The sequence below is a fragment of the Gallinula chloropus genome (assembly GCF_964237585.1).
Source record: "Gallinula chloropus genome assembly, chromosome: 10".
Taxonomy (NCBI): domain Eukaryota; kingdom Metazoa; phylum Chordata; class Aves; order Gruiformes; family Rallidae; genus Gallinula; species Gallinula chloropus.
The window spans coordinates 10951230-11094541 of record NC_140095.1 but is presented as its reverse complement, the minus strand read 5'-3'; the positions used below and the strand labels follow the sequence as shown (position 1 = coordinate 11094541).

Below are 143312 nucleotides of genomic sequence, written 5' to 3'. Positions count from 1 at the left end.
GCACTGGGAGAACTTGTTTGGGTATGAGCTGCCCCTTTTTGCTCAAGTCATGGGGTGGGATGGAGGGTCTCCCCACTGGCACCCACGCAGGGAGAGGAGAAAGTGTGTCCGGGGATGCGCTGTGTGGGCTCAGCACCAGCTCGGGCACAGCTGCAGCTCTCAGGTAGAGATTGGGGGTGTCAAGAGGACCCCTCGCCTCCACAAAATCTGCTCCACTGATGGGAAACTTCACCCTTTCCTTTTTTCTGCATTTGCACGCCTTGCTGAAGGGCTTCTGCTCTCCATGTCTCCATTCTCCCCACCTGTAGCATTGCTCACCACTCCCGTATCACACTAGATGGGCACACACCCCTAAAAGCAACAGTTTTGTCCTCTTTGCCCTGTTTTAGGGATGGAATGATTCAGCTCAGCCACATCTCTCCAGCCATCTCCAAAAAGTTCATGGATGAGAGCTGCGTGGCCAGTTAACAGGGTGTTTGTGGAGAAAGGAGATGGGTGCTTGGATACGTGATGTTGTACAAATCCAAATAAGACAGCTCTGACCTATCTCAGATGGGAGACCCCAGGGTAAGTGGAATGAATTGCCTTTCATTTTTCTATGCCTCAGTTTCCCATCTGTGAAAATGGTGCTCTGCCATCCCCTCACATCATCGGTGGATTTAATGATTTCATTGACACAGGGCTTTCAGAGCACTCAGATGCTCAGGACTCCTGTAAAAGCCCAAGATGAAATTCAGTCTTAAGGAAATGATCATATACTGTGCAGGGAAAAAGGCAGAGGGCAAAGACTTGAAAGCATCAGGCAAAACTCTGAGGAGCTGTTCATCACACAGGCAAAACCTCTGTCCAAAACGAACCCTCCTGTGTAATGAAGAAAATTGAGATATTAGCAAAAATATATCATGGGGTCACAAAAATGAGGAGGAGAGGAGCTGAATTAAGTTTGCACAGACACCTCAGTGCCTGCATCTCCTCCCTTTTGAGTGCCTGAGTCTGCAAACTTTATCTTTTACACCCACCTCTGTAAGTATAAATGCTGAAAAGGAAACGTTATTGTTTGGAAATCCCCCCTAGCAGTGTAATACTCATATTAATTAAAAGACACCATCAACCAGTAGTAAAAGCCAGTCCCTTAATGATGTCCTGTTAAATAAAAGAGATTTGTGAAATCTAATTCTGGCAGTAACAGGTCTTGATCTGCGACGCGGTGAAGCTTTGCTTGCACCTGCCCTTGAAAGCCAGGAGGTTTTGTATGGAGTAGCCTCCAGGGGCTGAAATTTAGTACAGTCCATGGAGACGGAAGGTCATCTAAAGTCACTGGGTCCCAAGACACTGGACTTCAATCTCAAAGAAGAAGGAAAAAAAGGGGGGGGGGGGAGAAAAAAAACCCCAACCAACTCCACAAAACTTCCAAATATCCCCTATTCTTTTGTGTTTCCTTAGCTGTGAGCAAGATCCCTGGACATTGTGCAGTATATAAAGACCATACATCTACCAGGACTCTGCGTATGATGTTAATGTTCCTAATGGGCAACGAAAGCAGCAAACTGCGTGGGGATACAATTAGATTCATACATTAACATGAGTCAGAGAACAGTTCCCCCCCACACACATCCTCCCCCCTCCAAGCAGCGATAGGTTCAGACATAGTTGAACAAATCTGCCGCTGGGACAGATGGAATGCCTATATGCAGAGGCTGCAGGACCAACCTGCACCCCCTGTTTACAGCAGTGGGGTTTAGATTTGGGTTGGGTTTTTTTTAAAAGGATAGTTTGGTGGATTGATGGGGGGCTGGAAAAGGCTTTACCAAAAGCAAACAGGAGGCTTTTTTTTTTTAAATTGCATTAAAATCACAGAATCACAGGGGTTGGAAGGGACCTACAGAGCTCATCGGGTCCAACTGCCCTGCCAATGCAGGGTCCCTAGGACAGGTCACACAGGTTGGCATCCAGATGGGGCTGGAATATCTCCAGAAAAGAAAAATAACCTCCTTCCGCTAGTACAAGTGTGTGTGTATGGGGCAATAGGTGAATGAAATGCTAGGACTGATTAAATCATTGGTAAATCCTTTGGAAAAACCAGTTATGTAGTAAAAAACTTCCATAGACAGGCACCAGTCTCAGTCCCACTGAAACCAGTGGCAAGATCCATAGGAATTTCAGAAATAATGGAAATAGCTTGATTTTGAATCTTGGCCCCACTTTAGGTACCTGTACATGCATATTTTCATACCTCTGTGGATAGGTGTTGGGTAATCCTTCATCCTTGCTGAATCCAAACCATCCCCTCCAGGACTTGCAGGCATTAGGGACCCTCTGCCAGGAGGTTCTGCAAGTCCTTAGATCTCACTTAATTCCCCTGTAGTTAGGAGGGAAAGTCTGAGATGGTCCCATAGATAGGGCATCCCTTCTAGCTGGGAAATCTGCCTCCCCCACAGATTTACTCAAAACACAACTGAGCTCATCCCACTTTCTCTCTGCTGAGATTTACTCCGGGGAAAACAAGCCTGTTACCAGCCACAGGATGCTGGTGTGCTCTGGTGAGAAGGCCAACAGAAGCCTCACAGAGCTGGATCTGCTCTGCCCCGGAATTTTCCAACTGATTTGAAGTTCTGGAGAGTCTCTGTGATTTACCTGTGCCCTCAAAAAAGTGAGCAAATAAACTGCAAATCCAAAATTCTGTACAGGTTTTAGATGTCAAGCACTTCCAGCGATTCCCATGCCATGTGGTGCCCTACTTACTGTCGTCCCTGCTGGGGTGAGGCTCAAACAATGCTTGGGGTTTAGTTATTAACAAGAGCATCCTCAGAAGGATTTTCATTATTGGGTGTCAATCTGGTGTAGACTTTTATTTTATTCTGCACATGATGTGTAAAACACAGTCTGTGCTACTACCTCTGAGCACATGAAACTTCATACTATAATTACAGATCTCCTGGGCTCAAATGCTCCATTAAGACTGATTTGTATAGTAGGCAGAGATTATCAGGACAGAAGCAGGTGAGAACCAATTTTCAGGACCCTTTTTTTTTTTTTATTGGTGGCATATGCAATTAAAAGAAATCATCTGGAGAAGCAGAGCTGCTGAGAACCCAGCAGATTTACTGGCTGTGCTGTAGGTGAGCACTGCAGAATGGGCTTGCTGAAATACCACATGAAATACTTCCAGCTGATACTTCGCTCAACTTTTAGTCTTCAATGGACATTCCCAAAGCAAAATGATGTGTTAAAAGTAGTTTTATGCCTGGTCATAGTGCCAGAAATCAAGTAATTCTCTCTTCTTCCTCAACCAAAGGACATAATGGTCAATATGAAAAAATACTGGAGATAACTTCTTCACAGTGAGGGTGAGGGAGCCCTGGGACAGGCTGCCCAGGGGGTGTGGACTCTCCTTCTCTGGAGATATTCAAGACCTGTCTGGATGCCAACCTGTGTGACCTGTCCTACGGACCCTGCTTTGGCAGGGGGTTGGACCCAATGGGCTCTGGAGGTCCCTTCCAGCCCCTACAATTCTGTGACTCTGTGATATCACAGATGTCACGGGGCCATGGTGAGGCAACGGACCCTTTTAAAAGGCCTGTGAAACCCAGCCTCCTTATTCATCACAGGGCAATGAGGAGTGTGAGGCTGAGCTGAGGGGGTGAAATAAATAACTGTGCCCCCTGGAAACAGGGTTTTCCTCCCCACCACCTCTCTGCTGGGGTTACTGTCCCCTCGGGAGAGCTGTCGAGCAGCTCACGTGAGGCATGGCTGGTGCCGGATTAAGGCTCCGCACGCTGAGCAATGCTCCCCCATTATCATTATCATTATTATTTTTCAGTTGTCAACCTTCCAGTCTCAGAGCCACTGGACAAGAGTGAAAAGACTTTTCCCAGTGCATAATGCTCTTCTCTGTCAGCGTGGAAATGCTGATGGCACAGCACTCGTTATTCAGCTCGCCCACTTCTGCTTCTGTTCGACTGTCTCTGCAGCAGCATCTGTTGGTACCTCCCAGCTCGGTGTCCAAAATCCTTACAAAACTCTGATGGTTCGAAAAGGAAAAAGAAATATGACATTAGAAAGGCAGGGACAGGGATGCCACCCTTCTCTGTGCCATATGCATGGCTCTGCAGGAACAAGGAATGGCTCGCACTCAGCTCCTGCCCTGTTTGTTTGACTTGTTGATGGTCAGCAGGACTTTGGCAAGGGGTTGGTAGGATGGGGAATGCAGCATCCTTCTGCACAGAGGAAAAAATTTGCTGAATTGAGACTTTCAGAGAAGAGATTAGCTTTATTCACTGAGGAATAGCTATGAGGGTCCACAGACATGGCTTTGCATGCACAGTGGCAGCGGATGCATTGACATCGAGTTCAGAAAGTGTTTTTTCTAATACCATAACTGGGAATTACTTACTTAATTAATTAATTATTTTACTAGGAACTGTAACGGGTGACAGAGCCCTGGGAGAGGCTGCTCAGGGGGTGTGGAGTCTCCTTCTCTGGAGATATTCCAGACCCGTCTGGACACCGACCTGTGTGCCCTGTCCTAGGGACCCTGCTTTGGCAGGGGGTTGGACCCGATGGGCCCTGGAGGCACCTTCCAACCCCTACAATTCTGTGATTCTGTGAAAAAGAATGCTCAGTGTGTCTCACTGACATCCCTGCGTTGAGCCCTTTGATTTCATTGCACTATTCAGCCCCCTGTTCCCTTGCTTTCCACCCAGGAGCTGTGTTGGGCTTCAGGGAAACACCAGTGAGTGCACCACCTCCTTTCCACTCCTGCTCCATGCACCTGAGATGCACTTAATTACCAACTGGAGCATGTGAGGGGACTGATGCCACTGTTTCCCAAACAGGGATTTGGCAGAGTCCTCAGGACTTCACTGTCTCTTTCTGGGATTATTACATTCTGCACATTCCAGGATAATCTTTCTTCTTCTTTCTTTTTCTTTTTCTTTTTAACCTTCAGATTTCACAAAGTTGCCTTCTAGGAAAGCGTTTAAAGCTGTCTAATGGCAGTCCAAGCTGATTATGGACCATAATGGTTTGTTGCACAAATAATGGATTAAGTTCCATCTGTAGGAGTTAATTGGACTTATTTCTACAAACAAACAACTTGTTCTGGTTCTCTCTCTATGGCAGATGTCAGGAATCCTCCTAAAACCCTACCCAGGACTATCTCTAGCAGGACTAAGACAGCATTTTGCATCTGCAGCCAGCAGATCGTTGTTCCTGCTGAGATGGGAAGTATGGAGATACACAACATCAGCAAACACAAAACCCCACACCTAAAATGGTGTTAGTCCACTTTTGAAGGTGGCAGGAGAGGGGACATAGAGCCCAAGGAACACCATGGATTCAGTCCCTATGATGGGGACTAGCAGATTAAGGGGCACTAGTAGATGAACACTTCAAATTAGATAAATGAGGATGAATGGAGAAGACTGCCCAGGGAGGGGGTTGAGTCACCGACCCTGGGTGTGTTTAACAGACGGGTAGATGAGGTGCTCAGGGATCTGGTTTAGCACAGGACAGGAACGGTTGGACTCGATTTTAAAGGTCTTTTCCAGCCTGGTGACTCTGTGAAATGTTAAAAAGCAAAGAGAGGAAGATGGAATTCCCAGCACAGTCATACTCACAGTGGATTTCCCATGCTGACCTTTAGGATAATGTACTGAGAAGAGTCGTCTCCAAGGAGGATCAGAAAGAATGGAAATCACTAGTGGCAGGTACGAGTTGAACAAACTGCACTGAACAGTCCTTTCCCACCTGAATTTCTCCTTGAAAATACTCACTTTTAAGGCAGCAAATGTCCTCCTTGACAAGGCTGCTCTCCTTGTGGGAGAAGAAAAGGCACATGGCCTTAGGATGCAAATCTTAACATGGACCAGAAAACACATCTCTCTTTCCCCTGTGATTTTTCAGCTTGCTCTCTGGGATTCACAGAAACAGGCAATATTTATAGATTAGTTTGCCCAGAACCTAGAAAATCTAGAGACCTTACTGGTAAAGACCAGCAACTACATGTAGCTGAGTCAATCCATCCCTCCAAAGCCTAGGTAACCTGATTTACATTTTCTATGCCTGGGTATAAAGGCACAAGTTGTTTCTCTGGTTCACTGGTAGCAGTGTTCAACCCGAAAGGATTTAACTCCTGGGAGAAAAGGATATGGCTTTTTCTTTTTTTTCCCCCCTTCCTATTTGAGTGCCATCTCTCCTGCAGCAAGTCTTTTGTGATCTGAAAGGAAAACCTTTCCTGTCACAACATCAGTAATGGATATTGCTCTCCCAATTACCCCTTGCTTCTCCAGGAGAGCAACTGATGCGCATCGTGTTTATCCAGCTCACTGAAGTGCTTTCATTATCTAAGAAAAGAGGTTAATTAGTATTTAATCAATCTTTTCACAGGGTACAGTTTCCTCCTCTCCTATTTGCAATCCAAAAAGATGTCAGCTTCCAAAGCCATAATGCCCTCTTGACAAATCAAGTGGCAGCTTAATGAGGTCGGTGGTCCTAGGGAAGGAGGGTCTGGGCTACCTGACCTGCCGTGGCTGTCACCAGCACGGCTGTCACCTGCACCACTCCTCCGGGAAGCACTTGTTGGGATGCTGGGAGATGCCCAGAGCCATATGGGATGCAGGGAAGGGAACTGTCAGCCCAGGGATGGAAGGTGGTGGCTGTGTGGTAGGGGGGTGTGTGTGTCTCCCCACGGGTGAGTGCTTCCCGCTAACCAAGCTTGAGGGCGCCACAAGGTAAATGCCACAGAAATTCTACCCTCTGGAAAGAAACAGATGGGATGTCTTTCTTTCAAGGGTTTTGTTTGGTTTTGTTTTTTAAAGTATATTTAAAGATAACTTGAGAGCCATCCTTGTACCTGTATGGGGCTGAACTTCAGAGAGGAGTAAAAGATACTAATGATGCTCAGTGCCAGAAGTTATGGTTAATAAAAGCCTTAGCCTGTTTCAAAGAAATGTATGTAGAAGGATGGAGTTTCCTTCGTTAGGCAGGAGGCAACTTCATGTTTTTCCCTGAAAAATGGCAGGAGCAAGCTGGAGCCTCTCTCTCTCTCTCATCATTTCACTACATTCATCGGGCCGGCTGCAGCCCCACAAAGAGCTGAGACACAAACACCCATCAAAGTGAAGGAAACTCACTTTTGGTCACTCTCAGATGGGGCTCTTGGGTGAGATGCTGGTCCAGAACAGCTGTTCCAGCTGCCCAACCTTCCCATGTCAAAGAGGGCCCAGCAGCACTTGTAGTAGCATGTTTTTCTGAGATATTTAAGCAGAGAAAGTGGCCGAGGAACCCATATGCTCAACCCCTTTTGGCTCCTGGGCTATTCTCTCCATAGCCGCTGTCGCTGACAATGAGGGGCTGAGCCACATGCCCTGTGGTAGCCACGCTCTGGGTCTCTTTCCCTGACTTTGGGAAATTCATTGTCTTTAGCATCGTCTGTGGGGTTCAAAGTCCGCTTTCACTCCGCAGGGCGCCCTTTCTGGGTTCATAAAGCTACGTTCAGAAATCTTTGGGCAGACCCAAAGCTGACAAAAGTGTCATTAAATAATGCTGCCAATGAATGAAGCTACCAAAGAAGACATAGTCCAGTTTGCATCTCAGTTACAAGAAGAAAGTGCAATGACAGAGTGAGTAATTGGCTAATTGTCTATACGAGCTCTATTTTAACAGTGCAGTCGTGCGATCGCACCATCTGGGGGGAGCTCGGGGAGGGAGCCCCAGCACACACAAAGCCAGAGTGCGTTTCCCAACACACAGGCTGGGCAACTGCATCCTTCCCAGGCAGGCAGTGGGAGCAACAGCCCCCCAGATCCCCCCCAAATATGGGCTGAGAGGCTGAGCCTCTGCTGGCAGTGAAAGTGGGGTGGTGGAGGAGTTGCCAAGCAATTTCTACACCTTTTGGAGTGTACACTGAAGCCCACCTGAGTTGCCCAGTGGCGATATCTGCTTGATTGCACGGCTGCTAATGAGCACAATTAAACTGGGGATGTCGGATGGGCGGTAGGTGCAACGAGCCAGCATCCCTGGCTCAGGGTGCTGTCGGCTGCGACCAGGGAGCTCGTGTTTTCTGGGACGTTCAGAAATGATGGCATTTCCCCCCTCCTCATCTCGAAAAAAAAAGCTGAATTACTGCCTTTGAGTCCCCATCTATTTTCCTCCAAAGTTACCATGAAGCAAAAAAAAAAAAAAAAGGGGGGGGGGGAAGTATAAATCACACTTTTAAGTGGGCCTGGCACTCAGCTCCCAAGGAGGAGGGGGGAAAGGAGGGGAAAAAAAGAGGTAATGCCATAATGTAAAATAGTTAAAAGCTTATTAGAGCCGTTCAGGGCAGTATGATTTCCACTTTGTTTCAGAACACCCCAAGCCCATCCTTTCATGCTATTGTGAAGGCAGCAATTCAAATCTCCCTTTGTCAGTATGAATGGCCCCTCTTAAAGCTCTTTTATGCCAACATATTCCCTACAGGCATATGCCCTTTAGCTCTATTACTGATTTACCCAAGTATTCAGCCCATACCTTCTGCTTTTCTTTTTCACTTACTGAAGTTCCACATGACACGAGCTGCAGCCTCTGCTTTTGGGGCCTGCCCCACACCCCGGCCCCAGCCGGGATGCTGCTGGCTCCGCCGCTATCTCACCAGGAAAAGCCGGCACAAAAAAAACTAACAGAGGAGACTTTGCAAATGATTGATTTTTCTTCTTTCTCCCCCTACCCTCTCCCCCTCCCCTCCTTCTACCTCTCCCCCTTCTTTCCATCCCTACATTTGTTAGCGCAAACAAACGAGCGAGGGGTATATACAGCCCCCCCCCCCCTCCCCCCCCCCCCCGCCCCCGGCCACGGGGGGAAAAAGGACCTTGCCGGCTTTTGAGGGGTGGTGGGGGGGAGAAATGCGAGTGTAAAAAACGCAAGTGGGCCTATTACCTCTACTTACCCTAATTAGACTTGCTTTGAAGGGCTATTCAGGGAGTTTGAAAGGCTGTCCTCTCCCTGCATCTCATTGTGCAATGTTTGCAGAGACATTTGCATCTGTTTGTGCTTCTGAAAATAGCAATGGATGCTTTCAAGAAAGCAAAGCCACCTCCCAGCCCCTCCGAGCCCGGCCCAGGCCCTCAGCGAGCCGAGGTATGCACAGCCGGGAGGGGGGGGACAGGGATGGGGATGGGACGGGACACCCCAGTTTCAAGGGTTTCAGGGTTCTCCGCCGCTCCCTATTTAAACAATTCCCTTTAACAATGCAATTTTAGGCATAAAATCTGCTAACTAGATTAAATCCAGATGACACAGGATGCAGAAATGGGATGGGGGGGAAGAGGGTGGGGGGAAAAAAAAAGGCAGAAAAAAAATCAACGTAAAAGTAAATGGTAGGCACCCTAACAGGATAGAAAGTGTGAAATCCATGCAGAGCTAGAGAGAATAGCTGGCAGCCCGGCCTGGGCTTTCATACGCATATGGCCTTGACCATTTGACTCTGGTCCCATTGAGGTGATCAGCTGGAGACGTGAAGGGGCATCCCTGGCAACGCACACGTCCCGCTCGCTCCTCGGAGAAAGCCCCCCGAAATAAAGCTTGCGTAAAGGTGATTGATAGTAAACATTTTGTAATTTGGAAGGATTAAACTTTGCGGGATGATCTTGATCAGGTTCTCAAGGCGTTGCCAGAATGCAATTACATTGAGAATAGGCCGCTGCTGGATCGCTGCTGGCAAAGCCACAATATCCCCCCAAAGAAAAAAGGGGAGGGGGGGGGGGGTGTGGGGTGTGAATGGGACAAAAGGGTTAATTTGAATACGTGCTGAAAAGACTGGAGGTGGACAAGGAGCTCTGCAAGGACTTCATCAGGAGCCCTGGGCAGAAGGAGACGGTTTTTTTGCTAAATACGGAGGGTTAGGGGAGAGGATGTTTGTGAAGCACACTTGGAAAGGGGAAGGGGACAAGGGGGGGGAAAAAGAAGAAAAGAAAGAAAAAAAAAGCAGCCCCACAAAGCTCAAACTGCTTCTTTCTTCCATCGCCCTTGGCTACACTCAGAGGAGCACTTTAGATGGATTAATCACAGGGGAAAAACAATGGGATAAAAGTCTTCTTCTCCTCCGTCTGTCCTCAGCTGCGCAGGGGCTGCTGCTCTTTCCCCACCGGCGCATGGCGAGGGCTGGCTTCTGGCCTGGGCACGGGCCGAGCCCGGCGCGGTGGGTGAGCGCATCCCTCGGTGGTGGGCTGCCCGCCTGGGAGCTGGAAGTCCCAGTCCTAATTAGAGTTATGCTATCAGCAGGTTGAAGATTTTATCAGATTACTCCTCCAAAAATGCCGAGCTGGAATTAAGCATGCAAATCCACTCGGCCACTCTGGGGACAATGTGCTCCCCCACGCCGGTGAAATCCTCCTGCTAGCTCAGGCACCCATGACATGGGCTTTTCCACTCATCTTTTTAGCCTTTAAACATACGTTGGCATCTGTAAAATGCTCCCATGCATGGGCCAGGCTTGGATGAGCTGGGTGGGCTGGGAGGGGGCATGTCCCACCTCTCTGAGGTGATGGGGAAGATGCTGGGCTGTCACCTCCTCCCCACCCCTGCCCTGCTGGGTACCACGGCTGCACCCACCCCACTGCAGCACCTATTTAAAAGGGGAGGACATGTCCCGTGCCCTCCCAGAGGTGTTGCAAAGTGAGGATCTGAGCCTGACACTGAGCAGCGAAGCCTGAAACCAAGCAGGGACAGAGGACACAGGTGGGGCAAGTCCAGGTTTGGAGAGAGGAGCTGGGAACACGATGCCATTGCTGCCGGCTTGTGATTTATGGCAGATCTCACGCTCTTCGGGGCTCCGGAGGCTGTATGAAGATGTTGCTGTCTCAGTTTGGCAGAGACTGACAGGCAGGGTGTTTGACCCACCCGTGGGCGATTGCACACCCTGGGAGGGGTCAGACCGGGGCTCAGCATCCTCCACAGTGCAGGGGCTGGGGCTGCTCCGGCCCCTTTTTGACATTCGAAACTCTGAATGAAGTTTCAGCTGACACACAAGCAGGATTTACCTCTGCTTTTATCCTTTGGGATGGACGGATACAGACATGTCTCTCTGCCACCACATTCACTGAGCACCCCCCAAAAAAGCAAACCAAACTGATTTTATATTTAGAAATGCAAAAAAAACCCCAGGGAAAACCCACTTTCCATCATCACCACCCCTAAGCTTGATCAGCCAAACCAGCAAGAGACCCTGTGGGCAGAAGAAGCCCGAGGAACCCCAGAAACCCCTCAGCAGCGAGTTTTCAGGGGAGTAGCCTTGCCCAGCAGCATGTGTGCCTGCTCTTTCTCCCGGGCTACCCCTCGCTGCCAGTTTGGGGAAGGTTTTTGGATTTGGGTTTTTTTTTCCTTTTTTTTCCCCTGGGTTTTTGTTTCCTTTGAGAACACCCCGTGTTTGTGTTGCTCTTTCTCCGCGGCACAATGCCCCCTCTCCATTTCCTCGGCCGGGGGCTCGCGCGAGCGTCAGATCTTGGCGCAGCCAAGTCGCAGGGGTCGCAGGTCACCCGAGGGCATCGGGGACAGACAAAGTCCCTTCAGCCACTAATGTAAGCCGGGGGAACGGCGTGCTGAAAGCGCATCCACTTGAGACTATCTACAAGGCACTCAGCCCTCTCTAAGGGCTTATAATGTTGACTCTCCTGTCATTGGATCCAACCTTACTATAAGCCCTGGAGGTATGGGGGGCTTAGAGACATTCATTCAGAAAAATAAATCCCCCTGCTCCCATTCTCTTCATGAAGATAAATATACCACAAACAGAACAAGGAAAGAGGCTGAACTCCTGATCTCTGCTCTGGCCGCTTAAAAATTGCCATTAAAAAAGCCAACTCTGGTATTATTCGCCATTAAAAAGAAACACACCACAGTTTATGAGACTCCAAAGCAGTTTATTAGGATATTTTACTACCAAAACCTGGCTTTCAGCTCAACATTACTTCTAGTCCACTCCAAAGAGAAAATTTTGCCAAGAAAAAACGGGGTTTGTTTGTATTTGAACTCGCCCTTTCTGGTGGGGTTGCAGCCTGAGCAGCTTCAGCCTGGGGGAGGGTTGAAGGGGGGTCACTGCTCAGCTCCAAACTTGTTCTTTGCCTTGTGAGGGTAGCCTGCTTGGAGAGCAGGACTGCAGCTTGACCAAGGCTTTTCAGACACTGAGGAAACTGGAGCCCCAGTTGCCACCCTGGAAAAGACTTTCCCAGCACCATGGCACACGGTTGCAGATGTGTCTAAGTGCTTCAAGACCTGTTTAGCTGCTGTTAGGCTTGTCCAGATTTGTATTGAACTGCAGTGAGGGTCTGGTGTGAAATCCCCAAGGGCTGGGTGAATTTACCAGGAGGAAAATGCAAAGGTTGTGCCTCCATCTCTGAGCTGAAAGCCAGCCTTCTTTCCCCATCCCTACTCTTACACCAGATCTTCCTGAAATACCCCTGAGCACCTGGCTGTGTTGCTAGAGCTTTTGGTTGATGGGTGTGGATCTTCACAGATGTATGGATTTTTCTCCAGAGAAAGGTTCCGTAGTGTGTTCCAGGAGCACAAAAAGAGCAGCAGCTCCCTCTAAGTCACAGAACCACAGAGTTGTAGGGGTTGGAAGGGACCTCCAGAGTCCATGGGGTACAACCCCCTGCCAAAACAGGGTGGCGTCCAGACAGGGCTGGAATCTCTCCAGAGAAGGAGACTCCACACCCCCTGGGCAGCCTGTCCCAGGGCTCCCTCACCAGGAAGAAGTTCTTCCCCAGATTGGTGTGGAACTCCCTGTGCTCCAACTTGAGGCCATTGCCCCTTGTCCTGTCCCCACAGACACTGAGAAGAGGCTGGCCATTTCCCCTGTGTCCCACCCTTCAGCTATTGAGAACCATTAATCAATCCTTAGTTATAAGTGCATCCAACTCGGGATGTTCCCAGCAGATACTTGTCCACTGCAAGGGTGGGGGGAGTCCTGTGGCCAGAGCTCCCTGCTTAATCCTGGTGAGCACAAGTTAGAGCTGCCCATGGGCGGCTCTGAACATCAGTGACCCTGGGAAGGGGGACGTGTCGATGGTCTCCAGTAGAGGTAGAGCACAGCAGGGTTAACAGATCTGGACTGGGATCAGCATCTCTTCTTCCACTCTTATGTCAACAGCTCACTCAAAAAATCACCCAAACCATTGATTTTTAGGGGAATTTTACCTTCCTTTATAGCTAGACCTGCTTCTGGATGAAGATGTGAGTTTCAGACCATCCAGTTTTTCCTCTAACTGTCAGGCTGCACCTTGAAAGCAGAGCCTGAGAGCATCACCAGACTTTGAAAAGCCACAGTTTTGTTCTCCTTAACTAAAAATAGCCTGATGAACGTGGTTGCTCTTGCAAACAGACTTCTTCCTCTACCTCCACCGGTTCATTTTCTCTCCCAGTTGCTGGCATGGTGGGGACAGCACCTCGCTGCCACTTGAAAGGGTTCAGGGGAGAAGGGGACCAAGCTCTGCAGCATCGCATGTGTGCACAGTGAGGTGCTGGGGTCTCGAGGGGGAAGACAAGCACCCAGAGGGGGGAGAGTTGTTGCCTTGGGGAGGGAAAAGGCTGAACTGATCGAACTGCTGGTCTAAAAGAGGAATAATGGGATTTTGTGGGATTCACATTGATGTTCGGATGAGAGGAGCCTCTGGTTGTCGTTTTTCTTTCAAGCCACTGAACAAGAAGTTTAAAGCCCCTTTAAAATCTGCCTTGACTGAGCTAATTATCATCACAGGACTTATTAGACAAAAGCTCAGTGGCTTTTCCAGTGGCTCTTCAACAGTTTCTGGGCTGCCTGGACAACAAGAACTAGAGCTCCCTTTTTTGATTGCCGTATTCTTCTAAAAGTTTTCAACTGCTGATCCTTATTTTACCCCTCACAGGAAACACAGGCAGCCCAGATGGGTGCCCACTGCCCACGCTCCTCTCACCCCACAGCCTGCAGCATCACCGTTCCCTGTCGGCACCGCTGGCCTGCACAAGGCTGTTGTCTTCTCTGAAGTCCATCAGAGGGAAAAGAAATGTCACAACAGAGTATCTGGTTTATTGAGTAGTGAGACAGACCTACAGGAAGCAGCAGCCAGCCCGTGCCTGGCCAAGGTTATCCAGTGACTTATTCAGGAAGCGACCAGCCCCAACAGAGAAGTGCTTGTGGGCTTTCCATCTGAGTAGGTCACCAGAGTGTTCCTGGGGGACAGCCCAGACTATGAATTCCTGGTCTTGCAGCCTTTGTTCTCCACCAAAATTTGAGATCTTCCCAGGTTTTTTGTTGTTTTTTTTTACATTTTCCCCAGTAGAAGTAATAACCACAGGGGTTCCAACCAGGGGTGCCCGAGGAAAAGCCAAAAATAATAAATAAAGCAATAAGTAATAATCAAAAAAGCGAAGTCAGCAACAAAGCTGTTGGAGGTGGGTATTCCTCCAAAAACTCCCCAGCACCAGAGGTGACCTGGGACCTCATTGAGTCCCTCCAGGACCAAAGAGCCTTTGGCAGTCAGAAGGGAGAACTTCCCCACTCCCAGGCAGAATGCCCATGCAGGAAACATGGAAACCAGCCATCAGTGCCCTTGCAGCTGTCACCTCTGCCCATCTCCAGCCAGCCCAGGGGCTGTCTGGCTGCGGGGTGCACTTGTGGACCCCACTATCTATCCAGCACTGAAAGCACCTTGTGCCATGCCTCCACCTCAGCTGGCAGAGCTGCACACCAAGCAGAGGTTTCCTAAAACAAAGGGAAAACTGTTTGCCCTTCGTTTTAGGAAACCTCTGCTAAACAGAAGGTGCAAGCAAGCTGGGGATTGATGGTGGTGATGGTTAGAAGCTGTTCTACAGCAGACATGGGAGCCACTGGCTCAGTCTCACAGGTCCCAAGCCCCAGACTCATCCTTGTGGGACACCCAGCAGCAGCACTAAACCACTGCAGAGATTCATCTCACACTGATTTGAAAGGATCCTTCAAGACAAATGGGCTTTTTTTTCCCCTCCATAACTGAACATCTAAACAAAACCTTTCTGAGGACTCAGGGAGAGATGCCTGATGGACAGCCAGGAAATGGGATTGATCCATCAAGCGCTGACACCTGGGCTCAGGTTTCGGGACTGATCCTGGTAACGAAGCATCTCTCATCTGTGGGATGGGAACAGCTGCCAGGCACCGTGCTGCCTGCACGGGCAGCTCCCTGCCTTCCTCTGCAGTGGGTGACCCTGAATTTTCCTGCTGCTGCAGCACCCACCCCTGGAGAGGTGGGAGCTGGGGTGGCCAGCATGGGCTGGGTGGGAGGAGAACACTTGGGACTTGCTCCATCACTTGAGCTTCCTTCTCTGTTAGAATAAAGGAGAGCAAGTGACAGGCCTGCCACACTCCCTTTGACTTCCTGCCCAAAACAGGACAATTTCAGGGCAAGAGAAGGAAGTAAGAAAAAACCTTCAGCACTGAACAAATGATGAGCTGAAAGGGGCTGTTTCCTCATGCTGGCCCAGCCCAGGAGGCCGCTGCCAGAGGAGATGTCCCTGTGGCTGTGCAGTGGGGCTGTGACTAGAAGGCTTCTTTTCCTGTTTCACTCATGGCTTCTGAAGTAGACTCAAGCAACCTGTGGGCTGTGTGGGATGGGGGTAACCTTTGTTATCTCCCAGATGGGCTGTGAATACATTTTGCAGGGGTGCAGACCAGGCATGCACATCGAGGCAGGGGTGGCTGGTGCCTTCACCATGCCCCCACACTGTACCAGTGCTGAATTTGCTGGAAGGACTTTCCATTAAGAATTGCCATTTCTCCTTGAGTTAAACAGCACGGGGGTTTATGACCCTCTCGTCATCTGAGGCTGGGCAGTGATGGGGATTTTGAGCAAAAATGAGGCATATGTTCCACCACAACCTTCCCAATTAATATTTTAAGTGATTTTCGGGTGGCCTTGTCCTTCCTTTCTGCCCAGAGTTGAGTTTGAGATGAATCATTGCCACTCGCCTGGAGCAGGCACAAGAGGAAGAGCAGGTGGGTGATGAAGTTCTGTTACATGCTCTGGAGTCAAAGCACTGATCCAGCAAGGAGGAAGCAACCCCCTCTTCTGATTTCTTGGGTATAGGTAGGTGCAGAGCAGCATCCCCAGTCCAGGCCCTCCCATATGGTCCAAGACAACTGCGGACTGTAAAAACATCCCAGCCCTGTGGAAGGGCGAAGGCTCATCTCCTCTCTCTTCCCCCTCGCCTTCCTCTGACCCTTCTCCATCTCCCTCCATGCCCAGAGGTGCCTGTGCTGAAAAACTCATCATCCACAGGGCAGCGACCGCTCCCCCCGCCAGCGACACCGGGATGTGGAGATCAGCAACCCCTGGCCGGCCCCTGGCTCCTCTCCCTTCCCCTTCTCCAGAAGTCATCTATTTTGTTGTGTACACACAGAAAACAAGGGGCTGCCCCTTGTTCTCCTCCAGCCATGACACATCAAATTATCCTGCCTCCAAATATCCCATCTGGCTGTTAGTTTTTAGCTTTTCTCCCCCACACCCCCTTCGAGGTTGTTTCTGCTTTCCTCCTCCTCCTTTCTCTGCTCCCCGGCCCATGTGTAAAAGTAGCAGGGGGGCCTTTATTAAAGGCAAAGCCCCACGGCAGCAGCTTCCCAGCCAAACTGCTCTTGTATTACTTTTTGATGAGTTTTCAATTTAGGCCTTTGCAGACAGGGGGAAGAAGGCGACTTGAGAGACAGAGGGGGGAAAAAAATGCAACAGATGGGGCCGATTGTGCTCCCTAGGCAAATTAAGGAAGACATCTGTAGCTCCCAAATACTGGTGGTCTAAAGCAATTAGTCCCCTGTGAAAAGGGGCCTCTCTGAGCCTCCTCCAGCCAATCGGCGCCCCGGCAGCACTCACGTTACAATGGCCTTGACCACAATTCACTGAGCCAAAAAAAAGAAAGATTAATCCAGGAGGAGCTGTGCGGCCAGGCTGGAGTTGCTAGGCTTAAAAGGGAAGGTTACGTCCGTTTCTGCCCGGGTTTGGAGCAGAAAAGCAGGGTGGGGGGCATTTGGGGCTGGGTTTTTTGGGGTGGGTTTTCTTCTCTTTTCCTTTCTTTCCGATGGTCACCCCGGGTGTACCTGGTTTATGTCCCATGTCTGGAGAGAGTGAGGTGTGTTTGTGCACACACACACACACACACACACACACACACGTCCCCAGAATGGGGAGAGAAGGGCTGTAATCTGTAAATTGCTCGGGGACTTCAATTTTCCAGTGGCTTGTTTGGAAAGTGATGAATGAAGATGCAAACCCCTGCGGTTGGAATTATCTCCCCTCAGCCTCCCTCGCTCTGCTGCACCCCCCCCTCACCCCAACCCGAATAAAAAAGAAGCTGTTATACGATAAGACCCCTCTGTAAGTGATAATTATAACGATTGTTATGATGTCAGGCTTCTGCTTTTACAATTGGAAATAGGAACTCCGGCTGAGCTAATCCGGCGGTGTGGTCCCTTATTTCATTCGACGTCAGGAAGCTGCAAGGGGAAAATTCAGAAAAGGACTTTATCCAAGCTGGTTATGAGCTCCCTTCCCCCCCACACACACACCCCACCCCACACACACGCACTCCCCTCCTCTCCCCTGGCTCTTTTATTCATGCATATTTATGATCAGTGGATCTCAGTGGAGAAAAAAAACACATAGAGAAAACAAAACCGGCAGCACAATGGGGAGAGCTGCTCATGGGAGGTCACAGCACCTTTAAATTACACCTCTTGGCTTTGTTCACCCCCGCACAATGGAGCTAAGAGATAGGAAGAATAAGCACCCTGCGCCCCGGTGCATCACAATTCTCCCAATGGTTTCAAAAAGAACAGAGAGCCCCAACTAATTTGATATCTTATTGGGTTTCTATTAATCTAAGGACACGGCTGGTCCCAGCCACTGAGGCTTGGCAGGGGCTGGGCTGGTACAAAGAGCATGGCTAAGTCTCTGCAGCGGGCTGGGGTTTTGCTGGTCAAAGCAGATCTGTCTTGGTCGGGTTTGAATTTGAGCTGAGTTAACTGGTTTGGAAATACAAAAGCACCACCCGCCCCCTGAACCTTTGCCCCTTTAAATTAATTAATTTAATTAACGTGTTTATTGTCATGGCACCCGTCAGAATGGGATCTTCCCGGGGCCACACCAAACTCTCTCTCCCGGCCTCGCATACAAAGGAGATGGGCTCACGCGTTCCGAGCCAGGTTTGAACCAAGTGACTTCTCAAGAGGTTGAAATTTGAGTCTATAATTTATTTCTTGCCTGAGTTTTTTTCCAAGGATGGGGAAAAAAGTGACCTCAGAAGCCATGGTTCACGTTGGGCGCTGGTGAAGGGGGCAAAGTTACAGCAGAAGGCTGCTGAAAACACACCAGTGTCCTTAGTCTGATATGGTACAACCAGCTGCCAAATGCACCAACCTGAATATTTGGCAAAACCTACCTCTGAAGGCAAAACAGGAGGGAAAAAGTGGAGCTGGTGCTGACAAAGAGCAAAATATCTCTGTAAGAGCAAGCAGACCTGCCCAGGGAAGGGCCTGTCTGTGCTAGCAGAGGCCCAGGCAGCCTGTGACTTCAGACCATAAATCCAGGCTCTTCCCTTTCCTCTGGTCCTTCCTTGCAGCCACTGTTTGGGGATGAAAAGCCAAATAATCACACTTAATTTTCCAATCCCAAACGCTGAGAACACATGGAAGTTGCAGATGCTGCCGTGTTAATCGTAATCCTGCTGTGACATGGCTGGGGGACCGCTGGGAATGCAGAAAACTAATTCAGTAAGATTTAGAAGCTATTTTAATTTAGTGATAAAACTATTTTGATTTAGTAATTTAATAGAATCGTTACCCTCTCATGATGGGCTGGAAGAACCTGCCCTCCGCTCTCCATCCCCATACGATGCACTAACTGTGTCATGCTGGGCTGGGTTGCGATTCTGTGCCTGAGAGGTAGCAAAACTGTTTGCTGCTGCCCAACTCAGAGCTCTATGGGCTGAAAAGAAATGCAGCATTCATATCTCACGACCTAATGACCAGAATGAATGTTTAAATACACTTGCATTTTAATATCAACAATAAACCTACCAGCCTTCCAGACTACCCGACTCCCAAATCTGCCCAGGAATGCCATTAGAAGGAGGAGGAGGAAACTCTCCTGCCCCTGAGGAAGGAAAAAGGTAGAGAGAGGCTTTCACAAAGTGCCTTCCAGCAGCAAGCGGGTGTTTGCTCAGCAATATGATCATATCTGCTGCGAGTGTCCTGTGGAAAGCTGCTCACCCACATCTATGGAAGAGGCTCAGCCAGGGTATGGATTTCTCTGCCCGGCAGCCGGGGTTGGGCTTGACTGACATCACCATGGGTACTAATGACACAAGATTTCCCCAAAGACACTTGGGGCTTTGAAGACTGGTCTTTCACTCTGTGTTGAACATACAGATAAAATGTCCATGGCAGAAAACTAATCAGATCATCTGTGGTTTGCTTTGCTGTTTGCTCAGGTCACTATCCCATGGTTTACAATTATCCCAGTCAAAAGTCATACAGATGTCCAAATTGGCCTCCTGGCTTTTTCCTTAAGAGTCCTGCATTGGAGAATAGCGATTTCTACCAGGATGTTCTTGGCCAAGTCCCTAGCATTTAAACCTATCTCCAAGGAGAGAGTCTTGCTCCAGCCTCCAGGCAAAGCTGAAACATCCCACCACTGCGCTGCCAAAATAAGCACTTAAAAATCATAAGTCACACACCAGAAACCCAGAGACAAAGATTTATATGTGGAGAGGCAAGGAAGTGGGGAAAGGAAGCGAGGCTCTCAAGATTTCTGCGGGATTAGCTTTCCACAGCCATTTAGAATGGTTGGGAATTCAACGTGCACGTTTGTGGGGTATCTCTGGGAATTTCAGCGTTGTGTTCTGCAGCTTTTCCGCTGACCATCAGTGCTCGTGTGCTTCACTTTGCTCACGTGTCTCTTCCAGTGGCTCAGGACCAACATATAGATATTGTGGCAGTGGAAGTTGGCTGCTAATTCCTCTGTGTGTCCATCACTTCACTGCAAGGATTGCCTTTTAAGTAGGGTAACTGTTAATGATCCATTTAGTTACTCTGTAATAGGGGTGCATGGACCACGTGGCAACTTCTGCCTCTGTGCTGGAAAGTGATCAGGACATCCTTGGAGCCACTGTGATGCTGCTGGTGAGGGAAATAAATGGCTCCTGGCCTCAAAAGTCAGACCCTCTGCCCGTCTTTGTTTCTCTCAGCTGAAATTTGGGGAAGCGCTTCTACACTTGAAGTTACTCTGGTTTGCTCTAGACTTTGATCCTCCAGAAGCAGCATCAGCAGCTGGGCTGCAAGGAGACGGGGAATGCAGGGGAGACCTGCACCCTGCAGATGCTGTGCTCCCCCAAAGAGCCTGTCTGCTCCCCGGAGCTCCTGGCTCTGCAGTGAAACACCATCGCTCTTCAAGAAAGCTTTCTGATCTGTAACAGCATCACCCCCTGACCCATTTAATATTTGGGGGTTTACTCACATGACGGTTTACAAACCCAAAATATTAATCCCACAGATATTTAATACCTAGAGTATCCTCAAATACAGTTTTGGTTGATGTGAGCTCGAAGGTCATGACAAGGAAACGACAGAAAGTTCAATAAAAACTTTAGAAACATTTTACAGGCCAAACTCTGCACCAGGTAAGGAGCCTGTTAGAGGTGGCATAAAGGAAATGAAGAGTGTCCCATATCTGGGGTGGTTTATTCCTTAATTTTTAATGGGCTCTACCTCAAGGGCTGGCATAGCAGAGGCACACAGCGCTCTCTCAAAGTCAATTTCTTCAGAGCTGGCTTAGGTTGGGTATTCCCAAAACGTTCCATCCCAGGCGGTTACTGATGCTTCTGGAGGGGGAGCGGCCGCGCAGCCCCGCGGTGCCTCTGCGGGCAGAGCCGCGCAGGGAAGGATCAGGAGCCGCACTGGGAAGGGGCAAGAGCCGTGCAGGGAAGGGGCAAAGCTGCGCAGGGGAGGGGCAGGAGCCGCGCAGGGAGGGGGCAGGAGCTGCCTGCGCCCCCCAGGCGCGCAACCCCCCCTTCTCTTCCCGGGCTCTGCACCCAGGTGCGGGCTGCAGCGCAGCGGCAGCAGCAGCGGCAGCGCGGCGGGCAAGGCGTGCATCCAGCACCACCCTCCGGCACAAGGCTGAACTGGGGGAACGCGGAGAAGGAACGAAAAGTCCTGGGAAGTTTTCCTGCGCCCAGCTCAGGGGTCCCCAGCACAGGAAAGATTCGGAGCTGTTGGAGCGAGTCCAGAGGCCATGGAGATGTTCAGGGTGCTGGAGCACCTCTCCTACGAAGCCAGGCTGGGAGAGCTGGGCTGGCTCAGCCTGGGGAAGAGAAGGCTCTGGGGAGACCTAATTGCTGCATCACAACACTTGAAGGGGTCCTACAGCAATGTGGAGGGTGGCTGGTCACCAGGGAGTGCAGGGACAGGACATGGGGCGATGGCTTCAAGCTGACAGAGGGCAGGGTGACATGAGGAAGAAATTCTTTGCTCTGAGGGTGGGGAGGCCCTGGCACAGGGTGCCCAAAGAGGCTGTGGAAGCCCCATCCCTGGCAGGGCTCAAGGCCAGGTTAGATGGGGCTCTGGGCACCCTGGTCTGGTGAGAGTGTTCATGCCCATGACAGGGGGTGGGACTAGATGATCTCTGAGGTCCCTTCCAACCCAAAGCATTCCATGATTCTATCATTCTGTGATCCTTTGCTGAGTGGCCTGAGCACAGGGGCAGGTGGGCTATGCATGGCATTGCAACCTTGAGAGGGGGAAAGTGCTCTTCTGCAATTAGAAGTCATATGAATATTAATTAGCACATCTTAGAGTATCTGTTGGGCTTAGATTTTGCAGGCAAGATGCATCCCCAGAGCAAAGGAGCAACATGAACATTTCAAATGTGGTTTCCTAGGGCCTGTGCCTGGCTGCCCACAGCATCACACCAGAGCCAGAGCCTTACAGTGACACTGACAGGAACATTTCAGGGCCAGGATCTCTGTCCCCCGTGCTCTGCCCACCCTGGTACAGCCTGCCCTTGGTGAGAACAGCAAAGTCTTGACACTGGGTGTGGAAATGCTACCAAAAAGCCTGGGATGATGATTTGTGCATGTGGGATGCCCCATATGCTGAGGGTGGCACTGGGAAACCTGGGATTGCTGAGTTGGCTCAAGTTGATGGGTCATGGGCAGGTCCTGTCCCAGCATCACTGACACCAGATCCTTGATAAGATCTACTCAGCCAGACTCTGAAATCCTTTCTCAGGTGTTTTCATTCCTCATTTTTCCATCAGAAATGCTGCTGAGCAGCCAGAGTGTCAATACAGGCTGGATCTGCCTGATCTCCTGTGCTGAATGGGAGATGACTCAAAAGGGGACAGAAAAAGCTGTTCCCTGTTGGCTGTGTTGCCTGATCCATCCCAAAACCCCATGGTCACCCTGCATGGCCTAGCCCTGAAATGCTTCTCTGTCTGCTCCTTACCTGTACCCTGGGTTTCATTTAACCAGCCCGATGTCCTCTCAGCATATTGTTATTTTTCTTGCAGAGGCACTTTACTGAGGGTAATTACAAGTTTCTATTAGGAAGGGATTTGTTTGCTCCAGGCAGGATGCAGGGGAACCAGCAGGCATTGTTATAAACTTGTTCTAAAAGCTCAGGCTTCTATAAATCTATGTTTTGTCTCACTTCCAGAAGATGGAGCCAGAAAGCCGGGAGTAGTTGCTGCAAAGTGGGAAAGCCACCTTCTCCTCCTGCTCATGAATAAAGCCGGTTCTCTCTCAAGAGCCGTCCTGTGGTGGGGAGAAGAGATGCCTTGGGGTTACCAGTGGGTGCCTCACAGCTGCTGGTTTTCCTCTTTTCTGCACCTGCTGCCAGGATGAGATGAGGAGACAGGGATTTTATTCCCATTCCTGCTGCTGATTTCTTCTAGACCACGAGACCCTGGATCAGCCAGGGTGTCCCACTTTGCTGGAGGGGACAGGTTTGGGAATGCAGAATGCTAAACTTGCCCGCTCTTTTCCAGTGGACAGCACATCCCATAGCAGAGCATGCTTTCTGGGAATGCATTCATCACACACAGTAACCTGATGGGCATTTGCAAAACACTTATTTTTGCTTAATAGTGTAACTCCAAAATTTGGGGCAGGGAGTGAATGAGTTGGGCAATGTTTTCATAACAGTTATCACCAATTTTTTGACTGTAGAACTATCCAGAGATCTTTGGGTTTGTCATTTTTAGATGTTTCACTAAAAAATAACATTAAATAAAAGAAGGATAGGGTATTACTTCGTATTGCTTTAGTTCTTTTGGTTTTACAGGGTTTATTTTATTGAGAGGACAGGTTAGACCAGGCCACGTGCCAGGAAGATGCTTGCAGGAGAGCTTCAGCTTTGCCACCTTGGAGGCTCCTTTAGCCTGAAGAAGGGTCTTGCTCGCTTCTCTGTGTCCCCTTTCTCTTGGTGCCAGGGTGCAGAGAGAGGATCTGATGGGTGCCTTTTGCAACCTGCTAACAGGGGTCTCGGCCCTGCTTACATCCCATGGGACACTGAGTGCACCCAGGAAGCATGTCCAGGGCTGGGTACCAGCATGTCTGGTGAGCTCCACTTTGGACATCACCCAGGGTAGGAAAACACCAAAATGTTCCAGCTTCCCTTCCTTGGTCCTCATCCCAGGTAGATGCCCGTGCCCTCTTTTTTTGCTACTGTCTCTTCTGCCATGCACAACTCCTCCAGTTCAACATATCCTGAACGAGAAACAATTTACTGCAGACTCAATATGAGTCAGCAATGTGCCCAGGTAGCCAGGAAAGCCAATGGCATCTTGGCTTGTATCAGAAGTAGTTTGGCCAGTAGGTCTAGGGAGGTCATTGTGCCCCTGTACTCAGCATTGGTGAGGCTGCACCTCGAGTGCTGGGTCCAGTTCTGGGCTCCTCACTGTAAGAAGGACATCGAGGTCCTGGAGTGTATCCAGAGAAGGGCAGCCAGGCTGGGGAAGGGGCTGGATGGCAAATCCTATGAGGAGCAGCTGAGGGAACTGGGGGTGTTCAGAAGAGGAGGCTGAGGGGAGACCTTCTCCCCACCTCCACTGACCTGACAGGAGGTTGCAGAGAGGTGGGCGATGGTCTCTTCAGCCAGGGGACAGGAGATGGGACAAGGGGAAATGGCCTCAAGCTGTGCCAGGGCAGGGTCAGCTCAGATGTGAAGGAAAAGTTCTTCCCTGAAAGAGTTGTCAGAGCCTGGAACAGGCTGCCCAGGGAGGGGGCTGAGTCACCTTCCCTGGGTGTGTTTAAAAAAAGGGTAGATGAGGTGCTCAGGGATAGGCTTTAGCATAGGACAGAAACAGTTGGACTGGATGTTATTAAAACATCTTTTCCAACCTTGTTATTCTGTGATTCTGTAATTTCAGGACATCTCTCCAGCTGCAATACTTTCCTCTTCCCAGTAGCAAGAAACTCAGAGTGTTTTGTTTTGTATATTCAGGTAACAACGTCGCTTGAGTGCTGCTCATGATTTATGTCCCTTTCAGCAGCAGGACTCTGGAAAACTACTTGGAAGATATGAACACCACTGGGTTTTTTTCATTTTCTCATCAGATTTCAATTGTTATGATATATGCCCTCGAGAGGCTGCAGGGAGGGGAGAAGGGGGGGAGGGAGCAGGGGAAAAACCTTTTATGGTATATTTGGATCCATATGGAAAAAATATATATTTCCCACACATCTGATTCAATACAGTGTGCACATTTGTAAGGCACATGTGAATGAATGCCAAGAGAGGTGAATTTTTATGAAAGCAGACTGATTACATGGCAAAAAATATATCAGTTGAAGCTAGATTTATTTACAGCGTAGTAAATGGGCTGCTCGGAAGGGCTGGCACTATATTGGTGATCAAGATGTCTAGGGAAACCTTGAGTTGTGTTTGACAAAAGCAGCCCAGGACAGCGTTCCCCAAGCCAAAGCATCCGTGTGTTGTGACTTCTTGTGTCACAACAAACCCAGGTTTCTGGATAACATTTGCACCAGGCTCCCTGGGGATAAAGTTGAAGAAGAGAAGGAGGAATGTTGCAGGCTGAAAATGTCCAGTAATGTGTTTGATGGGGCTCCAGAGAGTTGGGGTTCCTTCCCCTTTCTGCCCCTGCCCAACAGGGTGACCTGGCCAAGCGATTTCACTGTTTTTGCATCAGCTGGAAGCAAAGTGCCTCTTCTGTCAGGGCTCCAAGACCTGAGAGGGAAGGGGAGGAAGAAGGAGGTGAGATTCTCCATCCCAGGGCTGTGCATGACCACCTCGGCACTGTCCTGCTGGGCCAGAGACCCTGCCCGCTGCACAGCTGGACTCCGGAGGATCCAGGCATAGGATGGAGGAGGATATTCCCAGGGAAGTGGGTTTCCATAAAAACAGGGTCAAAGTCTGCCACCCCTCAATGCGCAGTCTTCCTCCACCCTGGAGAGAAGAATATCTGAAGGAATTAGACTTTTCCCTTTCCCTCTAGCAGCTCTAGTCTTTGGGATTTCAGCAGCAGAAAGAGTTTTCTGCAGTTCAGAGTTGTCCTCTGGTTGGTTTCATCCCATATTCCTCATTCCCATTGTCGCCTTTCATCTCCATTCCAGCTCCACAGTGCCGTGCAGAGCAAAAAGGGACTTACCTTTTATTTCCTGAAGTTCAGGAATGATTTTAATAACCAGCCCTGTAATTAAAGGTTCATTTTCTAACCGGGGATGAACCGGAGCAGAAGGGATCACATCAAACCTGAAGAAATTGTTCTGCACTGCAGATCATCCCTGGAGATGCTCAGTAACTGGTGGAGCTCTTCCTCCCTCACAACAGTCGATCGTCCCATTAGATTTTCCTGCCTTGAAATGATGGGGCAGGTGGAGCCCATCATCCTTCCTGGACTGAGGTTAACTTGGGGGGGGGTGTGGAAAAAAAAAAAACCCATATGAGCTTTGAAATATTTATTTGCATTGCAAAACAGCAAAGAGAGTTTGAAAGAAGACACCAGAACCCTGCTCAAGAAGCACACCAGCGTGTGCGAATGCACGCAGGCGCCGAGAAGGGGTGGCTTTTTTTTTCCTCCCTGAGCAAAAGCAAACCAGATTGCATTACCCCATAAGATTAGTACTTTATTGAACCTCATTATAGGTTCACGTCCTCCCATAGTCATATCCCACTGTGTTATTTTTGGCACATGGAACCATCATGATTTAGTATCCTGTGTGAGAAAAATGAAGTCTCTCTCTAAAATATGTTGACTATTATTCCAGATGTGGTAGTTGCCTGAGATTCTTTTCAAGCAGGTTTTTATGGCTCAGGTTGTTTGAATCAGGCGTTATTTATTTATATGTTGGAGTTAAAGAAGGGGTGGGAACAGAGGGGTTTTTTTTTTAATGAAAGCTAAAGGAAAAGGGATAATAAAGTGTGCTCACTGGAGAAAGAAATATTTACACATAACTTTTGTATGTTCCCCAAGAAAAATAAAACGAGGGCATATTGAAAAGCACAGTTATTATTTGGCGTCCTCCTGCAACAGCAAAATCCCAGGAAAAGGCTGAATTTTAAGTAATTAGACTTTCCAGTTAATTAACTGGTTATAACTAACTGTGTTATTGGCAGTAGGTCTGAGAGAGGCAATGAGTCATTACAGATTCTTTCAAGGCAAGATCACAGATTTGCAGATATAAATGAGGCAGAGGCTGGGGGGAGGGAGAGGGGACCCGAATTTCCTGCTGCCTCACAAAGCTCCCCATGTTCACAGCTGGAGTGTTGATTTACTGTGGACCCACCATAAACAGAAGAGGCATTTGCCCAGCCAGATGAAGGGCACAAATGAACATACTGGGCATCAGGAGAGAAAGCGGCTGGGTGGGAATAAGGAGGATTAAGGAATTCATGGATTGGGTGGGGAATAGTGAGAAATGGAAGCTGGGTAAAATGTGCCCAGGGTATGAGGACTTTGTCACTGATGACACCATCAGGGTCACATCCTGGCCCACAGGAGAGGATGGTGCCCATCATTGCGCTTCTGGGCATCTGTGCCACATCTGTGTCACATCTGTGCTTTCTCCATGAGCAAACTCCTTCTAGATGCTGATTGAGCAGCATCCCATGGGTGGCCCCGGGCAGAAGGGGCAGATGATGCACAGTAGCAGTTCCCCAACAGTGCAAATTGTGAGCATCTCCACACAGCAGAAGCCAGGGATTTGAATTTCAGGTAACAAAGAATCTACCTCAAAAAAAAAAAAAAGAAAAGAGAAGCTACAAATCCTGAAGGAAACTCAGCCAGGAGACACATTCACAGTAGAGGGAGAAATACGGATTCAGGTGCAAATTTCTGCTGAAACATCCAACTGGTTCAGCCCTGGTCAGGTCCCAGGGTGGTTTTTTTGACATGTACATTCCCTCCCATGTGTCTTGAGCAGAACTGGGAATGGAAGCATGAAAACAGCAAATGAAAAGCTTTTCCATGGAGTTTTCCCAAGTGCTGGGAAGAACAAAGCCCAGGGAACCACGCTGCATTTCTAGTTTGCTTGGCAGGGTGAAATGGGCTGGTCAGAGCTGAGCACAAAGGAGGGTTGAACCACCATCCAAATGCGCTTCCTAAAGGGTTTGGTTTCCTTGGATTCACTGAAAGGAACTAGTTTGGATATTTGGTGTTTGTAATTTGAGCACAAATTACTATGGAACAAATTCTGCCTGGGCGGACCTGGCACGTGGGATTCACACCACCTCCAGTTAATGAGCATTTTTTAAAGCAAATTAAGGAATCTGTCACCTCTCCTGGAGAAGCAGCATCGAGGGGAGGCCTGGACAGCTGTGCAGAGCCCCTCTCCATCAGCTGGGTGGGGTGAGGGGAGCTGCAGCTCCCCTCCTGCCCTACAGCTGCAGCAGCACTGGGCAGGTCCCCAGCAAGAGCCGCTCGTGCCTGTGGGGATGATGCTGGGGATGCAGCTCAGAAGCCAGTTCTGCTTCACACTCCTCTGCGTTTCCATGACAGCTTGTGTGCTGGGACTTCTCCTAACACAAGTAAGATAAGGAGTGAGCCAGTTGTTGGTTGTTTGGTGGAGTTTTTTTGAGACAACAAATGCCTCAAACCCAATTTGAGAAAGAAAATAACAATGAAATGCTTCCACACCTGGGCTCACTCCCCAGGTAATCTGTATCTATCTTTCAGGGGGCTGTCTGCTCCAAAGCTCTCCAGGCAAGGTGTGCAAACCCATGTGCTGGACTTAGCACACACGTGAGCAGCCCAACCTCACCGACATCCCTCATCCCTTCCCCTGGCAGCACGGAGCTCAGTAAGCAGTGGGCAGCACAGGAGATGGGTGCACATGGTGGGGGCAAAGGACAGTTAAACTGCATGATTAAAGCCCCATCTTCATCTTGCCACCGGCACCCATCCCACCCCACAGCAGCAGATGCTTTCCCTCTGACAGCCCCACGCTCAGCAAGGGAATCACACTCTGCCTTGTGCCACCTCACCCCATCCCAGCATCTCACCCAAGGTGGAAGCTGGAGGTTACACGGCTGGAAGAGGCTGAAAGTCAAGGCTAACTGTGGGGCTTTAGCATCCCTGGCTTCTCTTTCTGTATTCCAGCTAAACCCCCTAAGGCTGATGTTGATGCAACGGCACAGGGAGATTTTACAGACACTGGACCCACATTTCATCCAGCTCCCACTTCAGATTGCTGCTCCATCACAAAGCGTTAGGGCTGGGAGGCTTCAGCTGAGCTGAGAAGTAGGCAGCAAAACCAAAATCAATACAAATCGGTTCATCTGCTGTGGAGGGGTATAATAAAAACCTTCTCTACTTTTAACTAACCACACCATGTCCTCAATAGTGCCTGGATTCAGTGGCAAGACCTGGCTTATTGTGAAAGACTCACAGGGTTGTCAATGTACCTTGAAGCAGTCTTTGCTCTTCCAAATTAATTCCTCACCCACTCGATAGCTGGCTTCAGTCATGGTTTGTATGAGTTTAATTCACTCTGCACTAGAACAGAGGAAGAGCACTGGTACAGACATCACAGTGTCTCAAGAGAGTGGGAAGAGCCACTCCTGAAGCTCGTGTTGCTGTTTCACAAGCCATGCTTGCCTCTTGCATCTCCTGAGCAGGTCCTGTTGCTTCTGCAGTTAGCCCACAGCAATAAAGGGAAAAAAGAAGATCTTCCAAGTCAGCAAAGGACACAGAAGCCAAAGCAAAATAATCCCCAGCAAAACAACCCCCCACCCCAAAAAACAAAAATCACAAGCTTTCTGGGATCTGCCTACAAACAAAAATCCTAAACTCAGCTCAGGCACAACACAATTCCTCTTCATTAGCTGCTCTGCATGAAAATGAGACAGAAGTGCAGCATCCAGCTGGCCCTTAGCACACCAGTGCATCCCACAGGCAGCGAGCAGGCTGCTGGGAATCTGCTGGGGCTGCCTGGGGCTGCTTCTGCTGCACCCCAACCCAGCCCCTCCACTCCTGCCCTAAGGTTCTGCATCCCTCATCCATCAGTACCTGAGCATCAGCCCATCTCACTGAATCAGGATGGAGCCTGCGGGATGGAATCGTTTTCAGACACACACTTGGCACTGACAAAAAGGGCTGTGAACTTCTTCAGAGACATAATGTTGAGGAGAAACCCAAGAAAACATGTCCATGAGAGGAGACCTGGGCTGGATAATGAGATTTATTGTTTTCCCTCCCAGTTGAGCAGCGCTCGCAGCATCCCCAGGCTGAGCATGAACCCACCAGGATGCTGGGGAGTCTTGCAGTGACCTGGGGAGCCTGTGCCTGATTTTCCTTTTATTTATGCCAGACTGACACTGCCAGCAATCTCCAACTGGCCTGCACAAGTGAGAAGAGAAATTAGGCATTTCTTTGGCAAGCTTTTCAAAAGAGTGCTCAGCAGCACTGAGGGTTCCTGCTATTGGCAAAAAAATAAAGGGGATAAATCTAGAAAATTAAATATATATCTGCTGCTCTAAATCTATTTGCTGATAGCCAGATGTTAGCTTTAATCTGGGTATTTTAGCTAGGAGGCACAGAAGGGCCAGCTACAGATTAGGTACAGGAGGGGTTAGCTTTTATCCTATGGGTTTCATCAAGTTTTCAGGAAACTGAGGGGGAAAAATAGAATAGATATTGTCTGTTTGATGCTGTGATGAGGAAAGGGACATTGGGCTGAGGTAAGGCCATGACATCAAGGGCAGATGGAGCCTGGCACCAATGCACTCTGAATCTTTGGCAGGTTTTCATCACCTCTTCACAATACCCGACGTGTTATTTCTATCCCAAACACTCTGTTGGGGTAAAGAAGGGAGAATTTCACACTTTGGCCATTACATAGGCACACAGAGGTACTAGTAGGAGGTTTAACATTTTTCCAACGTTACTCAGCACTCAGGGAAGGAAAAAAACTCCAGTCAGACGACGGATTTACATCCCTGAATTTCAGTGGATGTGAAGGGTCTAAAATCTCCCTCATGTTTCTTTTTATTGATTGCTCCCAAGATGAAACAATTGGGAGTCTGAGTAAATTTATAACTAGCTTGTGAAATAAACCTCACATCTAGAAAAGATATTACACCGAACAGGAAACAAGCCCACAGAAATTCATTATGTTCCCAGAATTAAATGAAAACAATATAGTTTATGGACCATAGAAGGTAGTTACAGTAAAAAATGAAACGAAAATCCCTGGGCTGTGCAGAAAGCCTGTGTAGAGGTCCTGGATCCGCTGGAGCGAGGACGTTTCAGCTGCCAGTTTTGTGTCATCACTTCAGTGCTCCTGATCTCGGCAGAAAAACACACGTGTAGGCTCTTGTGCCTCCATTTGCCCAAGAAATGCAACCAGCCACGCTGGGAGTGAGTCCTTCCACCATGTCAGGGACCACCGAAGGTGAGAGAGATGGTGGCAGGGGAGGGCATCACGCAGGGCATGGCGCGAGCAGTGACCTGGTCACGGCTGCAGGCAGCATCCCTCGGCTGCAGGCAGCATCCCTCAGCTGCGAGCACCTGGAGGGGACAGAATGATGCAGAATGAAGCCTTTCATGCTGGTACAAGAGACAGAAAGGGTCCTGATTGCCAGCCTTCTCAAGCTTTTATTTATTATTTATTATTATTCCCCTGTGACCGGTGCTGCAGTGGGAATTCCACAGGCTGAATTTCCAGCAGTGAGAATCTACTCACTCGTGGGTAAACACTGAGGAACATATATACTTATATATTGTTTTGAGGGGAAACAAACAGCTAAATAGCACAAAATCGACACAGAGCTGTCTGCTGCAGCACCCGGGGTGGCAGGCACAGCCATGTCATGCCTGGAGAGAGCAGCAGCTTTGGACAAGACAATTTACCAGTGGGATAATTAACTTCTCATTAGTGAGGTCAGCCCCAAGGGGTGAGACAGCTGTATGTCCACACCTGGGGAAAGGAGTGCAGGGAGCACTGCAGGGACACAGCGTGGTGTCCCTGAAGGAGGCACAGGCAGCAGGGTGAGAAAACAGGCTGAAGCACAGAAAGGAAACTAGACGCAGATGTAATTGCTCTACCCGCTCATCGTGCAGTAGGAAGGAAGACTTTTGAAGGCTAAGCCATAGCAGGAATGCAGATTGAACAAAGCCAGAGTGCTGGAGAGCTGGAGACCAGCAGGATGCTGCCCCATGGAGCCCATCACTGCCTGGGGAGGCAGTTGGGGATGGTGACTTGTTCTTCAGAACAAGGCTCAGCTCAAGTGCTGCGGGTTTGTGGCAGCACCAGAGCACTGCAGAAGTGACAAATTATGTTCCTGTATTGCAGGCAGAGGCTGGGATGTAACAGAGTGACTGAGGTTTGGAATATGCTTTGAAATGAGGACTTTAAAATCCTGCACACCCAGAATGTGTAGCTCTTTCCCTGGATCAGACCTAGCCCAGGCAAGAGCCAGCACAGCCCTGGCTCAGCCTGTGTGTTACTAGTCCTGGGGGTGAAAAGAGAAAGGACTTTGGGTGTATTCAGTGCTGCTGTATCTGTTCAGCCTCCCACCACCGTCCCCAGCCATTGCAGCCCGCACTAGTCCTGGGTGTCAGGCTGAGAAAACCAGGTCTGATTAAACCTTGCTAATTATGAACTGACCCAACATGGGAAAGCCCTGCTTGGTGGCCCATAAAGAATTACTGACAGACGGTGTTTAAAAAATGGCCAAGGATTTCAGTGTGCAGCAAGCCTTGGTCACAAGGTTAATCGAGAGTGAGCCTTGCCTAATAGCAGCCCTGCCAGATCCACGTTCAGGGGAGGTTTGGGCACTCTCTGGGGACTTTATCAAGCACTCTGGGCAGTGTGGCTTAATAGACACACAGCATGCAGACTGTGCTCCTGTCCCCAGCTCAGCCTCTGCATCACATGGACCTGCTCCATGCCTCAGTTTCCCCACTGAGAACCAAAGCAACCCTTTTTGCATGGAGATCTGCTGGGGAAAACCACTGGTGGTTGAGGACCAACCATCAACTAAGTCTCCAGGAGCTGCTTGCTCCATCACGCCTGGTGGGATGGGGGAGAGAATAGGAAGGGTGAAAGTCAGAGAACTTGAGTTGAGATAAATGGTCCCAGCTTAGGGAAACAAGGGAAAGAAAGAAGTGTTCTGGGAGGTGCACTCCTTGGGCAAGCCCAGCAAGCTGATGGAAGGAGTGAGCAGCTCTGATGGGCATGAGGTCCCCTCCCAAACTACATCCCTCCTTCCTTCAGTTCTCCAACCCCAGAAAAAGGGAGCGAGGAGCGAAGGAACCGTGATCTTACACCAGAACTCAGCTGCCTTGGGAAAGCCATACAAGCAGCAGTGGCTAAAACTCAAATGAGGACAAAGAAAAGCTACAGAACAGCTTCATAGTCCCTGCAGAGAAGCAAGGAGAAGTGGAACTCCAAAAGCAAGAAAGGGTCACTTCTTTAGGAATTACTACATGGAAGAAACAGAGTCAGAAGTGATTTGTGATCCCCGCTGCTCTGGGGGCTGGGGAGCAGCACTGGGTGGGGAAGGGCTTCCCTCCAATACCACATTTCCAACAGTGTACTTTTACCTCCGGAAAAAGGTTTCACATCTACTGCAATAAGAGAAGATGTAACAAATAATGTAATGGAAAACCTGGCAAGGCTGGTTCCCCCTGCAGAGCCCCAGAATTCCAGCCCTTGGTTTTCCTGGTCCACACTGAGGTTCCAAAAGGAGATGCTGGTGTGAGCAGAGCTCTCGGGATAGACAGACGCTCACTGGGTCCTGCACCCCTTGCCTGGGGGTTTGTTGTGGCTGCCAAGGCTGCATCTGAAGGTAAAGGCTTTCTAGATTGACACCAGGAAAGCTTTCTGATGTTACAGCCCTGGTGATCTGGCAGAGTCTTCAAAGAAACCAGGTTCCCACTGCTTGCCACACACACACACAGGGCATCCAGAAAGGAGAATATTTTCTTCTCTGTGAGTTTTAAAACACTAGTTTAGTCTGTGAACAGGAAAACAAATAAATCATGGCTGTCCCTGCACTTTTTGTGGCTGTGATTGATGTTGAAGGCTGAGCAGGAGTAGTCTTTTCTGGGGCTGATCACACATGGGGACTCCAGAAGATGTTCTGCATAAGCCAGTGCTGTAACATTGCTCAGTCAGTATAAACACACATCGCTTCCTTCTCCCACAAACTTTTAAGGATTTAATTATATCTGAGCTGTTTTCCCAATCTGGATAAAGCTGATCAATAAATTGACAAGTTACAGGAGGGCAGGAAAGGTGGGAGAGTGCAGGCAGGGCAGGGACACGAGCCTTAGGAAGCTCACTTCCATGAGAAATCAGGCATCATTTCCAAACAGCAGAGAAGTTTCCACAGCATTATCCTTTCCAAGACTATGAGGAACATGGCCTCATCCGTGAGCAGCGTTCCTGGCCAGGTTCATCTCTGAAGTCACTGAGACTTCACTGAGTTTGAACTGGGCACATCCTTCAACACGTCCCTCCCTCAGCAGGCAGCAAACAGCCTCCACCACACGCCGTGACCTAATTGTCACAGGAGACCGCTCAGTTTCCCAAACCCAAACTCTGTTCACACTGAAGTCAACAGTAAAACTCCCATCTGCTCCAGAGAGGGCAAAAGCTGGGCCAAAGCAGAACACTTTGGAAAAATCCTGCTCCATTGAAGCATTAGGATTATTACTCATGGCAGTGAAAGCTGCAGGCACACAGAGAAAGTGTACAGCATCTGTGGCTTTCTTAGATAAGGTATCATGCACCCACTTGCAGACAAAGTAATAAATAGTTGCAGAATTACCTAATTCCTTGACAGCACCTTTTCCAGGCCACCGAGCCCCTGGCTGCTGGGTTCCAGCTACTGAGGGGCAGATGCCTTGAGCGGAACCAGGTCACTGGCACCAAAAGCCTTATCTGCTCCGGGCCAAAGGGCAAGAGCCAGAAGTCCACAAGACTAACCTCATGTGTCCTCTCTATGCAAATGAAACCCTGAAAGCAATCCAAACCAGGATTTTTGGAAATAGCACAGCCAGCCTCCCTCCTAACATTCAAACCAAGGGGGGTTTATCACAGATATAAATATCCATCCCCATTTACAGCTGGGTACTTCTATTATTCAAGCAACGTACATAAGGAGCTCGGACGAAGCCAAACTTTGAATCTTTCGAGTATCACCAAATGCTATTCTGCACCAGGCTGGCTTCCTTCCTGCTCTCAGCCTGCTGATACTCAACAGGACTCTCACTCCATGGCAGAGCTCTCTCAGGCTCGTGCACATCCAAAGACTGTACTCAAATGGCAATTTCTCCCACAGTGACTTATGTGGTTGAGCTGCCGAGGCCAGGGCTGGCAGGAAACACATGTTAGAAATTAGTGTATGTCTGGTACTGTCTCCTTTCTCTGTTTCTCCAGGTGGCTGAGCAAAAAGCAAGAGCAAGAACATTTTCTGATGCTGACCCTGGTTAATGGGAGCATAAATACAAGGTTAATACCCAAAGGATGGTTGATGAAGGAAAAAGTGAAGAAAAGTAATCAGGATGAGGAAAGTAATTCAAACAATTCCTTGAGAAATGTGCACCTTTGGCTTGTATTCTGACAACAAAGGGTGAGGATTACCATGAAATAGGAGAGTAGCATGTGTTATGTTACTTACTCCTCAGGAAGTAAATCAGCAACCTAAAGAAGATGTTAAATCTCTTCGCAAAACTAACTCGGTCCCTATTTTTAATCAGGCAGTGTGCCCAGCACCAAGCAGTGCGGCAGGTAATGTGAATGCAGATGGCTTTCCAGAGTGGACCAGTGATGGTTTCTTGCAGTCTTATAGCTCAGCTTATCCCCAGGGCTTTCAAAACCCACTGCACTGAAATGGAGATCCTGTCGCCTGAAGCATCTGGGGAGCCAAGTGCATCCCATTGCAGCACCTTCCTGAGCATCCCACCACCCCCCCCCAATCTCCTCCTGCAAAAGCCTCCCAGCACAATGCAGCACAGACAGTTATTGAGCACAGTAGATACAGAATTACGCTCTGGGGGACACAGACCCTTTGAATGCATTCCCATTTCTGTGTCAGAAGCTCTGGTGCTCCCAGGGACTCACACCACTATCACTTGCAAGCCCTCACTTGTGTACCTGGAGACAACAGGCATGATGCCCATGGCACTGCCCACTTGGCTTCCCCTTCATGACTCCTCTGCTGAGGCCAGGTTTGGAGAGAGCCAGCATTGTCCCTGGGGTGTTTCCACTGGGGTCAGGGAGCCAGGGCCACCAGTTTCAGTGCTGGGGACATTAGTGCAAATAAGGAGCAGCCAAAAGGCCAGGTGCTGTGGTATCAGGGGAATTGTTCATCATCTCTATCATTTCCTTTATGTACTTTTTTCAGTACTGTGCTAAAGATCTTTTCCTCATACATGGAAGTGCAGCATTCTGCCCCTTACCCTTCGTGGGATGACCAGTACAAGCCATTAGGGCCAGAGAAGCATGAGTTTTAATTATCCTCTTAGCCAGAGAAGACCAAGGACCTGATGTAGCTATTGCTGGCTTGTGGCTAAGGAAGGATCAGATCCTGGATATACTAAAATACATTCAAATAAGCAAAACACACATCTTTGCCATCTACCTGTTAGCTTTCCTGGGAGAGATGTGACCACCATGCGTGGAGGGTCTGTACCTTTTGGGTGAGATGCTCCTTGGGACACTGGGACACGTGGAATCGGTGGCTGGGGAACAGAGGTTGAACACTGCCTTCTCCCTTTTCCAGTCTGCTCAAATTGACCTTCCCTGAGCCATTTAATGATGTCATTTTGGGCAAATAAATGTACTAAGTCCTGCATTTTTTAATGCCAGAGACTTTCCTGTGGGAAGGAAGAGGGGAAATTCCTGCTCCCTCCCCCACCACAGACTCAAGGAAAGCACAATCTGTCCCAAAGCTTTAATAAACTTTTATACATACTTCAGGCCACTTTATGCTCTCAAATTCATCAAGGTAAATCTGGAATGAGCAGAGTTCAATGGAGCTGCTCCAGTTTCCCTGAGAGCAGAACTGCCCGTTCTCCATCCGGTGCAATCGAGTGAAAATGATGGGAGCTGCAGCTTTGATGTTCCCCTCACAGATGGGATGTCCTCCTCTTCTCACTTGTTCTGAGCTTTGCCTCATTAGCTGTGATCTATTAGCTTGCCAGCTACATCTCACGTCTCAGAGATGGGAGGTACTGTAGGAAATGAAGCACAAACACAAGGCAGGGCTGCAGAGGAGGCTCTGGGCTGTGCTGAAACCTTCTCCCCATCCTCCTGAACCATGATAGAAGAGCCACAAGATGCGTCTGGAGCAGGTCCCTGCCTACTTTCCATCCCTCAGCACCAAAGGATGGGCACAGGGTGTCTGCATGGAGTCCCATGATGTGTCTGCAGCCTGGGATATAGCATCTGGGATAAGGTTTGGGATTTCTCTCTCTGCCTAGGAACTGGAAATATCCTGTAACATCTGCTCAGCTCTGCAGATCTTTACATCTAGGGACCAAACTAGATCTGTCCCCAGATCAAGGGATCAAGATAAGAGAAGTAGTATTTATTCAGACAAAGAAACACTCCTGGAACATTATGGCCAGTGCAGGAGAGGATGTGTGTGCACTCACCCAGCTCCTGATTTACAGTGCTGTGGATGAGCATCAGGAAGCACCATTCTTTTCCCTGGACAGAGGCTTTCAGCACGAACAACAGGCAAGGATATGAATACTTCCACCACTGCTTATAAATTCCCTCTGAATGTGCAGCAGGGAGAGTTAAGAATGAGCTTGGTTGGTCACAGAAACACATTGCAAGTAATTTCAGACAAAATGAAACGAAAATTAATACAATATATGTTTTCAACCTTCCAAAAGGCAAAAATCTCCCCAAACAGAAAGATACAGCTCAGATTCTGCTCTTATGTCATCTTTGGAGGCTGTGGACTAGATGGAAAAATGGTTTTTAACTCTCTGAAGTCATAATTTCTTTGGGTCTTGAGTTCCCACTGTCCGTTATGGCCCTTCTGACTCTGCACCCTGTCACCCTTTGCACTTTGAAGTTGTGTTGCTCCTCTTCTTTCTAACCACGTGTCAGCCTGGGAGCAGGGAAGGGAGGGAATCTAAAGCCATAAAAATTCCTGCTTAAGTCAAGTTCCCTGGTGCCCAGCCAAGCCCTGTGCTGTTCTCTGGGCTGTTCTTCTCCCCCTTGTTTCTGGCAGACCTGTGATGCAGGAGCAGCACTACATCTTTGCGTGATCTGTGAAATAAGCCTTGTCAGGTCTTACCATGTCATCCGACCACCCAGTAATGCATTAAAACACACCACAACACTTATAACCTGTAGCTGCAGACAAAAAACCTGCCTGAAACCTCTCTTTCCTCAAAGAAAACCAGACGCACTTTCAAGACCTCCAATTACCCCGTAAGCTACCTTCTCCTCCTTGCTCCACTCATCCCTGAAGCCCCTGGAAAACAGATGGTCCTTGCAGCTCGCCTGTGAGTTTAATAAATCTGTTGGACCAAATGAAAGGAAGCACGTTTCAGAAAGAGGGGGATGCGATGAGGATGCCCTGCCAGCTACTCCCCCTGCTCACCATGGATTTTGGCTGGAGCTCCTCCAACACCCACGGTTGCTGCAGGTCCATGCGAGGAGGAGGAGGAAGAGTTCAGAGGAATTCCCTCTCCCCTTCTCTCTCAGGTCACAAAATGGTTAAAGCTTTGCTAGCTCCATTCCAGACCTGGAATTCCACCCAGAAATGTGCTGGCAGCCAGCACTGATCCCAGAGCTCTGTTCTAACGGGCTGCGGGTGTGAAATTCGGCTTAACGAGGGGGCAGCTGCATGATGTGAGGGCTCCTCTCACCCCCCCACCCCGAGCTGCTCAGCCCCCAGGAATGGCAGCGTGGACCCATCGGAGACAAAGGACCCCACTCACATCTCTGAGCGTGGGCAACTGGAGGCTGCATCCAGGATGTACCTGCCACTTCCCAAATAACTCATCTGAGAAGCAGTAAGGCTAAATTTATCTCCTGCAGGTGCCCCAGGGAAATGTTGCTGGCTTTTCTTTCCTTGCTGGATGTATACAATCCTGCCGTATTTCTTCACAGAAGAGCTGATTTTCCTCCAAGGATTTTTCTCCAGGACCCTCACCATCACCATCAGGGAAATCTCTGCAGTCACTGTCTGCCTGTTGCTCACAGGAATAAGCTACTGAACGCACAGCATGGGACAACTGATGGGAGAACAGCCTCTTCCTCCCAACAGGACAGCTCAGGAGCCAGGACTGAAGACACCTGTGATCTATAAAGATTTTGGTCTAATGTGGATCAAACATGTGCCCAAAATACAGACAACCTCAGCTCAGAGTAATGCCAGCACTTATAATCAGCTCATAAAGAGGACTTCCATCAGCTGTTCAAGTGGCTTTCCTGGATGGGGAGACTGACGTGGAGCAACACGTTCAGGAGCAGTGGCTCGGATGCAGGAGGCTGTGGCAGTGGTGGGGAAGAAGGGAATAAAGGGATGGAGCTTGCTAGTTTAAATTTAAATCTGGTTGCTAGAGAATATCAAATTGCTCTTATAGCTTTATCCTGCTAATGTAGCTCCCAGAAAGGAAGTCCATTTCCAGTTTAACCCAACGTACACCGAGGTTCCTGTGATGGGTAATGTAATCTTGATTGCATTGGAACAGGACAGGGATGTCTTTGCAAGTGCTTCAACTCTGAGGTCACAACACTCTGCACAAGGACATAAAATATCAGCCAATCTCTATTTCCTTCCTGCTTCTGGTGGAACAGAAAGAAGAAACAGCAGTGATCTCCAAACCCTCTCTGAATAGAGGGCTCGGATGCTGTGCTTTAATGAGCTGCCATCGCCCTGGCTGGAGAGCTGATGTATTTCAAGACAGTTCTCAGCAGCTGCATTGCAAAGTTAATGATCTGTTCATTGCAAGAGCACATACAGATTCAGGCTGAAGGATATGGACTCAGCCTACTTGCCTTGAACCTTTTGATATTAACCTCCTCCTGACATTTGACCTGAGAAATGTGACCAAGGAAAAGTCACCAGCATAAAGAGGAGAGGCTGTGATTGCAATTAGGTGCTGGACTGCGTGTTTGTGGGGTCCAAGTACGAGGGCTGTAGCTTAACGGATGTTTTCACAAAAATAATCTTCTTGTTTGAAACCTGGAAGTGATTTACCTCAAACCTGGGCTGGTAGATTGATGCAGACAGATAAACCAGAGGCTGCTGATGTGAAAAAAAAAAAACACATAAGAAGACTGATAGGGGATCTGATTAATGTTTATAAATATCTGGAGTGTGGGACACAGGGGGACATGGGCAGCCTCTTCTCGGTGTCTGTGGGGACAGGACAAGGGGCGATGGCCTCAAGTTGGAGCACGGAGTTCTGCGCCAATAAGTGGAAGAACTTCTTCCCTGTGAGGGTGAGGGAGCCCTGGGACAGGCTGCCCAGGGGGTCTGGAGTCTCCTTCTCTGGAGATATTCCAGTCCTGTCTGGACACCGACCTGTGCAACCTGTCCTAGGGACCCTGCTTTGGCAGCCCTGATGGGCTCTGGAGGTCCCTTCCAGCCCCTATGAGTCTGTGATTCTGTGATTATATGTGTGAATAAAAGCAGGACTGGGAAAGGCTGAGTTAACTTTGTTTCAATGAGTGGACAGTTCTAAAACCAAAACACCACCACAAACCCCCTCACTGGGCCAGTTCCAAGATGAGAGCTGGTGAGAAAAGAATTGTTTTAACATGCTTGAGTGTTAACAGAGAAAAAAGGCCTGGTCCCATCTCCAAATCTCTCCAAAAGAAAAGCTTCAATTTGTGTCAGGAAATCATTAAGAGGGAAAAGCTTGTTATATAAAAGGACGCCGTCTGAGTCAAAGGTACTTGGGTGCACAGAACACAAGATCATCATCATCAAAACCCATTTTGCTGATGTGCAAGCATTTCGCTTGGCTGGAGTACTTCTGAAGTGTTTATATAAAAAGGAGAATTGCAGTGAAGCGCTGTGAAATCACCTCTAAACACTGAGGACAGAGCACTTGAGCCTCTGTGTTTGTCAGCAAAGAAACTTCAAGGCACAGAACCTCGGAACAGCCAAGGACATTTGGGTATAGAGGGGAAAATTAAGCAGGTAGGATGAGAAAGAGGGGAAAGGCTGCTAGGCACATCTATGAAAACAGCCTCTTCATGTATCTGTGGCCTTGAGGACAAATAACTTTCAAGGGCTCTTGCAAGACTCTGAGCAGAAGATGGGAAAATGGAAATTCGCTATTAGAATGGTTATGACTTAAAATGGTGATGACAAAGCAAAGAACTCGTTGGCATGAACTGGGCTCTTCTCAGTGAGGTCTGAAGCACTCCTTTGTCGAGTGGAGGAGCTTTTGCAGAAGGTGAAGCTCCAGGTCTGCAGAGAAAGGCCGATTGCCATCGGCATCCCGGTATCTAATTGTTCAGAGCCAGAGCCCAAGCCTGTTAAAGCCACCAACAGACATCACAGGAAACACTGAAACTAGCACTGAATTCTGCAGGAATCTTAACAGTCAATTTGTTTAAGGGAGAGTGATTTTATTGCATGAGGCCAAATGAATGTGCTGTGCCTTATTTGACAATTCAGATGGTAAGGCCTGAGGAAGGCTTGCTTTTCCAGCATCTCGTGCACTGTGTGTAATTCACTCTGGAGCACGACTCGTTTTTAGAAAGAAAACCCTTTCAGTGCCAGCTGAATATTTGTTTCCCTGGATGCAGTTTCCACCTTGCTGTTCTAGATACAAGCATCAGCAGCCAGAAACCAGAGCATCAAGAGAACTCTCTCTGCTGGGTGGCTTGGTGAACATTCAACCACTCCAACCATTCAACTAAATACATTCAAAACAAGGTACAAGTTTGTACCTTGCTGACCAGCCTGGCATGCAGGGACAGGCATGGCTTCGTGCCTACATGTAGAATGAAGTGTACATTCCTTTCCCCACAGTCACCACAGCTCTCAACCCCAGATTCTGCTGCTGGGACAGCACTTGGTCTATGCAGGCTCATGTCCCCAAGCCAGCTCTTCAGTGATGTGAAGATCTTGGGTGAGTCACAACCATCATTTTGACTTGTACCAAATGCTGCTGTCAATATTGGAGATGCTCCAAAAGCACCTCTCAGCTGTGAGAAAGGAAAGGAAAAGGAAAGGGAAAGGGAAAGGGAAAGGGAAAGGGAAAGGGAAAGGGAAAGGGAAAGGGAAAGGGAAAGGGAAAGGGAAAGGGAAAGGGAAAGAAGGGAAAGGGAAAGGGAAAGGGAAAGGGAAAGGGAAAGGGAAAGGGAAAGGGAAAGGGAAAGGGAAAGGGAAAGGGAAAGGGAAAGGGAAAGGGAAAGGGAAAGGGAAAGGGAAAGGAGCATTTATTGTTTCAAAATGAATCTCCTCCCAGGTGGATGCAGCCAGGGGCTAGAGGTCTGCACACTGCATTGCTGAATGAGACCTGGCAAAGGATAAGTGAGGGCTTAGTGGACTTGATTCTGCAAAGTGGCCAGAGCTCAGGTCCCAGTTCTGCAAGACAGTGAAATGCAGAATTAACTTTAAGCACGTGAATAGTCTCTCCCACTTAGCAGGATCTCTTTTCCAGAGCACATTTAAAACAAGATGGGACAGAAAACCAGAAATTAAAATAAAAACCAACCCAAAAGCCCACAAATTCCCACAAGAAGTGGGAAACAGAGAAGGAGGACTAATAAGCCTTGATGACTGCTAAAAGCAGGGACTGCCTCAGAGAAAGATCTCATTTGGGTCTGAGCTGAGAACATGCCCTGTTTCCTCAGAGTCCTCCCAGTGCCTCTCAGCTGTGGGGCTGTATTGCCTTTTTCCTTTTTCATTCCTGGGGCAAGGGGGAGAAGAGGAGAGGAGAAGGCTTTTTTTTTTCTGTGTGTGTGTGTGTATAGCTCAGCAAAAAAGAAATACTTCCCAAGCATCACAAGGTTTCTCCCAACACGCTTCACTTGGTCTCTCTACCTTCATCTGCCATCATCCCTGCTGCACCAGCAGAGCCCTTTCCCGGCTGGTGTTGCCCTCAGAAGCACCCTGGAAGCATAAGGAGATCCAGGGCTTCTTCCAAAAAAGAGCTGCAGAATTTAATTAACTCTACTCCATGCTTGCAGTCCTGTGATTTCTCTTACCTTTAACGTGAACTCACATATGGATTAAAGTGAAATAAAACCTACAATTTGAGTTCAATTCAAAGCTGATTGGAAACATGTATTACCTTTCCTTGACCCGGCAGCGAGAAGGGAAGTTATTACAGTTCTTTAGTGAGTTTGTAAACTCTTTACTGCTGTGGCAGTTTTAATCCTGCTGAGAGAAAATTTGATCTGGAAAATAAATTGCTCCCATTTTATTCTTATGTTTTACAATCACAGGTTTAGATAGTAAACAAGCATCAAGCTCTTTTGGAGCCGGCAAGAGAGAGTGTTGTCAGGATCCAGGTGGCATATTTAGGTTAAATAACAGATAAGCATAAATAATAATAAAGACACGCTCCAGATCTTGCAGGTTTTGATATGCTGACACGATACAGGGTAATTTAAATTTTAATGGTTCAGTCGCACCGTGACCAAGAGATGAGTTGTATGTCTGATGAAAACGATCGTGGTTTCCAAACAAACCAGCAGATCAAGAGGAGTGTGGCCAGCAGGTTGAAGGAGGTGATCCTCCCCCTCTACTGTGTCCTGGTCAGGCCCCACCTGGAGTATTGTGTCCAGTTCTGGGCTCCATGGTATAAAAAGGACAGAGATCTCCTGGAGAGAGTCCAGAGGAGGCTATGGAGATGATTAAGGGCCTGGAGCATCTCCCCTGTGAGCAAAGGCTAAGTGAGCTGGGACTGTTCAGCCTTGAGAAAAGAAGACTAAGGGGGGGACCTTATTAATGTTTATAAATATCCTAACTATGGGATGCAGGGGAAATGGCCAGCCCCTTTTCAGTGTCTGTGGAGACAGAACAAGGGGCAATGGCTGCAAGTTGGAGTACAGGAAGTTCCGCACCAATACGTGGAAGAACTTTTAGCCAGTGAGGGTGAGGGAGCCCTGGGACAGGCTGCTCAGGGGGTGTGGAGTCTCCTTCTCTGGAGATATTCCAGCCCCGTCTGGATGCTGACCTGTGTGACCTGTCCTAGGGACCCTGCTTTGGCAGGGGGTTGGACCTGATGGGCTCTGGAGGTCCCTTCCAACCCCTTATGAGTCTGTGATTCTCTGATTCTCTGATCTTCACCATTCTTTGGAAGTTTGCAAATATCCCACAGAGGAGAATCCCAAACTTGAGATGCTAAATGCTGGCAGCACTTTGAGGAAAACAAGAGCCCAGTCCCACCGAGTTCCGAGCCAAATCCTGCTGGTTATAATGTGCTAACAAGATGTAATGGCTGTTTGCGTGTCAGCTAAACTGAACCGGAAGCAACGCTCTGAGTGATGAAGGTGATTAACACATTATGAAAGGCAGAATTGGATTTTCTATCTCTTGAGGTCTTCAGACGAAGGCAGGATGCCTTCCTGGAAGATGGGCTTTGGCAAAGGAGAAGTTATGAGGTTCCGAACAGAAATGAGCTGGGCAACATTTATTGGCTGGTGATGGATGAGGTGTTCCTAATCAAACGGGCTTCCTGCTTCCAGTGCCATGAATCTCCAAAGAAAAATCCATGAAGAGTTTCACCCAGGAAGTCTAAATCAAATATCTGAGGTCTTTGCTTAAATTAAGCAAATCAAATACTTCAAGCAGGACTGATGCCTCCACTGTGTTTGCTCTGATGCATCCGCAGCATCCAAGGCACTAATGCCCAGGAAGGGGGAAAGACATTCTCCCCCAACCCTTAATTCCCTTGCCAAGCCAAATGCTGCCCAAGCCTCCCCCGCACCCTGGGTCATTTAGACACTTGGAAAGGCACAGTCCTCAGGTAGTATGTTCCACAGCACCTGGGCTTCAAATATCCACAGTGTCTGAGATACATCTGCCACACCATTAAAACCAAAATGTTAAATACTCCAGGACATTCAGCTGAAAGGTGGGTATTATTATTATTATTATCATTATTATTATTATTATTCTAAAAAAGCTTCAGGCTCACCAGGCAGAAATGGTCAAAAATATTCCTTTTTAATCCAAACAAATTATTTGTACTACATTGCAGAGTCAGCATAACCTTATTTACAGGAGGGTGATTGTCACATCCCTTTTAGCATCTCCGTTTTTTGCACAGCACAAGGGTAAATAAGGGAAAATATTGCTGCTGAAATCAAATCAGACAGAAGATGATCCAATGTACACAGAGCATAAGGGAAGAACTTTCTCCATTTGTTTTCACTGCTGGCATCTGTTCCTCCTGACACAAACTTATGGAGAATGATAAGTGGTGTTCATGGGCAAAGACCTGATGGTGAAATAGAAGCAAAATCAGAAGTACCTAGGAGTGTGTGTGATGGGTCACACCAGAGCTGAACCTGCTGACAGTGGCTGGTGCTTAGACTTGCAAAAAAAGAGGTGGGGGATGAAGACAGTGTGATGCTTGCCCAGCATCCTCTCCTGGTTTGGCAAGGGCACTATTAGGGTTGGTCCCCCCCAACCAACCAAGCAGCTGAGCTGAGCCACTGCTTCCAGGAGTTACTTGGACTTTGCTCAGAAGCTGCTGCCCTGTGATTTCCCTGGGTGCTCCTGACAAAAAGGACTAATAATTTCCTAACTAGTATGTCCACACAGAGTTTTCCTGACGCCTGCCATTCCAATTAACCTCCTTTCATGGCAGCAATTACATATTCCTGACTCCCTGGATCACTACTCTCCAGCCTATTCTCAGGCTGAAATCTCTCCTTTGAGAGGGGTTGCAGCTTCCACATAAAACAGGAGGGATGCAGCATCCCCTTCTCGCCCATGTGTCCCTCCTTTCCCTCAGGCTCCCATCCAAAAGTCAAGGCATCTTGGTAAATACTGTTTTACAAACTCCAGAGGACTTTCAGACTGAAGGAGAAAAGAATTTCCCTGTTATCAATGCTGCGAGGGTGAAGAGGAAGGGTGCCACCTTGCAGTCCCCTGCAAGCATCCCCAAATCACACAGGGTCATGCTAGAAGCTCGGTCCTTGCCCTCTGGCTGCTGTCACTGCTGGGGACACAGAGCTGTCCCCAACCCCACTCCAGCCCCGTCCCCTCTCCAGCATTGCTGCAACCAGCTGACTACACTCCTCCCAGCACCAATTTAACTTTCTATCATGAAACAACAAGGTACAGCCCAGAATATCTAAAACCTTTGAGTGGTCAATGTAAACTACACCCGTCAAAAGCTCCTGATCCCCAGCCAAAGCTAACTCATTAGGTACCAAAGAAACAGTGCTGGTAACACTGTTTTTCTTGAAATGCTGACTGCAGTGGGGATATTATGTGAGGAATGTTTAAATGGAATATAATTTTTACTTGGTTGGTAATAAGCCTGTGAGGTTTGTAATTGCTCAGGTCTCACAGGTCACGAGTTATTAAAATGCAGTTATTAATTCTGCATGCCTACCCATGTCTGGAGTAATGCTCCAAGAGACAAAAGAAACATTTTGGTGATTGGAAAAGAAATCAAAGCTGTTGTCCAAGGTGCCAGAAAGGGGCAGAGGTGGTGGGAGTGGAGTGGGCAGGGAGGAGGTGGTGGCTGAACAGCCCCAGGAGCTCTTTCCTCTCTCACACCATCCCCAAGCTGGTGCGCTGCAAACTGGGCAGAGAAGAGAGGAACCTGGTCTTCACTTCGTCTTCAAACTTCTGCAAATCAGACCCAAAGCTGTATGCAGTGATTTTTTCTGAGGAGCATTAGTTTCAGCAGAACCTGAGCAGGACCAGGACCTGGTTCCTATTCTTGCAAGCCAGAGAAAGGTCTCAGCAGCACTGGGCTGGAAAGGGAAACCGGGGAGCAGTCAGCTGATGCTCACACCAGACTCTGGCTGTGCCTGGGGCAGGGACAGAAGCAGCGCTGTGGCTGATGCAATTGAGCCCTCCTAGCTTTCCCCACATGCTCTCCCAGCTGTGACATTGTGCTGGGGCTCAAACCTGGAGCATGAGAAGTGGGGAGATGAGCCAAGCTCTTCTTCCAGAGCAGAGATCACTGCTGATGCCACCCTGAGGATCAAGGATGCTCTGAGGAGAGCAGGATGATGAAGTCTCATGGAGGATTTCCCTCTCCTCACCACTAATCACAGCAGGGGTAATACACTCGTGGGTGTATTCGGGAATTGCAGCCTGGTGCCTGGCTCCAAGGGTGCTGAGGAGCAGGACGGCGCAGTAGGGATGGGGATGGGAGCAGATCCATCCCTGTGCAGCTCTCTCCCTGCTCCTGGCCTCCCTGCTCGCAGCTAAACATTTCAGCCAGGCTTTCAGGGTTGCTTTTGTTCTTTTTTTCTCCCTTTTTTTTTTCCCCCTCTAAAAACCTGCCAGGGAAACGCTGTGCTAACACGTTAGCCAGCGCTGTGCTCGGCACATGAAGGGAGAAGGGGGGGAACGTACAGCCACCAAAAACCCAGAGGTCACCACACCAATGAGAAGCACAGAACAGGCTTTGTGCAGATTTGCCCTGCCAGCTCCCTTCATTCTTGACTTGAAACACTCGCTGATAATCCACTCCTTGACCTCTCCTACACAGGATGCAGTGTCACTATATGGAAGCCATATGGAACAAAGGGATCGCTCTCCAGACATGCTGAGCATAAGAACTAAAGTGTACAATGGCACTGTAACCACGGCAGCTGGGGTGGCTGGTTGCCAGCGTGCCCTCATGTTGGCAGCTGAGAGCTCTCGTGCCTGGTATGATAAAGCACAGAGTATCAAGCTTTAATAAGAGGTATTTCAGCCAGAGGATGTGTTTGTAGGGCTCTGTAACCGAGCTAGCTCCTGAATTTATTGTCCAGCTTCCCCCCTCCCCGTCCCCTTTCCCCTTCGAATAATCATTAAAACTGTGAAATGCTTTCTAGAACATGAGAAACAGATATAATTCTTGATGTTCCTGCTCCTTTGAAGGAGGATACCTGGTTCCCATTAATAACCTGCGCGTTATGGGATGGAGCTATGGACAATTGGCTTTCTAGCACTTGCAGATTGGACTACAAAGCTCTGAAGATAGGCTCAGTTTCTGCCTCAAATGGTTTAAATGTGCCTGCATATCTCATATCTAAAATGCCCCATGATTTGCCAGCAGTATTTGAACAACTCCTGCCAGGATAAAGGAACTACTTGTGTTTTGAGGGGAAAAAGAGGGAAATCAAATGAAAAGTTGCATTACTTTGCAAAGAAACAGTCAGACTCAAATTTTGCCCCTTTAGGACAGAAACTAGGGCAAAGCTACATGTAAGCCTTAGAGAGATGGAGCTCCATGTTAGGGTTTGACCTTCTTGTTCCACATTTCTTCACTAATCTGTCTCTAATAGCATCTGGCAGATGCAAGAGCCACCTGATGACCAAATTGGAGCCGATGTTTCCATCTCACGTTTATCGACAAGGTGCTAGTCATCCCCTGCCCTGCATTTCCAGTGCTTCTGGAGCAGATGGCTGGAGGCAGATTACAACCAGCATCTTGTCTCTACGCTCCTTTGCCTTTCAGGAAGGTTTTATTAGAAGTCTCATCTGCTCCCATTGGTTTGGTCCCGTGCCAGGTCTAATGAGAAATGGCCCATTTCCCACTTCATTTCCCCTTCAAAATTCACAAGGAGCACTTGGCAGTTTTCAACTCAAGCCCTGCCCAGAAAACCCAGTTCAGGATAAATCCACAACCAGAAGCAAAACCCTGTGCTGCTGCACTGGCACTGCTGTAGGGATGATGGAGTTTTGCTCATGCTCAGGCCAGAAAGGAGCACTCATATTTTTTGCAGATCATCAGAGATGTTCTCATGGTGTGGCAGACCACAAGCAATGACTTCTTCAGCAAGATGAGACAAACCCTTCTCCAGTTCGCAGTGTGGGGGGGTTAGGTTTGGACCAGTTATTCCATCATTAGGTTTAAGAGTTCTGTATCCCTTATGAAAATGATGGAGAAAAATATGATGGGTTTTAAAGCAGAGACTGAGCGACCTTCCTCACACACACAGATCCCAGCTTGCTACTCCATACTTTTGGGTGGCATAAAAAAAAAAAATAGGAAGGCAAAATGTGTCTTTTCTTGTAAGCTAACAGCTGACCCCAGTGCAGCCTGAGGGCATTTTAAACCTATCTCTGCCTTTATTATGTGTGTCATATGCCCCTATTCATCCTTTGTAGTTTAAAGCAAAAATGACCTTTTATAGCTATCTCAAGCGTAATTTTGCTCATGTTCTCCACTCTCACCATTTGTTTCCAGTTAAATATCAAACAGATGTGCATCCATTTAAAAAAAAAAAAACCTAAAAATGTTTAATATTAGAGAGCGTGCCCTCATATAAGACTGGGAAAGCCTTTCAGGGAAATAAGCCTTTCAAATAAAAAGGCATATTAGTAAATTTTAAGGTGATTTTTAACTGTATATTTTCAAGCATTAAAGGAAACAGATCCAGCAAGCCATAAAGTGACAAGTGGGAGGTGGGGAAAGATATACGGTACTAGTTTGAAAGAGAAATTAGACCTGGAACAGGGTGGAAAAATCCACCTACCCTGGAGCTATTTGGATTCACAGGTTTGGGGGTAGGGACCTTGGGGTGAGGGAGAAGGGGGCTGAAGGGTGGAAGGGGGGTACAGGTACATGCATCAGCTCCCTCCTTCACCATCTCGCAGGCACAGGTTGCTGGCTGCCTGAATCACACCCCAGAGAAGGTGCCAACCCCCCAGGCTTGTTTTATATCTCACGACTGAGAGGCAAACAGCAGAAGGGCAGGTTTCCCAAAGCCAGCTCTGGGTTTGAACACTGAGCTGTGGCTCCAACGAAGGTATCAATCAGCTCAGTAAAAGCTTTGCTCCGGTTCCCCTCCTGCCTCTGCAGCGCTGATGGTGCAGGGCTGCATTAAACATTCCACATCCCCTAATATTTCTTGGCGTGGCACGTATTTAAAGTTCAGAACTAAATTACCTGGCTCCCATGATCTGCAACAGCCATCTCCTCTGATGGTTAATGCTGAAATTAAAGTATTTCCATGTGGCTGCTTGAATTTCTTCTCCTGTAGGGAAGGACTTTCTCTGCTGACACATGCCTGCAAATTACATTTCCATTTGGCACCAAGGGCGGGTTGCACAGCGTTACTTTATTCTGGGGCTATTTCATTTGCAGTTTGTGGTGCTGGGGAGGAGAGCTGATACCTCTGATGTTTTACAAAACTCGGGTTGTGCCTGCTGGTTCAGCCCAGGAAGATGTAACTGGTTATCACTCCGTTAGGCTGCTGTAGCAGTACCTGAAACCCCGAATAATCTGAAGTCGTTTTTCTTAATGAGTGCTTAAGGGAAACGATCCTGTTTCCATCCACTTAGTTTTGACAATGGAACCAAGCCCAGGGGTCTGCAGGAGTTAGAGCTTTGAAGGCTTGGGGAAATAATTCTCTCCCTTGCTGCCTCTCTCTGTTCCTTTTACAAGCCAGGCTGCCAGCTTGCACATCCACCGACCGCAGTCTCACTGGTTCAGCTGTTCAGCTTCACTGCAGTAAGTGAAATATGGTTTCCTCAGCTTCAGGCAAAGAAAAGGATGCTTCTGTCCCTTCATTTCTCAGGAGCAGCTGCAGTTATGTTTTGAGAAGCACATCGAAGCTGTAGGAGGTTTATTCCTGACTCTGCCACGCTTGCTGAGGGATGTCTTGACCAAGGTCAAGTGTGTCTTTTCTATGCTAACCAAGGCATCCCACTACTGCAAGGCATGTCCATTGTATCATGCATTTTAAGGTCATTTTTAAGGTCAGAAGGCACTACCAGGTGTATTTGTTTCCCTGTTCATCTACTCAGTTAAACTACAAAGTCTACTGCAACCACCTTGGTCCAGCATGAGGTCATCAGTCACTGAATTAACACTGATTTTGGTTGTGTTCGTTCACAGAAGAGCAGCTCAGCCATTTGGAGACCTTCCAGCCTGATCCATCTCCCAGCAAGTCAGAGGAACCAGGTTGGGCCCTTTGTGCTTTCATCTGGGAAGGAAAATTAGCACAAGTCAGGCTGGAGAACAGGAGCAGCAGAGTACGCAGCTGCATTATTAAGGCAACTCAAATTGTGACCCAATAGAATTCAATGGAGCTTTTTTAATTCAGTCCATCAAGCCAGGACAACCTCATAAAACCAGCTTTTCACCCTAACTATTGAAAAAGAACAATGAAATTATCGCTGCTTGCTGGACCTGTTACTCAGCTCAGTAGGATTTTCCCATCCTTCGCCGAGAACAAACACAGCGGCTGCCAGAATGTCAATGTGTGGTACTAAGCAATGAGAATCATTTAGATTCCAAACCATCCCATCCTAATCCTCGCCTCCCCACCAGCCAAGTTATTCGTGGGATAACCAGAAACACCTGGGTACAAGGAATTTCCTGCTGCAATTCAGCCTTAATTTCCTCAGATAGTAAAAACCTAAGGCTCGCAAAGGTGAAAGAAACCAGCAGTCAATCAAGTAAATCACCACCACCACCACCACAGCAGTGATAGTACATTCTAAATTAAATTTTAATTCCCACCCGATGGTTTGCTGGGAGTTACTTTTATACAAACCATTCATCTGACCCACCTTTGTATTTCAGGCAGTTTGTTCGGGTCCCATTAGTTATTAACACCCATCTGAGTTCCAGAATGGGTTTGGGTTTTTTTTTGCTGTGTTTGTGATCAGAATCCAAATGAGAAGCAAAGAAGGCAAAGTCTGTGGGTATTAGCTGGACAGATAGGCTTATGCTACGCAGATGATCTTACTGGAAAGCAGCAAACAACAAAAATGCCAAGAAACCTATGGAGTTCAAACACGGAGCATAAACAGGGCAGGTCTGGGATCTTTTCTTTTTATTTGTTTGGGGAGTTAGGAAGTGGTTAGAGTGCTTACTGGGATCATGCCTAGGGATGAGCTCTGTCACCTCTCCTTGTGGTTAATGGTCTCAGCAGCAGGAATACCTGAGAGCACTGCACAGACTGTGTGACGTTGTTCCTCAAAGCAGCTCACATGTGAATTAGAAAAGGGGATCAGGGCTGAGGCACGTGGGCAGAGCTGTCTGGACGGAGGTAAAAGGGGACATTTCGAACCAGCACTTTCAGTCTCTCATCACCTGGATTAATTAATCAAACAAATAAAAGCAAACCAAGGCTTTAAAACCAGATTTTAAAGCGGGATATTCCCAGAGTTTCCATTCTTTACACGCTCAGCATGGCATCTGTAATCGTTTCTGTTCGCAGTCCTGCTGGATCTGCCAAAGTAACCCAAATTAAAAGATGTTTTGGGAAAATTTACCTCAAAAAAAAAAAGCTAAAGAGGAAAAAACAGAAATTTTATTAGAAAATTGGCCTGATGTGGCTGATGTTCCTTTTTTCTCTCCAGTGTGAATATTCACAAATGTGAATATTCACAAATGCCTATGAAATCCATGCTCTTTAGCCTCAGAAGACTCCGTGCTAGGCAGCTTCCTAACACGCCTAAAGTCTGTTAAGACCAGGAAGCTGGCTGTCCTCACTAGGCAGGGGACAACAGCCTTACAGGTTGTGCTAACAGACAGCTGTCACTAGCAAACAAGTGAGGCCTCCCCAGTGAAGGTGGTGTTAGGTTTTATCCCCACTACCCATGAGACAGGCATTTCAACAAGTCATGTCACAGGTCCAGCATCCCAACCAGCACGTGCCTGTGGTGGGAGGCCCTTTGCCTTCTGGGGGAGGGGAGAAACAGGAATTTCTCGATGGGCTTTGTCCTTATTTTGAGCTAATAAATGTTGTGGTTATCAATGTGAGTGCAGCAGCATCTTTAAAGAAGAAAATACGGTTTCAAAACATATTGTTTGTGTTTGAAGAGCGACAGCATGGTAGCTGGAACATCTGTTTTCAGTGGTTCAGTAACATACCTGATGCACCATGTTGCCTCTCACATCAAGACCAGTGTAAAGCAATTGGGACCTTTCCAAACCCTGAGCCACCAGCAGCAAAGCACAGTGCCTGCAGTGATAGGCAGCGTCAAACCAAAAGGAAAAAGGGGGAAAAAAACCCCAAACCTACAGAAAGGCACAGGATATTCTGCCATTGCAAACCAGGAAACAGCAGGGGATGTTGTGGCAGCAGCAGAAGGATGTTCTGCCAGTGTGGAATTCATGTGGGGAAACTGGAATCTGGTGCTCACAAGGAGAAAAAGCAGACACCACGTTTGGGTTTTATCCGTTCTGATTCTGGTCGTGCTGCAAAGCTGACCACAGCCAGGAAAGGCTCCGTGAGTCCATGTCATTGTAACATCTCGTACGTACTGCTGGGACCTTCTGAAGGAGAAGGAAGATCTCAAATGGATGTCCCAGCTCCTCATGAGTCAACTAACTCCTCAAGCCCTTATTCAAGTGAAGCCAAAGACTTGTCAAACTACAGGGCAGCATTTCAAATCCACTTGGTCCCCATTACTTGGACTAAAACCTGCTGAAATGACAGGTCAAGATAAGCCCTGGTCTTAAAGGGGAGAACATCTGCAGTGAAGAACATTTCCCCCAGACCAATTTCCAGCCTTTGACATGTCCATTTCCCCAGAGGAGTGTGCTTTTCATTACCACTGTAACGATGCACATATACATGGATGACCATGCCCGACAAACAGACTCCAAGAAGGGCAGGGTATGACGGGTTGACTGAACAAGGACTACACCAGGAACACAACAGTATGAAAATAATCAGCTCTGTTTCTCAGGGGAGGAGGTCTCTCTCCCTCCCCTTCAAGCTTTTTTTGGATATCCCTCCCTTTCAGTTTGCTGGGGCAATTTTTTTAATTCATAAGCTATACTCTGTAGGTGGGATTTTCCAGCCTCCTGGCTGTTGATAGCAATTAGGATTGCCTCTGTAGTGATCTCATGTCTATTTAAAAATGTTTATCACTCACTGCTTTAACCAAATTTCGAAGTGTATCTGTGTTGCCCAGCAACAGAAAAATGCTGGCTGCTGTTTCCTGAACAGAAAATTAGGAGTGTAATCACCTAATGTCATCCTGTTCACTGATAATTAAGCAAATTATGTTCAAGGAAATGCCTTGTATTAAGGTTACAGCAGTGATTTTTGCTTCCACCTGCAGGATCAGATCTTGGGTCCACCTCTGTGGTTTGCTGAGTACCTTGGAAAACTTAATGTTTGATAAAAAGTGTTTTTCCTAAGTCCTTGTCACTCAGGACAACCTCAGAGTTTAACTCCAACCAGATCATGAGAGAGAGGGTGGAATCACACTCTGACCTCTTGAGATTCATCCCAATCCCACCACAACATGAGCCTCTCACAACAGTTTGCAGCTATTTTCTCTAGGTCTTCATTGTATTCTCTGCTTGCCATGGCCAGGAGACCTGCCTGACTCCAAGGTCCTGCACACACCTACAGCTCAATGACACAGCAGTACTGCTCCTTGAAGGCTGCCCTTCCAGTGATCTTCTTGGTCTTCATTCAAGGGGATTGACTCCTACATGCTGCTGGAGGGTCTGTGCTCCAGGACAATTATACGTCATCTTGGGTGGCACTGACGATGCCAATGAAGCCTGGTCCCATTGTACAAAGGATGATGAGAGCTGGGTTCTCCAGGGCTCTTCTCAGTGCCCAGGAGAGGAAGCCATGGCCATCCTGAACAGCTTAGAGTCTTCATAAAATCAGAGCAATTAATTTTAATCCCCACTAGATGGTGCAGGAAGTCAATAAATGTCAATCGTCCCCTAACACTGGACTTGTCTTTCAAGCGCTTCCATATCCCCCTGCAAATACCTCATCAGATGGTTTCTTTCATGAAGCCATAAGCTGGAATCTGAACAGCACCTGAACTCCCTGCTGCTCACCAGAAAGAGTTTTTAAACACCTCTTAGGCACAGTTCTCTGTGTGTGCGCAGCACCTTATTATTTTGAAGAATAGTAACAACAATGCTGCTAATAATAGCTGTACACAGATTACTTGTAAGACTGAAGGGAACTCCAGTTCTGCTGACATTCAGAACTTCTCTATGAGATTTAATAGGCAACTGCATCCTTCTTCCATAATAGGATGGTTTAATGTATCAAAAGACAAGATCTGTTGTCTTATAATTAGATTGTAAATGATTTGAAAGTACAGAGTGTACAGCTTCTAGTACAAATGATTTAATTCATAGTTAAAGATCTCCAAGACGCTGGAATAATATAAAAATATACATAAAGATAATGAAATCCTGATGGATTTTATAATTATTTCTGTCTTGCAAGATTGTAATAGCTTCATACCCTCATTTCAGTTTTCTGAATCTCAGGCCATAAACCAGAGGGGTCTCGCAGGATCAATATGCAAGTTATTTAGAAGAGTGTTTGATGCACATATGACTCTCTGTAACACTGACACATGGCAGCATGTAGATCTAAAACCAACAACAAAACATGCACACGCTTGGGTAAGGATGAAAGAGAGAATGAGCATGGCAGATGTTAGCTGGATCGCATAATGCTTAGCTGGAAGGCACTCAGATACTCTCTGGTGATGAAGGTGGAATAACATCCTGTATAGATGAGAATGCAATTTACCCAAGGAACTTGCAAGCAAATAAAAAGATATACAGTACTGTACTCATGAAAGGAGCCCTCTCTTTTCAGTCCTAAATTTTGCCATGAGGCAGTGCTCCCAAATATCTAAATCTATACGGGTCAGATGAGTTTCCAGCTCTCTGAACACAAATCAAAACCGAAGAGATAATGAGCCAAACAGAGACATTAATTATTTTTTATGTTGTCATTTATTTTGAGACATTTAATTAATGTCATAAAAAATATAATATACATTTTCAATAAAGAATTCAAAGTACCACAATCAAAGATCACGTGCCCTTCGTTTCATTATGAAAAGTACCTGGATTCAATAAAAAGAGGACATGGCTTTATCCTAGACATAAATTCGGTTCAGGCAGCAATATTGAGAGAGGTTAAATGGTAAAGAAAACTAATCTCTTAAGGCAATATGAATCATAGGAAAAGAGGTTGTGGTAAAGCGATAATAAAAATCACAGCTGTAATTTTCTTCTCACAGAACCGATGCCTACTAGGTAATGTACAGCAGTGCTGGTGCCTCCACACCACGGTGATGGGCTCAGAGCCATGACTGAGTAAGGGACTGAGACTGCAGCGTCTGTAGGTCGGGCATGGGAAGTGAAGATAGGAGCAGCTGCAATCTGCACCACATTAAGGGTAGAACATCTTAACACACCCGGCTTGCAACCTCCAAAGTGTCACCAGGGTAAAATACCATGAGCACGTTGTCCTCTGGTGTCAAAGGGTGTAGCAGCATCATTCCAGTGAAGCTGTACCAGTTTACTCAATGGACAACTCAGTGACACATATTGCCAATTAGTGTAGTTGCTTGGTTATATTTTTGAAGCCAAATTAATCAAAAGACGTTTAAGACTCGTCCTTTGTTCTTCACTGTTTATTCTCGTTGTGGTCAGCCTGAAAAGGAGGAGATGGCACTAAACTAAGTTGTTTCTGTTGCCACTTGTACAACAGTTTTAGACTTTGATGTGTTCAAAATTTGGAGTTCCACTGCAAAGATCCACCTCTTGGACAGCACATCTGGTCAGTCCCTGGGATTCTGGAGCATGGATTTACAGGCATGTAGAGAAAACCTTCATGTCATTCTGCTTTGTTTTGCAGTTGTTTCCATTATTCGCTGTAAACCTCAGCATGTTTGGGGCTTAAGGTTTTTAATGGTCTCTTTAGGAGGTCAAATTTGATCTGAAGAAATACATGATAAAGTAACTCCTCTGCTAACGCTCAGATGCCATTCAGAGGCAGCTAACCACCGCGCGTGAGGTCACGGCACGGCAGTATGGGCTTGCCACAGAAAGGCCTTTAATTGTTTCAAGTCGAAGCAATGCTAGCTCTCTGCCACAGCTTGCTCTTTCTACAGAACATGACAAATACTTCTAGGAAGGAATGTGCCAAAAAACAAAAAGGAAAAAAAAACCCAACAATGCCCTTGTTTGCTAGATTTCTTTTGGTTTACTTTAGTCTTCTTGAGTCCACACTGGAAAAACACAATAATGTGTGGCCAGGCTGTCAACCCACAGTGATGAACAACACCAACAAAAAAAGCTGTGTCTTGAAACCATTGCTTCCCAAAGGGTGGAACTGCAACGTGTCTTCACAGATTCACAAGGGAGATGACTCTTACGTTAGGAACATGCAGTTTGGTTTCCCTCCTGGCATCAGAGAAGGACTTGCTTTAGACTATCGCTCTGAGAGACAGTGCTGCTGAGAGGTTTGCAAAGAGAAGACTTGGATTAAATCTGCTTCTTTAACAAATCAGTTTGCCCCTGTGTTTTCCTGATGCCTGTATAAAACCTTTGCAGCACATGCATTATCCTGCTATCAGCTGCTTAAACTATAACAAGCATCTCTGGCATGCCAAAGGCACAAGCTCCATCTCGTATCTGACGCTCTTTGATGAAAACCTTTAATTGCACAGGCTGGAATTGAGTTGGCTCATCAGGAAAGGGCTGTTAGAAAATAAAAACCCCACCTCTGTTACTCACCAGCTGGATGTGGACAGCATCAGCTCACATTCCTAATAATTTTCATATACGGGCATCAACCAGAGTGTGAAATGGATGAAACTCAAAGCCTCCTGCACTGAAACCCTCTGGATTTGGTGCTCATGCAGAAAAACAGAAAGAGCTGAGCAGGACTCGACTGTTTAAGCTCCTGGGCAAACGAGGGACCTTCTGTCATGCTGGCTGTGCGTGGGACGTGACCTTCTGTCGTGCCACTCTCCCCCCTCCTGCACCCTTAAATTTGCAGTAAAATATTAGACTTACTCATAATTTCACCAACCCTCTTACTATTTATTGCCAGACCCTGCGGAAACTGTTCCAGCAGCTCTTCATTCCCATTTCCCTGGCAGCTCTGCAGCCACATTCAGGATTTATTTCTTCTTGAAAGTACAGACTAAGTCCTAGACACAATCCCACTACATCACTGCTCTGTGCAGAGGTTGTCTTCACATCCTGCCACATTCCCTGCAAGTTTCTATATTATTCTAAGAATGAATTTTTGTTTAAATACTTTAAAGCTGCTTTTATAGCTGTTAGCTTGTCTGATAACCTAAATACAGTAACTGGGGTTGTACATGTAAGTGTTTTAATATAGTAGCATGTCTCCTGTATATCTTCAGGAGACACAGCCCAGTGAATGCTGTCTGGATAATGGGAGTCCAGGAGCCAGGGAGAACGTGGTACTCCAGCATGTTTTACACAATCCAGAGCCCTGACAGATAATAACATAAAGCAAAATAATAAATACCTCATGAAACACACACAGTGAGAACTGCGTAACGAGAACAGCCACATAATCAGGATGTCTATCTGACAGAGGGTCTTTATTCACTACAATCAGTGAACTCTGTCCCTGTGAAGCCTCCTGCAGCCTCGATGCCTCAACCTGCACAGCCCAGCTGCAGTGCTGCAGCCCTTGGCTGCACACACTGTATCCTGAGCACTCAATGGCAGTTCTTACCCATTCCAAACTGATCACAACCTCCTCATTTTAACTTCAGCAGTTAACCCAGTGTAGATAATAAAACGGGGGCAGGGGGTCCCCTTGCCCTCTGAGCTTCCTGTGACCGTTGAGCTGTTTCCTGGATGTAAAGAAAGGACCATGGCAAAGCAGAGCTGCATTTGTATCACAGCAACTACAGAGCCATCTGCAGAGGAGCAGTACACACACACCGTGGTAACAAACGCTGCTCTTTGCAGCAGGAGGGCAACAGTTATTTCATCAATGTGCACTGAGAATAACCTAAAACAAGCAATAGCCCTCAGTGATGAGCTATCAGAAGTAGCTTACAGCAACGTGACAGAGGAGCAGGAGCTCCTGCACAGAAACAGGGTACCTTTAACAAAAAACCCCACGGGTTTCCTAGAAACCAAAGGTGATGATCTTCTATAATCCTCTCCCCCATCTTATATTCCTCCCTCCTCACTCCCTCTGACTAGTAGATGTGGGCAAAGATGGGATAATAATAAAACACCCACTGTCTGCTTTGTCTTCAGATTGAGGTGATGGCATGGATCTCTGCAGAAAACAAAAAGTCACTGCTGATGAAGTAATTTTAAAGCCATCTGTTGTAATTTACTGACTAACAAAGTGGAGGCTTTGCTCCCCCCAGCCCCAGTGCAATTGGCCATTTTAGCAGCACACATATAAAATGCCACTGGCTCCTTCTAGCAGCTTCTGTGACGGTCTCAAGGTGACCAGAAAAACACTCCCCACCCTTGGCAAGTGTAAAATCCCCAAACTTAGTTTGACCCTCACTGAAAAACTTTACAATAGGGCCAGTTTTGTGATATTCTAATAGTAAATTCTCTCCCAGCAGTTGGCATGCTGGCAGTGAGGGGAAGATCACACAGAATATACAGCAAACCTGAGTAAAACTGGAGTTCCTGTCAGGATTGATTGACTGAGGTTCAGATGTAACTCAAAAGGTAAAATCATGTATTACCTCACCATCCTTTCTTTTATCTTACACAGCAACTCACCATCCTTGGCTTTGAACTCCTGCCCTCTTCTCTTTTTTATTTTTTTAATGCCTGCTCGTTTCTTTTGATGTCTGGAATAAAAATCAGTGTGCTGGAAATGCTGCAGTTCATATCTGGGAATCCAGAACTGCTGGTGGGATCCCATCCGATTTCAGGTGCATCCCATTGACCTCCTACCCCATGGCCAGATTTTTAAGAAGCTGAAGCAGAATAATGTGAGAAAAGTTTATTTAATTAGAAAAAAATGAAGAAGAAAAAACTAAAACTGCTCTTGGCAGAATTTCCCACTTGTAGTTTAAGGAGGTTTATAGCTTGCCAGTAGTTGCAGCCTTCATCCTTTGCACACTCCTTTTCCTTTATGTCTGCAACTCCTTTCCATACTGGAAGGTATAATAATGTTAGGACTGTAAGCACCAAAGTACACAAGTCTGCTGACATCAGGCATGAAGCATTGCACCAGGAGACTGGAAAAGCATTTTACAGCGTATCATTTCAAGAGTGGAACGCCATATATTTTCTTTGCTTTTTGCAGCTTTCTTTAAGAAGCCTTCTCAGAGTGAGCTGCTGATTCAGCATTGCCTCCTGCCGAGCTAGGAGGGAGTGATGATGTGAAACTGAAACTCTAGACCCAGGACTGGAACAGACCCTTAGATCAGCAAAGCCAATCTTCTGTGCTGGCAGAAAGTGCATCATCCAGGCCTTCAGGCTGCTGAGCTTTCCTAAGGTGGCAAGCAAAATACTCTTAATTTCTGCAGCCAGGAATAAACCAGGGCTCACTGTCTGAGACCACCCAGGCAGGGATGGCCTGCCTCCTGAAATGCTTCACGGCTTTATTTATGACAGCCTCCACTCTTCTCCTGCAGCACCCGCTGCCAGCTTCCCTTATTCTGGCACTCAGGATGGAGCAAACTCTGCTTTTTGCCAAGGGAAATGTATTCACAGGACTGAGGGTATTGGGTAGGAAATTCTTGCTGGGGTTTTCTTTGCTGTTACTCGGGTCCGATGCAGGATGCCCATCTGCTCCCTGGCTGCTGAGATGGGTGCTGAGGTGCTCGGTTTATAGCTCCTGTTATTCCCTACACTCACCTGAGCAGGTGCCTGACTGACTGGAGTGTAAGAGCATATTTTCAGATGCAAGGACCTGGATGACATTTCAATTCCTCCAGCAGTATTTCTGCAGCCTGTGCCATCTGCTTTAAACATGCTTTTTGGGGTACTTTGCATCTCTCCTTTGAGTCCTTTGTCACAGGTTTAGTGTCACCAGTCCAGGAATGGAGCTTATTTAGATTAAAGCTGTAGGTTTTTCCCCCTGTAACCTCTAAAACTGAAATTTCAGCCAGTGTATTTTTCTGCAGTGTTGTGCCTGTAACCCACACTGTCTCTGCAGTTGGGTTGTATCATCACGTGTTTTCAATGGCTGCCAATTCCCCTTCTCCTCCTGCATAGCTCGGAGGAAGTCAGGGGAACCTGGCAGGCCCCAATCTGCCCGTCTGGTTGGCTTTCCCTTTCCTGTTCACATGCTCCTGCCTGGTTTTGTGACTTTAGACTTTATAGACAGCATCTCCATGAGGTTCTGCAAGCCATTCCTGTCAGGAAGGTGCAAAATTTCACCCTTCAAATCACCACAGCATGGTGTAACATTTTATTATTCCTTATTTTTTCCCCCAGGAAACTGTGACATAAGGACTTCCCTGGATGCCAGTACTGCTTACATCTCTATTAGCCAAAGCAAACCCCATCATTGTCTTATACACCTCTCACACTGATTTCTGGATAACAGCAGAAACTGCCTCCAGAACAGACTAGCTTATCAGAGCAGCGTTTATAAATCAGGTCTTGTCTTTAACCTTAAGCCAGAACTCACAGCACAAGATAAAGTGGTGCCAGACCACACAGTTCATTTCTAAGATGGAGGTATAAGCCTTGGAGTCTGGCTTCGTTCCCAGGCAGATGCCAACCATAGCCATATCCTGCCCAGGAGGGTCGGCCAGCTCTAGTTTCTCTTGCTTTGGCAGTTGTTCAGCACTAGATTCATAATAAAGCTTAGTGACAGATGCAATAAACCCTTCTCTCATCTACCTCCTATTGCTACCAATGCAGCATTATGATTTTTGTCAGATATTTCTTGACCCTCTCATCCCTTTCAGTGCTTAATGCTGCTCCTCATGAAGCACTGCCATCAAATCCTACCCTAATCCTATCCTAATCCTGTTTTTTGCCATCAAGGCAAAAAATAAAAAAGCTTAAATTGGGAATCCAGTTCATCTGAGTGCTCCTTCCCCCTTCCTGTCTGTTCAGGCAGATATAAAATTGACAGATGACTTCTTTTTTTTTCTCTCTCTCCTTCTTTTTAAATCAATTTACACATAGGAATGATTATTTAGCACTCCTCCACATTACGCCAAAGTCAACTCAAGTTAATAAAACTTGTGTGTGCCATCGCTGCACCCGCGATGTGGTCTACATATAAATGACCTGACAGCCGATGGGAGCTTTAACCACCCAACACTCTTCCAGGGCTGTCAGTAAGAGGCATTTCCAGTAGCAGAGATCCAGCTAAGCCTCAATCAGAGCCTAAAGGGTTGCTGTTTAAATGCAATTTAAACTCCACCTGCTGGCTGAGTTCCTTAATGGCATCACGTCTTCACGTCCACAAGGTAAAGTGCTTAGGGATGCTCCCCTTTCAGTGGTAAGGGGCTTAAGAAGGATCTCATGATACATCCCATTAAGAAAAACACTAGGCGAGATTTTCTAAAGTGATTAATGATCTCCATAGCTCTGTTTGATAGATACAAGCCTAATAGATCTGATTTGCAAAATCACTAATCACATTTGAAAATGTTGGCTGCAACTGCCCAGAAATACTTTGAAACTCAAATGGGTCTAAGAGAAGCAACAAATGCCCTCTCAGTTGCCCCAAAAATTAATCTATTCCATGAAGAAGACTTGAGATAGTGGTTTGAGTGACCAGATGTTGCTTCGTTTGCCAAATCAAATTTCCAGAGCCGTATTTCAAATAATTATATGATCGTGGACCTCACTAATTGTACATTAGACAGGCAGAACTGGATGCATATGCATGGTAACGAGGGTAATGGGACTGGTGCAGAAAGCTGACATTTATTTCTGCTGGGATTCCTGCATGCCTATGTTTTTACAAAATCCTACACTGAAAGAAAATTCGGATTTTTGTTTTATTTTAGTACCTAAAAAACAACTTCAGTGGAAAAACAATCTGCAGAGTATGAGGTGCATCCAAGAGGAATGCTGTGTGCTGGTAAATGCTTCCATGTGTGATCAGGGTGATTTAGCAAGAAACTACATGTCTTCTATTTTCTCAAACCTGGCCAGATCTTAGAAAAATGTTACGATATTAATGAGACAGAAACCTCTGAGAATGCAGTGCACAGCATACAGGGAAATCAAAAATTAATTTAAGAGGTATATTCCCAAGCTGATGGGGTTACTCACAATAATCAGTACACTCAGGAAGTCACCAAGTACTATTTTCTTCCCTAAATAGAACATAGATTTAGTTTTTCATTTTGTTTCATATTCATATTTTGTATTCATTTATTATCCAATAAACTATTTATGTGACTGTATTTCTATTGTATGAACTGTTTGGAAGGTATTCACCAGAACTATCACCCAGAGGATGCTTTACTTTCCATAGTTCAATTTGTGGGACAGGTCAACTGACACTTGAGACTAACGCTGCTTGCTTGGTTGATCCATAAGCTTCAGAAATGACCCTCCCAGCACTTGAAATAAAAAATATCCTGGCATATTTTGCATCAATATTCACCCCAGTGCTTTCCATAAGCCATTTTTTATGGACAAAAATGTCATTGGATGAATGAGCAAGAAGCAAGTAGAAAGGAATAACATATCCCAAAAGGAACTGTAGGGCTTTATGTAAATAAAGCAATAGGGAATATTTTTTTACAAAAAAAATATATAAAAATGTATTTTTACGTTATAGGCACCTGCTTGTTCTCACTGTGTCTTGTGACATATCCAGAAGGTGACAGGAAAAAGTCTTTCTCCCACCTCTCGACTTTTGCTTGGGTTCGGTACAGTGACTTCTTCCTCCCCCTGCAAGGTAAAACGATGTGGCTCCTTCTTCTTCCTGGAACCATGCAGAAGGGCTGGGCTGTCAGATGGACCTGTTCTCCTGGTGATGCACAGGTCGTTGCATGCTGATTACCCCATCAGGAGCAGCACATGTAAGCACAATCAGATTGCAAAGCCTGCTAGGAAACTGGGTTTCTCATTAACGTGTGAAGTCCTTATAAAGCCCAAATTCTCAGTTGTTGTCAAGACACCAAGACTTTAGTTAGAAATAATTAGCTACGGTTCACAGCCTCAGCATCTGCTCGCTGCCAGCCCACACGGCCTATCTGGAATTAGCAGGAGCAGCAGACAAGGTTTGGCCCCCGGGGCTGGGCAATCAGCCCTGCGGGAGGGGGCAGCTGCCCAAAACCCGGGGTGCAATGCAGGGGACTCCCGTAGAGGGAGATGTTGCTCTGTTTTCTTATTTTAAGTTTTTATCTCGTGGGAAAAAACTTCATCCGCTCCAGCCACGGCAGAGGAAATTCCTAGCGTGACGAGTTTTAAAGATGAGCAAAGGATGCACTAGAGCTTGTCATTCATCTCGATTACTCAATTAAATTTTTTCCATTGCCCTCACATGCAGCTTTTCTTCAGATTTCTACTCCACAAAGAGCCTGTTAGTGACAGGAGTGACTCGGCAAACCCTGTTGAGCCAGCACTCCTAAACTGACAATTCCTGACTGTTTTCTTAACCTATCCTCACAACACTGGCCAAAGAGGGAGGGAAACTCAAGCCATTCTTGTGAAGCAACACAGCTACTGCACTCCCAGCGCTACCAAGCTCTTTGGGTGCTTCAGCAAAGCCCAGGGTGATCGCATCCCTTGGCATTACTCTGGACATAAACATGCAGGCACATTTCCATGCCCATCACAAACCATCGTCCCTTCATCCTGTGCCACTCTCTCCACACAGGGAACATCAATCAGCAGAAGAAACAGCCGTGGCTCTGATAGGACTGAATTTATGAAGTTCAGGTTAAACAGAGGATATTAACCTCTAATAAGCTTTTGCTTGCTGTTATATTTGGCAATCTTCACATCTGCAAGAGAAGTTTCACTTCATTTAAAGAGCAGGGTTTGTCTCACGATATGGATATGAAAGCCCTTGATCTCATTGCTGCCTGGTACCACAGCTTGCTCCTGACTCCTTCTCCTGACTCCTTCATGAACAATATTCTGTATAATGCCTGTTGTCCAGTGCAGGAGCTTTTAAATTAATTTTCCTCAGAGAGGTGATCTGATTTTGCTTTTGCAGGCAAAGAAATGGGTCTGCTTTAAAAATAACCTCTTATTTGCAATGGTGTATCACAGCGCTGTCATGCAGAGCAGCAGTTAGGAAAGTATTCCATAGCAACGGCCACATCTTAATAGAAGATCATCTGGACATCTCCCTCTGCATTTCTGCAATTACCAGCTATGTCTCCTACCATCTGCAATTATATAAAATCCCTCTGGCAACTCCAGCTATTGCTTACATGGAAAATTAATGTTGGGGAAGCAATGGGATTTAATAACTAAAAATAAGAAATATGAGTTATTACTACATGAGGTTTTCACCAGCTACCAGGAACCATTGAGCAGATCATCATGGGATGTAATTTTGAATCTTCTGACTTAATAATATAAATCACAGCTCTTAGATTTAATGCTTTCTTTGCACAATAACACAGAACTTTCCCCAGCTACTTGGCATTAAAAATGCAGTCATGCAAGGCACTGGTTTGAATACCAGAAGGTAAAGAACTGCTTTGCTCAATGCACAACCTGGAATCAGGTTGTGCTGGGAGCAGACCTGTCTGCATGATGGGCTGACAAGGGTGCCTGCTCTGTGCACTCCATGGTGCTTCAGCTGTGTTTTGGAGAACACACCTTCCATCTTGCTGGGAAACCAGTGTTTTCCTGCTGTCACTACATCATAGGGATGTCAGGTTACCAGTTTTATAACTCCAAACAGCATTTAGCCTTTATTAGGAAGAAGCAGGTTTTGAAAGGCATTATGTTGGAGATCAATATTATTGCTACTCTACAGATGATGATTTTACAGGTTTTGACTTTTTTTGGTTTTGAGTCCCAGCATCCATTAGGTGTATGGATGACTTCACAACCTGGGTTAAAAAGTGCAATTGTCATCATGGCTCTCATTTCTGGATTTAAAATGGAAAAGTTTGCCTTCCTTTAAAAAAGAAGCAACATTTTATTAAGCCATTTGCAAAGCAATTAAGAATTTTTTTGATAGAGGGCATAAGCTTTGATGAAAATGTCCACAGTTGATATTTTTTCTAGAAGAAAGCAATTACCAAAATGGCATAGACACTTGAAAAAGTTGGTTGGCAGAAATTTCACTGTTAGAAAAAAAAAACAAACCAAGGTAGCCTGTGTACCAAAAAAAATGGAACCAAAGAAGTAAATTATCTGTATTAACTTATCTCTGTCTACCAGCCTTGGAAGTGAATCCCAGACATCCACTTCTTGTGCTCTGAAAATATTAATCTCACCATAACATATTAGCACCAGTTGGCACTTGTGCTATAGAACACCATGCCTGGCAATAATAAAGGGTCAATGATGCCTTGGATGTCAAAGCAACGAGTGACTATCTGAACATGGAATTAGGTCTGTTCACCTGCTGTACATAAAGGCTGAGTGTAAAACAACAGCTCACTTTGGCAATGTCAGCTGTTGGTTTTTGAAGTGTGCTGGAAACTGAACTGCAATTCTCTGTTTGTCTAGATAACGAAGATTAAAAGGGGTCATTAAGATGAATGGCTCCAACCCTGCACAAAACAGCTGTCAAAATGCACTGTGGGGTCAGTTCTCACTTACAGAAGTGTCTGATATTGCTGGGTTAATTCTATATAACAAGGAAGCTGCTGTATCTTCATGGTGGCTGGAAACCAAAGTGAAGTAAAAGAAAAACAGCACCTGTCCTGCACATATTCAAGCACTGCAGTGAGGAATTCCTCAGCACAGTAACCCCAGTGCATTGCAGCAATCGGCAGGAAAGCCAGCATCAGCCCTCTGGAAATCCCAGGGAATGCTCTGCTGGGGCAGACACCTGGGCTGTGGGTTGCATTAGGAGCACAATGAGCACCAACTGCCTTTGCCAAGAGGTCACGGTGCTCATCTGATGGAGAATGCCAGAATACAATAGCACAACGCACATTGCAGGTACATATGTGTGATTGCAACCTGCCAATAAGGAGTTAGCTGAAGGATGGATTAGTGGTATAGCCTCCACGAAGAGGAGAGACTAAGCAGCTGAAGGAGGTTCAGATAGCCCCTCCAGAGAAGTAGGTCATGCCTGAGGAATCTGTACTTTCTTTTGATGATGTGAAGATGGAAGGAAAACAGCAGGGACTGGCTGGCTGGGCATAGTGCATCCCAAGGAGGTATTTCAGCAAGCTGAAGTAACCTAGGACATGCATTCTGAATATCCAATGTAATAAACACACAGTGACAAATGGGGTGACGCATTCAGAATTAAGATAGCTATCCCAAAGTGAAATCGCTTATCTAAGTTTAAGAGGATTACTGACAGCCACAACCCTTCCCACACAGCTCTGCTCCCTCACAAGCAATATTTCCTTCTCCACCACCTATGCCACATAAGCAAGTTAGGTGTTTATATTCTCAATCACTCAGAACTATCTTCTGCAAACTAGCCCCTTGAGGTTGCTAAAATTGATTACAGAGTCAGGGTGTCAAAATGAAGTAAGAATACAAGTATGTAGAAATATAAGCTGTTTATATTAATCATAAAGACAGAGGAGCTCTGGAAAGTTGCTTTTTATCATTCTGTATTTAAATAAATACATCACTGAACTGGAAAAGGGAATAAAATCTAAGCCAAGGTTTGTTTTAGAGAGGTAGTTTATATAGTGTAGTTTCACAGACCTTTGAAGCAATGCCCCCTTCTAGACACTCATGACACACAGTGTGCTTTTAAAATGGGTGCTCTTCACAGACTTACTAGATGCTCAGTACGATAAATCTGCACTTTGGCAGGAGGTGAGCCAGTCAATGTCAACATTCATATGATCAACAGCAGTCTCTGTGCTAGCATCCTATTCCACGGACAAATTCTCGGGCTCTCTGCAAACTCAGGCACCTCTCACTCCAGAAATTCTCCCCAATTGTGTTTTGAAGGCTTTCCAAAAAATCCAGAGGCTCCCTTTAAAATGAACGACGACAGCAGAAGAGCACAGAAAGCAACTTACACCCGTTTCCCAGGTCAATGACTGTACATTAGGACCCTTTACTTTGTATCAGCCCCATCAGACACTGTTGTGGGTTCTTCAAATGCCACACGAACCCCTGCAGCTCATCATGTTAACAGAAATATTTGTGAGTTTGTTGGGGTTTTTTTAAATAAAACTTATGTGGGTGACAGCAAAACGGAGTGGGAAGAGCCCAGCACTGGAGGACCAGCTCTGTTGGGTGCTGTGCACAGCAGGCAGGAAGGGTTACTGCGTGGGTAGCACTGTCCCCAAGGAAAAAGGGAATGGGGCTCAGCTGAGCCCTGGTTGCAGAGGAGGAGGCAGGAGGGAGATGGGGTGTGTGGATGGGAACACAGGGAAAGTGGAGCCTGTCTTCGATGTAAGACTCGCCATGGCTGATGGCCTAGCAAGTGTCTATCCATACCCTTGGGTTAAGGGCAATCGGGAGCTATAGGGCACTTCACTTAGCGGGGAGTCTTTGTTAGGCAAAACCACGAGTACGAATAACATTCAGGTTACAATTAGCGCTTCAGGTTACAATTAGCACTTGGGGAGCAGTGTCAGGCCAGGGTTGCAGTTGACAGTGCTCTGAACAGAAACGTAAGGAGAGATGTCTTGAGAGACACGGAGTTTAGCAGCGCTCAAAACCAGACCAAGCCTGGCCATTTTTATGGATGAGGCCACCACAGTGACTGTGCCGGAGCTTGGCCAGTGGAATTGCACACAGCATTGCTTTTTTTTGGCCACATGCACCACACACAGCCCTGTGTGTACCACCTCTTCTCATCACTTATCTCAGGAACGCTTTTTGAAGCGATGTTTCTCACACCAGCCCCATGTTTTACACAGGATGTCTCCAGTTCCCTGTTACTCATTTAATGTATTTTCTTTCTTTTTACTAATTTGCATGACAAAAATATAGTGAATATGTGCTGCCAATGAGCAAAGTAAGAGCTGGAGATCAGGGTGGTTGATGAGCTGGGGACAGGGCAACTCCTGGCCTCTACTGACTGTCAGTAGTTGCAATGGCATCATGCCACTGTGACTTGTCATAGCTCTATCTATGAAAGCACAGCGACAGACACTGGGCAAGAGGCGATGGGCCAGCATCCTGCTTTGGGGATGCTTTGTTCAGGTGGGAGCAGCACAATGGCCTGGGAGCACTGGCAAGGCAGGAGTCTTCCACAGCATGCAAAACTCCAGCCCCCTCTAGTCCCACTGTTGGCAACACAGAGGCAATCTGTTACGGCCTGTCCTGCAGTCAAGATGTGCTGTGGCTGCCACCCTCTTCCACCAGCGGGCCAGGCAATGGAAGGAGAGAGATGCACCCTCTGTTTGTCGGCTGGGTGGGTGGGGGGCAGCAGGAACCCCTCTCTCTCAACACAGCCAGATGCGCTCGAGGACACCCACGTCTCCCGTGCAGAAACTCCCCCAAATGCTCCATCCACCTGGGGCCTCTGTAAAATGGCAGCGAGCCGGTTCTGCACGGCAGGAGGAGAGCAGAAAGGCCTCGCACCAGCGGTAACAATCCTGTCACTCCTTCCCTCTCCCCGAAGGGAAGAAGCTTCATTCCGGGAAGCGTGTGGCACCCGGCCCCCGCTTTGTCCTCCCCGCTCCAGACTGGAGAGCCAAGGCGCCTGCAGACAATGGCCTGGCTTAGGAGCAGGGAGAGGAGGCCCGGGAGCAGCTGCGGAGGACGCGATGCCAAGGCCCAGCCCCACGCAGGGACGGGGCTTTTCAATAGCCGGGCCGGCCGCCCGCATGGCAGCCAGCTGCCGCGGGGGCCGGAGGGCCGCGCCCCCCGCCTGGGGGGAGCCGCGGGCCTGTGTCGGCGGCTCCCAAGGCAGCGCACCGCTGCCAGGCGGCGGGGCGAGCGGTCGCGGCTCCGCTGTGCTGCCCCGTCGTGTGTGTGTGTGTGTCCAAGCCCCGGGGCGGCGGCGCTCCATGAGGGGACCCCGGAGCGGCTGCCGCCCCAACGCCGCCGTGAGGGGCCGTGAGGGGAGGGGCCGCGCGTGGGGCGGCGGGGCGGGGGAGGGATGTGACGCGCGGCCGCGCGGTGCATTGTGGGAGTCCGCCGCCAGCCCGTCGAGCCGTTCCCGTTGGCCCCGCGGGCGGAGCGGAGGCAGCGGCAGCGCCACGGGAGCGGGGCCGCCGCCGGCCGACGGGAGACATATTGCCGACGGAGGCCGCGCCGTAAGTCGCTGCCGCGGTTCGCCCGCGGGCCGGTGCGAACGGGGCGCCCGCCTTCACGCACGGTCGCCCGCCGTGTGGGGAAGAAGGAGGGGCGGGGGGTTGGTGTTGGGGAGGCGGGGGAGGGGGGGCTCTGCCGCGGCGGGGTGACACCGGCGCCCGGGTGCCAGCGGCCCCGAGCCAGCCGGCGTGGGCTGTGCGGGAAGGGGGGGGGGGGTGTCCTAGCACCGCCACCCCGCCCTTCCCTGAGGAGAACCGGGGGGCCGCGCCGAGCGGCGCGTCGGTTCGGCCGCTTCTTGTTGTGCCTCGGGCGAAGCCGGGAGATCCACCCCGCTCCCGGCGAAATGGTGGCAGCGGGGGTTTTATCCCTCTCGAATCCGCGCCTGGGTTACGGTACGGAGGCTCCAAGGAGTCCGCCGGGCACCCCGCAGACAGCTCGCCCTGCCCGGAGCTTTCGGGGACCGGCCGGGGGTGCCGAGACGCGGTTCCCCGCATCCCTCCCTGCCTTGACACGCTCGGACTGCTCTTCGCCTTCCCCACCTCGGGTCATCGGGCAGGAGAAGATAATGTAGAGAGACCGCAGGAAGCGCCAGAGAGAAGCAGCAGGACGTGTTTGCCGTGTGGTTTGACTTTGGGATGGAGAAACCGTCGCGTAAAAGTTCCCCGCCACATGGGAACGGCTTAATTAGCAAAAAAAAAAAAGGCAAATGACATTCTGGAAACAGCAAATCCTTCCGAGAACGGTAAAAATAAAGGTTTGGCAAAAAAAAAAAATACAACCCAGGCTCCCTTATTGTGTTTTAGAAGTGTCACTTCTCGTAGAGGCTGCAATATGTCTGCCTGCGGGGTCTGAGCGGGCTGCCGGGGTGTGGGTGTTGCGCGTAGGGCACTGCGAGTACCGCAGGGCGCAGGTGAAGGCAGGTTCCCCGGGCTCTGCGCAGGGTATATCGCTGGGCGCCGGGGTTTAGACCGCAGACCGGCGTCCTTGGCGGGTGTAGGAGGCAGAGAGGGCAACAACCTGTTTCTGCAGTTTATATCTTCCCGTAATCTTTTGTTTCCTCTGTAACCTTTGAAAGTAACTTGCAGAAGTCCCGTGAATTTGCATCAGTTGGGACCAGCTCCTGAGCGAGTAGGGTGGTGTAAAGCTGAGGTTGCTTCGTTTGTGTTGGTGGAAGGAGACTGGTTGTTGAAATACACTTGGATGAGGCTTGTTATTTATCTCTTGACCACATGAACGATCGACCATTTTTTTCCCCAGGACTGAATGTGGCTGTCACTTAGCAACAGGTCTGGAGGGAAGTTTACAGCTCCACTGTCTCCCCCCTTCCTAAGAGTAGAAGAAATAAATGGGCTAAGTAGCAAGTGAGCAATTAATAAAAAAAAGGAACGCGGGTTCATAGGCACAGCAGAGATTTAGAAAGGAATGGGACAATTACAGTTGTTTTGAAAAGTATGTTTTAATGTTTTAATGCCATTGAGCATGGGAGATTTTTTTATCCAGTGGTCCCTAGAGAACTCCACTGTGGTCTGTTTTGTCATGTGGTTTTTTAAGCATTCAGAGAGAAAGGAATTACACTGTTGTCTGTGTAGTAATGGTTACAGGTTATTTGTTGTGTTATGCATCATAACCTTTCATGCTGAAGTCTTTTAGGCCTTCTGGGTTCCTAAAGAGTAACTTTTTGGTTTTGGCCAGTAAAGCCAAATGATGACACTGTAGATTAGCTGGTCTCAAAACTAGTAGTAAGCCTAGAGTTTGGCCTAATAACCATAATGCAGGAGGAGTGCTTAAGCACTGCTTATTTTATAGATAAGCATTAGCAAAAAAGAAAAATCCACCACTGCAAACTTAGTCTTAAAATACATCAGCATGTTTAAATTTGTCCTTAGGGGTTGCCTGGTTCTGCAAGTAAAATTCCAAATGCAGCAATGAGCTTTGATAAAAGATGTGGTGAGATAGGTGAAACAGTCATACTGCTGAAGAATGGTCAAAATCTTGTGCTATCAAAGAAATTTGAGTGGGTTTGTACAACTGAGTCAACTGGGATCAAGGCCTCTTCTGTTCTGTGTAAAAGGTAGTCCTGCTGCAGTGAGGTTATAAAGTAGGGATAAAGGAGCAGGAATCTGGAACTGATGCCACAAGAGGGGAAAAGAGCCTCAAGAGAGAGCTTCCCATGGGAGAGGGAATATTGACCCAGTGAGCAATGCAGTGAGCATTAGCTTTTGTCAGCTTAGTGCTTCCTACAGGTAAAATCAAAGAAACATGCAGTAGTTGTGGAAAGAGTGAGTGCTTGGCACATAATGAAGCTATAGTTTGTTACCCAGATCCATCCTAAAGCAGGGGGTCAGGATTCAGCTCATGGTCCTTGCCTCAAAGGGAGTGATGCTAGAATCGTGCCATTCGTGGTCGTCTCAGTGGGTCGAGTTCTTGCGCTCCCTTCCCTCAGCACCGTAACATCTATCTTAAATTCTGTTCTACGCCTGAATTTTGCCTTGGAATCATCCACTTGGATTCTTTATTGTGTTTTTGCTGCCTTCCAAAAAGTCAAGTGGCAAAGAAGTTTTCAAAATGTTCTTTAAAACAGTTTTTCTGAACATTGATTTCAGAAATAGTCCAGTGATTTAAAGCCCTGTATCAATTTTTATCTAGCCTATAAAAAGGTATAATGTACAAATGGGCTTGATTTCACGTTAGTACTCCCAGCAGTGGGCTGTGAAGACAATTGTATTTACGTTTTCCTGACTATTGGTGGTAGGATGCCCAGCTAAAACTCTTGTCACGCTCCCAGTACTCTTCATAGTGGAGGTTTGAGCATTAAGAGAATGTTTGTTTGGGGGTTACGGACCTGTTGTGGGAGGGGAGGGACTTTTACCAGTTGAATACAATTGTACCACAGTATTTTGGTTTGCACCCAGATTTTGTGACAGTGTTATTCCTCTTCTTCCATCCTTTTACCTGATCACTGTCAGAATTTTTGTCTTACTAATATTCAACAGAAAGTACATTGGGCATTCCTAGATGACGGATGTTCTCTCTGTGTTCCAAGTGAAAATACACGTATATATGGTGCTACCTTTTGAGATGAGAAAGGAGTGTAGTGCTGGAATGGCTGTTTCATAACCTGTTTCTCTCCTCTCTGTTTCAGACCACAGAGAGTTATTGCTTTGATAAAGCACTTCAGCTAAAATTTGAAATCATATCAAATGATAACTGATTAACTCATCTTTTATTACTGATGTACCTAGAAACTACAGTCCAAGTCTGAGCCACTGTTGTACTAGGCAAACATTATTAGAGACTATTTTATACCAGCTCTATAAGCACTACGTCTTAGAAATATGCCAGACTTAGCTCCAGATTAGCCAAGAATAGAGCAAGTTGGTTGTCAAAGCAAATTCAAAAGCACCTTTTCAAAAAGAGTTCAGCGAGCGGCTGTTATTATTGTACATAAATAGATTTGAGAGGGAATGACAGCACTTACACTGTTAATCTTTTGAAACAATGAAAGAAAATAGCATTGCAGTTAATCTCTTGTGATATAAAAATGAACTTTCCAGCTTAATCTTTGTACTGCAAAGAAAAGTAGTTACTCAATCTTAGTGTTTATCCTGTTGTAGTAATGGTCTCCTGGATTCCACTACACTACTTGATGTGATGATGTAGATCTAAATTTAATCATTTGTTTGCTGAGTGCAGTTAATACACCAGTGTAAGCCCATGATCAGAACAGTCCCTGCCTGGCAGCAGTAGCGCTCATAGTAATTTAAGTCATTAAGAACCAGTACCTGAAAACTATTAATAGCAGGGGGAGTTTATTACTGCTGTTTGATAGAAGTGTCAGATTGACTGAGCTAATAAAGTGCTGGTATTTGGAAATTAGGTATCGCTTTACTGGGATGTGCAGGCTGTACTTTCAGAATTAGGTGATGTTAAACCTTGAAGGAAAAAACCTGATGCCTGTGCACATTTGAGGAAGATGATATTTGAAAGTGTAGTTCAGTTCACACAGAAAAATATGGCCAACCAGAGTTCCTGCAGCCAATTTCAAACAGCAACATGGTAATTATGCTTCTGTGGCTACATCCTCATATTGTTTTGTATTTTAGAAATTGTATTGCTGGCTTGCAAAGACCTGACAGCAGAGGAGCCTTGTAGCTTGAATCTTTGCTGTGAGCCAAATTAATATACCTTCAAACTCTCATTACTGTAAATTTTGAGATGGTAAGAGAGTAATATGAATCTTGTTACAGTCTTTAAATGACTTTCAAAAGGCTATGAACGAGGTGCTAAGTTCTGCAGCCAGGGCAATCTGCATCCAAGCACCGCAGAGCCCCTGAAGAATACAGCATTAAATTTGATTTGAAGTCAGAGGTGGACCTAGATAAGTCAACTCATCAGTGATGTCCCCTGATTATCACAGCATACCAATGTGAACTGTCCCACTGAAATGAAATAATTGTATTGTGAAATCATTGAACTCTTTGCAATATGCTTGGTATTTCTCCGTAATTCCATTGCAAAGGCGGGAGAGGGGAAAGAAGGGGAAGAACTGATCCCTTGGCTGTCACCGACTGTGATTTATTTATTTTTTTACTTATCCTGCTCAAATCTTGTTTGAACTATGGCACATGTGATAAGGTTCCCCTTGGTTGCCTCCCACATGGGCTGGCTAGCAGTGACTCAGCAAACAGCTCCGGTTCATTAACACTGGCAGCATTCCCGAGTCTCTGGTGTCACAAAGATGAAACATTGGAAAACAGACAAGGCACACAGTTTTCCTTGGGTTTTGATCTGTTGCCAAGCTCTTCACATTTAACTTCAGTAATTGTTTGTTTGTTTGGGGTGGTTTTCTGTGGGTGTTGTCAGTGAAATCCAGTCTCTTTTCCTCTGGAGAACTAGAAGTAGAGAAGATCCTTTGAGAGCTCATGGCTGCGGGGAGGCCTCATTGCGGCCTTCCAGTCCCTGAAGGGAGCAGAGAAACAGGAGGGGTATCAACTTTTAAAAAGGGTAGATAATGGCAGGACAAGAGGGATGGATTAAAGCTAAAAGAAGGAATGTTTAAATTGGATATTAGGGAGACGTTCTTTACAGAGAGAGTGGTGAAGGGCTGGAACAGGATGCCCAGAGATGTGGTGGATGGCCCATCCTTGTTCAAGGCCAGGTTGGATGGGGCGCTGGGCAACCTTGTGTAGCTCCAGGCCTGGAGGTTGGTGGCCCTGCCTGTGACAGGGGGGTTGGAGCTCTGTGATCCTTGGGGTCCCTTCCAACCCAGACCATTCTATGATTCTATCTCTGGGCTCAAAGGCAGGACAAACAGGTTCTGCAAAGTAATGATCTTGAATCCACAGCTAAGCCTGAAGGTCTTCCATGCCAGGCTCTCTTTTTGCCCTTCCAAATTACAGGGTTGGCAAAATTAAAAGTGGTACTTGAATCTTAATTGGAATTTCTCTTCCTCCAGCCCCAACCTCTAAAGATACAGTGATTCACTACCTGTTGTAGGACCAGGATCCTTGAGATAGGAGGCTCTGAACCTCATCTTTAGCACATTTCACCTTGAATACTAAAAATTTCAGAAGTTCTTGATTTTTTAATGTATTTTTTTCCCAATATGCAAGCTCCCTCCCTGCTCCCCATCCCCCTTTCCTTTTGGTTCAGGCAGAATTTTTCCTAACGGATAAACTTAAGAGCGAGAAAGCTCTTTAATGTACAGCATGAGAGGATCAGGTTAATTGTCAAGATAGGTCCTGACTTATTCTAAATATTAATGAGAGAAATGTGACCAGGAGTATAAAATAAGGGAGGAAATTAACCTCTAAAATTGAAGAACTGATAAAATAAGCTTATTATGAAAGAAAAAAAATACACCATTTTATATATGGGTAGATGTTAGATAGCCACAGATGACGTGAAACTTGAAGGTCCTAAGTAGAAATAGTATATTAAAGGGAAGAGCATCTCCTGAACGCTGGGTGAAAGAGTTTGGAAGCTAACAGTGAAGTGTCTTGCTCAAGGGTGGTGAGATAGGGGAGGTTGTTTTAACGTGACCAATGACAATTTGCAGTATGTTAATAACAAACATAGCATGGCTCTGGATGGATGATACATATCCAGAGATGGTGATATACAGAATCCATTGGTTTGAGCATATGAAGGAACCAGGTCCCTTACTTCTCTGTAAATGGTCATTTTCTTGGGATAAAAATGAAAAGACAGTGCTCTTTCATCTCTCTCTGTTACAAGCTACAGCACAGCCATCTGTGTGTGTCTTCCATTTGAATTTTTAGATGGGGTGAGCTGTATTTACTCCATCTCCTTCAAAGCCTCTTGGCAGTAATTCTGCATAGCTACATACTTCACTCATGCTTTGACCCAAATGTTACAGCAGCTGATGGTTAGATGACACTCTCCCAAAGAAAAAAACCCAACACAAACCAATGTCAGGAAGTAAGGATTTCCATATTCTCTTCCAGTTATTCTGACTGTCCCATAAACTCTTAAGCCAAATGATTAATAGGATTTTACTGTGTCAGGTTTGGAGGTTTTCCCTGGAGGGAAAAGAGAAAGTTTTTCATCATTCATGTATGAGTTATAAAACAAAAGATTTATGGGGAAATCTAGAAGCACAGGTACTTCTCCTGCCCACTTTCCCAGGTGTTTGGTTCATGAATTTCTTAATATTTGTGACATTAGACATTTGGGGTATTGAAGAAAATGTATTATGAACCATGAAAATAATTGCTGGCAGGAAGTCCATAGGCAACCTAAAGCAACGCCCAGCATTCCTGCTAACAAAGGCAGAGCTAGCTAGATGACAAAATGCAATTAAACAGAAGGTTTTTGAAATCAGTTGTGAGCTCCAGTTAGGCAGATTCTCAAGGCAAGAAAAATGGCTTTTGTCCTCTTTGCAGAATAATAGTTGTTACAGAGCTGAGCTCACAGCAGAGAAAAGGAAAAAGCCCTTTTGATGGGTTCCCTATTCTAAAGTTTCCTGTCTGGTTTTTGCCATCACTTTCATAAACACAGTGTGACTTTCATCTGAGCTAATAAAGTGGGATTATTTTCTTTGTCTTTAACACACAGTAAATCCATTGCATTTATTTTCCTTAACATGCAATGCAAGTATTGTTTGGTGAATGGAGTGTGGAAATGAAACAGAAACATTTGATACTCATGTTCCTTTAGTTATCCTGAGTGGTCTTCATTTGATAGTTATGTAGCTTAAATCTCAGTGACTCACTGAGATTTAAAAGACTGCAGGACATGTCAGCACAGAACAGAAGTTGCAAAACCTAGAAGTGGGGTTAGTGAACCTGCTTTGCCAAATTCTGAGCTTGCTCAGTCATCGTGGGTTCAGATGTGTGGCAAATGCAATTAGGTTGGTGAGGCCAAGGACAGAATTCAGAGTAAACAAGAGAAAAACAAAAACAGAAGCAGAGAGCTGGTGTGAGGGGAAATCAGGCTTGATGAGGTTTTGTTGTGGAGTATGTAAGTGCACCAGCAAATCTGTATTTGTATTAGAAGGACTGCTTCAGCAAGGAAAGAACTCAGATGCAGAGGGGTACATGTATCACTGATGCATACTGGCTCAGACATGCGGGAGGGAGGGGCAGATGGGGACAGGCTCTTTTGAGTGAATTTCAAAACCAAGTGTATTGCAAACCTTCAAAGATACCTTGAGAGCCTGCAAACCCTCCACCTCTTTGGATTTGTCAGCTTCTATTCACAGCCTGAGCAGAAATCAAAGAGAGGAAAAAGTATGTTTGACAGCTGTATCAGCGGTAGGTTTCCTCACCGAGATAAACTGAGATACAGTTGTCAGATATCTGCTGGGTGTTTAAACCACTGTTATGTTAAGGAAAGGTGGCAAGTTGAAGTTCATCAGATTCTTAGAGAGCATGTTGAACCGGTACAGCCTTCGATGTAGAGATAGCTGCTTTGCAGTAGGTTCAAATCTCAAGGGGCTTATTTCAAATCTTTCTAAAAATAGACTATTTAGCGTACAGGAGATGTGTTTTGCCATGTGAACCTTTGTTCTGTAAATTCACACTTGCTTGAAAACCTAGTTCTTTAAGGAAGGTGAATACACTTTATAAAACCTTTAGTGGCTGTGTCTTTTTTGTGGTCAGGAACATAGTTATCCGTGAGTGTAACAGCCCTACCACTGATGTTCCCGTGCCCAACTGAGAGTTTCTCTCAGAGAGCAGAGGGTTGTGTCAGTCTCTGCAGAAAACACCCTCTGCTTTAATGCAGAAACTGTTTCACTTCAGGTAGTTCTCACACTTCACTCCATGGTGCCTGGTTAATCTGTTAGGAATTGCAGAAAAGTCATTCCAAAGCAGATTTAAATGAAATAATTTCTCTTGTTTTTATATTTGCTGTATCAAACTGTGCTGGGATTACAATGGTAAGTGAACATTCTGTGTAAAGTTATTTTACATTCCTAAAGAGGCAACTTGTCTGTATCTTTTAGGCACCCCAATGCATTGCCTACCCCAAAATACCAATCTGTCTTGAAATTCAATATACAATATTGCAACATCAGTCCTTAGTGGTTAACTTTTGTCTTCTTTTCTTTTCTTCTCACTATTTAGAGTGTTGGTCCAGACCCAGGACAGACAAAATGTCCAGCAGGGGTGGAAAGAAGAAGTCGACCAAGACTTCCCGCTCGGCAAAGGCTGGGGTCATATTCCCTGTTGGAAGGATGCTACGCTACATTAAGAAGGGCCACCCGAAGTACAGAATTGGTGTTGGTGCTCCAGTGTACATGGCTGCTGTACTGGAATATCTGACTGGTAGGTTTTGCTGAACAATGTGAAATAACAGCACTGAAAGTAGTAATAGAAACTTGATTTGCATGGAGAAAACCCCAACCCAACCACCAAAAAAGATTCTCCTATTTATAGGTGACTAAAAAGGTTATAGCTGAAGTAAGTGCTCTGCTGATCACACATCTAAGCCAGAATCAGGTTACTCCACCTTTGATGGCTTTTGTGCATTTCAGCACTGGATTTGCTTTGACCTGTTGTAAAGAGTCTTCTTTGTAAGGAATCAGAAAGATTCCTGTTAACATGAGTGTGTATAGACTGGGCCTGCAGTGGTGCAGTCCTGCCTGCTCTGATTTTGTGCCTCATGGCTTTGTCTGGGTTATAGTTGTCTGTAAGGCATATACATTCCTTTTTAAATAGAGAGCTTCTCAGTGTTTACACGGGGCTGAGCTTGTTTACAGCATTGTTTAAACATTTTTCTTCAATTTACAGATTATTTTTGAGACTGCATGTGCTGTTTGCAATTTGTTTGGTTGAGTCTGTGTATAAATGCACACTCAGTTCATCTGCCCCAGATCAACATAGCTTATTTGCTTACATTTGTAGTCCTTTCTCTGTTCCTCTCATTACATCAGAATGAGAACACCTTAAGTAGCTATCTCATCCTTACAGTCCCTTCCTGGAGGATGAAAGCATTATTTTTCCTCCATTTAGAAGGAAACTTCAAAGGAAGAAAACGTTTCACCCAAAGCCACACACAACTAGACATGCAACTAAAAATCTTTATGTAGCAGTTCTCCTTGCAAATGAGACTTAAAATGCTGCAGGTTTACCCCACAAACAACATTACAAAAGCAGTCTTCTAATGGAAAATTAACCCCAGCTGGAATAGCATCAACATATGTGCTTTTCACAATATTGGTTTGCTTAAAATGAATTTTAAAAAGGGATGAGTAAACTTCACAGTCGATTGTTCAGTCACAATTGTGTGGCTAGACTGATTTACAAGTAAGCTAGGTAGGGATCCAGCAGAAAGCATGAGTACTAGATGGATTAGAGTTTGGAGACACATTCTGTTAGCGTGACTAAGGAAAAGCTTGAACTGGATCTTTTTTCTCATAGCAGCATTTCCTTTTATTGGGCATCTTTTATGTTGGTGTTCTGGTTACAGCAGATATGAGTACTTCAAGGGACAGTAGACTTTATGAGGGTGCACTGAGTCTCTGAGGAAGCGATGCACTTCATTCTTACATTGACTTAAAGCACAAAGCAGGGGCTTACCTTTGCTGGGAGTATTTAAAATGAAGTGACCTGACTTCTAAGGCAGTTTTAGGTACAACTTATAATTGGTACTGACACTGAAGAACAGAAAGAGGTTGACTTTTTCCTGTAAGGTTTCTTCCTCCCTTAAAGATGGAGATTGGTAATATTAGGAGTAATTCATAGAGTGCTTGTTTTCTGCAAAGAATTCATATTATGCTGTTGAATCTTCTGGGTTTTTTTTTCCTCTGACTTGTTCAGTTTTCTTTATTTGGGCCTTTTATTTCAAAGAATGCTTTTAAACTTCATAGATGGCCTTAAAGTTAACGTTTCCTTCAGCTAGGTTCCTGCTTACAGCAATAACAACTCAAATAAAATGCTTCTTAGGGCGAGGGGTGCTTTGAATGCTGCCCTTTTAAAGGACCAGAACAATACAGGTAAGGGTAAGGCACTGCTAATGAGCAGCACATGTTGTTGGTTAACTGTTTGGTGTAAGTGTTTACTGAGGCAGGGATGGTTTAGGCAGTGAAGAATAGGCTGGGGAAATAAAGGTGGTTCTTTAACTGCTGTGTATCCTGGGAAACTGTCTGAGGGGATTAAAAAAAACTCACACATAGCTTCTTTTGGAAAAAGAAACACTTCTTTTTTTTTTCTCTCAAGCTGGTTTTCTTTGTGGGGTTTTTTTTCCTCCTCTGGAGGCTTGATAGGTATTCCTAGTGTCTTATATCTCAGGCTTGTCTTTCACTCTTATATGTTGATGCATCTTAAAAACACATATATTCTTTTCTTTCTTTACTGAGTAACAGTTTTATGAGTGTTTCAGTCTGGTGGGGTTTTTTCCCCCCCTTTCTCTTTCTCTTTCATACTTTATATAAGTGGGGTTTTTTAGCCTTTACTGCTCAGTATGTTTTCTGAACTTCAGGTCATTCATCTTTTTCTGTGTAATTCAGAAACACTCCCTTGCAATGGGATGCTTGGAGATTTTTGGTTTGCAGGCTTTTTAACCCTTGGCAGTTATTACTTCACAAAACCAGAGAAATCCTGACTTCTTTCCAGGCAGAGTTCTTAAAGATGCTCATGTCAGCACATGATCTGAGACTAAATCAAAGCGTTTCTCTCACTGCAAAATAAAAGCAGGAACGTGACATAATAGGAAGGAGACTGTGTGAAGTGGCATGCTAATAAATTGGCTAAATGAAAAAAGCAATCCTGTGCATCCAGGAAGGAGAGGAAAAACGTAAAATATCAAAAGCAGTTGTAGGAAAGAAGAACTTCAGAAAAGGCTCGGAGGGGAAATGACAGAGACGTGACCTAATAGGAACATACTAAGGTTTGAGAACTACTTCATGTGTGTGCAGAATATGGCACTGACTTTAATCCTTTAGAAGATGAGGTGCTAAATTTTGCTGGTCTTTGATAAAGTTTAACTCTGATGTAAATCTGAAATTAGCCCATAATGTGCTCAGATCTGGGATTTTGGTCTGGTTCAATTTGAGATTTGAACTTCTGTAATGCTTCCAGCTGTTCAGACTTGGAGTTCTGTTCTGGATCCTTCTAGACTTAGGAATTGATCTGCTTTGTACTTTGAAGGTAACTTACTGTTACCACATATGCGCTGCTATTCATCACAAAGTAAGATATGTACTATAGTTAATATCTAATTTTTAAAATATATATAATCCCTTGTATTGTATGGGCACGTTTGTATTTTAAGCCCTTCTTTGTCTGTGCCCAGCAAAGTGCTTTTTCAAACAACATTTAGGTTGTTCTCATGCTCTTGTATCCACGTGTCTGTACCCAGTACAGCCCTGCCAGCAGGAACAGGCACTGGTTTAGCACACAGGAATTAGTCTGGCTGCTCCAGTTGCTGTGAACTAAAAACTGTGTGTCTTTGCTGTGCTGCTTTTCTTGGCTTCTGCAGCTCTTACAGGGGCTGGCTGGAGTACATCTTCCCTGTGTGGTCTCTTATAGTAACTTTAAAAGAAACAAACAAGCCCACCAACATTAAAACCCCTCCCTCTCCACCCCCCCAAAAAAATTAATAGATGTACAATTTGTCTTCTGCTTTTTAGCTAACAAAGGGGGTTTCCTTATCTTATATATCCTTATACTTGGCATATAAACAGGTTGCACAGTAAGTATTCCCTTATTCACTAAAGGTTCTTGTTACCTACAAGTAATATTATGAAATAACACTGTCATCAGTGCTCCCATTGTATGCAGTTTGTTTTCTTAAGAATACCACCTGCAAATAGTGCGTAATGGCCACTGTAAATAGGGTGCAAGCCTGTGTTTGTGGGTGAAGGGGAGGAAAGTACCTTTGGGTTTTACTGATACTGAAGCAAGTTTCTGTATTGCCTTTCTTTACTGGGGACAAATAGTGTGGATGTTGAAGGAGTTCACTGCATTGTTCTCATTTCTTTCCCTCCTTTGCAGTAGCATTTCATGTGGTGATGCCTGTCTTGCAGGGAGTAGTCAGAATATCTGATTAATTTCTGCTTCTGCTGCAGAACTAATTTAAGCATTACCAACAGCTTTAAGCTGTCAAGCAGTCCAATGTTTGTAATTTCTTTTGTCTTCTTTCCTTATTGTGGCACTTGTTTTAGAACAGTTCATTGCCCGTTTATTTTCCCTAACGTGTACTTCAGAAAACTGCAGCCCACTCCTTATTTTCCCAAAAATTAGTGCATCAGGATTGGTTTATGTTGAAAAATAGGAATACTAGGTTGGTCAAGAGGGTGGCCACAGACTTCATCTGGTCATTGCAGACACTCAGGTTAAGTTGTATGGTCTGTGTTTGTCAGAATTGGTCCAGCCACACAAGGAGTCAGGGATGTTCCTTTCAGTTGTGTAGGTTGCAGAAGTTACAATATAGGATAAACTTTCTTCCTCACTGAAGAAGATATTTCTTTGTCCTTTAAAAGTATAAATTGCTTGAGTATATTTAGAGGAAGCAAGAGCTAGGCCTGCAAGTGATTTCTGCTCCCCCTGCCCCCATCATCTTCTCTACACTGTAAATAATTTTGAATTGCCAAAATGTCATAGCAAATGAGGAGAAGGAGAAGTTTATAAAACAGCAGGGGAACAGGAATACAGAAGAAACGAGACTTTGATTTATATTTCTTCAGTACATACTGAAGGAAGGTAGGAGAAAATGTTAAATTTCTGTTTTCTCCATTAGGGTTTTTTTTTTCCCCAACTGGGTTTTTATTGCCCATTGTGTACTGTTGATGGTGCATTTTGTTAAGATGTAAAACGAGCACCTTGTGAACCCCCTGGTTAGAATTGCATCTGAGGCATTCTGGTGCTTACCTGAGTTTTTGTTTCCAGGCTTTCTGATGTCACCAGAATCCCTTAATGGAGGTTCATGTGCTGGAGCTCAGTTCCTTGCTTTAATCTTGATTAATTTTCGATGTGGAAAACTTTCTTAAGCCAGCTGCTGATTGGCTGCAAAGTGAAAGTCCTTCCTGAAGGCAGGAGGTTTAACTGCTCACTTCAGATGCTTGCTTTCCGATGTGCAAGCTGATCAACTTGAACTGCTGTTCACCTCTTACGTTCTACTTGCTGCTGAAAATTTTCACAGGGTCACAGAGGAGAACAATGATTTGCCCTGTTTGTCAAAGCAGATGTATTGCAGGGCTTCTGCTTGGAAGCATAGGGGTAGCTCAGAGGCCTACAGTGAAGGGGGAAAAAAAAGGAATTATAATAAAAGCAGATTAAAGTTCTAGGCGTTCTGAGATTACCATAAATCATGGTCCTTAGGGAAGAATGAAATTTAAGAAGATAATTAATTAACAGTATCTTTTTGATACCATTGAAACGTGCATTCACTACCAAGGTGCATTTCTTCTATTTCAACAGGCAGCTTTAGAAACACTAATCCCTATTAGGGTGTTGTGTCATGAACCGTGTCCCAGAAGAGGTTTAGAAGAAATTAGGGACCTGCAGAACCTGTGCCTTACTTGAGTGAGCATTACACTACCTCTTCAGATTCAGTATGGTTTTAACATGGATTAATACTGGGCCTAAAGTACAGCAAGGTTGTTTATGGCAATGGCCTCACCACCAGAGACTTTTCAAAACTATAAGCATAGCAGAGCTCCTTTGTACCATTCCTCTTCTATGTAAAGCTCATGTCATGCTCTTAAGAGAAGTGAGATTCTCACCATTGAAAATTACTCTACTTGTAAGTAGTGCCTCTTCAGATATAAACCTTTGCATTATTACCTATTGAACAGCCAACTGTCTTAACTTATAAATGCATGAATCAGTCTGCTTCACGCTAATAATAAATGAAGAGTTTATCTCACTGATAAGCCCTTCCTTGGCTCCAACCCCTGCCTGTCTTTTCTTCTAGTACCATAAACTCTCTGAGTTATAAAAGCTAAGTCGATGCAAAATTACTGACCTGATTAAGGTCCTAATCTGTTCTCCAAGATACACAGATCAGGTTTGATGAAAAAACAGTAAGAACCAAAGCGTTTTCTTACAGCAAAAGCCCTAACAGTGCATACTGATATGTCCATATAGGCACATTTGAGGTGTAAATATGCATCAGAATTTGCATTGTGAAATGTGTCACATTATCACAACGTGTGAAATGCTGGGCTGGGTTGGATTTTGCATCATGGACACTGAATTATTTTCTCCCTTGAAAATATTGTATTTTATAGAATTGTAGAATGGTTTTGGTTGGAGAAGACCTTCAAGATCAAGGCTATCCAGCCCTAAATATCCTTAGATTGAAAATTGAATACCTTTTATTCTAGTAAGTCATTACATCTGTTTATTTGGCTAAGTTGCAACAAAGTAATGCCTTCTATTATAAACTGTTGTTCAATTTAATAGTGGTATTGCCCTTTCATTTGAAGAATTGAGTGTAAATGAAGTGTAAAAAAAAAAATGTGGCTGGTTTTGCTACTCATTTTTTTCCTACCCTTATCTTTGTCTTCACTTATATCTCTCGTTGAGATGAGCAAAGAATCTCTAAAGCTTAAGTCTTCTCTTCTTTGGCCCTTTATTCTTGGGACAGTTAGAAAGCAGGAAGGCACCTTACCTTTCTAGAGTGATCTGCAGCATTTAGCAAGCAGTTTCTTTTCTCAGACTTTTCTCAAACTTTACAAGTTCTTAGATAACTATTGTAAGCATGACTTTTTTTCCCCTTTTCTCGTTTTCCGTAAGGGTTATGTAAGTTCTGATTGTACTCTGTGTGTGGTTTTCAGTCTTTCCTCCGCAGTGTATTTACCTCTGAATTTCTTTTAGGGATGAAATTCCATGTGGGTTCTTAGGTGCAATCAGATTAAATGCTCCATTTTCAATGCAAACTTCACTGGAGAAAAATAAGTTTAGGGGATGGACAGTAAAATAAAATATTTTTTAAACAAACAGGAGGAATTTATCCTCCAAATTGCAAAAATGCCTGTGGTGCAGCAAGGCTTGTTATTGCAAGATGTTGATGGTTCCAGAAAACAACTGGATGCATCCATAGAAAAACTGTCCCCTCACTGGGGGCCTGAACACAAAGATGACATTTCTAAGTTGGAAAACCACTCCAGCACATGGCTGGAATCAGAAGGAAAGTTCAGGAAAAATAGCATTTTAAGTTTGCCAGCTTCTTTAATCCTCCTGAGCATCTGCTCTTGGGCAGTGTTTGGGGACAGGATGTCAAGTGAGATGTATTTTTTGCTCCAGTGAAATTCTAACCAGTCCATACATTCATCTGCCACAGAACACCCAAAGTAATAGATTTTTTTACCTGCTTTGTTCTCAAGACACAGATCTTTTTAACAACAAAAAAAAAAAGGGTGTTGAACATGTTTTATAGTCACTCCCATACTGCTTCTGTACAGTAATGGGGAAAAATATTGGGAAATATTTTTCTTGTAAATAATGTTTGTATTTGTCTGCAGATACTTGTATTTATTATGGCTTCTGTGGCTGTCTTGTTACAAAGGTACTTGGTGTAGGGCTAAGGCTTTGAGACAACAGCAATGTAATGAGTCATAATATTTTCAGTAACAGAAACTTGAATCCCACTTCCCTCTCTGTCAGAGGCAGTGGCTAATAACACCATTATCACCATCTGCCAGATCCCATTGAAATGAGCACACAGCATATACAGACTGCATCAGCTTTGGTCGACGCTTAGTAAAGACTTTGACACTGATTTGTATGTCTTGGTCCTCTTTGTAGGGGCGTGGGTATGCACACTTTTGATACACATACCCCTATCCATGCCAGGGTTTGGAGTTACTTTGGCAAAATCCAACATTTAATACAAAATCCTCTCCTTTTTCTTCTGCTAATAATCTTATTAGTGTTCTCTGAGTTTCAGTAGATGATTGGCATCTGCCACTTGACTTTTTTAATGTTTAGAAAGTCCCTAACATGTGCCTCCAAAGGTCAAAGACTAAGCTAGGACCAAGTCTTAAGACATGAGTAGTCTCCTGTAGTCTGTAACAGCCAGAGCAAAGTGTACTTGCTGCACTTCATCAAGTACCGTCTGGCAGCAGTTATATTAATCATGTTTGAGTGCATTTGTAAAACACATGTAAACTGTTAGGAATAACAGCAAAGTGTAAAATACAAGGTAGGGGAAGCTCCACTGAAAAAGGGAAAAAAAATGTTGATTTGAGTTAGATCAGGATTCTTTTAAGTCAGTGGAGAAGAAATAGGCTCTCGCTTTTTAAATCGGTACCTGAGGTGTGACTGTTGTAATAAATAACATTTGAGATTAAATTTACCTTCAGGTTTCCCTGAAAACGAACCCACGTACGTTTTACAGATCAACAGTAAACCAAGAAATTAAAAAAATTAGGAAGTTTAACAGCACTGGATCTCCTACAAAAAAAATAATGGATGGTATTAGAGTGTAGAAAAGAGCTGAAACGAAGTGTGAGTCAGATCAGAAGGCTCTAAGTGGAAGTGGCTTTTGTGGCCTGAACTTGAGGTTTATCTAAACAGCAGTCTGTCATCTGCCTCACAGAAATGGAAAACTTGCAATAACTTGGCAAAGTTACCAGTTTCTCCTTGAAGGGGCCTTAGTTTTGATACAGCTCAGACACTGACGACTGCAGGGTTTGGTTATTTTATCGCATCCTAAGAGAATGATTGCCCTGCTGAGAGCTGAGGTTTCATCAAGGCTTGTTCAAAGCAGGGAAATTTCTTGAATTGATTTTCACCGCATCGTATTTCCAGGACTTTGAACCAAGGCTGAGAACTGGTTTATTGGAATGCGTAAGAGGGAAAGTGTTGTTAAATGGTTTTACCTTCACTCTCACAACTACAGATTCCAGGGGGATTGGGTGGAATACACAGAGAGAAGAATGCAGGAAACTCTTAACAGTCTTGGTTGATTGGGGTTGATTGGGTTAAAACCTTCCGGAATCATGTAAAATGATTCTGAAGTCAATAAAATGCTGATGGAAGACTGATTAATTTAAACTACAATAAACAGACTCCTTGTCATGTAGTTGGCTTTGTAGCAAATGCACATTTTCTCAGTGGAATTGTATCAACATTCATTTTTCTTGGATTTCTGGATATTGTTCTCAATTTTCTTTTTGCAGAGGAGGTTTCAAAAATTTTTTAGAAAACCCTTGACTTGTTCCTGTTGGAACTTGTATGTTCAGAAACTGGCCTTGTGTCAACACATCACCTGTTAGTTGTTAAGAGTTTAATTTTCAAAGCGATGATTTCATCTCCCTGAAGAGAAGGTGGACAAAGGGATTCAATGCAACAGCAGTGCTTTAGCTTGAGATGTAAATCAAAAAAAAACCCCAACCCAAACCCCCACGTTTTGGGATGAACTCAGACCAAGCTGAACTGAGCATTTACATTTAGAAAGCATTACAGCCCACAATGCTGATAAGCTAAAGGCTTGTCATTTAGGCTTTAAAGGAGTTTTATTCTGTAATGACCAATAATGTTTTGTTTAATAATTAGGCTAAATGAAGTAGAGCTTCTCCAAGAGTGGGGAAAAAATGCATTTGCTTTTGTTTCCATCCAGGTCTGCAGTTGCTACTGTGCCTGCTTTATTTAGGTCTAACAGTGATTTGTTTCATTTTAACCTCGTGTTGGGTTCTTGTTCCAAAATTTCAGTGCTGGGAGATACCAAAGCAACAGGATTCAGGGCAGAGCAGAGCTGCTGTGAAACAGGGAAATGCAAATCATGAAATTGGAGCTTAGTAGATGTCCGAGAGATGACCAGAGATTAAAGTCTCTGCAAGCAAAGGATGAGGAACTCACTCTGAAAATTTGCTTTAGGATGAGGTTTGTGGGGAGACTTTTAACACTTCTTGGTTGTGTTTGAGTAGGAAATGCCTTGAGAACAGCTTTTCCTGTGGTCTTATCTCAGGCTTAAGTACAAAGATATACAACCTGTTTTCTTTTCTCCTTTAAAAATATTTAGCTGAACTTTTAAAAACCTCAGCAGAAAGAAACCCCAGTTTTGGTTCAAGTGTTGAGAACAGGCTTAGACCAGTTTTACCTACTCCTGTCTATCTGCCTAGGTTTAAACATTGCAAAGGATTTTTCTTCATTTGATATAAATGAGAATGACATTTCAGCTAATTTTTAAGGGAAATTATCTTAACTTTTAGAATTTGCTTCTTATTTTAACCACTAACTTTAAAGATGACTATAAAAGAAGAAAAATATTAATTGCAACTATGTCTGAAATCCCATTGATGTGCTTGTGTTGCAGTCAGACTTCTAAGCCAGCCATCTATCCATCCCTTTCCTTGCTATATAACAGCTCTCCATCCATGAACATATCACGTACTGACATGGCATTCCCACTTAATCTTTTTATTTCCTAATTATATACCTCTCTCAGCTTTTTCCCTGGATTTTTTTTATATCTGCAGTTGGGGATAGAAGTTGGTTTGCCTTTTTTTTTGTTTGTTTGAAATTATTTGAAAGCACAGAAAAAGCTATTTGTTCAAATGTAAGGAGGATCTTTTCATATTAACTGAAGATCTCAGTATGCAATAACTGAGGAATTATACCTTCCAAAGCTTATAATATTGAATAACTTGTCTATTTTCCTCATTTAAAAAAAATAGAGATTTTGATGTTGAGTACTTCTGTAAAGTGTGTCTCATAGTTGCTTTTTGCCTGGTGGTGTAATTACTCTCTAGAGAGGAAATGCCTTGAGTAAATATATGAAAGGAATGGAATAGACATTATGCAACTTACATCCTTTCTGTGAGGCCTCCTTTTTGTAAAATGCTCATGTTTTGGTGTTCTGGCTGGATAAATACAAGCTGAGTGAATCCTGATGTCATGGAAGCGCTTAACACTTTCTTTTCCCTCAACGCTTGCTAGCAAAGCTTTCTCTCTTGACCCTGTTCAGTTCCAGGAGCTGATTTTTTAATATCTATTTTTTCTACACTGTTGGAAGATTACCTTTAATGAAATGGAACCCTTCATGACTCAAACCTTTGAACCTACCTAGTACATTTTCTAGCTCTACACCTAAATCCAGAGTGATTCTGGAAATTCAAAGAGACCTAGATTTTCATCTAATTTCAAAGTGATTTAAAATGTGGGTGAAACACCATTTACATCTTCAGAGTAGCATAAACCAGATGTGAACGTTAAAGCTGCAAGCAAAATCTAGGGAAATAGGCCGGATCCCATCTAGATCCAGAAAGTCTCCCTTTCTGTTGCTCAGATCTGTTGGGTTTGGATCAGACTTGTCTCTGTCAGGGCAAAAATCAAAAAATTGTTGCTTATTCTGGCTTCAATACCTCCTCATCTTCAGTTCATAAACAGGGGAGAGTCCCCCTTTGACCAGACCTGCATGCGTAGCTGAGTGTTGCTGCCTCTCTGCACGCAAGAGCAACGAGAGCTGAGGAGAAGGCCAGAAGAACTATTCTGCCCTCCATGCCCTCCTTCTCCTCTCTCCCTCTCCCCAACCTCCTCTTTTGTGGTCCTCAACGCCAGTGCAAAGCGTTCTGTTCCTGAAAAGGAAGTGGGGTACCTCAACTTCCCTAAAGGACCATTAGAAAACTGTAATTTCAAAATGAGTTTCCTGTCCAAGGAAGAGGGCTTAGCACTTACCAGAACAGTTCTCCACTGTACGAGGCAGACATTTTAGTTTTATGAGGAACAAATAAAACATTCCTCTGTGCTTTACAGGCATAACACTTTCTTAGACTCTTTAGTTACCAAATGACCTGTCTGCATAGTTATGCTGATCAGATGCAGAGAATAACACGGCCCAACTGTGTAAAGAAGTAAAGAAGCAGAAGTGGGGGAAGCAGAGGCAAACCAAAAAGTAGTCTGCTGTTTGCAGCAAAACCTGCCCGTGTTTTTCAGCCAGTAATAGCCTGACATACAAAGAAACCAATTCCAGATCTAGAGAGGTTGGAGATGGTGGTGTTACCGCAGGGACACTGAGTCTGACTGAGTTCAGCCGGGATGCACGGGGTGTAGCCACAAACGTGGCTTGGCCGTTGGAAGGTGATGCAGGTCTTTGGTGGCAACGGGCAGCTGGCTGTGTGCAGTGCTGAATGCGAGCTAAACCTCATATGTCTGAGCTGTGGCTTTTGAGAAGTATGTGAAAAGGATTATGCCAGCTTAATTGAGTTTTTTTGGAGGTGTGGAAAGCGTAGTCAGGTTGACCTTACCCTGCTAATCCTTCTTTAAAAATAAATTAAAGCAATTGTTGTCAGCATGAAATGTTGAGTTACTTTTGGGGGCTTAGGCTTAATATTCTCTCTCACCCTATAATAAAGTCAGTTGTGTGCTTTGAAGAACACAACACAGTGAAAGGCTACAAAAATCCTCAATGAAGCTTAACTGCAGAACATCCAGAAGCAGCTGTAAGTTTTCCAGTAGGTGTCATAACTAGCTTATTATAGGACTTACGATGAAAAATAATTGGAGATTCATGTTAAATTCAGCCTAATGAAAAGCCATAGTCTGTGCTATATAGTGTTACTTAGGATTTACTGTATGTTATGGCAAAGGCATGTGGTCATGTGAGCTTTGATTTCAGTCTTTTTAATTTCCAGATTAATGTCTTAATTGAGTTCTGTTTGCCTCTGAAGCAAGCTTACGGGAGAGCTTTCATGGTATAGACAGTTATTAAATGTGAAGTCACTCTCATACCCTAATCTAACGTTAAATTTTAATATACCAGTGTGCAATAGATGTAAAAAAGGCATTTTCTCTTTTTATTTTTTTTCAATTTCTCCAAACAATGCCAAGTTTGGCAAAGGGAAATATACAAAATGCAATAGTGAAGCACAGTCTGTGCAGAGGGAGATGAAAGGTTGTGTATAACAGAGACAGCAGTAACACATAGTTGCAAAGTCAGATAAACATGTTATGTCATTTTTTTAATTGTTCCCCAGACTTTGTTGTAATTAATTGCATTCTTTGCCTAAGGCTTGTTGAGTTGAAGACAGATAGTTAGCAGGTAATGCCCTTGCCTTTCCCTTCATGGATCCGTGCAAGGGAGCAAGTTAGTCTTTCCTAATTCCAATAAAAGCCATCATATGCACAGCTGTTACAAGTATTTTGTCAGGACTGGAAATTTCTCCTAAGGAGATAATTTAATAGGAGCAAACAAACATGAGTCATCAATTAGTTTTTTCTGGACAGAAACATCTTCTCAAAGAGAGGAAAAAAAATCATTAAGTCAGTGTAGCAGCAGAGGTTGTATTTTTAGTGTCCTGACTTGGATGTGTGCTTACATGCTTCTGTAACATAAAAAATGAGCTTGGGAGATGGCTGCTAGGAGATGACTGAACAGTAGCCTTGAGAGGAATGCTGAAAACTCAAGAATCTAGGGGAACTTCTTTAAAAGGACAAAAAAGTAAATATAGTTTAGCCCACAGGACTTTGTGCATTCAGCCTTCAGTGCTTAGGCATGGAAAAATAAAATGATCATTTTAGGGTTGTTGAGAGTATTCTACAGCAGTTAGGAACGACGTGATACATTTCAGATATCTTTTTGCATGGGTGCTAAGTAACACATTGCTTTTGCTTAATGATCACAATGTAATTAAAAGGGGCTTACTTCTTCCCCAGCGGAAATTCTTGAATTGGCTGGAAATGCAGCAAGGGACAACAAGAAGGGTCGAGTCACTCCTAGACACATCCTGTTGGCTGTAGCAAACGATGAAGAATTAAATCAGGTAAGAAAAAACCTCCACTGTGTGAGGGCCAGGATTTCCTATAGGGCTTTTAAAATTGTCTTTCCATATAGCTGAATTGTAACTCAAGACCTCTGCTTATTGAGTAGCCCACCAGGAAGCAGCTCATTCACTCACTAGCACAGTGCCTGCATAACGAACTACAGCACTCAGCTTAAGTATGTATTTCAGGACTTAAAACATGTAAAAAGGCAATGGAGATACAACGTGACATTTGCTCATACTATTACAAGCTTAAATTGGGGCATTGTCATAAACTCTCTCTATATATATGTTAAGAAAATCTTATTGATTCTTTTTTTGTTTGTTTGTTTTTGTTTCCCCCCCCCTTAAGCAGCTTAGGGCTCAGTGGGACCTGTCCTGTTCCCACTGAAGTCTGTCATTGTGACCACAGAATTAAGAGCTCTTGGAACCCTTGCAAGTCTGTGTCCTTTGCAGATTTCAAAATGCCTTTACCTTAGCCAAAAAATATTTGGCATTATTATTATTATTACAGTGTTGTGGTGTCAGCCAGAGGCACTGGCTGGGATTAATGTACCTTTGGGTGAGGTGTCTGTAAAAACATGTCTGAAAAGATACTTTTCCCAAACCTGTGTATCTTGACATGCAGGGAATAAAAAAAAGACTCTGCAAACCTCCTCCTGGCTTTGTCTGAAATGTGATAATGCTTTTCCATTCACCGTCCCTCTGTAAGCTTGGAGCCTCACTGCGTTGTGGTTGGGGAACATTAAACACAGATCAGACAGTGGGAGCACCTGAGGGACTTCGGTGTCACTGTTTGTATCCTCCCAAATAGTGAATGTAGTCCCGGTTAGATGTATAAAAAAAAGTGGTTAAAAGTGGTTTTAAATACAGACCGTGATATATTTCACCTCTGCTTTTAAAGGCTTGAATGAACTGCACACTTTTGAATATTGATCTGCTTTTCTTCAACTGCATAAAGATTTTTTTGAAGAAAGACATCCAGGTATAGAGATTTGTATAAATGTTACCCTCCATTTCAAATTTATTTTTTCTAAGGGAGAAATTTCTGTTTTCAAAATGCACTTTCAAGAAAACTGAGCAATTGGGACATCTTTTGGGTACTCCACAGTGTGGTACCCATTGAGGACTTTGGGGTCCCATCTCTGTCACTCAGGCTGCCCTGCCAAGCCCTCCTGGCTGGGCGTGAGCCCACGAGATACTGACAGCAGCAAGCCTATGTGCAAGAAGAGTACATATATCCCTTTATAGTTAAAATTTAGTACATGATCAGCTTCATTTCATACATTTCATGTCTCTCTTCTTCAGAATAATGTTTTGAGAAATGTAGAAGAACCAGTTAAAACTCAAGGCAATGTATGAAGTTGTCAGTAAATGCCATTTTCTATTCATTGGTGAGTTAATGCTGGAATTTGTCATCTATAACTCTCTCTTTTTTTCTTTTTTTTTAATTAGTTATTGAAAGGAGTCACCATAGCCAGTGGTGGAGTGTTACCCAATATTCACCCAGAGCTGTTGGCAAAGAAGCGGGGATCAAAAGGAAAACTGGAAGCCATCATCACTCCACCTCCAGCAAAGAAGGCAAAGTCTCCATCACAGAAAAAAACTGTATCAAAGAAAACAGGTGGCAAGAAAGGGGCAAGGAAATCCAAGGTAGAGTAATCTGTTTATTTTAAACCCAAACAAGCTTGTTAGTAGTAGCTGTAGGGAGCCTCACATAGGGTAGGCTTTCTGTTCTGTGTGTTGGTAACAGGAGGGATTTCAGTAGCAGTGTAACGAAGAGGTGGAACAAGAGAGTGTGAAGGAGCTGTTATGTCTTACTGATGAGTAAACGAGACCTTAGGTAGCAACTGGGCTGTGGCTGGAGGTGCCAGCATTGGGCTGGGCAGAGTCAGTTTGCTTGGATGTTGTTCAAGTAATGGATGTGTGCAAGAAACAGGGAGACTTTTTTTTTTCCAAAAAATCTGAGTATTTTTTTCAATATTCAAATGACATAAAGTGGCATTTTGCCATTGCAGATATTAAGAAAACCCATCAGCCTAAGTCACTTGCACTGTGATAACATCCTCAGCCATTGCTGTGTCTGAGTCCTGTTTTCAAGTGTTCTGTTCTTTGTTGGGGTTTGTGATTTTTTTGGTGGGTGTCCCAGTTTAGTGTAAGATTACTCCTGGTTGATTTGATGGAATCCCAAGAGGTTGAAATTCTCTCCCTGAAGTAGGATGCAATTCTACTAGAGCAGGTAGCCGAGTCTCTGGCAGCATCAGAGAAACTGTATTGTGGCTACACAGAATTTCTTTGGCTGAGCTGAAGACCCATAAATGCCCCCATCTGTTTTTAGTATATTATAAATGAGATTCTTCCATGTTTAGACTTATTTTTAATGCCTAGTAATTAACTAAACTCATTCAAAATGAATTGTGGAGGTGACAGGAAGAACAAGAGGGGCAAAATGGGATTTTTCTTAAGTTAACTAAGAATAACCACTTTTTTAAGCTAAGGAGGGCATCCCTTTTTTCCTTTTTCTTTAGTTTCAGTTTGTAGGAGTAGGGAATCTTTCTAATGTGTGCATGTGTAAACCAAGGACATTTTTTTTGCATGACAGCTACAGTCCAGGAATAGGTTATGACAGCAGGGAAAGAAATGAACTGGACAGTGAGCCTGAAAAGCTGCCTTCCCTGTCCAACAGAGCTTCTGTAGTCATCCTGTGCACCTCTGGTGTTGCTTGTTTTATCAGTCTTCTGAATGTGTCACTTTTTTGGGGGTGTTTTTGAACAGCAAGTAGCTGACATTTGGAGTGCAGTGCTTCTAAGAACTGTGCACTAATAATTTCCCTAAATCTGGACATTTTTTTCCCTACTTGATTACAAAAGCAGGAAGTCTGTTGTGGGGTTCTGTTTTTCTTCCACACAATAAACTGTATTGTCTGCTTACTATATTGGTATTTGGCTAACAGTAAACTCTTGGGGAATTGAAATAGGACCCATGAAAATCTACTTTTCAAATAATTTGTGTAAAGCAAAGCATGGTTACAGCTTTTAGAAGCACCAATATACCCTTACATCATAGTCATTTTAGTTGCCCAGCCACCGATTTAGTTTATATACTTTGGAAAGGGACAATAAGAGAACAGTGGCTTGCTTAATATTCCAGGTGTGCTTTTTAGCTTCAGCATAGATATTGCTGAGGCACTAAATATTTATATTAAGTCAGAAGTAGTAATTTTATTGAAGATATTAAATTATTTTTGGCACCACTTGAGTTCATAACCACAGCAGTCAATTCCCTACCTTCATGAGGCATCCTTTTCAGAACATTCCAAGTTCTCATTTTTATTCAGTACATCAATTCATTCCTGAAACCTATCTTCTTTTTTTCAATAATACAGTTGAAAAAAGAAATAGTAGGTGAGGGAAAGTCCCTCTCCCCCCACAGATTTACCAGAGACGAAGGTGAATCTGTTGACCAAGGCAGAGAAAATTGTTCAGATCATTTCCTACTGCTAAGCAGGTAGAAAGTGGATGTATTCTGACACAGCCAGCCAGATTTCAAAGCAGCAGTTCTAAAAATAAGTTGGTGAAATCTGTGAGCACCTCCCTTCACAGATGGATAAAATTTGCACTCTGACAAGTCAGTGTTTGCCTTAAAATGAATGTCTGCCCACCCATATAAATAGATACATTATCTTTTTCCACACAAGCCATCAGAAGGCTGGTAAAAGTTCGGGGCTGTTTATATGTTTTCCTGCAACATTTAAGACAACTTTCATCTGAATTGTGCACTGTCCTGGGAAAGAAAAGGCTTATGTAGATATGCAGACGCTGAGGTCATTTTTCCTACCGATTCCTTCAGCTGTAATCAGTCACTTTAGACTAAAAGATACAATCCAAACACCAGTGTTTGTACTGGCATTTTATTGCCTGGTAAGCATTTATGGCATGTCATATATCTTGGTGTTATTAAACAGTGTTTTTCTCTCAGTCTTGAGTTAACTAATTAACTGTATTTTTGGAAGAAGAAGCAGGGAGAAGTGAGCAAATCAGCCAGCGCTGACAGTACAACAGAGGGAACTCCAGCAGATGGTTTCACAGTCCTGTCCACGAAAAGTCTGTTTCTTGGCCAGAAGGTATGCTCCTGCATTTTTATACATGAATACCTATTCTTCAGTGCTGCTTAGGGAATACCCCCCTCCCATCACCCCCTTTCCCCAAAACGTCTAGGTGCAATGGACATTTCTCCACTGAGCACTTGAGGAGGTGTGTGATAGTAGCTTTCAAACGAAGAAGTTCTCTGAAACAACTTCTAGAACATTTTAAAACTCAAAATGAGTCTTCATATGGCTACATAATTAAATTCTCAAATAGAAACAAAGCCTGTGTGCTTGTAATCTATCTCACCTTATTCAGAAAGAGCATAGTTGTTACAGCTAAGCTTCTGCCAAAGGTGAGGTTATTCTAAGGATCAAATGTCTTTTTCCAATGGGCAGCCCACTTCATTGCTAATGTAAATGATTTACAGGTTTTTATCAAAACCTCTTTTAGTTGTCTGTTCACAGTAGTGGTTTTATGCTTGGTTATGCTTTGTTATTTACAAAAGTTAATGCTGTGTAATAATGAATGATGCTTCTATGAAAAACTAGAAGGCAATGATCCTTTTTTTTTCCCTGTGAATATGCTTTGGGACATTGGATGGTTTAATACAAACACATACCTACTTAAAGAGAGGATCCATTTAAAGAGACAAATCATTAAATTAATTTGGTCTTTTATCTTGAAACCTGCCTTTAGTTCGGGATACAAAATTTTGTGAAGTAAAACTGCATCTTTCTCCTATCATCCAGTAATCAGATCATTGTGTTACAAGTCATAAAAGATGAGCCATTGTCCATTGTGGAATGTATCTCCTCTGACTCATTTTTATTTCATACTGAGGTTGTTCTCCATTTATCCTTCCACAGTTTGTTTGCTAAGTTTAATGTGCATGAGAGTAATGTTATTTTTTGCAAGACTTCTGATTTTCCACATTTAATTTTACAGCTAGAGCTAGATTGCTGGCTTTTTAGGATTTTTTGTTATTTGACTACTATTAGGGTGACTAAATTAGAACCTAAAATTTATAATCTACGTTACTGTTTCAAGTAACATCAGACCTGAATTTGAACTCCTTTCAGTTACCTACCATAGGAAACCTGTAATTATACCTACTGGTGTGTTCCAGCAAGACCGACCCAGCAAATGAATAAGGCTTTGCTGTCAGGCTCGGTGGAAAAGAATCATGAACTCCAGGACAGCTTTAAGCTGTGGTGAGCTAAGCCAGGGTCTGTTGTAGAGCTTTCCAGTGAGTACCTTCTACTGGGAAATGGAATCTCTGGCTTTCTCATTCACTTGGAGCGCAGCCCCCTGAAGAAATTAACTGGTATGGCATGGCCATCCCTGTACTGGTTCGCTGTCAGTTAACCCTGTTAGCCTTTATTTGTAGCACAGTACACATAATTGATAGGAGAATGAAAAGAAGGAGGAAAACCTGTTTGTTTCCTGTGAGGGAACACTCCATCTGAAATGGATTCTTTTCTGAAGGGGAGGAGATGCACAGGTGCTGTTGAGATGTGTCTAGCACAGATTGTATTTTGCTTTTGATTCCTGTGAGAAACTGTCTTCAGAGGCAGTAAATGGGTAGTGTAAAAATCTAAGAGAAGTAGGCTGTATCTGACAAGTAAAGAATTCTCATCGTCCTGTGTGAGTTAAAAATGAAATTCTTGCCTTGTTTGAGCTGATAAATAATATATTAATGCCTTTGTTCTCATTTACCCCTAAAAATAGCATATTTAGACTAACCTAAATTATTTTAAGACTGAACACTTGAAAAGCTTAAAATGAAAAACAAATCCACTTTGGCCTGTAGTGATCAAAGAGATTTTATTTAGCATTAAAACAACACTGATGCTGGCCTGTTCCTAGAAATATTTTCAGACCATTCCCTGAAAATTCTGTTCCAAAAAAATGCATTTTCAAAATTATTAAAAATAGTTCTGATTTCTTTGTGATAAAAAAGGCAAAGATAAAACTTTGAATCACAGAATTGGTGGGAGTTGAATACATCCTCTCTCCTAAACTGGAGATGTGTTTTGCATGGGCCAGGAGGCTCCTGAGTGCCACAGGATGCCTGCTGCTAGGGGCAGGTTAAGTAGGCTGGGATCTCCTTGATGGTGGTGGTTGTTAGTTATTTAAGTGACACATGGAAGTCTCAGATCATTGCTGTTTATTTTGGAAATTTACAAACTAAATATAACAATTATCTATAAAAACTCTAGTTAAATGCTTCTGCTTAGCCATTTCTACATGCAATTGCTGTTTAAAAAGAGAACATTGATTTTTAAGATACTTAGCTAAGTATAAGTCTGATGCTAAAGACAAAAAATATCTGTTTTGTTATAGTTGTCTTAAATTAATGCCACATGGTGTTCTTAAATGTGAAGAGCTAAGAATTTTCTTCAGTGGTGTTTCTGGGCAGTAGCATTGCAGTTTGATTCCTTCAACTTGTGCATGTTGCTTCCTCCCCAAAGCATGTGAGGGCAGAAGGTATTTGCCGGTGTGGAGAAGGATCCTTCTGCTGTTCAGCACAGCCCCACTCTCCTTAAACAGCATTTTGAGGGAAGGAAAAATCTGCTAATTGCCTGGGTAGGGAGAGGTGTGTTCAGGCAGTTCAGCTGGGGACCTGGAACCGGTGACTCCTGATTTTGGCTGATTCAGAGAGACTGTAAATCACCTCCTCTTTCTCTGTTGCCATCCCCATTTGTGAAATGGAGATTACAGTTACACTCTTCGCACGCATGGTAGGAAGGCTTAATGTGTTAAAAGATGTTGAGCTGTTCCTTTTGAAAAGTAAAAACATGCTAATAGTTATTTGATTTACATACAGATTTTCAGTATCCTTTCATGTTCTGTGTGCTCTTAATAAACTGCAGGGCAAACACAGAAACCTGAAACAACCCTCCCCACACACACAACTATCAGTATCTTTCAAACCTCCTGTGACATCCTTGAACACCTTTCCAGCATGCCTCTTGGGTGTGCAAAACCACTATCTGCTAGATCAGGAAATAATTTCCTAGATGTAGAGGAGGAAGAAAAGAATCCTGTCCTTAGATTCACGTAATTCCTAAGTGGTTAATGGGAAAAATCTTGGCTCCATATTTGCAGAGGGGAAAGGGAAGGGCTTGATTTGCAAGAACAGCTCTTCTTCTTTCAACAACCCCAGATTTAATTACTGAAAACAGAGGTGAGAATGTTGCAAACCTTCAGCTTTTAGAATATGCTGTTATTGCATTAAATCTTGAGGTAACTGCTGACATTCACTAGGAATTCTCAGAGGGCAGGAAATCACAAAGAACCCTTCAGGTATACCTGTAGAAGTGTGCAAGTGCCACTCTAAGTATTAAAATCTAGTTAAGAGTTTAATGATTGCACATCCTACAAGTGACATCCCAATGGAAACGTGACATTCTGCACAATAACTAGTTTCTTTTTGCTGAGACACAACCATGGAGTAGGTAGAGAGGAGAGTTCTAAGACCTCAAGCCTAAGTATTAGGGATTGGATGTTCAGAGAGACATCAGCTTGTGGTCTGCAACAGGCATCTTCAGTTTTCTGTATGAAACTTGTACCAGAAAATGTTCCAAGTCATTAAAGGTAATTTTGTCTGTAGTAAGAAATGTAAGGCTTGGCTCAGAAAATGCTCCTGGATGTGCTAAGTGCCACCTGCATTTTATCTAACTAACATTTCATGTAAATATTACCTAAAATTACATCTGTTTTGTTGCACATGTATATGAAAGTTGTGCCCATGTATTTTTTTTAAGTGGCCCTTTTAGGGGATCACTTCTGTCTGATACACACTTCATACTATTGGGTAGTAAAAATTGAGCAGTTACTCATTGGAGGGTTTCATTCTGCAGGAAAACATCTGGGTTTTTTTCATTGTTTTTGGCAATCAAATAGCTAATGATGTTTTGAGCAGTAAGTTACTTAGCAGATAACTTATTTAGCAAAATAAGACTTGGCTGCCAACACGTGGTGCCAGTGCTGGGCAGCTTTTTAAACATTTTGTTGTTCTTTTTAAATTCAGACTTTAGCTGATTTCTTTATTAATCCCATATCTGAGTAGAGACAGATTAAAGGTCTGAAACCAAAATGATCTGAAGCTATGGATTTGGGCCCAAAACTTGTAGAACACAGAACAAGGGATCAAAGAGAGTCACCTATAAAATGGACAAAGTATGCTTAGGAACATACTAAAATCTCCATTAAATAGTCTTTTTGGTGTATGCATGTGTTTTGTTGTTGTTTTTTTTCTTATTTCAGAATTCATAAAGTTTCTTTAACATTTTGGTTTGGTTTGGTTTGACTTTTTTTTTTTAAACAGCAGTTGCTTGTAGTCAAACTCAAGACTCAAACTCAAGTATGAATAACTCACCACGTGTGAAGTAGGAAAAGATTCTCAGCTATTTGGAAAGCAAGCTTTCTCAGATTTTATTATAAATTCCTGAACAGTCTCGTGCTTACACCAGGGCTGAATTACACTCATTTTTAGCCAAAATCACCCTGTTTTGAGGGAACGTAGTTTACTCAAGCAACGTATGCAAATTAAATGAAATTGCAGGCTTTTAAAAAGAGAAAGAAGGTCAATTCATATAATCACATGAATGAGATGGAAATATTTTTTTGCATAAAACTTAACTATATGGATGTTGGCCTCCTTAAACGACCCATTCACTTGTATTGCTTACACCAATTGGACTGTATTCCCCACTGACAGACATACAGATGCAAGGAGAAGATTCAAAGAGTTGAGTTTACAGATTGTGGGTTACAAACCAAGAGGCAAAACTCAGTTACTGATGAGATAACTTGCCATGCCTGTATATATTTGTGTTGAACTCAGGGTTTTGGATTAGAAAAGCAAAGCCTGGCTTAACTGCAGCTGGCTTCAGGACTTCAGGTATAAAGGAATGAGAAGCTTCTCTTCCATAGTTGCTTTCTGTATTGCCTAATCAGCTACTGAAATGATCATTCTACATGTGTGTTGTAGACAGAAGCATAATTTATGGTGTAGATAATGTATTTCCCCATATGAAAGAGACTGGAAAAGTCTTTGCACTGTAATGTGTTTTAAGTTTTGGAGGTAGTAAGCTTGGTGCATGTGAAATCAGACTTCCCAGCACTGGCTATGCAGCAGCATCACACACCCCTGGTTATAAACTTTGTCCACACCGGTCTGCAGCTCTGCTACAGTTGGTGTTCACACCAGATTGCCTCAAATTACAGAGCTGTTCCTCTGGTGTGGCTCTCATACTATGATGAGACACCCAAACTGGCAGTAGTAAGCAAACTGTACTATCACTTTACCCCTCTAAGCATTTAAAGAAAGCCCCATCCTTGCTGGTGAGACATGGCAGGATCAATTTGTTACCATGGCTGGTCTTTTCATTGACTTCTTATTTTATACACTTTTTGACACTTTGAAAGTCTTGCTCAAAAAGCGTTGCTAGAAGTTGAAATCTGCACCCCCTTGTATTTTACTAATTCTTCTTATTCCCTTAAGAGCTGATAGCACAGATGTGAGGTTAACCTCTGGGTACCTGTGCTAACTTCCTCACCTTACAGGTTGCCCATGAGAAACCTTGATTTTGTAATGATTCAGACAGTGATGGAGAAGCATTAATGGGAGAGGTTAATGGGCATTAATGGGTGGGGTTAAAATCTCTATTTTCATAAAAGACCAAAGGAAATAAAGCAAGTAAAACAAAAACTAGAAGCAGTAGTAGGTGCCTGCTTCTAGTCGGTCACCAGCTGTTCACAAAGGCAGCAGAATTGTGCAGATGGGACCTGAAGTGTCTGCACTGCAGAGTACAGCAAACTCTGACAAGGAAAGGAAAAGAAATGTGTCCCCTTGTGAGGATGGAGGAGTCGCTGGAGACCAGTGTGTGCTTTCTCCAAGCTGTGCTGGCTTAAAGAAGGGGGAACGGCTTCTTTTATCTGGTTTCAGTGCTAAATGGTCTTGGCACGTTCTGTAGATGATGCTTAAGAAATGATCAGGGTGTGCTTCATCTGTACTTTGAGGAGAAACAAATACCCTCTTATAATGCCAAAGAACCCCAAACAGTGGTCAGCATAAAGCCAGAAGAGAGCTTGTTAGTGGGTACAGTCACATCCTCCCAGCGTGAAGAGCGTTTGAGTCTTGTGTTTGAAATTTCATTTGGATAATAACCCTCCTTTAAGACCTGCCTTTTATTTTGCATATTTGTTTGCAGTGATGCTGTCTCCATCTGTGTTGCAAAGCTCACTTTTCTGCAGCTTCTCTGTGATTTCCCAGCTGTCCTGTTATTTCCCACCTCATGCTTTTCTTTTCAGCTGAACCTTATTCACAGTGAAATCAGTAATTTAGCCGGCTTCGAGGTGGAGGCCATTATCAATCCTACCAATGCTGACATTGACCTTAAAGATGACCTAGGTAAATGGGGCATGGGTTGACACAACTAACGGTCACATGGAAATTATGGAACCCAGAATTTACTCTCTAGGGCTTCAGATATTTAATAAGAGTGGAAATTCAAATCTTGTGGGTTCTCTTTCATTGAAGAACTATATTCAAAAGACATTTTCACCAAATCGGGCTACTTGCAGCTATTGCTAGTCTTTGAGTTGATTTCAATTAAAACCAAAATCTTAAATTCTTTTCCATAATGATCATATGTGACTGTTAGCTATCTTGGGGGGTTTCTTATTTGGATACTTTGAAGACTAAGATATTTTTTTTGTCAGGTTGTTTTCAAAATAAGCAGTTTCTCCATTGTAGCGGCAATCTTGGCGTCTTTCCCGATACTCAGAAGTAGGCATAACATTTTTAAAGAGGAATGATTAAATAATTACCTATTCCCAAATCTTTCTCCCACCTTGATTTCATGTTTAATTCAGTCAAATAATTTGTTTCCATCATGCTTAAATTACTCCCTGCCACTTTCACACGCAGCTGAAAACAAATACTGACATTATACCACCACTGAACTTGTTGATACTGTCATAGATGATGTATCACAGCAAGAGCTTCCATCTCATTCCAGATTGGAGGAAAAAAAACAAGCCTTCATTAACAAAAAATAAAAGACAAATTAAGTTCTGTGCATTACGTACTGCCTTCCTTTCTTAACTTGATTATACCCACTGCTGTCTTTTTTATAAAGCATCCTTAGTGGAATACATCCCATAATGCTTCTACTCCTGCATTTCCTATGGGAATGTACCTATGTAATTAGCAAGAAGAAGATGTAAGAAGGCTAATTTTTAAATTGGTGATTTAAAATATCTGTATATTTGTACATTGTGTCTCACAACACATAATTAGCAAACATGCCTTACCTTTAAAATATAAGATCAATCATTTGTATGCTTTAAAGCAAATGTATTCCAACCCTGCCTAGGGGTACAGAGTTTTCTCCATATGAAGGAGACTGCTGCTTTTAGAAACACAAGGATGAATGGCTATATGCATGAAGGGTAGTGCCTGTCAGCTTATTGATGCTGACAAAATGGAGAAACTAGTTATTTTGTTTGGCTTGATGATCCTGAATTTCTTTTTTTTAAACAGATTCCATATTTTAGTGTCATGCTCTGTGGGGAACTGGTTGTTTTAGGTTTCTGCAAAGTGAAGTGGGGTGTTAGCTGATTTTAAAACTTTGGAAATGATCTCATGTGATTGCTCTGACTTGTCATTTTAACATTTATTTGATCATGTCATACTCAATATTCCTCCTCCTGTTCCCTACACCCCTTTCTCTACACACACCTGCACACACAACTCAGCATACTCCTTTGGCGCAAGGTTTGGAGATGTAAAGGTAGGAAAATATGGACGTTGGTACATGTGTAAATGTAGAGCCTGTGCTGGGTCTCTGTCCAACGTGGTTGATATACATCTGTTTACCTGTTGTAGTTGCAAGTTGTACAGGCTGACATTGCCACGATCGACAGTGATGCTGTCGTTCACCCGACAAACTCTGACTTCTACACCGGTGGTGAAGTAGGTAATGGCAAGTTCAGTGCTGCGGAGTTTGTATGTGTGTGCATGGTCAATCAGCAGCCACAAGCTTGTTGTAGCTATGCAGCTTTGCATTCATTTCTCACTTCCAGCAGTCCTGACAGATAAAACCAAATGAGTAGTTGCAAATTCAGTAGGTATTTCTGATGTTTATCACCAAATCAGGCTCTCAGAAGTAACAGTAGAACACACCGCCCAAATTTCAAGTGCAGGAACAGTACGTTCAGTGCAGGCATGTGACCAAGGAGAATAAATCACCACATTGTTTGTTTGGCATGTTAAATGCCTGTTTCAAATGTGGTTTGAGTCTTGGTCTTCAGATTTCTAACCCATTCCATGCCAAGTTTCAGATGTTCACATCTGATGTGCTGGATCTAGCCAGTCTGTGTTTTCTGAATTCTTAAGATTGGTTAGTTTGATTGGTTAGTTTTCTCATGTGTTACCTTATGGACCAGTTACCTTCATAGCCCTGCTCACTGGTCCTCCCTCCCTCAAGAACACAGCTAGTGTTGTTACATACATTTTGCAGGTGGTCGGTCACCTAAGCTACACTGATGAGAGAAAGGCATGACAGAAAGCATGACAGGCATCTTACTTCAGTATTTGTATGCCCTGAGTAACTCTTACCCTAGTGATACCCCTCTGTGTACAGTGTTTTGAAGGATTTTGTAAAAGGGTAGCAGTACTGTAACTGAACTGCCTTGGTAATTTGAGAAGGCAAATCAGAATTTGGGTGAATACAGAAGTTGGTGGTAAGGGCCATGGCCTATTGTGCTTAAAATGCAGTCACCTGGCCTTTGTTCTCATGTTAACCTCATCACTGATACTCCAGTGCTCTCCCTCCACATCCGAGGTCCTGTTTCAGTACAGCTCGGGGGGACACATATCCTGCTGCAGAGCTGGCGTGTCCTACAGCACCTGCTTCTTCTGAGGGGCTACTGTCCAAGTAATGTGAGTGGATGTAGCTCTGGGTAGCCTGTTGGACCAAGAACAGCTCTGACAGCATGCAGAGACAATCAAATAGAGCTGTCACAATACCCTGTGTCCAAAGAATATGCCTCTGACGTCTGTCAGGCCCATTTGTCTGATGTGCTTGTCTCCTTCTACCCTTCGACCAAGAGATGCTCTGCTACGGTGTCTCAAAGCTGTACTCCTCATTCCTTAGCGTAGGTTCCTGTTGCCTCTGACTGCTGTAAGAAAGAATAGAAGTGCACAAATGCTTAGCTTCCAATGATTAACTTTGACACATCTAAATTATTTTTTTTTAATTATTTTTGTTGGTTTGTTGGTTTGTTTTTTTTCCCTAACAATTTAAATGTACTGGGGGCTTGTCCTGAGAATTTTACAGCCTAAATTTCTGCTAACGCTGTTTTCAACACTGATACCAATGCCTGCTTGGAAAGCATGAGATAATGATCCTATTCTCATGGGAGTGACACATATTTATGCCTGTGAGCAAATAAGCTACTAACCTTGAGGCTGTGAAGCAAGACTTCCATCAAGGAACTCGCTAATGTAGTGGAAAATGGTTAAAAACAGTATGTCCTTTCCCAGGTGAAGTTAATTTACAGCGTAGTTCTGAAATACAATTTCAATATAAACCCTCACTATTAATCAGAAGAAGAACATAATTGAGGGAGTAAATGCAGAAAACCTTCATAGCAGATACTCCTTTTGCTCTTCTTTGTACCAGATCTGCAAGAGGAGAACTCAGTGAAATAAACTGACAAGGTTGTTCCTTGCTTTTAATTATAAATTAATTCCCAGTAGAAGGGGAAAAGCTGATCCTTCTGGACTGAATTAAACCAAACTAGGCTAAATTCCATTAAATGTACAATGGCTCTGCAATGGCAAAGGAATGACCTACTTAATAGATCTTTTCTGTTCCTGGGTTCTGTGTAAGGCTTAATTGTGCTTCCCCTTGAAACAAGAGAAATTAAGGATTATGAATGTCATGGGGTTTAGGACTGATCTGAGTTCACAGACTCAAGGGGAATATAACTGGAATATATACAAATATAAATAGGAACAGTACAGAAATACATCCAACAAGAATATAACTAGAGTGGAAGACTGTTCCTTTCCCTCTGCACCCCTTCTCTGTTGGGTGGTTTGATAAGACCCTGGGTCAGCCACTGCCAGACAGGTTCAGCCAAGGTTCTGCCTGCTGTGTTGCTGCCTTGAGGGTAGCCAGGTTCTAGGCACCTCGGTTCTGGGGAAGATCTACTTTCCTAGCACGCTGTAAAACACCTTGATGGTATGAATAAAGCCTTTTTTGTCTTACCAAAGAGATTTGGAAGATCACTCAGTGAGTGGAACTTTGAGTTCCAGAAAATACTTGGTGAGGAGTTTGTCTGAATAAGGTTAGACCAAACTATTTCCCTAAAACAGCCTAAATGAGCACAAAGAGCAAAGGACACCGATCTACTCATCCTTTGTGAATTGGTTATTAAAAAAACCCAAAAGGCATAAATGTTTTAATTGTTCTCAGCTTTTGTACCCCAAAAGCAATAAACTGCCAGTAGCAAAACAGAGGCGGGGCCACAGTTTTGGAATGAAAAAACCAATGCATTGTTTTCAACTTGGTAATCTTCATTTTGGAAGAAATTTAGCAATGGCCTGAAAACAAAAGCATTTTTTGGTCCTTAGTTCTTGGAGCTATGACCTTGTTTAGTAACTGAGCCTTGGAGGAGCAGCTCTGCTTCCTTGAGCATACAGTATGTGCACTTCCATCAGAAAATGCGGTTTTTCTTTCTTCATCAGTGAAAGTAAAGGGGTTTCACCAAATCCATGGCTAGAGACCTAGTTCTGAAATTTGGGAAATCAGTTTCCAAAGTAATATCTCAGAGCCTTTATGATACCACTGCTTTTTACTTATCTACCTTTGTAATTACTGTGCACAGTGCAAATAATTACGTGGGATACTTATGTAGTTAGGAAAATGCTTTCTTGGGCTGTTTTTTCTACGTTAATATTTAAAACCAGAGCTGCAAAATAAGATCTAAACCATTTAGTGATGGACTGCCTTTGCAAAGAGCATACCTTTTGGTTGCCCTGAAACACTGCACAGCTCTTCTCCTCCCAGAATGACTTTGTCCAGCTCCTTAGCTATAGTTAGAGAAGTTCATTGGAGGAATATGTTCCTTAGAGATTCTCCTTATTTCTGAGGCTCTTCCTCTTGGTTAAAGGTGGCTCAACAAGCTGGGCAGTTACCAAGTAAAGCAGCCCGCTGCACTCACGAGACTGTTTCATTCCTGGTGCCACCTGTTGGGGTCAGGGACCAAGATCAGGTGAGTTTCAAATTCTTATTGTGGCAAATGGCTCTTTAAAACAATTTGTAAGAGAGAGGGGAAATGAATCGTAGGGGAAGGAATTGTGAACCTTCAACCACGCTCGAGCTAGCACATTCTTCTGGAACATTTCACACTACGAGGCGCTGGTGATAAGGAAGGAGGTAGGGATGTCATGTCAGATGTTTTGACATTAAAATCAGAGTCTGAGAATGTTAGCAAGGGATACAGATGTGAGGTTTTTGGGTTGTTAGGGTTGTCTTCTTTTGGTTTTTTCTTTTTGTTGTCGTTGTTGTTGTTGTTTTTAATGACTAGCTAATTCCGAAGTCCCAAAAGGTTTAGATCTTACTTTGCAGTCCCCAAAAAAAAAATGTTTGGGCAGAAAACTCTAGAATGATGTCATAAAAAAAATGAATGATGAGTCAAAAAATGTTTGCTATGGAAACCTGGGGTCAGAGGAGTAAAATATCAATTCTCTGTTCAGGGAGCACTTTGGAAAAGAAAGGCGGCAAGGAGTTTGTGGAAGCTGTCATTGAGCTTCGCAAAAAGAACGGGCCCTTGGACATAGCTGGAGGTGAGGTTCTGCGCTTCGGGATCCCTCAAACACCACACTGCAGGCACCCACACCGCTGTCTGAGGCAGCCTTCATCGCTCCTTCTCCTCCTCCTCCTGCAACGCTGGGTCCGTGCTGCCTGCAGGCAGCTTTTATGGGCTGTGGGATACTTGTGTTCCCCAGGGTTAACATACACGTGTTGCCAAAGCGTGTGGGGAACGGTGCAGTGAGGTGATGTCACAGGTACACAATGAATGTTCATTAAGGGCACAGTGCAGAAAAGCCGTTAATTAGATGCTTATTTTTCCAAACAGTAGAGTCCAACTCCTAAACATCTGCTTTGCTGAAGTGCCGCTGACTTTCACTGAACTTAAGCACGTGCTTAAAGTTTAAGCATCTGCTTGGGTACTTGGCTTAATCAGTGCCAAAATCATCCCAGTAAAAGCTTACGACTTTTTGATGCCTAGTTATCAAAATTTATGTAATATCTGAGAAAAATCTACTGGGTGAGTAATAAAGTTTGGTAATGACAATCTATAATTTTACACCATCTGTGGGATCGCTGATACATGTTGTTCATATAGAAGGCTGATTCTGCCATCTGTGTTTATGCTATAAAAATAAATACAGCGTGAGCAGTTTTGTAAACGAATCCTGACTGAAGCTGAGGAGGGAGATGTCAGACTTCAGCTCTGACAGGAAAAAATTACAACTGTTTACTTTTTACTTTGCTTTTTAAAAATTTTAATAAGTTTTTCTTGGAATTCTTGTTCTGTGGAATATGTAGAATCTATTACTCACTTCTTTTTAAAAAAAAAATCTTCTCCATGGTATTCTTTATCAGCCCAGACCAAACTGCTCACCAAGAGATTGCAAGTTGGAGAGAAGATTTATTTTATTTAATATCTTTTCAGCCATTGATGCAGCCCTCAGATCCGAGGGCTGCTCGGCAGTCTTAACCCTGGGGAGCCTTATGCGACACTGCCAGAAATGGGCTCTTAGGGTCTTCTCCTAGGAAAGAATTGATACACATCAATTTCTCATTGATATGGATACCCAGTTTCCAAATTTCTCAAATGGGTATCCCTTTAACCCACCAGTAACCAGGATCTTTACTGGGAATGTGTTCAGGGCCAGGTTGGATGGGGCCCTGGGCAACCTTGTGTAGCTCCAGGCCTGGAGGTTGGTGTCCCTGCCTGTGACAGGGAGGTTGGAGCTCTGTGATCCTTGGGGTCCCTTCCAACCCAGACCAGTCTGTGATTCTGTGTAATTGTAACTAGCACAGAACGTGTCCGTGCTTCCGTCTTTTTCTACAGTGAAATCCTAACTTACTTACCCTTCCAGAACATGTGCATTTGAAGTGAGGGGCAACTGCTCTTGGTAATTAACAGTCGTCCTCAACAGAATCCTAATGAGTTAATTAGTGACTACCCAAGAAAACCCTCCCTCAGAAATATTAAAGTTGATGATGCATGTCACTGCAGTATTTGGTTCTTTCAGAATGAAGATATTACCCATGTTTCACATCTGACTAGAGATGTGTCAGCTGCTTTTAATAGATTTTTCTTGGATTTATGATGTATCCTGAATCTGCCAACATTTTAGTTGCACATTATGACAAATTAGCATTGCCTAACACTAGGGCTATTCAACATGCTGAGAATCTACAAACCCAGAAGACCATAAATGCTTGTGCTTCCATTGTCCTTCAAAGTGGATTCTTCTGATTAACCTCCGGTCAGATTACCATATGACAAAGTCTATTTTCTCTTTCCTGCAGCAACTACAGATAGTATCCATATGTGATGACTGTGCTCCAAGAGTTATTTCTACTACACTTAAATAGCAAAGCGCCTCATAAACATTCCAGTGTAGAGGATTTCTGGCACATTCACAAAGCTGATTTTAAAAAGCTGAATTAAAAAACCCCAAAATTACTATTATTGTTGGTTTTGAAGACATAAGCTGCAAGTTTATGCCTGCACATTTGTGGCCACGTAAGATAATACCCAAAGTGTGTTATTTAGGGGGCTGACTCCTTGTGAAGGTTCAGTGTGTGTGCCCTTACAAGATTTCAGCTAGGTGTTTTTTCTTTCCTCAGCTTGTGATTGGGGTGTTTTCCCTCTTTTTTTGTTGTTGTTTTTTTTTTTAAACAAACTAAAGTTACAAGTTTTTAATTGCAAAAGCAGTTCAGAAATGGCAATGGTCCTCTTACTGTTTTCTGGCAGACAGAACACTGTCCCCACTGGTCCATGGTAGTCTGGTGGGGATAATAAATGATTAGCATGGTAAAAACTCTTCTTTGTTTGCATGTACAAGGCCTTGCCTGTTGTTATATGAACAGTGTGAATCAAGCATCATAAATCTATGAAGGTATCCCCTCCAGCTGTCTGTCAAGAATGTGATGGAAGAGATGATGCAAAACCAGCATCGTCTAAGTGGTCTTAAATGACCCATTCACAAAGAAGCTCAAGCCCAAAGTCTTGACACAAGATGTTTTTCTTACAGTTACCTAGAAACAAAGCTGGAAATAAAGCAAAACTCTTAATTCACCTCTTTTCCAGCCTTCCTGAGCAGTTTGCAGGGCACTTATAGCCCTGAGCTGCTCCAGTTTGTAATCATAAGCTAGCTGAACAAACTCTGTGTTGCTCGGGAGCAGCTGCAGGTCCCACATCCTAACTCTGTGCGACTGTCCAGCATCCTATCAGCTCTGCAATTACCTGAACCAAAGCAAGATCATCCCTTGATTGGTTTACATTCTAACAGATTGCTGCTTTTTTCCCTACACAAGTTTGCACAATCCCCGATATAAATGTGTTTCTTTTGATGTCAGCCACGAATTCTTGCTCTCTCTCTGAAATAAGCTCCATTATCTCTGTGATTTATAAATTTCCACAGCAAAGTGCAGCTGGGAATGGAAAAAACAAAGTCTCTGTAATCATGTTGTTGTATTTTAAGGCTGCATGATTTGTAATCTAAAACATTCCCGGGGCTAAATGAATGTCTGTCAGTTGTTTGCTGTTTTAATCACACAAGATGCACTCTCTTAATCTTGAGGAGAAGAAAGCAATTACCTTTCACTTTCGGTTCTTACTAGCTGTTGTCAGCGCTGGCCACGGATTGCCTGCAAAATTCGTGATCCACTGTAACAGCCCAGGTTGGGGCTCAGACAAATGTGAGGAGCTGCTGGAAAAGACGGTGAAGAACTGCTTGGCCCTGGCTGATGAAAAGAAGCTGAAATCAATTGCGTTTCCTTCAATTGGCAGTGGCAGGTAAGGCTGGTACACCAACCCCGATGCTTGGAGCCAAATAGGTCAGGTTTTCTAAGTGCATCTTATATGTTCCACTCCCTTCTTGTGTACAAACCCCATTGCTATAACACTGACCTTATTCTTGTTCCTTTAGATCAGTTCCTTGAAAAAAAATGTTTCTTGTAGTTTCCTTCAAGCCATGCACGGAGCTGACTGTATTCTCCTGAATTCTAGTTCAACTTTGACAGGTCTTGTGATCCCCACAGAATCCTAAAGCATGCAAAGAGGTTAAAGACATAAAATGAACTTTTAAAAAGGCTGTTAAGAAGTCTTTTTTTTTTTTTTTTTAGAATATCAGCTTGCTCACATAAATTGAGGGTGGGGAGGAGAACACGAAGAAAAGGGGTCTGTTTTACCTAGTTTCAGTGCATAATTAGCTTACTGTAATATATGCCTAAGGATGGCCAGAAGACACATCTTGGTGTTCACTTAAGCAGCAGACCTGAAGTGCCTTGATTCTTGGGATTTGCAGAATTGCTTCAAACTTTCACCCCAAATCGTGAGCTGAATTCCACATAGCTTACATCACAGGACTCTTTGGGAGGAGGGGGGAAGAAAAGTCCTTAAAAGCCTTTGCCAAGATTTTTGAAAGCCAGAGTCTAAAGTTAAGGTCCTCTGGCTTTGTACAGGATAGTCACTGCCTTTGAGTGTTGGATCACATTCTTAGCAGCCTAAATAGGGACTACGCTTTTAATCTGGGGCTCTTGGGTTTGGGGTGGGGAGGGAGGTTTGCAACACTCAGCCCTCACTGATGGCTCAGTATGAAGACTAAGGGCCAAATCTAGACTGAATCACACAGTGGTGTGTTTAACAACTGCCCCCTTTTGAATTTGCCATGAAAGAAGTTGGCTGATGCACAGCAAGAATATTCTTCCCATTGTACTGTGTTGCAATACGAGATTAATTCCTGCATGTTCTGTGGGTTAAGGCAGACAGCACTATTTGAGCTCTTGGGTGAAGGACAATAAAGAAATTGAAGTTTCACTTGGATAATAAATTCAAGTGATTTGCGTCAAAGCTCCTAATAAGGTTGGTTTGGGTGTCATTTTAAGGAGGTAACGTGTGCCTATGTTGTAGAACTGTGGAGAAGTATAGCAGGGGTGTATTCAGCAGGTACTGACCTGCTGAATTAGCCACCAGGTTCACAGGTTGTCAGTATGAAGAGGTGGCCTGACTTGCTGTTTGGGTGACACTGTATTCCCCCCCGGACTGCGGGGTGGCTCTGGAACTGGTTATGTAGGTGCCTAAAGAGACACTGTGAAGTGTCTTCCACAGAGCCCTTCCTTCCCTGGAGAGCTCCCAGTGGAGAACCATTCCCAGCCCTTATTGAGAAGGATTTGATCAGAGTTGGAAGGTGGTGAAACCCTGAACAATCATGAGATTCGTGTTCTGATACGGAATCAGGGAGGGTCTGTGGCCAAGTTCTCGACTTGGCCTGCTCACTCGAGCCAGCTGAGTGGTGCTTTTCAAAGGTGGAGAAGGGATCAACAGGCCTTGAGGAATATGAGGTTGTGTATTTTGCCTTTTTGCTTTAAATTAGAGATATTCAAGCATAAATTAATTTTGGAGAGAACAGAATCTACCCTGACAATGCTCTTTACTTGTTTTTATGAAGTCAGAAGTGTTAGAAAAATAAAAGTAAAGCTTTTAAAGACAGCAAATGCCAAAGACAGCACATGTATGCAGCTGTTGTAGTACAGACATCTGTCAAGCAGACATCACCCAATAAACCCACATAAACAGTTTCATTCTCTTTTATAGTTGAGGAATGGGATTACATGAGGGCAGTTCAAATAAATCACGGGGGGAAATAAAATAGCATGCTTAGAGCGTTCAGTGGGCCAGATGCTCAGCGCCAGCCAACTTGTGGAAAGCACAGGCTGGGTGCTGCACAGAGGTAGCCTGGAGTTCAGTCTGGTAGGGCCAGCAGGAGAGCAGGGAAAGGGGAGTTAGGGGCTGAGCTATCCTCTGAGTAGGGATTTCATTCTGGGGCTCTGACTTGGATCTGGATTGACACTACCTTGGCTAAGGTCTCAAACTGCCTTTTCCCAAGTCTAACTCAGACTGGTACATTGATGCATGAGGCTTGTTTCTCACAGCCCACACATGGCACTTTATTCTCATTTTTCAGCTCTCTCTCTTTCATTTGGCAGAGTGATCCTAAACGATTTACTTTAATCATCTGCCCTTTGTGCACCAGGCTGCTCTTCTGTCATTCGCCCTGTTGTGACCACCATGCAGGAACGCTACTGAAGTGGAAGTCGTACCCATGAGTGGTTCAGAAATGCCATATACCCTGCTTGTGATGCTGGCCTGTATGACAATTCCTGCTCAGAATCAAAATTCCTCAAAGACCTGCTCAGAATATGCTGGGATGCAGCATTCATAAGTAACTAACCTGTGATCAGATGTGGAGGCATGCTGAGCCTATGTCTTTTTCTCTGTGTAAGCTGTCAGTAGCAGGCAGCTCCTGTGTCAAAGCTGTGCTCTCAGTTGGTTAACTTGTCACACAGCTGATTCTTCCTGACCAGCTCATTTAGCTTTGGAAGAGTACAAAGTTTCCTCACAATGCTTTTTCCTTTTATTTCCTTGTCAGTAAAGGAAAGAAATTGGCTATTTTTAAAGAGAGCAAAGAAACAGCATGAGTTATTTCATGTCATCCTTTTTGAAATATCACAAGCATTATCTTCAGGCAGCACGTTTAATATCACATTACAGGCAGTGCTACAGCAGCATCGCTCTCAGAGTGTGTTTTATGGGAAGGTAATGTGCAGCAAGCAGGCCGTGACACAGGCACTTGCCTTTCTCATTCTGTGTCTTGCAGCGTGTAATGAGGGGGAGAGAGCACCAGCGGTTTATTATCCCAGTTTGCTGCTTCACTGAGCAAGTGCTAAGTGATGTTGCACATGTTAGTGCCAGAGGTGAATTTAGCTCAGCTTCTCCAAACCGCTGAGGAAACTCAGCCATCTGTGTAATCTGTAAATTATTAGTAATATTAATAGTGTACACACTTTATTAGGGGGAGCATTGACCATCATGTATGTGTAAGGACATGTCAGGCAGCCAGGTGATGTTCAACAGGCTCTTTTGGATTCTGTTTGGGTCCTACCTGCAGCAGCCATCGTGTCCCATCACCTTCAGACTGATCACTGCAGCTCGGGGACTGCTCAGAGCTTGGTTAGAGCGAGACCACAGTCCTGGGCAATGCCACAGCCCAGCTTAGGCCACACAGAGTGTGAACTGCCAGGTGTAATTTCAGGAGTTCGCCATGACCTGTGAAACTCACACTTCAGGTCATGGCTTTGTTCAGATCTTTGTTCTACCTGTGCTTGGTTTAAGATTAGATGAAGCTTTTGGACAAAGGGCTGCTGGATAAAAATGTGGAAAGCCTTGGAAGAAGCATTTCTGCATTAGGTACTGAGCTCTGACATTGTCCTGCATGGTTTTCTCACTCCAGAAAGCAGCAAGGTTTGGTCTGTCTGTCTGTGGCTTCTCCAGAAGGAGGAGGCAGGAGAAAGGCCTCCCCTGTTCAGATCTCTCAGGCTGGCACCAAGCAGGTGTCTTTCAGGATGTTTTTCTTAGGATGGTACTTAATCAAATCAGCCTGTAATTAAAAAGGATGCATGGGAGGTTGTAAAGTAACACTTCAAAAAAAGTAACGCTTAGAAAAGCCACCAAGTCCCTTAGGTGTGGCCTCAGCCCTGGCACAGCTGCTTTGGCTGCCCAAGCTCAGTCAGGTCAGAGTGACCCATCCAGACAAGGCTTGCTGTGCCTGTGAGAGCAGACTTGCTCCCCTTCCTCAGCCTGCTTCACTTTTCCTGCCCCACAGGAAGGGTAACGGTGGTGCCAGTGTGGTTTCTCACTACTGCAGCTCGTTCTCTCTTCCTTCCCAGCCTGCAGCAAGGCTGTGCAAGTAACTTTGACATTTTTCTGCTATATTATTAACCATTAATAGTGGTAAAACTAGTTTGTACTTTGTGATTTCCTTTTCCAGATCGCATTCTCTATCCCTTTTTATTTTTCTTTGTAGTTGGTTTGCTTCCAGGATGGGTTTGACTCCTGAACACTTCTGGCTGGCTGGGTGTTGATTGTCTTCTGTTAAATGAGAATAAAAGTGACCCATCAGATACTGGAAGCTTCAAGCCATGAACACGTGTGGATTCTGTATTTTTGGGAATGCTGTTCTTCTCTTTGAACATTTTAGGTCTCGCCTAAACAAAACACATTTGTAGCTTCTCATTCAGACTGTAGACACCAGCCTTGTAGTTTTATTTACCGTGCTGTGGTAGAGAAAAGCCAGAGTGTTCCCTGCAGGGCTGTACCACCAAAAGCCTGTTGAGCAAAACTTGATTTTCTTTCTTTTCTTGGTCTCTCTAGAAACGGCTTCCCAAAGCAAACGGCGGCTCAGCTGATCCTGAAAGCCATCTCCAGCTACTTCGTGTCAACGATGTCCTCTTCAATCAAGACGGTGTACTTCGTGCTCTTTGACAGCGAGAGTATAGGGATATACGTGCAGGAAATGGCCAAACTAGATGCCAACTAAGCCTAGAAAGCAACAGTCCAGCCCCCTCTTCTCTGCCCAGCGTCCTCCCCAAGTCCTTAACTCATTGTGAAACCGAACATCCCTTACTTGAAATTTTGCTCATCTGGGGGAATGAAAGTGGGGGGTTTTGTTGGGTTTTATTTTGGTTTGGGATTTTTTTTTGTTTGTTTTTACTTCCTACAATGTTTTCTGTTGGCACTGATAGTTGGCATTACTGCTGTTAATGCACTGTATACCAGGCATCGTCTGAATTTAGTGTAATCTAGGAGATTTTATAGTTTTATTTTAATGAAGTATGGATTGAAGCAGAAAGCCCTTAGGAGTATGTAGTCTTTTACTTGTGAAAGAAACAGGCCCGACCCTATTTTGTAACTGTGTTGTGGTGCTTTATCAATACATCAAGTGGCGTTCCTTTCATTTTTTAAAAGAACAGATGCTATAAAGCCTAATTTGTGTTTGTTTATTGTCTTAATGAGAAATCTGGAAGGAAAAAAAGACAGAAACCCCTCTTGTCCTTAATTATATTTACAATTTTGAAATTGTGTGAATTGATTTAGTAAAATGTTTGAACTGGTGATGTTGGTCTATTTGAATCAGTTTTTCCCTTAAGCTTTTGGTTGCTGAATTCTGAACAGTTAGCTGGGAAGGGGTCAAGCAAACACCACACCTGGACCCGCAGTCTGGAAATGTGTTTAGAGCTACCAGGCCTCTTCCTTGTGTGTTCCCAAGGACCCTCATGGTTGGGTCTTTTTCCTGTTGGTGCTTCAGATTTTCCCAATCAGAATCTGACTTAATTGGCCATTTAGTTTGGGAGGTTGAAGCCTTTTAGATCAAGGGGTTTTTGAACTGGTTCCAGTTGTTTAATATTGGCCTGTTTGAAGCCATTCTGTATTTTTCCCAAATATTTATGAGCCCAGTTTGCATCAGTGGCTGTATCACTTGCACAGCTGAAACCCATCCCATTGGAAACCTTTACAGAAGCCACTTGGGTTTGTACTCTGAGAAAGATGAGGTTACACGTTCAAAAGCTATCACAGATGAATGCTCACTTGGAAGAGGAAGCTCTTCCTTTGAAGTCTTCAGCCTCCCTTTTACATAGTAGGCATACGTTTCCCATCTTTTGGAAACTTCAACTGCTGCTGAAAGAATTCTGCACTTCCACTCTGCATTGACCAAAACTGACTATTCAGTGAGCTCAGGAATAGCAAGTATTAAAAATAAGTAGTGTGAGCTCCTGCAAGAGTGAGTTTGTTGTGTCCGGGTACTTGCAGCTTTCAAGTGGGCTGCTGAGAGGAACAAGCAGAAGACAGAAGTTAAAACAGATGCTGTTCTAAACACATACAAGAAGCTGAAAGGAAAAGATAGTAAATTTATTCTGTGCCTCAAATACATCAGGGGTGTGATGGGCTTAAACTGAAACGTTTTTAAATGGTCAAAATGCTTCTGGTGTCGTTCCTCAAAGCCAGCTGCCCAAGGGCGACAAGAACTTCAGCAGGGAAGGGTGGAGGGGTGGGAGGGCAGCTCCGGCGATTCTTAGTGTGAAACTGTAACTGCACTTTCCGCAAGTTTCACTAGGTGTCACTGAAAGGATGGGCTAACTGAGAGCATCGCTGGGAGGCACCTGAGGAAGCACCTGGTGCCAGAAGGGCTCCGGGTTTTTCCACACAAAGGGGATTTTTAACGCAGGAGGAACATGCACATCAAACTGAGAGTACAGGTTGCAGCTCCTTGGTCTCTTTGCCCTGTAGAATTTACTACACCATATAAAGCCTCACTTCTTTAAGGTCCCAAAATGTTTATGTCAGCACTGGAGAAGAAAGTCTGTCTGGGGGTATTTCTGAAGTAGTTAAAAGTACAGATCTGGCTTTGAGACACGATCCCAGCCATGCTGGGAGGGTCAGCTTTGTGCTTCCAAGTAGAAAATCCTGCAGCAAACTGTACCACAAGTCACATCACATGAATTTGCTGCTTCTGGTCCCTCATCTCATCAGCTTGTTTGAGCTCCATCACCAGCCCTGCTGGTTTCTCTGGGATCGTTTCTGAGGTGCTGTTTGCTTTGTTCAGATTCAGGTCCTTCTGCAAACAAAGGGCCACAAACATCTCCCATCTGCTGAGATTGAGCACCACATCCCTGCAGTGTGACCAAAGCCAGTTACCAAGAACATTGCACATTCCTTCAGGGCAAAACATTCCACATCCCACAGCCCCAGAGCTTGCAGAAAGCCTCTTCTCACTCTAACTCACAAAACCACCTTCTGCTGCTGTGTAAGGTCATGTGCAGTGCTGAAGCTGGTCTCGTGGGGTCATCGCTGCCTTCTCCTTCTGTACACATACCAGAGCATCCTCCTTTTCCCTGGCATTCATTGACAAGCCTGTAAACACTCAGCATGTCCAGAGAACACCACGATTCTGTCCCTTTGACTCAGCTTGTTCCTCAAGTGGCCTTGAAGCAGAGCAGAGCTGGTTCCCACCACATCCATAGCAAGATGACTCTGCCTGGAGGAGAAGGAGAACACCAGTCTCCAACATGGCCCAGCAGTGCTCACCCCCATCTCCCAGCCCCAGGGCTCCTGAAATCCAGTCAGCTCTGTCAAGAAAGCCACACATCCCAGAACAAGCTTGATCTCAGCCACGTGGGGCAGCCCAAGTAGATTATGGCATATATTCAAGAACCTAAGAAGTACCATATCAGGTTACATGCTTAACAAGAAAAACAGGAGAAGAAATGCCTTGCTAACATGTGCACTGTGGCCAGGACAACATTACTTTGGGAATCTCCTCAGCATTTCACTTGTTAGAGAAAAATGTGCAACCTCCATTTGCAAAATAACCAAATGAATCACCCTTTGGGAAGGCCACGTATGGAAAAGCCTCAGTGGAAGGGCCTTCACAGCTGGTTTTGTTACTGCTGAGGCCATTACAAAGCTTTTCTAAGAACAGTGGTTAAAATAAACACTCTCTCTTTAACCATTTCAATACTTTCCTAAGTTAAAAACCATTTTGTAGCCAACAGCCTTTACAATTCTCTAGTTCAAATCCTGCTCCCCACTAATTCTGCTTTTAGTCAACTGACTCCTTCCACAGCTGAAGAGCAAATTCACTGCAGTACTGTCCTAAGGTGCCCCAAATTGCATCACTTTGATATTTCTCTCTGTTCCAACAGCCTGTCATCCTCCTGACGCTTTCCTCATTCCAAATTGTCAGTCCCTGTGATTTGTTGGTGTAACCACCCCAGCACAGCCATGGCCAGGCTGAGTTACAGCTACAACTGGCTGCTGACAGAAGTTCTGTGGCCCATAGAGGAAGGCAGGAAAAAAATAAACACAAGTTTGGGGTCATTTTTCCCCCCAAGGAGGAAGAATTCGTAACCATGCTGCAGCTCATCTGTCTCTCTCAGTCCTTGTTCCCTGAAAGTCCTCAGCTTGGAGAAGAGAAGGCTCTGGGTGGACCCTCCAGCAGCCTTCCAGTCCCTGAAAGGTGCCTATAAGAAAGCTGGGGAAGAACTGCTCCCAAGGGCATGGAGCAATAGGACAAGAGGTGATGGTTTTAAACTGGAAAAGGGGAGATCTGGGTTGGGTATTAGGAAAAGGTTCTGCACTGTGAGGGTGATGAGACACTGGCACAAGTTGCACAGAGAGGTGGTGGAGGCCCCATCCCTGGAGATACTCAAGGTCAGGCTTGATGGGGCTCGGAACGACCCAGTCTAGTGAAGATGACCCTGCTCACTGCAGGGTTGGGACTCGATGGGCTCTAAAGGTCCCTTCCAATCTTACACATTCTGTGATTCCAAGTCCCTTTGTCCTTTTTTATGAAATCCTGAGAACCAGGAGCACTAAAGAGCAACATCCATAAACCCTCAACATGGCCCAGACCACATGGGAAGGGCAGGTTGGGCGGGTTATTTGCCAACAGTAACATGGCTGCATCTCTGGCTGATTAGTTCACTGATGGACAGGTTGGACTTTGAGTCTCATGTTACATCCTCTGAAATCAGCCCTCCAGACTTCACAAATAATTTAAGATGAGTAACAACTCTCACTGCATTCCCCTCCACTCCCTCCTGGATGTCAAATTCCAGAAGTTTGGCTTTAACATTTTGGCAGTCAGAGGTATAGCAGCATGCAGCAGAGATTGGGGCAGAGGTACCAGTAAGGGGGCTGAGCCCCTTTAGATTCAGGTCCAGCCCAAATGGGAGGTACAGAAATACAGTGATTTTCCCCATTCCAACCCCATTGTCCCCCATGTTCAGAGAGGTGGGTAAGTACTAGGTGGGATGGCACCACAGCAGGTGGCTCAGAGGTCCTGGGTATTGTACTGCATATTTTATCATCAGCATTTCAATTTCTATAATTAAGAAGAAATGTTTGTTCTAATTGTTTAAGAGTAAAATTATTGATTTATTTTAAAACATGATCTAGCCTCAGAAGAGTAAATGTTAAGCCATCTGGAAACCCACCACTGATGCAGCTGCCCATGTACCACAGTCCCTCTGCACTAGCATACATCTGCACTGCCTCATGGACAGCACCCTGGGGACCAACCTCAGACCACTGCTTATACCTGGAGAGTCTGAGAGCTTCAGGGTCTGTGCCACATCCCTGCCCCAAAGGTGATGTGCATCCTCACACCCAGCTGTGACAGCCATGCTGTGAAACTCACCCCTGGGCAAAGCAAGGCTGCACGGGAAGAATCACAGAATCATAGGGGTGAAGGGACCTCGAGAGGTCATCAGGTCCAACCCCCTGTCAAATCAGCTCCCCAGCTCATATAGCACAGACAGGCATCCAGATGGGTCTGGAATGTCTCCAGAGATGGAGAAGAAGTGCTGTTTTCTGGCCCTTGGGACACACCAGCATCTACAGAACTTCACAAGAAGTCCAACAGCTGGGCAGAATGGTGGGTTTCCTCATAATGCTCCACTTAACTGGTTGTTTCCACATTATGTTGTATTTCCATTTGCTACACATCCATTTCCAAAGGAGTGCCTGCAGCTAGGCTCTTCAAGCAGCATTATAACCTCAAACATCAGCTACAAGGCACACAGGATATTACTTGCCAAGCCTCAGTTCCTCCTGCACTGTTTTTCCCCCACGTACCAATCATTCTTCACACAGACCAGATTAATTAGCACTCCAATCATCCATCCATGGAACAGAACACTCTCTCTGCCCTGCTCCCAATCATAAGGGTGGTGCTTCAGGTCCCCCTTACCCAGCCCATTGCAGCAATACAACGTGTGGCATGAGCGCGCTGACAGGACGGCATCAGGACATCTGAGCTCCAGAGGTTTGTCACAAAGAAATGCTTCCATGTATGAGATTATCATCATCATAAAGTGTCACTCAAGGGCCTCATTAGGAGCAGCATCATTATAAGCCTACAAGAAAATATAAGATGGTGGATATTAAGAGCCAGATAGAAGAGCTCATGGTCTTTCAGCCTCCAAATGTACTAAGGAAGAGTCAGTAGGACGCTACGTGTTTGTACAAGGGTGAAGAGTGGGATTGGACTTGTTAAGTGTGAAGAAAACACTTGCAGAAATGGGCTTTTTTCCTCAGTAAAAAGGGGCATCAGGAATCTTTGTATTTGTAAGCTCTCCAAAAACCAAAGTACATACACCCAGCAACCCAGGAGATTAAGAATTCAGAGAAAGTACCCCAAAAGGGATGATAACAAGACAGGCAAACCACAGGTACTGTATGCAGGCTGGAACAGCGTTAGGCAAACAGGCCAAAGTTTGCAGCAAGATAAGGCTCTGATTTTCCAGCATTCATTAGCAGGGAGTTTCTGTGAGCTCCCTTCCCCTTGAGCCTAGCTAAAATTCAGTTTTCTGCCTGAGAAACAACACTGAGAGGAGCTGCAGGTGCCTGGACACTCGGAGATGAGGTCTGCAGCCTGTGGTAACTAGCCCCATACTCTGCCCTGCGATGGTTTCAGGGAGGACAGTAATACCTCAAGTTGTACCAGCGCCTCGGAGGAAGCAGCATAATTGATAGGCCTGAAGAGCGCAGGTAAGTAGAAGGATTGGAGTGATATCCCAGCAGGAAGCCCAGGGGGAACTGGGCTATTGCACACTGGCTAAAGTGCTTGAAAATTGCCACCGATTCCTTTGCACGGGGAGTTCTTCAGAGATTTACTTCATTCCTCCGCCCAATCCCACTTAATGCCTCCCCAACTCATGTTTAACCATTATCACCAGCAACTCGCTCATAAATGCTTCTGCCCTGTCAGATTCCACAAACAGGAATCAAGGGGGAGATGATGCTGCTGTTTCCTAATACAAAGGAAGGAGCCACGACGTTTCACAGCGAAATCCCAACTCTTCCACACTTTTTCCCCCCCCACCCCAGCCTGATTTATCAGAAGACATTTGATATTTCTGTACCTTGAAACAGCTAACCTTCCCAGGCTTAGGAGAATAAATTAAAGTTGAGCCAAAGTATGCCTCAGCTGCAGCGATGGGCAGATTGATTTGCTTTCCATCTGGGAGATTAAATTCCACCACCAAAAAGAAGGGGGGGGGGGTGTGGAAATGGCACCAGCATAATTAGCTGTCAGTCACGTTGCAAAGAGACAAGACTATGTGGGATAATTGAAAGCCCTGCAGCCTCTCATTACATACTACAGTAGCCCTATTTGCAAATTTCCACCTCGAGGAGGTTCTCTGAACGTGGTCAGGGTTGTAGTTCCTCCTCCTGGCGCATTCTTCTGCGGTGAAACAGGAGTGCTGTGTGGAGATGGATTAATTTTAAGTAACTTTCGCTTAACCTAAGATGGTTCTAATATATTTGTCAACAGCCCCTGACAGCTCCACCAGGCTTTAATTGCAAGCAAATCCAAACAGCTAGAAGGAAATGGTAGGTCTTCAACTCCGGGTTATGCCCAGGAGATGCTTTTATAGGCGTAGAAATCACCTCCCTCCTTTTTTTCCTCTCTTCCCTCCCCATGCACTATCCCTCCCTCGTGAGTTCTCTCATTCAGCAGATTGTAATTCATAATGAACCTATCAGTATGCAACATTACACACACAGTTGTTCCATAAAGCAATCAACTCTTTTCCCTTTTTTTTTTTTAGATTCCTCCCCCATTTCCCAAGGCTTGAGTGTTCTCCAGCAAAGGCTGGGGAGTTGAGGAGAGCCAAGGAGCTCCAATGATCAGCCCAAGCCTTGCTGAAGGTTGCAGGACAACAGGGCACAAGGCAAAAAGGGCCCTAAAAGTAAAATACCTTACAGCCTTCATCCTAAAACCACAGGAAATAGGTAAAGCAGATTTCTCTTCTGAGTATAATGGGACCCAGCACTGACTGCAGCTTCTTTTAGGGCAAAATCCCCTCTCTCACTTCCCCAGTAACTTCCTCACTCACTAATAAAACAAAGAGCATCAGGTCCATCACACTCTTCCATGTTTTCACTACCAGCTCTGGCTGCCCTTCACAACCACCTCTTGCCCCTCCAGCAGCACCACCAGACCACAGCTGTACTGACCATTTGATGTCCCCAGGGTGGGAGGAGGTGGGCAGATCTGGGGGGGCTTCTCCTGCTTTCGGCAGCTTTCAAGCTCTCCACACCAGAGAAGTTGCTGCTTCCCACAGGAGAGGGAGCCAGTGTCACACCTCCCACATGGCTCGAAACCTCGGAGCTAATAAAGCCCAGCCTAATGCACTAATAACTCTTCTTAAACCAGAGCTTTCATTATAAAGCGTAATTTATGTTCACCTTTAAGAGCACCACAAACCTGAGCCCTCTCACAGGCACAGATTTGCCTCTTGCCTCCCTGCAGCACTTCCTCAAAGCTCAGAGCGTTTCCAGACCTGACAGGACTCACTGGTGTGAACTGGGAGCCAAACTGGGAACAGAACAGGTGGTTCATAAAATGCCTGAAGCTGAAGTAACGAGCTTGCTGCTGCGATGTGGTGGAAGGCAAGACAGAAAATGCTGTGAAACTCTGACTGTTCAGGCTCCATCAGCAATCCAAACACAGGAATCACTCCCACATCTAGAGGGAGAAAGCCAGGGGTTAGTACCCAGCCCAGTCTCACACTGGTTTATCCTCATGTACGTTAGGGAAGGGAAAAATCACCCCTCTTGTCCCTGCACAATGCCCCTTTATGATTTATTAGACAGTCCCCCTTTTTTTTGCCTCAATTACTCACTTCAAAAGGGGGTGGAAATGGGACATTCCTAGCCCTAATACTAAATGCATGTAGTCAATAAAAAAAGAAAAAACGCTGAAAAATGTTTAAAGGGAGGGTGCTTAAGTTATTGCAGCCCTTGGGAGCATTAATGTATGTGCCAACAAGTTACTGTATGTGGCTTTAACATGCTTATTTATTCTGCTGCGCAATAAAACTCCGTCTTAAATAGTGCCAAAACCTGTTTGCCATGGCAACCCCTCATCACACATGTGTTCCAGTAGTACTTACAAGCACCTTCTTAAAGAGAAATACACAGCAGGATGAATGGCTTGTGACCTTCAGGGCATTTTACAAAGTTTTAAGCACCCAAGTAAATATTACCTTGGACTGACATATTTTTTCCAGGTATTTTTTCTCCCGTGGTCGTTGTTCTTTTTGAGCAGCTCTTTAAGCAGCAAAGCAAAGCTTGTTCCTTGCTCACTTCTCTCCAAGCAGAGCTTTAATGACTTGGACAAAGCACAGAGCCTGGTTTTTACCTGGCAGGTCTCAGGTGTTGCCAGTTGGCTGGGGAAGCGTGGCAGGAATCAGCTGGGCTTCTACAGTTTCACATGCGCTGCAGCTGTTCCTGGGGTAATTAGTCATCCTTTTACTGGCAAAATTAAAAGAAAAAAAGAAAAAGGGAGATGTTTTCCCCTCCTCCCAGCAGCACTAAGCATTCGCTAGGTCTATCCCCTGGCCTTTACATCCAAGAGTTCACATGTCTGTAGTAAAGCCACCCAATGCTAATGTTACACTTCCCAGCTCCTCAAGCGCCCAGCCCAGGAGAGGGTTTGCCTGTGTTCACAGGATCATTAGGTTGGAAAAGACCTTTAAGATAATCAAGTCCAACCATTAATGCAGCACTGCCAAGGCCACCACTAACCCACATCTCTGAGCATCACATCTAAACTTTTAAATCCCACCACCGCTTCCCTGGGCATCCTGTGCGAGTGCTTGGTGACCCTGTCTGTGAAGAGGTTCTCCTCACATCCAATCTAAACCTCCCCTGGCACAACCTGAGGCCATTTCCTCTCATCCCATCACTTGTTACCTGGGAGAAGAGAAACCAACACCCATCAAATTGGCTTAATTTGAATTTAATTTGCTTAATTTGCTGCTGTGCCTTAAAACCAGAGAGACAAGCTCATTTCCCACAGCACTGGGAGCTGCATCCAGGGAACCTGGCAGCAAACTGCATCAAGTGGAAGAGGAACGGGTCAGCCCACTGCACCCTCCTCTGAAACACAGGACTCAGCAGCGTGCGAATCCCTGCGGGACACCAGGTTCCTTGGCTTGCTCCCCTCTCAGCTGCCTGACTGTGGTATTTCAGCTCGACACAGCACTGAGGAGAGGAGCAGTTCCACAAACCTTTCCAGATACAAATTCCCAGCGGCTCAGCAAGCAAAGCCTGATTGATAGCAGCCACCTCTTTTATTAGCAGTGGCTGTTTGTTCTGCCAAGGCATCGCTCCTGCACAAGCAGCAGCGGAAGGAGCAGCCGGGCTGGATCTGCCCAGGGAGCAGGGATGGCTCCAGGAAAAGCTCAATTGCCAGGAGTTACCCCATCTGCCCTTCCCTCTTGCCTTCCTTCTCCCCTAGATCCTTTCACAGGGATACACACTCCATTCCTTCCCTTTTTATTTCAAGATCATTGTTTTATACTTCCCAAACTCGTTCACAGGTCTGAGCACCTTCATTCCCGGATTTGGGGAGGGCAGGGCTGGGTGTGGAGCTCAGGCTGGGGGGCTGAGGCCATGATACATGGCTGGAGGAGCCTCTTGAGCAGCTGCAAGGACCTCCCAACTCCCCAAGACTCCCAGGAGATCCCCACCACCACTGCATAAGTGGGAGCCCATGCTTAGGACATGCCCACCTCACTGGAATCTACGACTAAGATTACCGGGGGGAAGTGAAAGGTATTTTAGTCAGCTGGCAGCACAGCACAATTTTTTTCCACAAGCAAGTTGAGTTTAATCCTTATAGAAAGAAATCTCTGAACATTATCAGCCTCTCCCAGGCCACATGTTTCCTTAGAGCTAACAACCTCCCCTCGCTCCATCACCCCCCTAAATCCAGACAGCTGCAGATGGGACAGAGAGGACTGGTCCCAGGAAGGCACAGGGAACATTACCAGTAAGGGCTGTAGAGACACATTCCTTCTTGTGGCCATGTCCAGGGAAAAAAAGCTCTCTCCAGCACCCAAGAGAGAAATCCTAGAAAGCACCAAAACCCAGTTGTTTTTAAAATAAATAGATGCATATAAAGCAAGGAAAGCAAACAGTGTATTCCTAATGCTCCATTATTAACGGTGCTCAGCAAGGGATTTTCTGCTTTGCTGGAGCATGTAACAGGCTTAAAGAAGAATCCCGATCAGAATAGAACTTTGTAATTATGCAGATAACGCTTTTCTTTCCTGTAAGGACAACACACACACTCACACACTGCAGCAGCCACCCACTTCTACAAACAGTGTGAGATGCCTCTCAGCTTGGGCTTCCATAAAGACCACAAGCCTGTCACCTTGGCAAACTAACCATTTAAGGCTCCAGGCATTTAACAGTCTTGTCCTGTTGTTTTTAGTAAGGGGTTTTTTTCAGCTACTGGTTCCTGGCACAAATCCTGATGCACTTTGTGCCAGGGATGAGTGCTGATTTCCCAGCCTTATGCTATTAGTTAACCATTTCCAGCCTGCACCGACAGCAAGTCACAGCACTAGCTCAGGAGCATCCTTTGATGCTGGGTGAACCTGTAGCAAATTAGCTATCACAGGGGTTAGAAGGGACCTCAAGAGATTGAGTCCAAACCCTCTGCCAGAGCAGCTCCCCAGCTCACTGACACAGGTCAGTGTCCAGATGGGTCTGGAATATCTCCAGAGAAGGAGACTCCACACCCCCTGGGCAGCCTGTCCCAGGGCTCCCTCACCCTCACTGGGAAGTTCTTCCCCAGATTGGTGTGGAACTCCCTGTGCTCCAACTTGAGGCCATCGCCCCTTGTCCTGTCCCCACAGACACTGAGAAGAGGCTGCCCATGTCCCCCTGTCCCACCCTTCAGATATTCATAAACATGAATAAGATCCCCTCCCAGTCTTCCAGCTATCCTGGGGACCTGCTCCAAACACTGGTTTTCCTCTTTATCCTCCAAAAAACCCAATAGCCCACCTAGGAAAAAAGGCACATTAAATCTCCTGCTTGTTTTCTTTTCCCAGTGACTGATGAGTCTGTGATCTCGGGAACCAACGTGGAATATAAACCCAGCACTTGGATGCCTGTGGATGGAAGTGGCAGGACACAGCTCAGAATTTCCGAATGTACATTTTATTTCTCTAACAGCTCAGTAAGTGATTCCTTCTGCTCAACTGCAACCTGCTTCTGTGTTAGTGCAGCAAATGTGTGTTTTACTACTCTGGCAGTGGGATCGGTCCCTTCCACACTAAGTCTTGTAAACAGATAAATCAGTTCTCCAGCACGGAATGTATTTTCTTTATCAACTCCCTGCAAGTTAAAATTTGTGCTGAAACATCCCATTATGAACACTTCTGTCATGTCTCACAGCTTCCTAAATCCCCACTGGAAAACATCTTGATGTTATAGTGGTGTCATCAGTTTAGAAGGACGTATAAAGTTTATTGAGCCACAATTTTGCAGTGCATTTGCAAAACTCAGAAAATATGCTAATGTGCTATTTCTCCTGCAAGCAGGCACTGAGAGCACACACTGATCTACTTGTGCATGTGTTTACAATTATTTCTGAACATTACTGTGTCCAAATAGCTGTTAGAAAAATTTCCAAGCTAGTGTGTATACGCTTAGTTTTACTCAAATTCCCATAAATGCAGAAGAAATCTCTGCTGCCTAGAGACCTTTGAAAACAGAGTTACAACTGGAATCAAGTATGGTGAATGATACCTATTACTGCATCCTACTCGCCTGCTCCATTATAACTTGGAGGCATCGCAGTATTTTGTGTCATTACATAGGGCTGGAGGCATGAAAACACTCCAGGCTGCTCAGCATCTTGAAGTTTCTCACACTAAAGCACCTAATCCATCCGAAAGGACTGCTGGGGCTCAGCTGATCAGTCATTTGTCTCATTGAAACCCTATGACTCCATTTTAAGAGCTTTTTTATAGACTCGTATAAAGGAGAAAGTGAACTTTTTAACATGTTTGCACTCCACTAAGTCAATACACATAAAAAGAAGTACAACTGGGGTTCCTACATGGATATATGGCCCACAAGTGCTAAGCTGGTAAAGAGATACAGCTACTAGTTAGGCAAGAGATTAACTTGATTTCCTTTTCTTCACTTTGCTAACTTCTTCCTACAAGCAGAGGGCATCCAGCAGGGGGACAGTAGGATGAGCCCAGATTCTCCAGACAGATTTTTGACCCAGAACCTTCATACATAACATTTTTAACTCTGAAGTATACTCTTGGAATAATCCATGTTCCCCCAGTCATCATTTTGCTGGTGCTTATCTGTCCTTGGGATGCCAGTGCCAAGCCTCCAGCACGCAGCAGGATCCCCCCATCTCTACAGGGCCTTATTGAGCAAGGAAATACACAGCTTATTATTTTTAAGTAGCCTCCATCTCAGGAAGCATTGGAAGGCTTCACTCAGTTAACCAGCAGGTTGGGACACAGAGCAGGAGTAAGGTGTACTTCTACATGAAGACCTGGTGCTCTTGGCCATTCTGACACCTACAAATCTAATGACAGTTTGTCACAGCACAGTGGAGCTTTTGAGCATCTCATCTCTGTGCATTACAGAGCATCTTCTCCCCAGCCTCTCTGGTACTTGTCCAGATCCTTCCATCCACAGGAATGGGAGAGACTAAAATCAAGCTCCCTCCACCAGTGCTGAAGGCACTTGGTTCCCCTCTCTGATGCCAGTGAGATGGCAAGAGAAAGTTAAAGGAAGACAAAGAATCTGAGCAGCTGGGAGATGCAGCAACCGAAAGGAACATGGTTTTAAATAGAAACCATCAGTACCAGTACAGCTGTCAACTGCTGTTTGCCCAAAAAGTGAGTTTTTATTAAGCTCTGTAAAAGCTTCTAAATATGAAACTTTAAAAGCATTTTTTCTGTTTCAAATGAAAGTTTAAAATGGCAGAGCTTTATTGAAAGCTGATGTTACAGCAAGAGTTCCACCGAGGGAATCACTGAGATGAATACTGTTATTAATTATCATTTAAACATCTACATCTTCAACAGTCTTTCAAAAAACTGTCTCAAGTAGAACAATCAGGATGTCCCAGCCAGATGGCTAATGAAATGCCATCAGCCAGTCTTCCCCACAGACTATTACCTCCTTCACAGACTGTAACTTCCAAACCATTCGCATCACTGAAAGTTTAAGGAAAAAAAGGGTTTAATCCAAAGTTAATGACATGGGTATTGTACCATTGATTGCTCAGTTTGCAGGAACCCGAGTGGCATTTGGGAAGTAATGAAAGAAATACGGAGGAGCTCAAAGGACAGCCTGAGGCCATTATCTCAGCCCACATAAAGCAGTGCAGTTCTTCACTGTCTTTAAATCTGAAGAACATTTTGCTTCCTAAAAATCCAGAGCTGAGCTACCCAGCCAACAAGTGGGGACTGAGGGGAGGTGATGGTGCAGTCAAGTGATGGATTTGTCAAGAAGCAGAAATTGGGCAGAAAAACCAAGATTTAGGATTTTAGTCAGCCTTCACAAGAGCTAATCCCACAGCCCTGCAAGTAGCTCTTGGTGGTTCTTGTTATCCTCTTTATGGGTGTCCAACAGGCAGGGGAGAAGGCATCACAGAGGATCTGGCACAAGGAAGGAGACTTCTCAGAACAACAGTGATCTCCATCCACAAGCCAGTGGGAATCAGCCAAAAACCTGCAGATGCTCCTTGGAAAGGGTCTCTGGTCCCACCTTCCCAGACCCAGGCACTTCCCCACCCCAGCTAGATTTTAAGACAAATCAAATAACAAACCCCAGGCCTTGAGCTGGTGCATCCCTCCAGTTCAAAGCATACAGGTTCTTCTTGTGTTTCTAGATTTGAGACACTGGGCTGCTTTCTGCATGGTTTCTTCCAGGTCTTGCTCACACCTCATCATCCTGCTGAGAGTCCTGTGGAAATAGCCCTGAATTAAAGCAGGGGTCTTGGGAGACTGTGACACATTCCTCCAAGCTTTCCTGCCACCTTCTTTCTCCCAGGCATTCTGTAATGGTGTTCCTTTTAATCCAGGCACATTTGGGGTCAGTGTGATCCCAGCAGTAGATGAAGAGCATAGTCTGGCCTTGGCAAGGAGCTGCCTGCTGCCAGCTTCTGAACAGTTCAAGACAAGGTAATTTTGAACTGCAGAACTGGGAAGGGAAGCAGCAAAATAGGAATGAACAGTGGGGGGAACACAGAGAAATGAAAGAATGAATGAACAACAAGGAAGAAAAAAAAACAGGAGACAAAGCTAAAGAACAACTAGGGGGAGATGCAAAGATTCAGTAAATCCCATTATATTCAGAAAAAGATGACCCATATCAGCCAACACAATCAAAGGAAAAATTGCAAGTTGTCTTGGATGTTGTTTCAGCTAAAACCTTCCCAAGTTGTTCAGCTTGTTTCCTTGAGAAGGATACACACCAGTCTGAGCCCTCTGAAGGGTGAGGAAAGCCACATAACCCTCAGCCACCACCAAGCATTATCTTTCCCTAAAAATACTGTTCTAGGCTGTTATTTGACTAAAGTTGAAAATATTTAAACATTTAAATCAGAGGGTACCACAGACTAGAGAAGGTGCTTATTAAAACCAGCCTGAAAACATATATCTATTTTGAAACTGTGTTTTTAAAGCCATATAACAATAATTCAACCCTTCCAACAGAGTCAGGTTATGCTGCCTGGACAAATGTAGTGTTTCCCTAGGAGAGATTTTCTGATGTTGCTCTTCTCAGACTCAAAGGCATATGACATGCTGGTATTTGAATTGCCCTACCCCTTCCTCACACCAGAAGGCAACAAGAATTGCCACAATCCCATCCTCACATCTGCAAGAAAAGACACATTCCAAGGAGGAGTAGGTTTTACTCTGCAAGCACCAGTTCATGCCCACCCATTGACTGCTTGCAGAGGGCTTTCCCCATGGGTCTATTTGCAAGGCTTTGCTTTTGAAATACAGGTGCAAAAACCCACCAGCCACAATGATCTTCCAGTAAATGAGGACAGCACAAACCTCTGTCCTCTCCTTCCTCACACTGCTGTAAAAGATACCCTAGGAACTCCTGTCTCTTGCCATGAGTTGAGAGTTCAGGGGAGGAGGTGCCTCAAGGCAAGCAGACCTGCAGCTGCTGGATCAAGATAAACACGTGCACAGCAAGAGAAAGAGGGTTCACTGCTATGCCTAAAATAGGAGGGAACCCAACCTCATTGCCCTGTTCCACAGGTTTTATGCAAGTAAATTGTCATATCCATAATTGTATCAGGAGTGTAACTGCTGATGAAAATAACCCAGAGAATCAGGTACTTCTATAGTCTGATAAACTCAGACCTCATCCTCTTGAGAAGATTTCCATTTGGTGAAACAGGGATATAAACACAACTATGGCCTCACAGGAAAAGAGAAAAAGAAAGGAAAACCCCCAAATTACTAATTCCCTTCTGCCTGAAGGAAAGACCTGGGAGCCATCAGACCCCCACTGAGCTGTGTCAACCAACGGAGAAGACTTCCAGTCACAGGGAAATTTGCAGCAGAAGATTAGAGGTGGACAGTGCCCAGTCTCAGAACTGGATGACAGACACTGAGAGCACAACTGTAGCACATTGACATCAGCTGCTGGATAGAAAAGGGTATTCAGAGCATTGGCATGTAGGGTATGTTCTCCAAGTCTACACCAAGCTAAAGTCTTGCAGGGAAATCTTGATTTATGCATCCATATAGTGCCCAACCAGCCTCATTACCCAGGGATTAAGAGTCTTGAAATAATTGCAAGCTTTTTGCCCTTTTTAGAAAAAAAATTATTCTTCATCTTCCCCCCCAAAAAACCCAACAAAAACATTTTGGAAGCTTCTGCTCCCACAGGATCTGCAGACCCTTCCAAACAGAATGCTAAGCCACTTTCAATTCTCAAGGATGTAAAGAATAGAAGAATATCAGGGTCTTCAGGATATCAAGCCACGTGTAAGCAGAGCATTTAAGTGTTTTCTAACTGTTACCCTAAGTCCTGATGAGCTCTGGAAGCCCTGATGGGCAATTTGACAACAACCTGAAACACACTATACCCAAAATAAAATCTGTGACCCAACAAACACTCTAGGCATCAAACTCAACATCCATCCATGTCTTAAGAGTTTGACCATTTGGAGTAGCATAAAATGAGAATTTTAAATGCTTTAGGAGTTTAGCTTTATTACCTCACTCAGTGCCTAGTTAACTAGGCCTAATTCTAATCAGCCCAGTGCCCTAATTTAGCAGGATCATCTTCTAGGGGATGGTGGGAACTACATGTCACTGCCACATTACATTTATTCAAGGAGTAACATTCCTGGCTTGCTTATCATTCTAAATGGCTTTGTTTCAGAAGCAGTGGGCAGTGTAATTTTATCCAGCCCCAATGAGAGTTTTGGGATCCACCTCACCATGTTTCTAACAGAGACAAGATTCTCAGAGATCCACCTTTCCAAGCTGCTCATTGCAGCAGCATCACCACAGCTCTGCTGCCATCTTGCAGAAAGGTCAAGAGAAAGTCACCCTGTAGACAGGTCTTGGGCCAAAATACTTGACCCTTTCTATCCTGGGACAGTTCATCACCAGATCTCTAGCTTCTCTTAACTCTAAATGGCAAAGTTTTCCAGCAGCTCTTTTCTCCCCACCTTTTCCTCCCTAAGTCAACCTGTTTCTTCTTAATTAAAAAAGCCAGTGCCCTCCTGAGAGATAAACAAGAGGGAGGGGGGAACCACAGCCAAGTGAACAGGATCCACTCTCTGATATGCAGTTTGTGCATGGTTAATGGATGTTGGGCATTAATATTTCTTACCCTTTTGTCTGTGTTCACTGTAATAGAAACCCTGTCTAGACTGAGTGGCTACTACAAGTAATCCCAGTAATATCCAGTAAAATCACTCTGAAATGTGATAGCTATAGTTATCAAGGAGCACCAGGATTAACTTGATTGATTGAACAATGGACTTCTGGTTTTTAACATGATCTATATGTGTCCCAAAAAAAAAAACCCCATCAAGAAATATACATATGGTTGTAAACCCTTCAATGCAGGGCAACTTATCATAGCCTGTAAGTGTACTGACACACCCTAAAAGGAGAGAGATTAGTGCTGCTCCAAAATGAAAGGATAAATGGCAATGGCCAGAAAGAAATACTTTCACTTAACCAGCTTCTGCACAGACAGGACACATCGGCCTCTCTACTGGCAGCCTGAGAACAAACAACACTTGGACCAATCATTCCTTACGAGTCCTCTCCTGAAAATACATCACAAGTGAAGAGCTTTGTGTAAGCCCAACCAAGAGAGACCTCTTCTCTTCCTAGAAGGGCCTCTGCAGTATCTCAGCAAAGCAGCATTTCACTGACCAGGGAGAGCTGGGCTCTACCAGGAGGTATGAGATTACATTGGATGCATTTGCTGAATTTAAATGAAAAGTAAATCTTCTAGGCCCAGGTGCAGAATATCATCCACTTCTGTTACGAACATGTGATGGCTGACCTAGGCCTGCAAGTGCACATCCAATACCTTCACTCTAAGCTGAGAAAATCTTTCCAGAGACTGATTCATATCAGCAAATCATTAGTCAGAAACACAAGACCTGGAACCAGAACTCCTCCATCCATTTCCAGCTCAGTTTATAGTCCTCCTTACAAGCTAGGTAAAAGCCTTTGAGTTCTACACATCAGTCTGGAAACAAGAAAAAAATGCTTTTACCTGGCACAGAGTTAACACTAAGTAGTTAAATGCATGGTGAGGTAGAGGTTGAACCACTTCTTAAACCAGGAGACTATCAAGCCTTAGAAGAGTTAATTGATAACATCAGCTTCATCCAAGGAATCACCACATAGAGAGCTAAATTTTATCACTAGAGCCTGCAGTCAATACCCACTAAATAGGAAGGGCACTATCTTGCTGCAGCACCTACCTATAAGAAGGGCAACAAAAATAACCATATAGTTACCAGGAGTTTTAGGACAGTGATGCTCATGATAGGAACAAGCTAGCAGGTAGATAAGGAGGGTTTTTTCCTTATCTGTGGCATCCTGGTAGACAGCATGAACACAAAAGAATAGAAAGCTACTAACCTTAGCAAATTCTCCTGATGCTCAGGTTATTTCTGTCCCAATTATACAGTGACCCAAAACATACATTCAGTCACTGAATTTTCAAGCTCTGTCTTATTCTACAGCAGAGACAAGCTCCCTCCAAAAGCCTCCCAGCCTTCCTTTTTATAACCCACCTGTGAATCACATTTCCTCTGGTTTCTGCATAAAAATGGCAGAACAGGTGGGTCAGGTTTGTTTGAAAAAACCAAATCAATTAAGAGAGGTCTTACTGCATTGCCAGTTGTTAAGTAGCTCACACTTAATCACCTGAGATGATGCTGCTGCAACAATGCTGCTTGTTCCCTTTGTTTCTGTAAGTAATCCAATTTGAGCAGGAAAGGGAACTCCACAGAGAGTACCTTTTTTTTCTTTTTTTTTTCCCCTTTCTTTTTGTGGAAACATTTTTATTCCTGGAAGCTGGGGCTGTACCCCCTGCACAGCTCTCACAGAATCACAGGGGTTGGAAGGGACCTCAAGAGCTCATCAAGTCCAACCCCCTGCCAAAGCAGCTCCCTAGGACAGGTCACACAGGTCAGTGTCCAGACCGGGCTGGAATCTCTCCAGAGAAGGAGACTCCACACCCCCTGGGCAGCCTGTCCCAGGGCTCCCTCACCAGGAAGAAGTTCTTTCCCAGATTGGTGTGGAACTCCCTGTGCTCCAAGTTGAGGCCATCGCCCCTTGTCCTGTCCCCACAGACACTGAGAAGAGGCTGCCCATGTCTCCCTTGTGTCCCACCCTTCAGATATTTATAAACAAAAATAAGATCCCATCTTAATATGATCCCCTTTGTTCAGCCTTGAGAAAAGGCTGAACAGCCCCAGCTCACTCAGCCTTTCCTTGTAGGGGAGATGCTCCAGGCCCTTAATCATCTTTGTAGCCCTTCACTGGACTCTCTCCAGGAGATCCCTGTCTTTTTTATACCAGTGAGCCCAGACCTGGATACAATACTCCAGCTGGAAGTATTCCTCAAATGCTGACCAACGTTTAAAACAAGCAAGAGGTGAATGGTTTAAATCGCTTCCGCTCCACCAGCCTCTGTGGAGCTGTGACAGTTTCTCAGGCAAAGATGTGGTCCATGTCTAGAAAAACGTGGTTGAAGAGCTCTCTGTGCTGACCTGACACTGAACCTTTTGCTGAGCCATTCTCAGTGCAGGAAAATATTTATTTTATTACAGCCCTGCAGAACTCATCCCAGGCACTCAGATTAAGACCAAATGTGTTGAGCTTGCTCTAGGTGAAGTTATGAGAGACCTGTCTTTGGGACTGTATCTGACTGCTTTTGTAGATGCTGTTGATGCTGAAATGGTGTAAAATAAAAGAACTGTGATAATAATAGTGCTCATGGCATCTTGCAGGTTCCGTTGGGGACTTCATAAAGGGGATAGCCCTATCCTGTGTAAAATACTGTTTGCAAAGGATTATGTAACCAAGTCTCCACGAATCCTAAGAAATTCCTTTTACAAGGAAGTTCATGAGGCTCTCCTGGCTGGCTGAGCAACCTCAAGCCTTCAAGTCTTGGCTTACGTCAGTTCCTTGCACATCACAGGGCCTGCAGACATCTCTAGGCCTTGCTCAGTAACAGCAAGAGGGAGGTGGAAGAGGGAACCTCTCCCCAGCCAAACCTGGAAAGATGGCAAGCTGTGGAGAGTTCATAGTGACCACGTTTCTCCAGGCATAACCCAGACATGATCTTGGGAATCCTGCAATATGATGGAAGGGACCATCTGACCTGTTCTGAGACCTGACCTGAGATGTACAGCAAGACACCAGTGAAACACGCTCATGCGTTTCTGATTTTCACTGCACTAATGGCTATTGCAATAGCAGTGAAAGAACTGAAACCTCCTGGGGTTAGACATTGATGAAACCATTAAAGAGTTTTCTCACCAAAATTTCCAAGTAATCCATGTTCTCATGGTAACAGCAAAATCCCTGTTAAAATATAGTTGCAAATATCCTGTTTCTTTTTATTGCTGAGCTGATATATCAGACCTGGGATATGAGATATACGATATTTCTATTACAACCATAATGTCTCCTTGGGACCTATATGGTGTCACTGTGTATTACCAGACTTCAAGAGTGATCCTGAATACAAGGATTTTATTTACTAAAATATCACGTATGCCGGTTCCTGATCCATCCATTGTAATACAAAGAAAATGAAAAATAAGGGAAAATAAAAGCTAATTCCAATATTTTAAAGCCCAAATGTAAATTTCAAACTTAGAAAGTATGGTAAGGGAAAAGCAGAGGGGGGGAAAGTGTGAAATCAGAAGTTCTTTTATCTGAACACTATCACAAGAGAAATGCCAAATGAATAATATGAGGTTTTATTAGTGTCTCTGGGCTTGTTTCTGCAACTGTGTGAAAGAAACCTTTATAAAGGGGCATTATTTGAAGACACCACCCCTCCCCCCCCCCAGTTCTGGTCCCATTTTCCAACAGCGTCAACAATATATCACTAATACAGACACTGAGATCTGCCACGGGATCATCTATCCCATCTATTTGGGAGTAGCTTGAGACACAAGGAAGGGTGGTGAGATGCAGATGTTATCAATTAGCCAAAGAAGTTAACAAAACAACTTCAAACCGCAACAGTTGTTCCAGCTGAGAAGTCTGAAGCTTGAAGTGGGTATTTAGCTGTTGCTGTGTGCTCACTTCCTTTGTACGAGCTGATAGGAAGCCAGTCAGACCACAGCTGTGAAATCCCAGCGTTGGGAACCAGATCCTCACCAGCAAATCCAAGGGGCAGGAGACAAGGCTTGTATTGCAGGGGATGCTCAGGCCCAAGGCTAGAGTGGTGAGGTGCTGGAACGGGCTGCCCAGAGAGGGGGTGGGTGCCCCGTCCCTGGAGGTGTTCAAGGCCAGATTGGATGGGGCCCTGGGCAACCTTGTGTAGCTCCAGGCCTGGAGGTTGGTGTCCCTGCCTGTGGCAGGGGGTTGGAGCTCTGTGATCCTTGGGGTCCCTTCCAACCCAGACCAGTCTGTGATTCTATGATTCTAAGGCAGAAATCACTACTAGAACACAAGAGGTTTTGTAAAATAGTTATCAATAAGCCAAGTGAGCAATAGAGGAAAGCAAACCGGCTTCTGTCTGCAGCGAACCCAGCAGCGATGCAAAGGTTCTGTGAAGTGCTGGTGAAAAGAATTCCCCCAGATCATGACGAATAAGGGAAATGTGTGAGGAAGGGTGATGCAGTCTAGAAACAGAGAGGAAATTTGCTTTTCTGTGTCCTGAAATGCCACCACCTCACTGAGGTACGGTTGCACGACAGCGTGTGGGCTTTTGCAAAGACTTCTTCCTCTTCAGATCATACTGAATCCTCAGCACCACCCATTGAGCACTAGCTAGAATGAACTCTGGAAGAGGGAAAATTAGGGATCTCTATTTGCTAATGATGAAATAATAGCAGATCTCGAGAGCACAGGAGAGTCTAGAGCCTTTCCTTCCCTATTGCTGGTGCTGGACTCACAGCCCCTGTCTCTCCCTTGTCTCTGACCATCCTAGTACTCCCATTAGGTCCAACTATACCTGGGATTGAAAGCCAGTCTACAGATTTTCCCCAGTGGAAAGAACATGCCTGTGCTTTCAGCCCTGAGGGCACTGCAGGTGCAGAAGCAGCACTGGGGACAGTGCTTGAAGCCTGAAGGTACAGCCAGAGCCTGGGCTGCTTTCTGGAGAGCCTACATGAGCTGAGCAGAACCTGCTTGTCACCGCTGTAAGGAGAACTCATCCAGACTGCATGTGCCCACCTACTGTTGCAAAGAGTCTAGGAAACAAGTAAATTCAAGATATACAGAGCTTGCCTGCAAAAGCATGATGTTTTATTTGTGACAAAGCTCCTGGTGATTCCAGTGGCCTGAAATCTTGGGTGGGAGATAGAAATGCACTGTTGTGTTAAGCCAACAAGGCTCTTTGGTGACTAGCCCACAGCGCAGAGCAAACCAGGGAGAGATCATGGGTTACATGGTTGGAAGCATTAGGGGACCAGAACAACTGAGGGTATCTGAGTAATTGTGCTTATCACCATTAATTTAAAAATCAGTGTGATTCAGAAGAGTGCAGCCACAGGCTTCTAAGCCAAAACGTGGTGTGGAGGGTGTGTGTTTGCATGGTTTAAAAGAAATGTCAGCGAGAAGCCTACCTTCTCTGCTGCTGAAATGACAAGAGAGAAACAACAAAAAGTTGCTGTACCTGCAGTTTGATTTTTTACCTGCAGTTTAGATTGCAGAGCTCCACAATATGCCGAGGGCAAACAGGAGTGAAAGAGCTTATTTCCTCGCCCTGGAGCACAGAGCCATCCCTTTTCCACCACGAGTCCTGCATGACACAGCCATTTAAGCCCAGAGCTGCTGCAATCCGTGGTGTGTCATTTGGATCGCATCTGCTGTAGTCTTGTCTAAGGTAAAACACTAACTTCATTGAGCTCTTCAGCAAGCAACGGTTGCACCAGCAGTATGAACAAGGTCTGAGTCACGCAGCTGTGGCACCTGGTGCACCAGCCCTTGCATAAAATAGGACTGAGAGAGGCCTCCTGGGTCGCCAAGCCTTGTCTCCTGCTATCACAGGCACCATGTCGTATAATCCCCTTCATAAACACAGCAGCAGCTGTGGGAGAAAAGCCTGGAACAGCCAAGGATGCTGAATGTGAGGTGTTATAGGGTCCTGGGTCAGGGGGATTTGGAGTATGCAGAGAATGCAGCTTTGTGCTGTTTAGAAGAGCAACATAATATTTTATTAATGAAGCTGGAAAATCATATATCCTGGGAAACACCCAAGACCTTCATTATGCCAGGGAGGCATCAGGGTAATGCAGTACTTGCTTTCAACTTCTGGCCTTGAGTTGAGAGAATTATTTTCTTCTGTTTCAACATTTGGTTGAGCACAACATGCCAGCAGGAGAGAAAAAAACCCGTGCTGGTTTCCATTCCTCCAAGTACTGTGTCTGTTTTAAATCATGAGAGAAGGCGACTTCTAATGAGGCTGATTCATATAATGATGTATTTTACAAGCTATTCTCAGCAGATTCACTGCAATATGTCATTCTTTATGTACCATGAGAGATATATGAGCGCACGAGCTTACGAAGGGTGGGGAAGGCTCTGAATAACTGACCAGTTTTGCACCTCATGTGCTGGAGACAGAGAGAAAGAATTGGAAGTTCACACAGACTATTGCTTCCAAACCCTCCAGACCTCAGGTCAGCTGTGAACTCCACTCCAATAAATACTAACATTACAAGACTCATGTCTTAAAACTTATTTCCAAGGAAGTGTCTCATTTTATTGCAACACGAATAAGAGACTCTAAGGTAATATTTACTTTGTTTTACATTTCATAAAAAGAAAAAGAAAAAAAAAAAAGCAGCCTGTAATTTCAAGGAGGCTCTAACAGAAATTTCTCTTTCCATCCAAGCGGAAGAAATCATGTTCAGGACCTTTCCCTGAGGGCTGGAGGAAAGCACATTAACATGGAAACTCCCCCTTTGCTTTATTTGTGAGATACTCTTGCAGGAGGATGAGGCTGGAACTGGGGGAAACTATAACTGGACTAACTGGCCAAAGCCTGTGACACTAAGGGGTAGGTGAGGATGCTGAAAGGATAATCCCAAAGATGCAGCTCTCCAGCTATGAAAATCAGAAGAGCCAGTTAATCAGTGAGGGAGTCCCACCTAGAGAGAAGGTAATTGCAGGGGCTTGAAGTAAAAGGGTGCAGTAGTTACTGCAGTAGTTACTCCAGTTCTGCCTGTCGCTCCTGACACTGCTGACTTTCCCAGCACTGTCTGTTAAGATGCTGGAGGAGGGGCCGAGGCCACTTAATGAAGTGAAAGGATGAGCTGGGGAGGCCTGTCCAGAACAGCAGTGGAAAGAGAAAAGACACATGCAGGGAGCCCTGTGCATGTGGAAACCAGAGCTGCAGCCCGGCCCAGACGAGGAGCTGCTGAAGCACAGATGTCTTCAGGAAGTCTCCACGCTGCGCCCCAAAGAGCTTTGGCCAGGTGGGAGAGTGAGTCACTTCCCACGCCGCGCCAGCGCCCGGCTCCACGGGGCACCAGCCAAGGATGGCCTGGCAGCGCCTGGCTCCCGGGACCGCTCGCCAAAGGACGGTGCAGGCGTCTGACTGGTGAGTCCCACCTGGCCTGGGCTTTCCAAGCCATGCATCCCCATGGCACGGGCACAGGTCTTTTCGTGTGCCTCCTCGCAAGCCCTGTACCTCTTTGCATCCAAGGGGCCCTGCTCTAGCCTTTTTCTCACCGCTGATGTGCAACCTTATTTCTGGCAAGGGGAGCTGGCGGCCGTTCCCTCGCTGGGCTGCCAATATACCTCCTTTTTCTGGCCCAAGGGGCCACCAGAGAGTGATACGGGCTGTTGCCAACTCCGTCTGCCTGGGAACAAGGGACCCGGCTTGGAGCCCAAGCCCAGACCTTAGCGGTTCCCTGCTGCTAGCCCACAGACCAGCCTTTCTGGATTCCTTAAAGGCAGGCTGCCCTCACTTACTAATTTTCTTAATTTTTTGTGGCCTCGTCGGTGACTTAGTCATAACACCAGGGTCAGCCACCAGCTGCTGCCTATTCCCACGGTATAACCTGCCTCCTTCACTGTCTTTCCTTAAATGTAATACGTGGTGCATTTCTGTCTGGTACTTTCTCTTGTTTCTGCAATTGAAATTTTATCCGTTCATGGAGTGCCCGAAATTCTGCAGAGACACTTGGCCTGAATACTCGTTTCATTGTTGAAAGCCAATACTGCTTTAACAGATGCAGTAAAATTGTGAGAATCTAAAGTTCACTTTTCTGCTTTAACTACCACAGATGAAAGAAGTCTCCTCCATGCAGCTGAATGCCTCTCTCCCTTGCTGGCACATTAGCTTTAAAGGTGTTCTGGTAGTTTTCAGCCCTCTGTGTTGCCTAAGTACTTCTGTCCAGATCCTCAGCTGGACTAGACGGATGCCGCTATGCTGCAGTCAGCAGAGCTACGCTGATTTATACCACCAGGCTTTTTTTTTTTCATATGTAGATATGCTTAGAAAGTAATCACCAGGCTCCCTCAAGCTGACTCCACGTGACTTGCAAGTGCAGAGCCAAAAGCAGTGCTGTTCCTGAAGCTTCAGCACCCCTCGCAGCGTGTTCCCACACCGTAGGCATCTGTCCAGAGTACGAAGGGGTCCAGACCAACACCAGTGGTAAATTCCCAGCCTCCACCCGACGTATCACTCATCCTCAGACATGCTTGACTGCATCATTATTGTATTGCCTCGCACGATTTCAGACAGCATTTCATAATGACACAAGAACCTCCAGACCCAAGCTGCCAAATTACCTTCATTTTAAATAACTTTAAAAACCCAAACGCTGTCATTCCTTCACCCTTGGGAAGCCAAAACAGACCGAGCCAAAGCATTAGCACCACACTCCCTGTCTAAAGACAATTCTCTTTCAATATCATACCTGCCCTCTGAGTTAGACCAGTGCAGACCAGCTCCCTGCTGCATTTGCAGCAGCCAAACACCCTGCAGAGACATTGGGCTCTGGTTAGTGTAGGAGATCCCGCAGCCCTGAGCTGCACAGTTATCTCCATCCAGCAACACAGCTCCTCTGTTCCCTGCCGACCTTGCAGGTTTGTCACCATTTGAAAACAATTACTTTTCTCTGACTTGGCATTTTTTGGCTGCTGCCCAAGTGCTTGCGGGCACTTTGGGGTTTATAGTTAGAGCCCCTCAAAGGAATAGCTATCTTGAAAGCTGAAACTGTTTCCAAAGGGCTAAAATGTATCTTTCAGCTGAGTGTGGTTTTCCCTTACTTCATATGGGTCTGGCCAGTTCATCCTCCTGCAAGGAAGCAGTTGCAGGAATACCTAAGGATGGAGACAGAGGGAAGAGACTGGTTGTCTCTTGCCACCAGGGACTTCAAAATAGCTGTACAATTTCCTTCCCTTCTGAGATGCTTTACATAGTAGACAAATGTAAATCAGATCTTCTACCTGGAATAACTTCTTATGAAGAAATAATGTAAAATAAAGTAATTTGGCAGGCAAGCAAAGCTAATAAAGATTTTTAATGCTCACAAGAGGAGGAGGGCCAGACTCAGCTCCCCCCAAAGTGTTTAGTTCCCAAAGCGGGGGCCCTTACACAACTAAACACAAAGGTCCTGGCCCTGGCAGCCTATCTTCCACCCCGCACCATGGGGCTGCATCACCAGCGGGGAACACTGGGAATAGGAGCTTAATATAAAATTATATCAGCCACCCTCCAGACTGTAAATCGGGATCTTGACATCCTTGTATGCTATATAGTGATGAAAATGATGTGTGCAATCCAAACGGGCATCTGGATCCCAACTTTCCTGGCTGGTTTTTAGCTGTAGGGAAGCCCAAGCAAGCCCCTTGCTTCGAACAGGGGGAACTGTGTGTGTAGCAGAAGTGAGATTCCAGACTTGGAGTTGGCACTGTTTCCCTAGCTGAAATTTTCCAGGTCTTGGTTTCAAAGGTGACTATCTGATAGAGAAAAATAGAAATAAAACAAATTGCTTGAAAGCATTTAGCTTGAAGTTTGCTCCTTTTCATTACTCTTCACAAATGCATGAGCAACAATGACAAAAATAGAAAAAAATTATAAAACCCCATGTTTGTGGTGTAAAGAGCTTCTCTTCTTTCCTGGGGTAAGGCCTCTAGCACCTGATGCTGTTCACCCTTTATAGCTGTGGAAGGAAAGATGTTAATCTAGGTTTGGAATTTGTGCTTTGATCACTAGCTGTGTCATACAAGAGGACATGCCAAGTGGAACTTTGTACAGTCTTCTTAGCAAAAGGCTTTCTACAGATCATATAAAGATCTGGCACTCTGGCTGGCACGCTTCAGACCTGCTGACTTCTGTAGTTAAGAAAATAAAAGAGGAGTGATGCCACTAGCAGCACTTCTGGCAATGTTAGATACCCCAGCCTCACCACAGAGCTTGTTCCTGGTGCAGTCAGCTGGAGTGGCCTTGGTCCTGAGCCCAAGTAACGCTCCAGCTCACATTTCTGCCCCTATTATGGCCCACGCATTTCATGGGGACAAATATTTCAGTCCTCTTCCACATCTGGTTTCTGCAGTTCCAATATCTTCCTGAGGTGTAGGCTTCCACCTGCTCGTTAGTAAAACATGCAAATGACTATGGTAAAAGAGGAGTGAATCCATGTGCCATTATGCTGCCAGCAGAGTGGGGCTCGTTCTTGATAATGACTTTAGCACAAGGCAGATGAACTGAAGGGTCACTGTGATTTGTGTCATT

General features: G+C 45.1%; 1 protein-coding gene across 4 annotated transcripts; it reads left to right on the top strand.

Moving 5' to 3' along the window:
- Positions 1–69518: 69518 nt before the first annotated feature.
- MACROH2A1 (macroH2A.1 histone) lies at positions 69519–116150 on the top strand. 4 transcript variants are annotated; one of them, XM_084268815.1, is made up of 9 exons: positions 69519–69619; positions 78206–78406; positions 91682–91788; positions 93244–93441; positions 95807–95911; positions 103774–103864; positions 107653–107742; positions 110819–110993; positions 115410–116150. In XM_084268815.1, the coding sequence occupies exons 2-9, from the start codon at positions 78235–78237 to the stop codon at positions 115573–115575; spliced, it is 1104 nt and encodes a 367-aa protein (XP_084124941.1). In that variant the 5' UTR covers positions 69519–69619; positions 78206–78234; the 3' UTR covers positions 115576–116150. The 4 variants fall into 4 exon arrangements, with proteins under 4 accessions (XP_084124941.1, XP_084124940.1, XP_084124939.1 ...); XM_084268814.1 differs by having other exon boundaries at positions 95804–95911; XM_084268813.1 differs by having other exon boundaries at positions 95801–95911.
- The last annotated feature ends 27162 nt before the right edge of the window (positions 116151–143312 follow it).

Coding starts and splice junctions, on each gene's coding strand:
- MACROH2A1 (XM_084268816.1), top strand. CDS start 78,235: ATGTCCAGCAGGGGTGGAAAGAAGAAGTCGACCAAGACTTCCCGCTCG. Junction 78,407..91,681: donor TGTACTGGAATATCTGACTG/GTAGGTTTTGCT, acceptor CTTCTTCCCCAG/CGGAAATTCTTGAATTGGCT. Junction 107,743..110,818: donor GCCCTTGGACATAGCTGGAG/GTGAGGTTCTGC, acceptor GGTTCTTACTAG/CTGTTGTCAGCGCTGGCCAC.